Genomic DNA, 144179 nt, shown 5'->3' on the forward strand with positions numbered 1-144179 from the left:
AACCTCTTCAAGCCGGAGCTGCCTCATCAGTAAAACAGGAACATCCTCTGACTCTCAGAGGTGCCGTGAGGAGAAACTGAAACTACCAAAGCTTCATAGCTTCCAGGCGGGGAGTATTTCTGATTCTCCGTTATCAGTTTCCAGAGAGATTTAAGATTTTTGAGATTGAACATCCAGTGTCCAATTCTTTGAGTTATAAGAATCCACATCAGGGTTTCTTGACCTCAAAACTATTGACATTTTAAGCCAGGTAATTCTTGGCTATGGGGGCGTCCTGTGCATTATAGGACTGCCAGCCGCATCCCTGGCCTCCAGCCACGAGATGGCAGTAGCACCCGCGTGGTCATGACAATAGAATGTGTTCAGACATTTCCAGTTGTCCGCTAGCGGGACAAAGTTTTCCCCAGAGGAGAACCACTCATCTATATTATTGTAAAGTGAGATATGTGTCACTTGGTCCTTTTTCTAGCTTTCATTGCAAATGGTAACGGAGGGCATTTGTAATGTCTCAATAAATAGAAGCTTAATGTGCAAACTAATTGAAGGGATGGATGGATCACTTAGGAACCCGAGAAACTTTCATATCCAAACCACCTGGAAGTAAAGTGAGGCCATCCTTCCACACTTCATGCTAGATGATAAGAAAAATAAATCCCATCACTATCCTCAAAGAAAGAACTACAAGGTAGTGGGAGGTGGAGCACGTCCAGGACAGCCACAGCCAAGCCTGGCTGCCATGATGAGGGGTAATAACCAGATGAATTAGATTGTGTGTCCTCAGAGGAGACAACATACAGCATTTGTCTTTGTCACATAAATAACAACTGGCACCCAATCAATGTCTTATTTCTGATAAAGAAACATCAACGACGTTGTCCAGGAGGTCCATTTAGAGAGTGGGACCAAAAGAAATGTCTCAGACAAAGAGAAGAACGCTCACAAAGGTGTGGAGGAGGGAACATGCAGACCTTGGTTGCAGAATCCTATGCAGTCTGTAGCCCAGACAGCTACAAAATCATAAAGGTGGTAGATGCCATTACGAAAGGGTGCACTCTATCTTCAGATTTAGGTAATGATCCTTAATATTTAACTCAGCACTTGGAAGATAATCGATACAGTTTTTTTGAACAACAACAACAAATGGATACACTGAAACCACAGGGCTCTAGAATATGGGCTTCTGCTCAAAGCACAGAGGAGGTAGTTAGCACAGGAGGTAGTAGACTGGAAGTGTTCCCTATCATAAAAGGTGATAAAGGCTAAAACTGTAAATCTTATTCGTCAGTTCAAGAAGCATACAGCCATTGGACAGTGTGGTGTGGAGCTCACTCTGAGCAAGACTTGAACCTCACTCTGCTACTTCGTAAGTATGTGACTACCTGCGGGCAAGTCATTTACCCCCTCCTGGATGCCTTCTCCTGGGGTGTCAATGGGAGTAATTCTGTTACCGATTCCAAACTCGTTCTGCTCGCCACACGACAGGCCGATAAATCGGGAGACAAGGTGTTGGGGCAAGGAATTACGACTTTATTCAGAAAGCCAGCAGACTGAGAGATGGCAGACTAATGTCTTGGAGAACCATCCATCCTACTCCAGTCAGAATACAGACTCCTTTTATATAAAAAACAAAACAAAACAAAACACAGGGGAGAGGGTGTGGTTGGTTGTTGCCAACTTCTTGGTGTAGGAATTCTTTGTTCCTGCAGCGGTCCACGTGGGCCAGGTCATGGTGTTCCTGCAAAACAAAACAAAACAAAACAAAACAAAACAAATGTTATTCTCTATTCTGCAACTTGTTATCTTTACGTATGTGCAGAGCTAGCAAAACTAAGCCTAGAAAACAGGGCACAGGGGTTAAAGCTAAAGGAAGAGATCTAATAGAGGGTCAGATTTGTTCTTTTCTATTACAATTATATCTTCCTTAAAGATTTCTTTGAGAGCTGTGGTAGCTGTTTATTATATTATGTCCTCAGTTCCTTCTTTGGGAGAACAGATCCCCCTTTCCACCCCGAATGAGAGGTCTCATTCTCTTCTCTCCAGAGTTTCATTGGCCGTCATCTTTAGTCTAGGGATGTGGACGTAGCCCAAACCAGGCTGCAGGAACTTTGAAACAATAAGTGAGTGCACATTTTGTAACTATGAGGATGTGTCCAACGCTATTAACACGGGCTCCGAAAAATGGACATTGTTGTGGGGAGGGTATAGCTCAATGGTAGAGGGTTCGAAGCCTAGCTTGCACAAAGTTCTGGGTTCAATCCCCTGTGCCTCCTTTAAATAAATAAATAAATAAACCCAATTATCTCCCCAACACAAAAAAGGGATAATGTTATATAATTATGCATAGAATATTAGACTATAGCATCCATACATTTATGCAATTGATAAATATTTATCAAACTCTAATTTAGTGTCTGGCACTATGTCATGTATTTTATACACATTTTCATTAACTCCCAAGATAACCACAAAAATAAGGAGTTATTAACAGTTCTATCATCCAAATAAAGAAACCGAGAACAGAAAAATCGATTAATTTTCCCAGCTTCACTCACATTTTTATCTATCTATATCATTATTGCCCATGAACCCTTCAGAATAAAGTGCATATATCATCCCCGTTGACTCTTATATACTTTGGAGTGCAATTCCTAGGAACAGGGACCTTTTCTTACAGACCCACAGAGCAATTCACAAGTTTTGACATTGATGCAATGCTATTATATAGTAATGGTTCATATTCAAATTTCACCAACTATCCCAAGAATATCCTTTATAGAATTTTTTTTGGCCCAGAATCCAATGCAAGCTCAAACATTCCATGGAAGCACTGTATCTTTTTTGTTCTCCTTTAGACAAAGAATGTTTTTAAAGGGGTATATTTTTTAGGCCCAGGGCTAACTAACATGATGCATCTGGTCTCTGGTTGTGGTCATGGTCCCCAGACTCTCAGCATGGTCCTAGTCTCCCTTTTCTATATGGAAGGGAAATCTACAATCTCTCTTAAAAGCAGGACCTCACTGATTCTTTTTTTCTTGACATATAGTTGATATACAACATTGTGTTAGTTTCAGGTGTACAGCAAAATGATTGTTTCATATATACACACACACACACATACATGTACATATATACATATATATATACCTACCTATATATTCTTTTTCAGATTCTTTTCCATTATAGGCTATTACAAGATACTGAATATAATTCCTGTGCCATACAGTAAGGACCTCACTGCTTCTTAAAAGTTTCTGCACTGAGGAAGGAGGTGCCCAAGTGAGGAAGCAGCCTACTAAGGCAGCCACTGGAATGGTTGGGAGTTTGGGTGCATACAGGGCAGTTGAGCAAATAAATAAATACACTAAGAATGATGGGAAGCATCATTCAGAGAAAGGAGTTACAAATTAGGAAAGGAAACAAAAACCAAAACAGATCTTTGGGGAATCTTTGCAATCAGATACAAATTGAAGGCATTGGTGGGAACTATTCATGGTGAAGATAGATAGATAGACAGACAGACAGGCAGGCAGGCAGGTAGACAGGTATGCCTCACCGTGTCTCCTGCTAGGGCTTAGAGGCAATGGTGCCCTGGGGGCAATAAGCACACCGTGTACCCAAATCATGGTTTCTAAAGACTGTTCTCCACTCCGAGAAACCGTGCATCCTTGGACAGATGGCTGATTCCAGATTTAGGTCTGGGAAAATACAAGATGAGCCTGGAACATCTAGTTGCCCAGAAAGTAAGGAAGTGCTCAAAATATGGTGTCAAAGGAACCCAGGGGTCAGCTTGAAAAGGCTCCCATAGCCAATCTGAGATAATTTGAGATTAAAGATAGGAAATTAAAGTAACTGCCTCTCATCACGTTAAATAAAATAGGACTCCGTGAGTCCCTACTGATACAAAAAAACGAGTAAATAAATGAAGAGAGAAAACTCTTTCTTTCTTACAGGCAACTAACCACTGTAAATAACTTAGACAAAGCACCTTTTGGAATCCATTGTAACGATAGTTGATTCAGGCAGAAATCATTCAATGGATGTTAAAACTGGCAAATAAAACTTTAACACAGAAAGGGACATCTACAAAGTCTTAAAGTCTTATCCCCCCAAATACTTACTAAACATAAAAAGAAAAACAGTAACTTACAGTGGCAAGACCTAGCCAAAGCTGTCTTCACCAAGTAATCAAGGTTAACCTCACCAGGACGGAACAAAACAGTCTGAATAGTTTATAGATAAGATGGTTGTAATGTATCAACATTAATTTGCAGAATCTATTGTCTATACTTTGGTTATGAAGTGATGTCTTCCTTGTTAGAAAATATACACAAATGTATTTCGAATTAATGGGGCACCACATCTGTAACTTACTCTCCAATGATTCAGAAAAGTAAAAATAAAAAATTGTGTATGGTGTGAGTATAGACAGAATTGGGGAAAGAGAGAGAGAGAGAGACTGACAAAGCAAATGTCATAAAGTGTTAAAAAAAATAATAGGGGAATCTGAATACAGGATATGTGAAGCAATCTTGCAAAGTTTTATAAAGTTTAAATTCTTTCAATTTTTAAAAAATTGAAGTTACTATTAAATCTAAATGGTGGCATATTTTCTGAAATAAGATGACTCAGTAAAGGATTTCATGGTTCTTACTAGAGGCATCATGTTTCTATCTGAATTATATAAAAGGTTTAGAATCTTTCAGCAAATGCATTACAATAATAACAAAAAATAAAAAGATAGAGAGGCATATTTACTTTCAAGGCTTCCTATTTAAAGACATCTAATCTATGAAAAAAATTTCTAAAGACACTGCAAAAGACGTAGGTGTATTAAAGTGGTCTTTCTTTCTAGCTATCCATAATATTTTTAAGCATAATAGTTGAGAGAAAACTGCATGTAAATTATATCACTTGATCAAGGATATCATTCAAAAGACCGAGTATTTTCAAGCAGAGATGGTGGGAAGCTGGGAAATGCACTAGAGACATGGCTCTCCTTTCCAGAATCTTGCCGACTGACAAAACCCACCTGGGAACCCTAGGAAGGGAGTTGTCTCCTCCAAATAAAGTAGGATTTCTCAAGCTTGGCACTATGGACATTTTGAACCAGATAATTCTTTGTTATGGGCAGTGTCCTGTGTATTATGGAGCTTTTAACAGCATCCCTGGTCTCCACCCAGTAAACACCAGTAGCACCCCTGAAGCTATAGCAATCAAAAATGTCTCCAGATATCACCAAAGGGGCCCTGGATAAGTGGGGGGAGGGGGAGTCAAATTCATCCCTGGTTAAGACCATTGGAATAAACCAACAATTTTTTTGTCCAGTGTGTGAAAAGTAACATTCTCCTTCCCCAGGGAGTTATCCATTCTCGCATTCTGGAATGCTCTCCCATATGCTTCTAGAACATTGTAGGTGTACTATACAAAAAAAAAAGATATTTAACCCAGAGAAAGAAAAGGTAAGAGGTTCTGGCAAAGTTTCAGCTGAAGTTGCTGCTAATAGTGTCTCCTTATCAGAGTTGAGCCTGTGAGATAAATAATAATCATAACCACCTGCCTTTGGAAAGCATTAGACATTTCCTGCACAATGTGATTTCCTGTACAATGTGATTTCCTGCGCACTGCTGCCTTGAATTTTAGCAATTTTATGCAACAGGCTATTATTCCCTCCATTTTACAGATGAGACCAGTAAGGCTCCCCCATTTTTAAATCACATTGCAAATGAGAAAAAAAAAAAACCAGGACTTGGTCCAGATTTGTGACTCCAGATTCAGTGTCCTTCTCACAATACTGAGCTGCCATGTGAGGCAAAACAAGTTATTATTTTTTTGCAGTCAGCGAGGAAAATCCTAAACCAGCTCACAGACTCGGTCTCGACAGAGAGCCCGGAAGCTCACACTCAGGACAGCAGCCCTGCCGCCCGACTGCTTCCCTCATTAGAAAGTGAAGGCCTTGCAGAAATCAGCAGTGCTGCTTCAGAACGCAACAAGATCATCACCATAGACTTAAATCCACGTCTCCAGCCCACGCCCCAACACACACACACACACACACAGAGAATTGCAGTAGGCCCTTCAGTCCTCATATCCAACGCAGTTTTTACCTCTTAATTTATCAGAAAAGCTTACAGTTGAAAATGAGGTGGGAGGAAGTGAGTTATACGAGCCAGTGAGTGCCAATAGACAGGATTAAATTATGTGCCTTCACCTCCTTTATGATTTTTCCTCCTCTTTTGGTTTACCTCTGTTGGATTTCTCAAGGCCGCCCTGTAAAAAGAAGTTGTCAGCACTTGAGTCTGTGTGATGCTAAACTTACACCCTTAGCTCTCTGGTTACCAATAATAACAGGAAAGGATATATATATATGTATGTATGTACATGCTGTGTTGTGAGTTTGCAGGAGTGTGACCGAGGTTCTGTAATACTTGGACAGGAGCCTTATTCTTGTCTGCATGGTTTACTCCTGCCTCTCAGTGGTATTTAGAAGGTCTGTTTGGCTGAGGGCTTTATCCTCATGCAGTGGTATTTGAGTCTGACTGGCTGAGCTATCACTGCCTGCCAAACCTTCTACCTCACTCCCTCTCCCCTGAGATAAATCAAGTGATGTGATAAGCAAAGGGAGTGTTAACTGAGTCCCCCGCCCACAGACATCCTTGTGAAAAATGGCAGGCAGTTCTCTCCAATAGGGTGATCTTAGACAGCAGGAGGCCTGCAGGAAGAACGGATTGAGTGTGAACACATAGAATTTGGGAATGTTATATGACCTGTTGTAGGGGGTTCTTTCTTCCTTTCCTTTTTTTTTTTTTTTTGGAAGAGTATTTGATGAGCTAAAAGAAACCCACTTCACAAAACAGAATGCAATTCAACAGTGATTAAAGGTAAGCTTGGCCCACATAACATATGGAATAATTGGCTAGCCAAATTATAACTTTGAAGGAGATAATATTTATTGTGAAACACAGGTCACTAAGTTAGCAATATAGCACTGTGAAAAAAAATCAACTATGGACCTTGTTCTAAATAAGTAGGAATATAACATCCACTGTGTGTCAAAATTATAATATCAAGTTTTCCTTATTATCCATCACATTGCCCTCGCTCTGAAAACGAGCACTGTCCAATCAGAGCGCTCCATCTCCTTAGTTAGAATGATTGGTTCAAGAGTGAGCACATGACTCAAGCTCAGCCAATCAGAGTTCTTCCTCCAAATTATTTGAATCAAATCTAGTGGGAAAGACCTCTTAAACTCTTAAAAGCTAGAAACAAGGAGATCTGGAGCCACTAACAAAAATATTTTTCACCTGGGAAGAGCTTATCAGCAATTCTCCACAGTCCTTCGATTCTGAGTTTCCCTAATGTCCTTCTAATAAATCCAGTAATCTATTTTGCCTGCACTAAAGCTGGTTTCTTTCTCCCAGCATGCTTGTCATTTTTTGACCCTTAAAATACTGCTCTTGTGACATTCAACTACAGTCAGCCCTTCATTGAAGTGTCTCTGTGTCAGTTTTGCATCTGTTGTGAAAAAGGAGATGCTGAAGAGGCTTAGAAAGGGACGGTGAACAGGATCACACAGCTGAACACCAGACTGGGAAGGAGTGACATCCACTAGTTCGTAAAAGAGAAAACTGCGAGATGCAAGATTATTTTCATACATCTTGGACAATATCTTGGACAATAGTACACAATTGCTTTCTTCATTATAAATGTTCACAGGGAGTGAGAATTTAGGGGCTAAACACTGTTCTGCTGTCATAGACACACCTCCAGGGAGGAGTGTGGTCTAAAGCGTGATGACCTGGGTTCGGTGACTGTCTGGCTCTGTGCCAGACCCTGCTCTAGGTGCTGGTGCACACGGGGAGAGAGAGAGAGAGTGCGCGACATCGTGTCTGCCCTTGGGCTTCAAACTCTAGGACTGCGAATCTTGAAGCCACAAAATAAATCACCGTATTCTTTCCGTGACCAAGAAAGACAAGAAAAATCATTTGAAAGAAAGATTGAAGGGGTTATATGTAAACAAAAACCATGATCGCCCAGGCATACCCCCTTCTGCTGCATCTCACTACATTCCGCTTCATAATTTGCTTTATGAATTGAAGGTTTATGACAACCTTGTGTTATCAGGAGATGGTTAGCATTTTTGAACAAAGAAGTATTTTCAATTAAGGTACGCATATTTTTTTTTTGGACATAATGCTATTTCACACTTAGTAGACTACATATAGAGGAAACATAACTTTTACATGAACTGGAAAACCAAAAAAAGAAATTGTGTGACTTGCTTTATTGCAGTATTTACTTTACCTGATGGCCTGGAGCCAAATCCTCCATATCTCCAAGGTAGGCTTGTACACGTAACAACTAAATATTTTGGATTAAATGCTTAGATTACAAAACCTACAGGGAGACCTATGCACCGTGTGGAGCTGGAACTAAGTACCTTCATTTATCGTGGGGCCCCAAGACCACTAGAAGGATTCACAGAACTCAGAAAAGCCGTTACACTCACAGTTGTGGTTTGTTACAGCAGAAGGATAAAGATAAGAATCAGCAAAGAGAAAAGGTATAGAAGGTGGATGGAATTCGTAAGAGACCAAGGAAATGGCCCACAACAAGGGACAGCTACCAGACGCATGAGAGGAGAGAGCCAGTCCTCCAGAACTTGAACAAACAGAGCAATCTGAAGGAGAAAGCAAAAAACAAAAACAAACCCCCCCTCCAAAAAAAAAGACACCAAAACTAATTAAACAGATAAAGATGGAAGCGGAAGCCAGCGAGAAAGAATTGATGCAAATGAAAATTGCATGAATTTTGAATAAAACCAAAGAACCAAAATAATTACTTCGTAATTAAAAAGTCAGGGGCAAGTTAACCAGCACATTATACAGCTGAACTGGACTGTGTAGGTTTTACCGCTAAAGACTTTTTAAAATCCCCCTGCTTTATAAACAGAGCCAGACTTAGATGCCTACGATTACTTTCACCTATATTGACCGCTGGCTTCTCAGTTATTCAACTCATCTGCCTCATCTGCAGTTTCTACCCTTCGCTCTCTTTCCCTGTTCACCTCTTGTGCAGACAAGCTCTTCAGTGGCCCCTAGTCCCCTTCTTGGGGAGGTCTGAGAGGCGGCTGCACCATGTGCCAGTCCTAAAAGGTCCTTTCCCCGCAGGACACAAGAAGAGAGGCAGGAACCACTGCAGAAGAAGCCAGCCAGGGAAATGATACAGGCTCCAAACCATCCCAGAGGCCGGTCTGCCCCTTGGGAGGCTCTGCTTGGAAATGCATTCCCAGAATGTGACTCTGTGCTATTCTCACAGAAGTGCAAAAACACCTTCCCCAAGCGGTGCTGATGGTTTCCAGCTCAGCCTCACCTGTGCAAACTACCATGGGACAACTATTGCTGAAAACGGCCGTACAGCACCGCCCTTTTCAAAGGGTGGATGCTAACATGTTTACATCCTAGTTGATGTATTTCCAGAGCACTAACTTCACACGTGTGTAACAAAAGGGTCCTGAAAATTGCCCAAATTTTCAGATTTCACAGAACCAACCCATCCAGGCAAGTATTTCCCCTCCAGCCTCAAAAAAAAAAAAAAAAAAAAAAAGGGAAAAAAAAGCTGTGTCCAAGAAACTCACTGCATACAAATTCCTCTTTCTCTACCCACTCCATCTACCCTGCCCACCATTCATTGCCCTCCCTCCTCTCCATCACTCCCTCTGAAATCATTTCCATTTATATTAGCCTCTCCTAAGCCTTTTTTTTTCCAGGAGTACATAAATTTGAGAGCTTAACTAAATTGAATATGTCCCTTTAAATAAAGTCATCTCACCCTGTAAAAGTCAGCGCAAAGTGACTCTCTAAGTCGGCTCTCACCCCCAGGGTTAAAGTGCCTGCTATTCAGCGGGGCTTCATGGAGGCTCCCCCGGAAGGGGGTTCTGGAAGGTATTTTGGCTTGCTACATGCAAACGCAGCAGCCAACGGATCTCATCATTTCTAAATGTCAGCCTTAGTATAATCCCTCTGACCCATTCCAAAGCTTATAGGTCACAGAACACTTTATCTGGCAGTGCCTTTTATATATTTTTTTTTCAAGTTTAAAGTGTTATCCATTTTCCCTTCCATCCCCCTCTGAAGGAGACCTGGCCCCTCTATGCATATGGTGAGTAAGGCATCAAGGAATCCAAGCAAATGATAAAAATATGTCTGCAGGGAAATAAATTTCTTTTTCCGAAATCAATCATGTGCTATTCACACAAGTAAAAGAAATAGCCTGAAACTCCCCTTATCTCGTCGCCTCACTCCACTCAGGCATCCATGCAAACACTTCAAGGCCAGAGGCTTTCTCTCCCGGTCTTCTTTCTCCCACTGGGGAAGGGAAGGGAGGCTGAGATACGTGGACCGACGGGCCGAGGGGGCATGATGAGCATGAAATGACTGGCTGGCTGTCATCGCGAGAGGGAGCCGGATGGTCCATTATCCTGTGCAGACAGTGTGCGTAGCGCTCAGCGCCGGGGAGAGGACAGGCGTCCTCCTCCGCTCAGCTCAGAATAGAAATGGGACTTGGTATTAGTCCCAGCTGCCCGTTCTGCACCATTTTGATGTTGGTGTCCATGGCTCCTGGCTTTGTGGGGAACAGGGGTATAGCTGTAAATGGCACCTACAAACCCTGTTTTATAATGGAGAGCAGTGATGTGGCCGAGCCATGGTTCTTAGCCACGTCACGGAAAGGGGAGCCTTCCCTGAAATTCCCCAACGCCTTGGAGAAGGCTCTGGGCCAGGCTGCCTAGGGGCCGTCCTGCTCTGCTGTTCACTGAGTGAGTGACCATTCCCCAGCCTCCCAGCCTCTCCAGCCTGGAGATTACGTGGGGTTGTTGTTCGGATTAGATAAAATGTGCATTTAAGCGCTTAACCCATCATGCAGCCTGCGGTAGGAAGTACTTCAGTGTTTAGGTGGGGAAGGGGCTGTATCCAACCATGATTAGTGCTGTTTACAGAAACCTGTCTCCAGCCACTAAAACTGTGTATTTTATGTTGAGGGGTCCTGACTTGGTGCCAAGGGGTGCCTACCTCTGAAGACCTCATAATATGTTAGAGGCTGAAAACGTCTTCCCTGGTATCTTTGGGTGACAGAGTAAGAGACAAATGGGGAAACCAGGGCAGACTAGAGTAAATTGCCATTGACTCCAGTGGGTGTACCATGATTGACCAAAACTTCAGGGTTGCCCACATCTTAAGATAACTTTCTATCTGAGTTGACTTGGAAAAAATATTTTTAAGCCTAATTCTACCTTTTGCTTTATGCTGATAATTCCTGTGGATTTCCGGGAAAACAATATTTGCTTAAAAACAAAAAGAAGTGTGGTGGGGCGGGGGGGAAGCAATAAATTTTGCTCTTGGCTGGACTCAGTGACTTCTGATAGTCTCGTTTTTAAGGTATTAAATGAGAGGTATTTAAAGCTAAAAAGAATAAAATAGAGAGGGCCTAAAAAGTGCTACTCATTCTGCCTTGTATCATATAATCAATTAAAATTAAAAATCTTTACTTGCTTAGGAATCAAGTGGCTAACATAAGCTGGGGACAGTACCAGGCTCTGATCTATTTATCTGTTATCTCAAATCCACACATTATGTTGTCCATGTTAGAGAAAGAGAAACTCAGAGGGTGGCATGACTTTCCCAAAGACACACAGCTGGTCAGTGTCAAGGTCAACCCTCGAGTCCAGGTCTATCAGACCCCGAGTCCATTCTCTCTGTATTTTACCTTTCCATCCCCAAAGGAACAATCATCTAAGACAATTAGGGAGCTAAGGTAGAATTTTAATAGTTCGCAGTCTTGTCCTAATGGAGAGCAGAATTCGGATATGTAAGATAAAACGGGACCCTTCATGCAAAAGGGGGACCACATGGAGTTGAACGTGAATGTCTGAACCGAGAATGAAGCTCTGGGCCTGAACTTCCTACTCGCCAATTTGCATGAGACCCTGAAGGCCTGACTTGAAGGTGCTGGTTAATCATCGGTGCCCCTCCCAGCCCTGCTCATCCAGGGGTGGCACTGACAGCCGGTGGGGACTCGGAATCCAACATCACCTGCATTCGGTTTCCCTTCCCAAACTCTCCCCACTCAGACACCACAGCCTATTCTAATGATCTCCCTCCCTGTCTGCATGATCTTCTATTTATTTCCAAAGAGTACTTTTTATTAACCCTCCATCCATTTCATAGCTTTCAAATCCCCAGCACCTTTCAGAATCTCTTTACTTGGAAGCTACCCCGCTTCCCTCTGCTTCTTTCAGTTCCCAAAGGCCTGGGGAACACTTCACAAGTAGGACTTCACCAGCCAAACGCCTCTACTTGGAATCACATCCTCCCCCACTTTTTTTTTAATTTTCTAATCTATTCTATTGGCCATAAGATCACATTCCAATTAGTTTATGGGTACACATTCATAGATACCCAGCAATTATTTCATTTGGCACTTCGGTTCACAGGGGTTTTATATTCAAAACATGTAACATTAAACATTCATACCTAAGAATTATAATTTTTAACAGATTTTTTTCTAATTGTGAAAGCCTTATGTGCATCTTCCATGTGAAATGCCCATTCTGGAAAACATCAAGACATTCTGGAAAGGGATTTAATGAAATAAATCCTTGGGCTCTTGAGATAATGGAAGGATTTTATCTTTCCATGCCCATTTTCAACCTTCTTTAAAATGTAGTCAAGGGTCTCCAATTCCCATTCACCAGCCTGGTTTCTCACAGCACAGCCTCTGGGCAGCTCAGTGTTTCTGAGATGCTCCCCTACTTTTTAAAGTGCATTCAGGCTGCCGTTTACTGGGGAGGTTTAGGGAGCCAGTAAAACAACGCCTTCAGCACCATCCAAACTTGGTACCAGTATCCCCCACTGTGCACCAGTGAGGAACCTGACCTTGGAAGGTGGCATAGCTCGTCCAAGGTCAAGTAGCTGGTAGAAGGCTGAGCTGGGGATTAAACCATGATCTAAACCGTGACCTTTAATTATGCGGTGCTCCTGCGAGTAGAGAAAGAATGTGTCAGGTACTTAGAACCAAGGAGAGATTCAGTGTGTGTTAGCGGCCGAAATGAGTTCTAACAGGGGGTTCCTGTAAGCATCTTTCAAACATATTTCCTAGGAACAGAAGTACAAGGTCGGAGTGAAACAAAAAATCTTCAAGGATCAGGCTTCTGGAGAAAACAGTCCAGACTCTGCACCACCTCACTGGTGAGCTGTATGAGTTTGGGAAAGTTGGTTGGGAAAGTCAGTGTTTACTTGTTTATTGACTGGCTCTGTGCCCCCGGAATAGAAATCCCCATCAAGCAGGCAGTCTGTGTTTTCTTTTCTTTTCTTTTCTTTTCTTTCCAGGAATAGAAATCCCCATCAAGCAGGCAGTCTGTGTTTTCTTTTCTTTTCTTTTCTTTTCTTTCCACCCAGAACAAAGCCTAGCTCAGACCCGGTCTTTAATAAATATTCGTCACCTGAGTACAGACTTCTTTTCTGCCACTTGTCTCCCAAGGTCGTTAGTCAAGTGTGTTTGTTTACTGTCCTTTTCTTGCCTTGCACCCCACTTCATCATCAATCAGTCATCACCATCATCATCCCCACCCAGGGTTTCTGGGTCTCTCAGAATTTTAGCAACAGAAGGATTTTTTTGTGATTAGCTAGCCACATATCTGATGAGGTGCATGGTTGTAACAGTGAACGTCTCCATAACATCCAACACTTACAGGCACCGTGGAAGAGCGAAGCAGGTAATTCTCACTACAAAAATCCCCACTTCCGAGGTGATACAATTAAGGCTTAGAAAGCATAAGAACTAACTACCCTGGGTTTGCACAGTGCAGAGCCAGGAATTGTACCTGAAACCGTTTGATTCTAGAACCCTGGCTCAAACAGTACATGAAGAGCTTGACAGACTTGGGGTGAAAACGTAACTCTTTTATGCAGAATACAATGCTCTTTCCAAGACTTTGCCTTGAATCCTATGCCATGCTTAACCCACGAGACGAGAATGCAGAATTTAATACAATCCCCCCGGCTCTGAGATCAAAGGCAATTTTCCTCTTCACAATGTGTGTGGACAGAGAGGTTGCCTAGAGAGTAGCTGATGGCGCGTCTTCAAGCTGAGCTGGAAACCTGGGACTCGGACAGTCTGCAGGCAGAGCACGTGCGCAAGGGTGGGCCTCTGCAGCTGGCAGGTGCACAGTGGCAAGTGCGGGGATTCCTGAGGGGAAGTCGGAGGTCATAGCCCTCTTTTCAGTTAGACTGTTCCAGGCCTGCCACCTCTGGGTACCACTGCGGTTCAGACAGACGGTGCCTGCTTGTGGGCAGGGCGCTGGAGCATTCGCACCAGGTGCTCCTATCAGCTGCTCCACATGAGGCGAGAGAATCACCACCCCCAGGCATCCTGTCACCACAGCAGGGCTTCTGGATGGGCAACTGGACAGCTGGTGCAGGTCTTGCTGTGTAGAATTGGGGGCCTGGCAAGAGAATCTCTGAACCCACTATTAATGTCCCTACAGTTCCCATCTAAGAAAACAATGTCAACTTCCCGGATCTCCATTTCAGGAAAAAAGAAAAAAAAAAAAAAGAAGGTTACATTGCACTGCTTACGATACCACTTCAGCTGTTGAAACAGAGCCCAAAATAAGAATGACTATAGCAGGGTAGCTTGTTATTCTGTCATCTGAGAGTCTACACAGAGCAGCCCAGGGCTGTACAGGGCTCCACAGTGTCAGACAACCAGATACTTTGGCATCTTCAACATGCAGATCCTTTTCACTCATGGTCCAAGATGGCTGCACCAGCTCCTTCCATCATGTTCATATTCCATCCAGCAGAAATGGAGAGCAGGGAAAGTTGAAGGGGAGAATATGTCTGTTTCTTTTAAAGCTCCAGCAGAGAAACAGCACTCAGACCTCCCGCTCACATGCCATTGGTCAGAACGTAGTCAAGCCGCCAAACTAGCCACAGGAGACTAGGAAATGGAGTCTTTTAGCTAGAAGCCATGCAATGAGGTAAATCTTAGGAATTCTATTGCTGAAGAAAAGGGAAAACAGATTTCAGAGGGAGCAAGCATTCCCTGATACGAACTTCCCTTTTTACCAACCAAATATTTATGCAAAGTCTTCCTTCTAGGCATGGAACTCCCTTTCATTATTCCCAAGAGAAGCAAACTGAAATTGCCCCCAGTCCCTGCACGCAGCTGAAATCTAGTAACTCTGGGTTCTGTACAGCCCTCTCCATTAGATCTGTTAGAGATACCCACAGTCTGAGCTACCAAAACGTCACTGTCCCCATAGCAACATGGTTGAGTGGAGTCAGGACAACAGCAATGAAAATTCCCACTCAGAAAAGGAATGAATGAAAAAACACAGCAATTCTTGTCTATAGCAATTTTCACGTCCTGTTGGGCAGTGAAACAAGTTCCTTGGACGGGCTGTCTGGCAGCTCCTGGTTTTCTCAGAGAAACACCTTTGTCCATTATCCTCCATGGTCTTGTGTGAAATGGTTACTGGAGAGCATTTGTCTCTTGAGAGCTGCTGTTTCCTGATGGGATGTATAAGAAAGTCTGAGGTCAGTTGGGGGAGTTTTGCAGACCAGGCTTGCAATTTCTTTGGAAATACTATTTCCTCAAAAACCTAAAGCTATATTTGCTTCCCGACACTTGTAAGTTTAAGGAACTACACTCAGACTTGTCATCAGGATCAAGGACTTACTGTGTATAAAAACTCGTGTTTATTTGTTGGCCTCTGTGCTCTGCCCCAGTATCCTCTTCCCTTCTCTTTATGGTGACTTTCTCCAGAAGAAGCTTCCATCTGAAACAAAAACTTTGGATGGGAAGACAGTGCCTATCATCTGACTTTGCCGCTTAGATGGTTCGCATTGTCTGGCTAACAGCACAGACGCCAGAGAAAGGCTTGGGACCGCTGTGCCGTCTTCTGCTATGGCTATTTCTTCATCCGTTTGAGCTCATCTTATTGGTGGCCCTTCAAACAGCAGAAGGAGCACTCAACACACACCAGCATCCTGAGTTTTTCCCACTGCTTCCCCTGGAGTCACGTTTTCTGTTGGCATGAGGCTTGCTCTCTGAGCTGTGGCAGATTTTACCCAGTGTTTCCCCATGTCGCACCAAGCAGCACCAGTTTGTCAGCTGCAATGTCCTATGTCTCTGCTACCCACTGCTGGCCCCAAAGTAAATGCCTCACATTGTCTGTCTTATTGTGGTAGCACTCCACGTCCAAACCCCACATTCTAGATTAGTGGAGTTACTAGTTAAGTTGCTCAAACAAGAGCTAAAATAACAGTGAATTAAACAAAGGCGTGAATGTCTCTTTCTGGGACAGTCTGAGGTGACACAGCCCTGGGCTGCACCAGTGGCTCTGCTTTGCATTTTCTAGGGCTTGTTTCAGCTGCTGCCGCGTTCCAACCATCAGAATGGGAGAAGGCCGTGGGGGGACCATGACCCTTATTATGGGGATAACATGAAACTCACATGACTCCCTTTTACAGAAACCTGTCTCCAGCCACTAAAACTGTACATTTTATGTTGAGGGGTCCTGAATTGGTGCCAAGGGGTGCCTACCTCTGAGGACCTCATAATGTGTTAGTGGCCACCCCTAGTTTTGAATGAGACTAAGAAATGAGTCTTGAGTTAGACAAGCATGTATTCTAGGCATCTGTTACCAGAAGAGCAGGAGAAAGGACAGCAGGGACAAGCTGTGGTTTCTGCCACCAGCCTGGACAGGCTCTTTTCAGGACTGATTTCCCCTAAAATTGGATAAAATTTGAGACAGCTTTTGACTCAACTATCCAGTTGTGAGCCTAGAAGCAGAGAAGGTGGGGGCAGAGCAGGACGGAGCTGGTGAATTCAGCATTCACTGTTCCCTGTCTTGTTCTCGCCATGAAGGTAGTTTGAAAGTGAATTGAACTCCCCTCAGAGAAATCTCAACCTCCTCAGCCAAAATAAGACAAAATTTCTTTGACTGTAACAAATCTTGAAAGTAGAGATGTCAATTCTGGGATGGTGACAGGCTGAAGGTAGACCCAGTGTGTTTTAAAAAAAAAAATACATAACAGAGGATGGGTAAATTCTGCTTTAGTAAAAGTGAGCATATCTTTATTAGAGTTGACAGAGATCATTAAGAAGTGAAAGCAGGACCCGATGTATTGATGACATCTCTAGAACTTGGCCTCACCACCACAGGCTGTATTCGGTGGAGTATGTGTTTTCCTGTCTCGTGCAGTAAAATCTAATCTCACATAAGTTTTTATATGTTCAAAGTGATAGATAAGCCTTCTAAAGTATAGTTTAAATCAATATTCTATTCCCCAAGTTAACTGAAACTGTGGGTTCATTTAATGAATAGATATTCATGCAACTTTAAAAACACATAGCTATCACAGAAAAAAAATGAGAGGAGGGTACCCAGAAAAGACTGTACTTCACAGAATGTACTTGAAATAAATAGTGTATAAACATATTCCACATTGCTGAATAAAATATTGTATGTTGTCTTTTGCAGGCTGGCTTTATCAGCCAGCACAGAAACAAGACACCTGAGATTAACAGGAAAATGATTCAAACAATAACAATAATACTGAACATGTATAATATATACATGTATGCTTTGTAACCCAGTTGACTCTTTTAATTATCCTAATAGGCACTATTATTTTTTCATGTTTACAAATTTTTAAAAAGAATAAGGCACAGAGATAGTAAGTAACTTGCCCAAAGTCACACAGCTGTTAAGTAGTAGAACCAAGCTTCAGAGCTGATCAGTTAATCAGGAGATCTTGAATACTTTATCACCCAACAGATAGGAACTGGGTTCTAACAGATCTTAGCGCTTAGTTATTTGGATTGGTGGAAAATTAGAACAAATCAGGATACTTCAGTATTTATGGCTTCCGTGTGCTAGATCCACAAAGAATCTTTGACCCCTGGTGAGTCCACTGTGCCCATCTTCCTCTACCTTTCCAAGTTCCTCTGTCCTAAAACTGTACCTTGGTAGAAAACAATAACCCTCAAGTAAATTGCCTCAAGGCAGCACCAAACCCTAATGTCCAAATAATTCATTTCTCAAAAGCCTTCAAATACAGTTAGGAGTGGTGATCAGTTATGGCTTCCACAATTCCCTAAGACATTGCTGGCACTGTAACCGACTTCAGGTGTCCTGATACACCCCTGGGGGTAGGAGGTGAGAGGAAACAGTTACAAATAACTTCCAGTACCAGCCATCGGTTTTCTATAATTTAAACTACAGAGTCACGTCCAAATCTCAAGGTCTGAGACAAAAAATGTGGTCATAACAGACAAGAGCAGAGGTCAGCAAACTGTTTCAGTAAAGGGCCAGACAGCAATGCTGCCCATGACAGCTCAGAAGTTGTCACAGACAGACATAAAATGATTGGGTATAGCTGTGTTCTAATAAAACTTTATTTACAAAAAAAAAAATGCACCAAGTGAATTTGGCCCACAGACCAAGCATTTGCAGATGAGTTATCCCAGAATTCTTCAGAAGCACAAAATGTCACACAATCTCCAAGTTGAGGAATTCTCTTATGAATGGCCAAAGGATGTCCCTTTATTGTTTCTGGTGTAGTCCTAATTTCCAAAGTTATATCCTACTTTTCCTCTAAACATGCTCATGCTTGTGAGAGGAATGCCAATTTTTAGCTCAGAAAATGTATTTGTCATACCATCAATAAGTGATGTGATGCAGAGGAAGTTACTGCTAGAACATGCAATCTGTCCAAAACAAACAATGTGCAAGGTAGTCAAAGACATGTGGTTACTCTGCCGCCAAGTCCCATGCCCTGCTAGGAGGTTATAAGAGTATCTGACTCATCTAAACGTGGTGTCTCCACTAGAACTTGGCTTTGGCTGATGGGAACAGAAAATCAATCGAGAGAATTGAGCTCCACCATCCTTCAGGCATGGAATCCATCACCAAGTTCACAAGATGGACACAAGCCATGATTCCAGGCAGGAGGAGGAGGAAGAGCGAGGAATGAAAAGAGATCCCTTCCTAGCTGAGTGAGCCCTTTAAAGGGTTCACAATATGACTTCCACTCATGGCTCATACTTCCCCGTCAGCAAGGGAGACTGGGAACTGCAGTCCTCTACTGGGGCTCACTGTCTCACCAAATAAATTAGTATATTTCAGGAAGAATGGAGAATAGTCATACGGTAGGCCACCAGCCATCTCTGCCACATAAGTCTGACACAAAGATGAGTTCTCTTCTCTCTCTTTTTTGGTGTTCTAGTTATTCTCAGAAGCTAAGGTCAATTGAGTAAGGTGAAACTCCTCTTTCTGCCTGGCATGATTACACACAGTTCTATTTCCATCAATCCTTTTTTGCTAATTTTTTTACACTTACACATTACAAATGGGAATTCCCTCCCAGGAGATGATGGCCAAGCCTGTTGGAGGTGGGACTTACTTACTTTGATAAAAAATCTTTTGTTTGTTTGTTTTTGTTTTTTTAACAATTTTATTGAACTATAGTCATTTTACAATGTTGTTTCAAATTCTACTGTAGAGCACAAATCTTCAGTTATACATGAACATACATATATTCATTGTCACATTTTTTTCCCATGAGCTACCGCAAGATCTTGTATATATTTCCCTGTGCTATACAGTCTAATCTTGTTTATCTGTTCTACATTTTGAAATCCCAGTCTGTCCCTTCCCACCCCCCGCCCCCTTGGTAAGTCTTTTTTGAATGTTGATAAGTCTTCACTCCTCTTCCTCTCCACCTCCTACCATAAGACTCATTCTCTGCTTTATCTGCCTGCTCTGAGCCCTCGAAAGCTGCCTTCTGTGCATGACATGACCCAGCCTCTTTTCTCACTGGCTTCCGGTTGAGTTGGCCAATGGGATGCCCAAGCAGGAGATTGGAGGGCAGGAGACGAGAATGGTCAGACATAGACACTCCCCGTTTCAGTCTTTCTTGCTTGGGTGGGGTTCTGGTGGGAGCTACCTCTGTGACAACAGCTCCTGGGAGTAGCTGACTATCTTACACTACATTTCCTCTGATTGTGCTCCAAGACCTGGGGTGATAAGAGCTTCCACTGAGTGCTTCAGTGTCCCCTGATGGTTCCTCAACCTTGCCATGACCCTGTAAATATTCTCTTCACTGGAAGTCTGTTTGGAGTTGTCCTTTTTTCAACCAGAACCCTGGCTGATACGTCTTGTAAATGACTTGTGAAGCCATCCTCCCAAAGATGGAAGAAACTTGAACTGAAGATGGGAAAACCTGGGATTACTCCCCCTATTTTCAGAATGCTCAGAGAGCAAATTATAGAGACAGTTGAAAATGAGAAGGCACCCCCATATTCACAATGCAAAACACATAAAACAAACTGTAAAGACAACGAGTAATTCACTTGTGACATCCTGTGTTCTCAACATTTACACCTGGTACCTTTCACTTCATTCTTCCAGGCCAAGGTCAAGGTCATCCCATCTTTGAAGCCTCTGCTCATCACCCACTCCCACCCTCGGGTGGCCTTTTCTGTGCCTTATAAACCATTCACGCATAGGAGATTGCAATTGTCTGTTGACATATTAAACTCCTGCCTGGACTCTGTGATTCTGAGTGGTAGGAACCCTGCCTTGTACCTCTGTGTTCACAGCACCCAACCTAGAGTCTGACACCCTCTTCACTGAGACCATTTAGAGAGTAGCACTTGGTGGATCACAAGAGTGAGCTAAAAGGAAGCCAGCGTGGAAGGAGTCGTTTGACTAAGTGTATGTTGTAAGATCTTGAATCTGATCCATGAAGAGGATGGCGGGACAAGGGACAGACTGGAGAATCTGGAAGGGAATGGATAAAGGCGGGGAGGAGTCCGATTTGTTGACTGTGGGCCACGTGGATCAGTCCGGTACAACTGTGGGCGAGATATTCAGAGCCCAAAGACTGACGTTCAGAGAGACGAGACTGGAGATGATGTGTGGGGTGTCGTCTACAGGGAGGTAATTAGAGAAACATGAGCAAGGGACACGTTTCCAAGGGCAACAGCGAAGAGCAGGTCTAGGCTCTTCAGTCTCCCACCTTCTTCCCCAGGTCAGCGTTCTCTTGGATGCACAGGGTTAAACCCGCCATCTTCATCACCATCAGCGCCAGCAGATCAAACACCGAGCTAATTTGCTAACACTATTAAATACATAAAGCCATCAGAAGTAATTTAATGCTTATCAGATGTGCTTACTCTCTAATAAACCCTCACCTACCTCTTATTTCAGCCTAATGATCAAAATGGATTCAGAAAATGAATATATAATGAAGGCTCCTTCCATTTATTTCCATGAAAGAATTAGAAGGGGGTTTAGATGGAAAGGGGGGATTGGCATTTAAGGGGGCCTTTAACTGCTTCATTGATTTCTATTTCATTTTGGAGCGTGTGACGCACGGCTGAGATTTGTCAACCTTTCATTAGCCTGGGTAATTCATCATAGTTAAATATCAGATATTCAGGATACAGATGCATTCCCACCGTTTAGCATGCATTGAATATCCTTCAATTTACAAAGGGAATCGCTGAGTGTCGGCCAAATAGAGAAGCCAGTTTATTCATCAGAGGAAGCCCTGTGGAGGGAAAGATCAGCACGAGGCTAACCATCCGGCCAGGGGACACTCGCAGTCCTGTGCCCTAATATCACCGGTCATCACCTTCACCTTCTTTCTGTAAATCCATACAAATCTGTCTCTCATTTATAATCACCTCTGTCTTCCCCCACCCTGCTGAGGTGGCGGTAGAGAGTCTCGTAGTTGGAAGAGATGCTGTTCATCACCTGGTTTAAGCCCACAGGCCTGCACTTTTCAAAAGCAGACCTTGATGAAATCCAGTGTGTGCCACTCGGATACCCCCAGTTCTTTCAGCCTCTTGGAGTAACTCGTTCACTAACATCGAGATAAATATAATAAATTCCTGTGTCAGTGGGCACCCTGTCCAGTGCCCTCCTATGGAGTCTGCTGGCTCCCTTGAAACATTCACTCACAGTTTCTGTCCTCAGAGAAATGGGTCTTATTTGAGCTTCTCCACCTATAGATGTTCTGTCTCTTCCTTACACCAAGCCCGCTGTGGACCATGGCTTCTTTCTTGTGATTGTCAGACCATGACCATAAAACCACTCACATATTCGTTCACTCATTGAAAACAAATCAGGTCACCTATTGGGTGTCAGACACCGAGTTACCCAGTCCATGGGCATGAGAGACACAGCTGTTAGAGCAGGCAGGTAGCTAGATATGAGCAGAGAAAGGGGGATGCAGACCAAATAGCAGAAACTGGGCAGAAAGGAGGGGCATGGGCCCAGTGCAGGAAATCCTATATCCTGTAAGCACCAGGACAGACAAAGAAAAGCAGGAACCTCTGGGCTGATAAGCAGCCACACCTTTTAGGGCGACAAGTGGCTTGGAGGCTGACCAAGAAAGGTGGGAAAAGGCAGGACTCTCCAGTGTCCAAATGTAACCTTTTGCTCATTAAGCCCTCATTTCAGTAAAATTAGCCTTGCAATTAGAAGTACCCATCATGCACCAACGCCATGACACTTCCGATTCAGAATAAATAAGGACAAAATTCTCTCCTCCCTTTGGGAAGGTGGAGTTGGGATGAAAACCAGAGAACACAACCCCGAACCCTTCCCTCCCCAGTGAATATTATGCCCATTTATTTTTACACCGCGTAGGCTCGCATTTCCTTGTGCCCCCAGGAGGGCTGGCATGAAATACCGAGCCGCGGGAGCACACGGCAGACTTAGGAACAGGGACATGCACCTCTAACTTGAAGTCTGCACTATCGCCTGGGCAGGGTACTTTACATAGCCCAGTAATTATAAATTGACATTGTTCACCTAATTTTACTTCTCTGGGAGATCGTGATGCAGGCTTGAAAAAGCTGAAGTTCTTGCACAGACTCCCCAGAAGGGTAACACCTCTGCCGTTTCACCAAGTGCACTGATACGTCTTCCCTATTTATGCCCAACAAATCAACGTAAGTCTATTTTTTTGCATTTCATGCTAAAAATACTCCCCTACTCCCCAGTCTGTTTAGACGTATGCATTGGATACTAGGAACCTGATGGCAATTCTTTACAGACTTTATTTTTTTTTTCTTTCTCTCCTGACTTAACTCTACTTTAAATTAGTGGGTTTCAAATGAGATGAATATCTAGAGACATGTTTGATTGTCTCTTCTTGGAGGATCCTACTGTCATATAGTGGGCTGAGGTCAAGGATGGCGCAGGACAGCCCCCCTGCAGCAACGGATTATTCAGGCTGGAATGTCAGTGGTGCTGATTTGAGAAATCCTGCTTTAAATAAGTAAGAAGTCAGGGCATGGACTGCTGACACCAACAAACTGATAACAGAACATCTTTTTTTTTTTTAATTAAGATAATTACTCTGAGAATAGTGCTTTACTTAAACAGTAGAAATGGTAACAAACCATAAAGTTAGCCCTAAATTTCATCATTCCTATGTCTAGTTTATCTCTTCTCCTTAAGTCACACAGTTGTCCTGAGGCTGGTGACCACGTTCTTGTCTTGCCACAGAAAGAATTCAGAGAAGAGACAGGGAAGTTAAGAGAGTAAAGTGAGGATTTATTAAGGGATGGATAGTCCACTCTCAAGGGGAGAGCAGGCAGGCTCAGGTGAGCAGCTGCCCTGAGTTTCTTTGGCAAGCTGGTTACATAGGGTGTGAAAATGAGTGGGCAGAATATTTATTGTGAAGGGAAGGGCTTGGGGTCATATTCCCTTATTTTCAACCCAACTCCACCTTCCCAAAGGAAGGAGGGAATTTTGTCCTTATTTAGTCTGGATAGGAAGTGTCATGGCCTTGATGCATGATGGGTACTTCTGATCTGAAGGCTAATTTTATTGAAATGAGTGCATAATGAGCAAAAGGTTACATTCAGACACTGGAGATTCCTGCCTTTTCCCACCTTTCTTTGTCAGACTCCAAGCCCCTTGTCACCCTAAAAGATGTGGCCGCTTACCAGCCCACAGGTTCCTGCTTTTCTTTGTCTGGCGAGGGGTCCCTGTTGTTTATACAATGTAGGGTTCCCTGCATTGGGCCTGTGCCCCTCCTTCTTGCCTAATTCCTGACATCTGGCCTGTGTCCCCCTTTCTCTGCTCATATCTAGCCGCCTGCCTGCTCTGACAGTCCCAGGAGGGCAGGAGGATGCAGGGAGACTCTGGGAGGCTACACAGACCTGACATTGAATCCTGGCTGTGCCAAAGACTAACTAGAGGGCTTTGGTCAAATTTACATATGCACTCCCTGTTCCCCACCCCAATTTCCCCTTTGGAAAAATGGGAATATGGCCATCTACCCCACAGGGTTGTTGTGGAGATTCATTTGGAGGATCTACGTAAACTATCTGGCCCAGAGTAAGGGCTCAGTAATTGCGAGTTCCCACTCATTCCTACGAAAACCCCTCAGTTTCAAATCACCCTGGTTCCTTGGCATTGCCAGACTCTACTAAGAGCCAGCAAGTACCTAAGGAGAAAAAATGTCTACTAGTGAGATTCCTGGCTCATATATTCCATTACCAAGGGATGGGGCTAGTTCGGATGGGGTTTAAAGGGACATCTGAACTGAACTCTGCCCACTTGTCACTAGTAAGTTTTGGTGCTCATAGATTCCTATCACTTGCACATTAACCAGCTGAATGGTCCAACAGCCCTCTGAGGAGCAGCAGTCTCAAGAACGGTTAAATGCAAGTCTGAAAGCAAGAAGCTGAAGCAAATATATCCTAACACAGCCAGTCTGTGATGCGTTCTGGGAAATGACTGAGAATGTGGTCCTAGGGCAGAAGCCACTGGGTCAACACTGGTGACTGTAGGTCAGAGCCAAGGTCACGCTTATTACTCCTGGGGCCTCTTCAGCTTTCAGTGAAAATGTAAGTGCCCTTTAAATGTAGCCCCCCCAAAATTAGTCTCCTTCCAAAGAGACTCGCAGTTGAAGAGACGAGGTGATACTGGTGAGTAGGGTGCGAGGTGTCAAATTCAAAAGCCTTTTCCTTGGTTTTAGTAGGAATGTGCCCTAATGTATGATTTCAGAGCTATTCATGAGATTCCAGTTGTCTTTGCAAACCAAACTGAGGCAAAATGCATCACACAGTGATGTATGCAAGCCTTTTGACCCGGCAAGTCTGCTTCTAAGTATCTCTCTTGTCAAAATACGCATGCAGGTATGCAAGGACATGTGCCCAAGAATATTCACTAGTAACATTACTTGTGATAAGGGAAAACTGGAGGCAACTTGAATACCCATCAGTGGTAAATATGTTACATAAATGATGTCTCATCCATTCAATGGAATACTACATTTAAAAAAAATTGAGTTGGCTCTATTTGTATACACATAGTCAAGAGTGCTATAAAATATTATTGCATCCAGAAAACAAACTTTAGAACAATATATAAAGTATAATCACATTATTTTAAAGACAGGTGGAGAGAATTTCATCTACAGAAAAATTCTCGGAGGCCACAAACAAGCACTGTAAAATGGTAACAGTGTCCACAACTGAGAAGTGATTGCAGAGAAAAACAAAAGCCTAGAGACAGAGACTTGCTTTTCTCTACTTCTGTGTTGTTCATTTTCACAGTCATGATATATTATGATACAATTTAAAATAACTGCTTTATTTTCATTTTGCACACATGTGTACACACAATTCACACACAGAAAATAGATGTAGTAGTTGATAGATATACTAGATAAACCTTTCATTGATCTTTAAATCAGCCAAAATTACATCAGGAAAACAAAAATCATTTTAAGTAATGGTTTTAATATGGGAAATTCAGGCAGTCTTGAGGAGCCACACAGGCACTTTCAGCCTGAAGCACCAAGTTCCCAGGAATCCACTGAGAAGCCTCCAGAATTGTCAGTATCTTCTGGAAATCTCCCACGAAATGTTTCAGTCTATAGCAGCAAAAAGAGTTGCTCTCAAGGGCTTACTGCCAAGTTCCTACATATCCCCGCATATCTGGACAGCAGCTGCCACTGAATCATAGTGGCCTGTCGTGGGTTCTGACTAACATGCTTGCACGAGTTACTTTCATTGGCAAACTCAAACCCAGAACCATACAATGAGGGGGAAATGCAGTTCTCAGCTTCTCTTCTCTGATACAGAAGAGGCTTTAGAAGGAGATGGTGGTGATGCTGAGTTGACAACAGGTAATCCAAAGGCATTTTTCACAGAAATATGACAAACAATCCTAAAATACGTATGGAACCACAAAAGACCCCAAATAGCCAAAACAATGCTGAGAAAGAACAAAGGTGAGGCAGCACACATCTTAGTTTCAAACTGTATTTCAAAGCTACAGTTATCAAGACAGTATGGTATTGGCATAAAAACAAACACATAAACCAATGGAACAGAATCAAGAGCCTAGAGATAAACCCACAAATATACAGTTAACTAATATTTGACAAGGAAGCCAAGAACCCACAATGGGAAAAGGATAGTCTCTTCAATAAATGATGCTGGAAAAACCGAATAATCACATGCAAAAAGATGAAGTTGGACCTCTATCTAACACCACTCACAAGAAATTAACTCGAAATGGAGTAAAAACTCAAATTTAAAACCTGAAGCTGTAAAACTCCTAGAAAAAAACATAAGAGAAAAGCTCCTTGTAATTCAGCAATGATTTTGGGGGATATGACACCAAATGCACAAGCAACAAAAGCAACAAACAAGTAAGACAACATCAAACTAAAAGGCTTCTGCACAGCAAAAGAAATGATCAACAGAATGAAAAGGCAACCTACAGAACAGGAAAAAATATATCTGGTAAGGAGTTAATATCCCAAGTTTATAAGTAAATAATCAATAGCAAAACAAATGATCTAATTAAAAATGGGCAAAGGATCTGAACAGACATTTTTCCAAAGAAGATGTGCAAATGGCCAACAAGTATGTAAAAATGTATTCAGCAACATTAATCTTCAGGGAAATGCAAAATCATGACGAGATATCACCTCACACCTGTCAGAATAGCTGTCATCAAAACGGCAACAAATAACAAGCGCTGGTGAGGATGTGGAGAAAATGGAACCCTTGGGCACTGTTGCAGCCATTATGGAAAACAACATGGAGTTGCTCTAAAAACTGAAAATAGAACTACACTGTGATCCAGCAATTCTACTTCTCAGCATATTTCTGAAAGAAATGAAATCACTATCTCAACAAAAGCAGATAACCACACACAGTCGACCCCTTTGTTCTTTCAGCAACCCATACACAGCACTGTTATCCATATTTAACTTCTGAATAAAGGCATGCTTCCGCCTTGCAACTATTCCTTGTAAAATTGAAGATGTGCTCATTTTTTCTCCTAAAGTGCAGACACACATCTTATATGTTAATTTATCCATCTCTAGGTAATATCCGTCCCTTTTCTAGTTCAGTCACAATCCCTTCTTGATGTCTTATAAGTTAAATAACCAAATTTGAGTGAATTACAATTAAACCACTTTATACCTCTTCTTAGGGCAATGGGAAAATGTAAAAATAAATAATTATAACACATAATAATAATAAATGCAAATACATCAAAGCAAGTAAGCACCAAGCAACTAAGAAAATATGTAAGCAACCACAATCCTTATTCCTGCCACTGGTCACATGGTCGTAGTTGGTGTTGTAACTTACTTCTTTCGCTGTCCATTCCATTTCTCTTTGCCCTCCCTCAGTACCTCACCTAGTCTTGGTGCTTTACCTGTCAAGGTGACTGAAGCCTCTATTAATAAAGGATCTATACTTGTATTAGGTTACTATAGTTTTCCATTAATTTTTTTAAACTCAATTTTTAAAGCAGTTTTAGGTTCACAGCAAAATTGAGAGGAAGATGCAAAGATTTCCCGTATACCTCCTACCCACTCATATGCACAGCTTCCCCCATTATCAACATCCCTCATCAGAGCAGTACATTTTTTTACAATTGACGAACCTACGTTGGCATGTTACAGTCATCCAAAATCCGTAAGTTACATCACAGTTCACTCTTGATGTTCCATTTGCATGGTGGTGAACCTAACCTTACTTGGTAATCAGAATCACCATCTCAGCAAGTTCAGAGCAGTATTCCTTTCTTTGCCTGTTGATTCCATAGCATAAGGATCCCAAAGGGCCGGGGGCCAGTCTCAGTTTCCAGTTCAGCAGAACTTATGTCATGTATCTGGAAAAAGAGGTCCTTTTTTGGGAACCAAAACCATCAAAGCAGCAGAGGCCAGGTTGTAAGAATAGAAGCAAAATGTCATTACTGGATCATTAGGGAGAACAGTTGTAGAAGTCACTACGAAATCTTCCTTTTGGCTCCCAGAGTCATGTATTCTGCCTATGGAAGAAAGGATATTGTGTATTACATGCAGTTGACCTTTGAACAATGTGGGGGGTTAGGGTCACTGATCCCTGACACAGTCAAAAATTCAAGTATAACCTCATGGCCAGCCTTTCATATCTATGGTTCCACATCTCACATTGGGTTTTCACCCACCAGTGTTATAACTAAGTGTTCCACTGGCCATAGCATCGCCAGATTAGGCCAACTTCTTTGTGTAAGGCCAGTGAATTCCATGGGTATGAACTCATTGCTATACTTCTCTCATTCTAAACTGAGTTCTTGGTCAGAAAAGATGCTGTGTGAAATATCATCGTGATAAATGAGGCATTTCAAAAATGCCACATGGTAGTGCTGGCAGAAGCATTCTAGGGAGGACAAATTGTTGCTCCTTCCAAGAACTGGAGCCATATCAGGAGTTCAGGCTTAGTCCCTGTTGTTGGCAGGTTGGGCACTCACGTTGTGTTGCCACCTGACTGTTGAAAGCTTCTTCTTCAGTAGTTGTCCTTTGATTAGCACTCACATAGGCACAAATATATTCACACTTGGTGCCCATTCTGAGAGCTCCATCTCCATATCTCATCCCCCAGACCTCCTGTCACCAGTGTTCTAACCTCGTTTTGTTCCAAGTCCTTGACCACCAGCCAAACCATCACCCACCGCCCAGGAATCACTATAGGTGCATATCACTGGTCACCCATCCAGGCAAAGTGAACAGCCAGGTGCATGGTTCAGAGTCCTGCCCACTGGAAGGAGTTCCCTTTTATCCTATTCTTTAGGGACACTCCGGACTAAGACTCTAAAGCTGCAACCATGCAATTTTGAAGGATGCTAGCTTACCATGCTGTTTGCCTATCCAGTAGTCATTCCGTATTTCTCTTTTGCAGAAATAAACTCGATTTTGTTCAAATATTCACAACAGTATGTTACAGGAAGGTAGATTCAATCCAGGATAAGAATCGTAGCTGCTGTAAATCTATCCAGGTAGCCCATTCCTATACACTAGTGATTAATTTAGGGTTGCTCACATGACTTAGTTCCAGGCAACGGGACCTGGCAGAGATTCTTTTCTTCCAATAAATAGAAATACATGAGAGAAAGCATCTCTCTTATGTGTCTCTTTGCATATCAAGGTGTAAAGTAGTGATTTGAGAACTATGGCTTAGAGCCATGAGAAGAGAGACAAGACGGTAGGAAAAAGTTGGCCAGAACCCAATTGCCATTGAGCTGCTGAATTAGCCATGCCAACAACTGCCCTCCTGCTAGAGAAGTGGTATTTTAAGTCAATTTAGTCAGGTAGTCTGCTGCAATTGAACTGATTTCAGTTTAAAAATAATGTTTCACATGTTCTGTTTACAAGTCCTGTTACCTGGTCATGAGGGCTTTATATAAACATATGGTTAGCAGCTTTGCACAATTTGAACATCTTTTTGGACAATAGGTATGAGAATGGAAGAACAGAGGAGAAAAGATACAAACAAACAAAAATTCGGATGAATTTTTCCCCCCAAGGATTAGAAAGAACAGAAGGTCACCCAGTCCATATCCTCAAATACACACATACACACACACATACACAAACACACACACACACACCCCTTTATATCTCTAGATAGAACCTGGCAAGAATGGGTTTCTGTAGCCTCAGGACCAGGTCTGGGGCAAAGCTGGGGCCAGGATGAAAAGCATGAACTGAGTAATATGGGCAGAACCCACGCAGGCAGGCGTTTCAGGCCAGTCAGAGATTTGGACGGTCTGATTTACATGAAAAAATAAAGCCTCAGTAAGAGCCCTGGACCGGCTCCACACAGTGGTTCTGGGTTAAACAAGGATACTTGGAAAGACAGCTGTCACATTCAGTAGCAATCCACCCTCTCTGAGCTTTACAGTCTGCGCATATGGAAGAGAGAACAGATGATGCCTGCTGCTGGGAGTTTTATTTTTGCACAACTCCTATATCACATTCCCCCGAAATGAACTGATGAATACAGTTGTACAGTTTGTGAATTTATCTTCCGCGAATGAAATCAATATGCTTTTGCAAAGGACTTTGCCCCGCGTTCGCCGGTGAACGTCCGCGTCCCGCTGGGCGGGCGGGACGGAAGGAGCCTCCGCGGCGGGCCGTGCGCGATCTCTGCTGCCACCTTCCGACGCAAACGCGAGGGACAGGCGCACGCCCCTTTTCTCTAGTAAATTGAGATGCCCTGGGGAAAGGCTTGAACCCCAGGCACGGTCCCCTTGGAAGTAATAGAAACAATTTTTCACTGGGCCCCGACAGCGCCTACCCCACCCAACCCATCCTGTGCGCGTGGCCGGCGCAGAAGCATCCCAGGCTCCTCTGTTGTGAGTGCCTCCACAGAACCCAGATTTAGACTCTGTGCCCCCGGGAAGTATTGATCTCTCGGGGTGGTTTGTAACTCAACTCAATAGGAATGGAAGCTTCACTTTCTCAGTGTTCATAGGGGAAAAAAGGGCATTTTGGCTCAGCTGCTCCGGGCCGGTGCAAGGAATGAGAGGCGTGGCAATCAGGACGTGATTAGTCATGTGGCCCCAAGTGCCCCTTCAGGCTGTGAAATCTGGGGACGTGTAACTCATACCCTGTTAAGAAGTTTTCCTAAATCTTTTGTATGACTGACCTCCCTTTCCTCTGAAAGGGAAACATTCCAAAGGCTAAAAGTTTGCACTTATGAGAATGGGTCCTAGCAATTTTCCCATAGAAACTTCCTCTTTGCTTCTTTCCTTTCACCCCCTTTACTCTGAGTTGCTGGCATTTCTCTTCTTCCCCACTTAACAACGGCTTGGAAAAACTATGCACATTTTATTATTTCAATTTCAAACCATCAGGCAGGGCTTCCATCCTGTTCATCACTTTGAATTCTTTCTCTAATGCTAACATTTTTTTAGTCTTCACTTAGAGAAGTGAGCTTGGAATTTTGAGGGCTTTCTCGTCAAACATACGCAGAGAAGACCAGTGGCTTTCCAGAGTTGATTTTCAGATTTCTCTACAGTCATAGCCCTAATCATAGGCAGATAGGCTGATCTCATGCTGGTCAGTTTCCACAGGGCATTGGCCTGACCTGCTCTGTCTCTGGTTCGCCATTGGACCACTTTGCTGTAGCATCCATGACTACTCCCTTCATCAGTCTTTCTCTTCCTCCTATTCAGAAATGTGTTTGGCTCTGTGTTCTTGGCGTTGCAGAAGAATGAGGTAGGCATACCGTGGACATCTTGGCTTTTGTGTCCAACTCCTCAAAACTAAGAAAAGGGAATAAGTGGAAACAGAAAAAAAGACCTGTTGAAAAGTTATGAAGGGGCAAGACTTTCCCTGAGAACAGGATGTTAAGAGGAGCACTGGGGAAGGAGGGGGAAGAAGATGGAGAGACTTACACATTGCTTGCAGACACCAAAAAAGGAAGGCTGGAGGTCCCAGCAAACACTGCCTCCTAGACGCCTTGTCTGCTGGAAGCTGACAAGCATATTCGCGGTGTGACCACACGCAAACTCTGTGGAAAGATGACAAATGAACACAATATGAACTGGGGATGGGGGAGTGGACAATGAGTCTTCTGTTAAGGTTGTCATGAGCCCACTGAGATAGAAGCTTGATATCGAAGCTGAGTGGTAGAAAATAAAGGCTGCACAGGCTGACATATTGATGACCTCACAGACATTTGTTAAATAAGTCTTGCAGAATGAATCCATGCATGCCTGTCCTGGTCAATTTATGTGGCTGTGAAAATTCAATGAACTAATGCATCTAAAATCACTTCGCACATGATAAAGCATTTCACAAATGTAAGAAAGCAGCATTAGCATTCCCTCCTTGAGTTCTACCTCCACTGTTAGGAGTGAAAATTGATTACCTATTAAGTGCTGAGTGAGAAGGTTAAGCTTAATAATTTCATCTGTCCTGCATACAGAAAGCTCTGTTTCTGACGTACCTTAAATGATCACAGACAGATATTTCTGCGATTGGCTCTCTTCTTTGGTCCATTCTAGCCTAGGGGGCAAATCCTTCCTTCAGTATATTGGATCTGAGATCCTGCAATGTCAAGTCTGATCAAGAAAATGTCAAGTTGAAGGAGAGGAAAGTGGCTGCGTCTTTCTTCACAGCTCCTGGTGATGACTGTGCTGTCCCCCATCAGCAAATCATTCTTATAAACTCCAGTACATCATAGCACCATGTTATGGCATATCTTTTTAGTGGTTTCCTCGATAACAGTCATTTGTTTCCAAACACAAAGAGCAGAAATGGAATAAAAATGGGTGGCAAGGAGTATTAGGGCTGTGCCACTTGCCTGCGTTGGATGGCTCCTGCAAAGAGACGTCAAGTGAAAAACTCAGTGAAAACAGAATATTCTCTGACTATATAGTAAAAATTTTAGAAGCAGAATAAACAAGTTGGAGGAGACTCCTGTTCATATTTGATGTAATCCTTTTTTTTTCCTATCAGGTGAGAATGATATGGAATAGATCTGTTTGCTTGTTTGTTTAAAGACATTCAGGAGTTGAAATGCTAACCCATCAATGTCTGGTCCACTCGACGTTTAAAGCTGGACAAACATCATTTCAGCACATACTTCATGTAAGAGATTGGTTTGTTTGCTAAATCATTTAGGGCAATGCTAAAATAAATAAAGCATAGTCTCTGAAGTTTGGTTGAGAAGAGGAGGTATGTAAGCACAGACACACCTGTGTAATCCACAGCAAGGAATATACCACAGTTCTGCGTATAACAGTCTAATGGCTATGAAACACATAAGGGCTAGAAAAAAACATGAAAGGGAATTTTATTCGAACCTTGGGGGTTAGAAGAGTGGGGAAAAATAAAGACAAGACCAGGGTAATTGAAAAGGAGCGCCCTTATCTCACTAAGATGGAAGAAGACTGTATTTATTTGGCATCAGTTTGCTGCAACACCCTGCGATGGAAAGTACATACACGTCATCTGACCAAGACCTTCGTACTAAGACACCTACCCTTGAGGCTGATGTTAGATAAGGACACTGAGGCTCAGCAAATTTAAGTGGTTTACTCAAATGACACACCTGTAAGAATCAGAGCCTGGGGGAGGGTATAGCTCAGTGGTAGAGTGCATGCTTAGCATGCACAAGGTCCTGGGTTCAATCCCCAGTACCTCCACTAAAAAATAATAATAATAATAATAATAATAATAATAATAATAATAATAATAATAATAATAATAATAAATAGTTTTAAAATGTATAAATAAACTTAATCACATTCCCCCCCAAAATGAATCAGAGCCCAAAGTCAAACCATAGGTGTGTAATCCCAAAGTTCAAGTTCAAGTCCATGAGTCTGTTACAAGACCCAAAGGAGTTTGAGTTACAAAAGTGGTCAAATTCTTGTACTAAAGGAAATTTTTATATGACAGAAAGAATGTAAGTGTGTGTGAGTGTGTAAGTATATGTGTGCGTGTGAATGTACATGTAAAAGCAACTGTAGAAAAATCCCAGTTGTAACAATCCTGGCTGTGCAGTCCTTCATTTGTGCCAGTTTTCTAACCCACTTTTACTGGACTTTCCGTCTCCCTCACAGCACTATTTCAGCATGCTGGAAGGTATCCTCAGGATAAGTCGTGGAAATACGTGATCTGAATTCTGTCCTTACATGCTGTTCTCACTCAGGCTCATGGAAGTCCACTCCTGACAGCTGAGGTCACGGAAAGCCTCAGTGTGTTCAACTTTGACCCTGTAAGGTTTAGCCCCATCTGCCCTAATTCAGGAAACTAAACCTTAATCACTCTGTTAGTAACCTCTGGTTGGAAAGGGGCTCATCTGAGTGGAAGAGGGTCCAAGGGCACCTGGACTGGGTGGATGCAGGAAAGCAACAGGCAGGGCAGGCAAGAAGCCAGGCCTGTGGAGCAGAGGCGACCACCCCACACTGTCCCACACAGCACGAGCAGAGCCACGAGGTGTTAGAGCAGCACGTAGCCCTGAAACATGAGGTCTACGGTGTAGGAAGGTCCACAAAGTGGATTTTAAAGTCACCGAAATTGATGGCATATGCAGGGACACATAAATAAACAGAGATGATGTCACTTTGGAAGGTACCTTCCGACACTGAAAGCTATGTTACTGACTTTCCCAAAAGTTGGCTCATTCATTATGCAATCAAACACATTTATTGAGCATCTATTCATGCCAGGAGCTATATTGGACTCTGAGACAAAAATAAATAAAAGAAAATCTGTGTCCTTAAAGAGCTTAGAACGTTGGGCTGGAGACAATCTTGGTAAGGATGAGGTGTTCAAAACGGGAGGCAGAGACCGATTAGGAGATGAATCTAGCTGAGCATAGGGAGGGAGGGAGGGGCAGATTTTTAAAAAATATTTAAGAGATTGAAAATCACTGGTAATTGGTAATTTATTGGATTTGGAGAATGATTTCTTTTAAAAAATAGTGGAAGTTGTCTCCCACAGATCTCTAGCTTGGAGAAAAACCAAGAGATAATGTGAATTTCAGGTAACTAACCATTCACTTAAAAATATTTATTAATTATTTCCTTAATGCCTGGGACGTTAGCACTTTCTATCTAATTGACTCTATATACTAGAACATTTTTTTCTGAGACTTGGACATTAAAAAGGAACTTATGGTATAATGTAACCCAACCATTTCAGATAAAGAAGAGAAAAATAGGTTCATGTAATAAGAGTGAACACCTATCATCTGCCAAGCACCTTGTTAGAAGTTTTGGCTTTACAGCCAATCCTCAGGGTAACCATCAGGGTGACGGGTAGCATCCTCGCCGACAAACGAAGAAACAGAGGCTGAGAGGGATTCGGTGCCCCATCCACAGACTCACAGCTATGAATGGCAGAGGCCAGATCCCATGTCACTCCCACAAAGCCTTGCTGCCTCCAAAGGGGTCAGGCCAGCTTCCAAAAGTGACATCAGGAGCAATGCTGAGCTCGGGCTGCTTTTCCACGCTCTCCTTTAGCGCGTTGGCCCTCAATACAGTAGCGTAGCGACAGGCGTTTCGTTGTATTTCCGACTTGGCGATTTCAGACTCACGCAACCCACTGAGAGCACTTCTCGCCACAATTCTGTATTTCACCGCAGGTAGCGTTCTGACTCCTAGGGGCCAATCGTGTGGGCGGTGATGTCACTCCGGTAGCTTGAAATTGGCCATGGTAAGTACCGATACCACAAAAATGGAGATAAGTAATAAATCAGGACTTTTTCCTCTTTGTTTCAGGAAAGCCAGTTATGAAACATTTAAAGCAGATCCCTGTGCATAAACGTTTATAGATAGTGTGTGGATACGTGTTGGATACACAAAATCCTATTTGAGGCCGTCAGAATCACTTCCTTCCTCTGAACGAACACAGACTTGGCCTTTGTGTTCTTATCCCCTTTGATGTAATCTGTCGAATCTGTTGAATAAACAGAAAACAGTATTATCATCTGATGCTTTGTACACAGTGAAATTAAGTTCATTGACATTCAATATTAAAATATATTAACCTATCCCTGGATTAGTTTTTTGGTCCAGATTTCCCTTTTACAATCACCTTGCAAATTTTGTATTTCTTAATCATGGTATGTTCAGGAGCTTCTTTCTTTAGGCAGATTTATGAGGTTTAGGGGGAAGAATCTGCAGTTATTTTTTGACTGAGATTCTAAGGTCTTCCCTTAACAGTGACTAAACTGTCCACTTTTAGAATTACAGACACAATGATCATTACATATGACAATTATATATAACCATGTACGACTTCTCAGCTGCCAGGATTACATGACTGGAGCACTTTGGGGACAAGATAGCTCTAAGGCAGTGCAAAGGCTTCACCTAAAAGCACATAGTTTATTGCCGCTGGCTGCATCAGTAACAGAAATAGTCTTTCAAAGCAACTAACGCTACAGTCAAAAGAATCGTCCCATTCCTAAAGACGAAGAACTGAACTATAATTTTTCCTTTCACCAGAAAAAAAATGTACATTTTGATGAACTATGCTGACACTCATTAGCTCAGAATGGTGGATTCGAGGAAAGCATGAATATTAATTTGCAATATTTTGAGAGGGACATGTTTATGGCAATTGGATGATTACTTACTGGTAATTGTGTCATAATAATGTTAGTGGCTTATATACAATCTCAAAAACAAATAACCCAGGGAGCTGAGCACTGCAATATCATCAGCAGCCTTTCAGAAGCAAATCTTCCTTTGAAGACAAACACCTTTAAGAAAATCAAATGAGAACTTCCAAAGAGTTCCGAATCTCAGAGGCACCAGCTCTCCTGGAATCAGCAGGGGTCCAGAGAAGGCAAGTCCTCACCGAGCATTGCCATAAACACCCACAAGGTTGACCACAACCCAGGTCAAGCTCGGGATGCTGAAAAGGGCTGCTTACTTCCCCAGTCATTCCTGGGAGAAGGAGGAAGTCAGAACAGAAAAAAATGCTGTGGTTTGCGGGCAGTTCTGTAAAACCTGTAGAATATTTTAAATTGAGAATTTCAGAGCTGCACTTTTCAATCTCTGTAAGTCATCCATGGGTACAAGGAAAATTTTTTTTAAATCCAAGAAAGCAGGAGTTCAGTTGTTAAAACAATAAATAGTCTTTTCCGGAAAATGACACATTGACTGTGTCAGGATGCCCTGGAAAGGAGCCCACAAGCTGCCACCTTGCGTTTGAAAGGACGGGCCTCGTGAATCACAGGCACAGGACACGAGGCTTGTGGGGAAGAGGCTGGGTTAACATGACGCTTTTCCAATTCCCCAAACCATACTTTAAAGAAGACATACGTGACACCCTGAGAGTTTCCCCTCCCAGGTTACCCTCCAGCCCTCTCCATTCCCCTTGTACGTGGATTCCGCAAACAAGCACACGAAGGCTATTGGCCCAAGATACCGGCATTTGGTTCTCTTTGATAATGGAACGCAATCTGTTTTTTCTCTGCTCTGTTTTCTCCTCCTTTTCTTCTGAGCCCATAGTAGGCACCCAGGCTTACTTCCTGCCTGTACTAGTCAGCTCGGGCTGCCGTGGCAAAGCACCATAGACCGGCGGGCTTAGACAACAGAAATTTATTTCCTCCCAGTTCTGGAGAGGCTGGAAGTCCAAGGTGAAGGGGCCAGCAGAGTTGCTTTTCCTGAAAGTCCCCTCCTTGGCTGGCAGGTGGCTGCCTCCTCTGTGTGTCCGCATGAGCCCTTACCTCTGTCCACACACACCGCTGGGGAGTCCTCTTCTTTTAAGGACACTGGTCATATCGGATTAGGGCCCAACCCTTCTGACCTCGTTTCACTTTACCTCTTTAAAGGCCCCTGAAGGGGAGCAGAATATGCAAAATACACAGCTTTAGCGTAAGGAATCTATTGCGCTGAAGACAATTGAGGGGTAGATATGGGAAAAGCTCCCTGCCCTCCTCCTATTTGCCTAAAAGCAGGGCATACATTTGCAAAGATGCGCCTTCTCCCCTCTCTACCAGGAAGGATAGAGGTTAATCCCCAGAGAAAACTTTACACTTTATCAATGGAGCAGGCACTGGCTTAAATCTGCAAAATAAACTTTACTCTTGCTTGCATGGTTTCCCAGTTCCCTCTCCATCACTGGCCTCCCCACACCTTTCTTCTGTCCTTACCCGCAGGTGGTAGTGGGGCCTGAAGTCAAAGCCACCTCCAAGAGTTATTCATTTTCCCCTGGGAATCTCGTGTATACATGAGTTACACATGTTAACAAACTTCCGGTTTTCTCTGGCTCATCTGTCTTTTATTACAGGTGTCTCAGCCAAGAACTCAGAAAAGTAAAGAGAAAATTATATTTCCTCCTCTACTGCCCTATCTTCAAACATAGTCCCACTGCGGGGGTTAGGTGCTGGGGTTAGAGCTTCAACATATGAATTTTGGGAGACACAATCCCGTCTGTAACACTTACTTCTTTTCTTCACTATAAAAGCTGTGAAAAAAATAAGAACATTGAGATCTGTATAAAGACATATAAATAAATATCTATACATACACGTGTATATATGATGTAGTATAAATGATGCAATGTCAGATGTCCTCATTTAGAGTTAAACAGAGGACATTTCAAACTCACCATCCACATACCTAGCAAGGTCTTCTAATGCCTATCGATCCTCTGTGATGTCCAGTGATGCCTAGTGACATAAATTGCATTAGCTCTCTGAGACCCAGTTTTCTCAGTAAACATTGATTGAGTGCTTACTGTTTGCCAGACACTATTCCAGGTACTGGGGATATGGCGGTGGACATAACAGATGGAAATGCATCTCCTCCCACAAACACACCATCCTTGAGCTCACAATCTAGTGGCAGCGACAGAAGATAAACAGGTAAAGTGTGCGGCACGGCGGTGCGTGCTTGGTGGAGAAGTAAAGCAGAGGAGGAAGATGAAGAGTGGGGAGGGGCATGGTTACTAGCAGGGTTGCCAAATGGGGTCTCACAAGGAAGGAGACATTTGAGCAAAAGCCTCTTAGAGGTGAGGGGGTAACCCATGGCAGGATGTGGGGGACAGCCTGCCAGGCAAGGGGAGGGTGGGTGCTGAGTCTCTGGTGTGTTCGAGAAGAGGCTAGAAGTTCAGTGTGGCAGCTGGATAGGAGCAGGTAGGGGCCAGAGTAATAGAGCATGATGATAAAGGGGGAAAATGATGTGGGTTCTTTTAGTGGGGAGTGGTTCAGGAGGGGAGCACATGTACAAATCCTTAGTCCATGACAGGGACCAGGTTTCACTCTGAGATGTGATGCCGTGAGAGGGTATGAGCCCACTCTGCTTTGTGGGGAATGGACTTGGGGGAAGGGCAACCAGGGAGAAGTGACAAGAAGAGGCAGGAAGCCAGTCCAACAGTGAGGTTCCAAGGGGAGGAGGTGGAGGTGATGAGAGGTGGGTGGGCCCTGGATATATTTTGTAAGTAAAGCCAATGGGATTTTGCTAATGGATTGGGTGTGGGGGGATGAGAGGAGGAGGAAAGAATTGGATACAAGGGGAAAGTGGGGGGGGAAATGAAGTTATCATTTTCTAAGATGGGAAATCATAGAATGAGGGTCTGGAAGTGGCTTTCTGACAGTTGGGGTTTGAGATGCCAATTACACATTTGGGTAGAGAGACAGAGGAGACCCAACATCTACTTCATGGAGTTGTTTTAAGAATTAACTGAAGACAGTAGATGACAAACAGAAATCAAAAGAAAGACTAATAATAGCTACCAGGTAACGAGAGACGCTATGTCAAGTACTGTTCTAAGTACTTTGTATGTGCTGTCTCGTTCAGTCCTCACAACGACCCAGCTGGGTTTATTATTGATTTTATTGCTAAGGAAACTGAGGTTAAATACTTGCTCAAAGCTGGGAGGGTCCACATTCTTGATGCTAGACTCCCCTGCCCTGCCTGGGGAATGTGGACTATGCCAGGCTCATGGTGAAGATGTCTGCACAGTGAACCTGTGCTCTTGAGGTGGGAAGCCCCATAAAAAAGACCAGCAGGACCCCCAGGCAGAGCCACTAGTCTCCTGCCAGCACCATCTGGTTCATTGCCCAGTGGCTTTATCTCACTTTTTGCCTCTGAAAAGGCTAACTTCTAGGAAAGTGGGCTCACTCCTGATTGGTCCATTTCCCTCACTCCTGATTGGTTATTTCTCTCCCTCCTGATTGGTTCATTTCCCTCACTCTTGATTGGTTACTTCTCTCCCCCCGATTGGTCCATTTCTACAAAGCCTGTTCCTAATTAGTCAACTTTTGTTACACTTCATTTGTATATGATGTTGCAAAGTGTAAACTGGCAGCCTATAAAAGCCTGTGTAAACCTACAGATGGGGTCCAGAGCTTGAAATATTAACTCTGGCCCCACTGGCGTAATAAACCTGAGTTCTCCAACTCTCTGAGTGCTACTTGGTCTCTCGCCCGGATCCAGGTTGCTGTCACAACTGAGCTGTAACGTCAAGCTGTAGCACATTTTTTCTGCAACACTCTCTACAGACTGATTCTCCACACGTAGCCTTCTGACTTTGGTTTATTTTGTCCCTCAGGGGCATCCATATTTTCATGGACCTGGAAGCTCAGTGTGGGTTCCACCCATCTGCAGATGCTAAGCTGGAGCTAACCCAGCTTCTGCTAGTTGGTTGTTGCAGCAAAACTAACATAATAAAGACGTCAAATAGCAAGAAAGAGAGAAGTACAGAGAGCTAAAAACACAAAAGTGTGAGAGCGCAGGCCACTGTGAAGGCACAAAGCTGCAAGTCCTTGAAAGTCACCCAGGGGTCCCCCTGGGAACATGTTTTTTACCTACTACTGGAATCAAATTAACAAGTGAGCCCAGGGCCCCTGGGGTGGAACAGTGTGCTCGCCTTCCCATGCCGGTGCCAAAGCACCAGAGAGGGCCCAGGGGAAAACACGGCGGCAGAGGTGATGTCTTCTGGTCAGAGCAAGAGTCCCGCCCATCCTTCATTTTTTCACCCAAGATTCATTCATACTCTCACACACACAGGAGTCACAGTGCAAGGAGGAGAGAAGGCATCCTGATCTGAGATCTGCAAGGGGTAAAGCAGACTTCTCTCTCAGAAGTCACTGCATCTTCACTCTCCCCGCCCCGAGAAGCAGCACCACCGCATTCACAGGCATTTGAGCTACTGCAACGCAGCAAGACCTCCTGGCCCAGCTCATTCTCAGCCAAAAAGGGCCCTCGGGGCAAAGCCTGTACCATCTGAAGACAGAGATGGGAAAGAATGAGCGTTCCCTCCCCCACGGGTACCCACAACGTCAGCAGGCTTCCGAGCCACATGGGTCAATTTCCTGCAAAAGGGCCACCCACCCCCTGACTCCAGGTGTTTCACGTTCCCAGCTTTCCCATCCATGAGTCCTCTCTGGGTGAAGCTCTCTGGGGAAATGCGCCTCTGAAAACCTGACAAAGCGCTCGGCAGACCAAAGTGCGGCCACTCTTGGGAGTGGCTTGAGTGGAGGTTTGAAAAACGTGGGGGAGCCCTCCGCTGCCTTCTCACAGCTAGCACTCGGGCGGCCGGGGCGTTCTCACGCTCACCTGGGCAACACCCCGTGGGACCCCAGTTGCCGTCCGTCGCACCCCTGGGAAGTGTCCTTTGTCAGCCTAACCCCAGATTCCATGGCTTGCTCTCTGCCCCGAATCCCAGCCTCTGCACCATATCCCAGCACAGAGCACCGCGTGCGGGAGAGACTGAACCTGGCGTAAGACCCAGACCCACCGGGTAACCCTGGGGCTCAGTCGTTTGCCCTCCTGGTCCTTCAGCTCAAAGAGAGACCACAATGAGAAGCAGAAATGACATTTGAGCTTAAGCCTTTCCCAGGGAAATAAATCGCTATGGAAAAATTCACTTGGAAAAGCGATTTGGCTTTTTTCTTTTTTTCACCTGAATATCCCTTCAGAGGAAGGGAAGTTCACATCACAAAAGCTGCATTTAGACAGCATTAACTTGGAGGCCAGACTGAAAAAGCAGAACTTTACAGTTAAGGATTAAGCCACCACAAGCTGAAATAAGAACCCAGCTTTGGGGAGGATCTTGCCCGCCAAGGTCCGGGCCAGTTCTTAATACAACAGGTCCTGACACCACGCCAACTGGGACTTCTAGGAAGTGGCTCTGAGTCTTTGGGGTTGGCGGCGGGGGACTATGACCCTCTCATGGTATTAATGTTTTTACTATGAGAAATACCTCGACTGTGGTTTCTAACATGAACCTCTTGAGAACACTTCCTTAAGGATGCTTCTTCCTGGATATGACATCTTTTTTCTAGTTTATTTGGAGAGGGTTCCAGGAAACTGTTTAGGAAGAGAAGGAAGAAAGGAGGGAAGGGAGGGAGGAAGGCAGGAAGGCAGGCAATAATGAGGAAGTCATCAAGCTGGGTAACCACAGTGGGCAGCTGGAGCTCAGTCCCACCAGTGAATTCTGGGAGCTGGTAATACAGCATGCGCCCCAGACTCACTCCAGCTGAAGAGCTGCGAAGTGGAGTATGAAGACTCCCTGACCATCAGTGGTCCAGAGCTGCTTCTGAGATAGTAACGCATCACCCTTGCAGCCTGCCCTGCCCACTGGCTGAGCAGTGCCCAGGGGCCAGATGGAAACCCTCAGCCAGAGGGTAGAGCCAGCTGCCCCCAACACCCTTCGCCCAAGGCAAGGAGGTCTAAGGGAACTAGAGGGGCCCCAAGTGTGATGGATGATTAGAGGATATGTGTTTCTTTCTTCCTTTCTTCCTTTCTTTCTTTCTTCCTTTCTTTCTTCCTTCCTTCCTTTCTTTCTTTCTTTCTTTCTTTCCTTCTTTCTTTCTTTTCTTTCTTTCTTTCTTTCTTTCTTTCTTTCTTTCTTTCTTTCTTTCTTTCTTTCTTCCTTTCTTTCTTTCTTTCTTTCTTTCTTTCTTTCTTTCTTTCTTTCTTTCTTTCTTTCTTTCTTTTTCTTTCTCTCTTTCTCTCTTCCTCTCTTCCTCTCTTCCTCTCTTTCCACAAAAGTCAACCAGCAATATACATTGTTCTACAACTTGCACAAATTTTTACTGTACAATATGTCTTTGAAATTGTTGCAAATTCAGCACATACAGTCTTTCATTCTTCTCAACTGCTGTATAGTAGTCCACTATATAAATAAACAGTTTCCTTAGCCAGTTACATGGGGTTAGTCATTCCATTTCTTTTTAGTCTTTAACTGTTACAAACAATATAATACGCTTCATTTTTTTTTTGTCCAGATGTATGAGTACACCTGGAGACAATTGCTCTGTAAACAGCTACTTCTATGAGTATAAAGAAGACAGAGGCATTCAGTCCAACCAGCAATGCAGGGGCAAATCCTCTTCCTGCTTTTTTTATCACCCCTGTGCGCTGTCAAACTTGGGGCTTGTGCCTTCTGTCCTTGTGACCTTCCTACAAGCCCACAGGACTGTATGCGTCCGCCACTAGGCAGGTGTGATTTTGAGCCAAATGCCAAGCCAGGATGAAGAAGAAACCACTCATAGGAAGAGTCTGTGAAGGGTGGGCAAGAGAACGGAGGGAGACTCACACACACACACACACACACACACACACACGCACGCACAGAACCTTTCCTGGATAGGTAGCGACCTGGCCAAAAGCCTCCTCTCAGACATTTAAAAAACTGTAATTTGAATTGGCCCTGCACTGATTGCTGCAAATGGAGTGATCCTTTTCCTTCCTTGGAGACTCACTGCAAGCAGCCTCACAGAAAAAGGCACCCTAGCCGTGGCCGGTTACCAAGTTGTGTTGATTCCCCAGGGCAGACTGTGTCTTGTGGCCTTTTACAGAACATCCCCTTTCCTGGGTGGTTTATAAACTGACCAAAAGGGATATGGTTTGTGAAAAAAAAAAAGAACTTTTCTATCTTGAACACGAGTAAACTATCTCATCTATTTCCCATGACTTATTAGAAATAAAAGCCAGCTGTGGTTTGGGAAGCCCTGAGAACAGGTGTAAGCAGGTGCCCACTGGCTATCTGTCCTGCTCAACCCTGGCTGACAAGGATGAATTTTCTGTCCTTATGACTCACTTTAATGTACTCGCGGAGGAGATTTGCCACAGTGCTAGCACATTGGTAAGGCTGCAATGCTGTAAACGTTGCATTCCGACTTTGAAATATTTATCATCTCTTCCTGTTTGCTCTGAAAACCTTAGGTGGCAAACTTGGGAGTGGAGTCAGTGTTCTTCTCTCTCCTCCTTGCAGAAAATTCTACCCACGCACCACTGATAACACCGACAGATGTGTAACAAAATGGAGAAACACGATGCTCTCTGCTGCTGCCACGGAATTCCTCCGAAGAAGGAAGAAGTCTGTGTGCAGAAATACACTGCGCTTGGTAAGACGGCCAAGTACGGGGTCCGGGCAGAACTTCTCTGCTGAGAAAAGGGAGGAGGGATTCAGCTGTGGCTTTAGAGGTGACAATGTGATGATCTCTCCAGAGACTGGGCGGAGGCTGGGACCCCCTCCCATGCCTGCTCCCTCAAACCTTCAGTGGGAGTCTGAAGTCACAGAAGGCTTGTTTGATTCATCCATGTCACAAGTCTCTTCTGAGCGCCTACAATATGTTTCAGGCCCCCACAGAATAGTGGGAGATGGGGTCAAGGTCAAGTTTGAGACCTTCTCTGACACAGATATTCAAATCTCAGACCCAGCACTTACTGGCTTCCTGGCTGTGGGAGGTGACATCACATCTGTAAGCTTCCATTTCTTTTATTATTTACTTACTTATTTATTTATTTGACACACAGTCAGTTTACAATGTTACGTCAGTTTCTGGTGTGCAGCCTAATGCTTCAGTCATACATATACATACGTATATTTGTCTTCATATTCTTTTTCATTATAGGTTACTACAAGATATTGAGTATAGTTCCCTGAGGTATAAGAAGAAACTTGTTTATCTATTTTACATATTAAGCTTCTATTTCTTTTTTCTTTTTTTAGTATTTTATTCATTTACTATTGTATTATTTAATTATTTTATTTTGGTCGGGGGAGGGAGGTAATTAGGTTTTTTATTTTTAGAGGGGATACTGGGGATTAAACCCAGGACCTCGTGTGTGCTAAGCATGCACTCTAACACCTGAGCTATACCGGCCTCCCTAAGCTTCTATTTCTTGGTCGCTGTGAAGACGTTAATAAAATCTCCTCTCCCCAGGCTGTTAAGAGGTCAGTGGTGCTGATATAGGCCGTGCACCTGACATTCAGGAGGACTAATGCTTCTCCAGGCCTCATCACATGAGCCAAGAGAAGCTGCTTGAGGGTTTCTGAGCAGGGCAGCAATCATGGGAGTCAGATAACCAGGTAGAGTTGTCACGAATGGGTCAGTCCCAGAGAGCTAGCCACCTCCAGCAAAGAATAATTTCTTCTCAACCCTCGAGAAAGGCCTGTGTATTGATAAGTACAATGTAGCAAGCAGGCAAACCTGCAGTCAAATGTTGTCTCTAGTGCTGAGTGCCCTTGGGCAGTTACTTAACCTCTCTGAGTCATGGTGTCATCAGATCCTCAGCTGTAAAATGAGGATAATGACAGTACACATTGCATAGGTTGGTGGTGAAGATTACATTAATGAGGAATTACACACACACACACACACACACACACACAGCGGTGCCTGCTAGATAATAACCCAATAAAGATGAGGCATCATTATGATTGTGTCACCCAGAAAACCCCTTTCCAGTCACACATTTGACTTGAAGATATGCAATCAATGCAAAAGCACAGATACAGGTGTTTCGTTGAAGGGAAAGAACACAGGGCTTAGTCATAAAAAGTGAGTTGAAGTCCTCACTCTGCTGCCGCCCAGCTCTGTCACGTTGGCCATCAAAGTCTCCTCTTCTGAATTAGCTTCCTCACTGACCGCTGGATGTGGCATCCTGTGAGATGGAGGTGTTGGTGAAGGACATGGTGGGACTGAGATGTTCGGTGGTGTTACTGACTGCACGGGGCAGACAGGCAGCGGACTTGAAGTCAGATAGACCCAGGTTAGCTCTTCTGATTTGCCAGTCACTGGCTGTGTGGCTTTGGGCTGGTCACATAAGCTCTCAGGTGAATCTTTGTATCCATGAAAAGCACATAATAACAGCTATCCCGCTGATCTAAGAGACTTCTAAGTCCTCCAACCTGAAAAATGACTATCAGAGAGTTTTGTCATTTAAAAGGCTACATGGCTGTAATTTAGGATTGTGATTTGTCACGAGGAGGGCACTTCTCTGGGCAGTTACCTAGCCCACATCCCAACAAGGAAGAGCAGAAGAGCAAAGCCAGGGCAGCTAGAGAAAGCAGGGGAAATACCAAGACAGCAGAAGTGATCGTCCAACCTGAGGTCTGATGGGAACCCCGGACCCACAGATTCGGGCCAGGGCGGCTAGGGAGGGTATTCGCCTGTCTGTGGAGGAAAAAGACCCCCAGCTGCCACTGCTGTCAGGGATCCTGGGAGAGCCTCCAAGCAGTGATTCCTAGGTCCTGTGCCCCTGTGACCTCCTTCAAAAGATGTTAGTGGTTCGACCTGCTTGGCATGGAAGGGAGTCAGGCTTTGCAGCCCGAGGGCAGCTGACACGTGTAGATCCGTGCTCATGCCCAAATAAACGTCCACGACTATTTCCCCAAACCCCATGCACCTTGCTGTCCTAAGTGGGCTCATTATCTGCTGTGAATAATGCTGCCCTTGAGTTACGCCTCCCATGCTGAGCCTAGTCTAATGTGCGAACATTAATTCTGCTGTGTTCCCTGAGGTTTCTGTAAAGGTAATCAGCAGCATTCCTACTGAGAACACAAAGGAGGACGAAGGGGAAATCTCTAAAATCGTTTGCCTTGGCTCTGAAATAAATACTGAATCCATGCTAATTGTTGTGCTGTCTTCATGCTTCTGATGCAATCCGGGCTCAACATGACCCCATTGGGAAAAAAGCCTCTGCAAAATAAAGGAATGTCAGAAAGGGGAGTTATTCCCTCTTCAAGTGCTTTTCACCCTTTTTCTCTCTTGCTATGCTTACAAAACAAAGAAGGTGATGGGCAGGCCAAAGGTCCATCCCATTGGGCGGACCGCTGCGCTATTTGTAGCTGCGGGATGTTCAGAACCATCCAAGAAGTCCCACTTTCAGGACTATTTTCAGTGCCAACGAGAAAGCCAAGGGCGTGAAGGCCAAATCTTGTTATCTTAAAATGATGGTTATTATTCGCCACTGTTTGCTATAGCCATTATTTTTTATCCTGGAAAGAGTCTGCTATGGGGGTATTTGATGTCTTCCCACTGCGGTTCTCCTTCGTAATGTCCATTCTCCCTGCCTGCTCGGGGAGGGGTGCCTGCCCCTTCTCTGAATGTCACAAATCAATCAGCTGTTAGAAGAGGAAATAAAATATTACATTGCCTGCAACCTCAAATCCCAGAGACGCTGGTGCTTCAGCTAATATCAAGCAAAGGTGACTGATCCTGCAGGGACCTCGGCTCTGGAATAATCCTATCCACACGTGTCCCAGTTGTTCTTGGACTCCCCACTCGCTCCCCCAGTGCTACTCCACAGCATCCTTTGGAGAGTGGGCAAACCCTCCATCAAAATAAACCAGGTCCTGCAGACTCTGCCCTGATGCAGAATTTGTAATGCAGCTTGTCAGGAAAAGGATTTTAGCTCTAGGACTTGGACAGCTCTTGTTAGATTAATAAACCCCTTCAAATCTGGTACTCATTGTGGGAAAAGGGTGAGCACCGTGGAGACTCAATTGCCACCTCCTCTTTTCTTACAAATCCCATGGAGATTTGGTCAGAGATGCTCTTCCCTCTCCCAAAACCTGTTGGCCAGGAAGCAAAGGTGGATGGCTGCCCCTCACGTTGGATGGGGTCAACAAATGAACACGAGCCATTCTGTCTAGACCACCACTACCCTGTGTGCCTCGCAATTGAGAAAATGAGTGTTATCTCAGACTTGCTCCTAGAAGTCCATCATCCTGCGCACCTAGAGAGACAGCTTAAATAAGCAAGGAGACATTTCCTGTCATCCTGGGTCCTGCCATCCCCATGCAAGATCAGGTGAAGAGAGGAGCTGCTTAAAACACACCTGCACTGGTTGTTGGGGCCCAGAATATTTACCAACTGTAACTTTTTCTGAGAAAACCAAAAGCACGTTTGTCATATAAATACCTGAGCATTTAAACAGAATCTCAGTGGCAGTTTACAATTTTAATTAAGTTATACTTCTTTGCAACATTGAAATTCTTTTTGTGTGTATTTTCTAATTATAACAAATGATACATGCTTGTACAAACCAGTTTAAACAGTGAGACAATAAATAAAGTAGAAAGAGCATTCTCCAAAATCCTTAACCTCTGAAGACAACCAGAGTAAATATTTTGGTGTATATCCTTCCAGAATTTTCTCTGTGTGCATACAGTGTTTTTCAATAGAATAACAAGAATGCCTCTCAGGGCCTTTTTTATTATAGTGACAATTTTATAACAACCTGAAAATCTATCAATAAGAAAATAGTAAATTATATTACAGGATCTCTGTACAATGGAATCCCTTGCAGCTACTAAGAAGAAGAGATAGATCTATCTCCACAGACAATGAAAGATGTCCACAGTATATTGTGAAATTAGAAAAGCAAGTTGTAGAAAAATAAATGTTGTTTTGAATATTAAGCATTTGCCTGTGCCTTTAGCCCAATACGCATTCTTCATACCTCCACTGATTGCTTTACCTTGGTTTTCATTATTTATATTTGGGTGAATGTACAGCTGCCAGAGGATCAGTATAGAGGAGAATCATGGTACTCATGTTACTGAGTCCAAGCTCATGCTGCTCGCCACAAGACAAGCCAATAAATCGAGAGATAAGTTGTTGCAGCAAGGAAGAAAGACTTTATTTGGTAAACCAATGGACCAAGAAGATGGGGGACTAGCGTCCCAAAGAATCATCTTCCCCAAGTTAGAATTTGGGCTTCCTTGATACTAAAAAGGGTGGGGGTAAAGTCCTGGTTCTGGCCAGACTCCAGAGGAGATGTGCTAATTTCTTCCTTTCTGCAGCCAGTCACAGGTGGGTCTGGCCAGGATGTTTCCTGTGAGCTAAACAAAGGTACTTTAGTTAAATGTCCCTTACCTGGGAGGAAGGGTCCCCAGAGATGGGCCATTATGTGTAACTTAAGCTTTTAGGCAACATCCTTTTAACAACGGACTAGTAATAGAATACAAATACAAAGGTTCTTCCCTACTGCACTCATTTTCTGGAGAATTTCTCCATCACTCAGTGGGCCACTGCCTGCAGACCAGCTCTGGACAACCAGCAGCCCCCAGTGAAGTTCTCAGCTCCTGACAAACTGGCCCTCTCCACTAGTTCCTGCCAGCCCACTTCCTCTAGTGAGCTGTTCCTACAAACCAGATCTGGCCTGAGCCCTCTGGCAGATTGTCACCACCACCAGGCTGCACACGCGAATTCTGCCCGATGTGGTGGAGCTGCGGTTGACCTCCCTCACTCCATGGAAGAAAAAAAAAGTTTTGCCTCCATTTGCACATCATTTCAACATTCCTTACTCTGTGTACACTTAAAATACTTGACTTCTTTTTTGAACCAATTATACCTGCTTGGTTTCCTTGGGAGTTAAATGAAATCTCTAGTACAAGTCCATTTTTATATCTGTATGACAGTCAATAATTTTTTCCTAAAAATATCTTTTAACAATGGCAAGAAGGTATGGCCAGTGGTTTAAAGAATGCAGCTAGGGGAGCCACCTATGTCCATCTCCTTTTGCTGCTGTAACAAATTACCGCAAACTCGGTGGCTTACAAAAGCAGAAGCCCAGGCTGAGTCTCACTGGCTCCACTCAAGGGGTCTGCAGTGCTGGTTCCTTCTGGAAGCTCCAGGAGGGAATCTGGTCCTTGTGTCTCCCAGCTCCCAAGGGCGGCTGGCATCCTGGGCTTGGGGCCCCATCACTGCATTCTCTGCTTCTGTCATCTCAGGGCCCTCACCTCTCACTGAGTCCTTCCTCATCCTTCTTAGAATGACCAGTGTGATGGCATCAAGCTCACCCAATAACTCAGCATAATCTCCCCATCCCAAATCCTTAATCTCAAAGGCCCTTCTGCCATATAAGGTGCCATTCATAGGTTCCAGAGATTTGGAGATACAATTGTACGGCCTCTCCCATCAAGGAAAGGTCGGAAAAGCAGAAACTCAGTTGGGGGGTGGGGGGTGGGAAGGAAGATACAAAGGGCTGAAATCCTGCTAAGACTTCCTCAAAAGTCTAAAAAAATGTAGTAAATAAGAGAATTGTCAAATAAATTATAATACATCCATAACTGAAATAGTATGCAGCAGTTACACCCAATAAGTTAGGTCATCATAGTAACATTATATTCCATGACATGGAAAGATTGTCAAGGTACTGTAACTGAAAAAAGCAATAGGAACAGTGTGATTCCACTTGCATACATGAAAACAAGAACTATATATGAATAGATGGGTTATAGGTGCAGAACAGAAAAGAAATTGATATGTATGGTTGTCTCTTTAGGGGAAAGTGGGATCCAGTAGGACCATGAAGGGAAATTTCCCCTTTTTTGTGAGCTTGGTAATTATTTGAATATTTGCAATATTATACTTTGCACTGCATACATATAATTTCTTTTTAATCACAGTAATGAAAATATTAAAGACAAATCAGAGCAGGCAAATATTCCTTCCCTTCCCCTTCTGAAAACTCCTTTTCTGGCCCCTCAGAGAAGCTAAGTCAGGTGCACCTTCACGGCTCCATCAGTGAGCAAAGGAATGGCCCCATCATGCCCAGAGGAGATGGACGGGGAGGGGCAAACAGCCACAGGTGGTCTCTCCCCAGAGGTGAGCACGTGTTTGCTTGGTTCTCAGGCTACAAGAAACCCACAGGGAGGAAGCTGCTCATCGCATTCCACACGCCCGCTCTTTCTCCTTAGGCAGGGACGCTCTGAACTGAGCCTGCACCCTCACCGCTGTCACAACGCTCTCCCGTGTTTATGGGGATCATTTCCTCCTTTCATATCCTGCCACCGTTAGCCAGGTTCTAATTAGCAGCCGGCACAGAACACCAAGCAAGTTCTAGAAATATGCACACAGTTTCCCGCAAGCAGCCCACTCCCCTCTTATTACGTTAACAGTGAAGATATTCCCTGTGGTACCTGTGGATGACGTATCTGATTCAAAGCCGGCATAACATCTCCATGTTCCAGATATCCATGCTGAATAAACAGGACAAGCAGAGATGGAAACAGCTCTGACACAACCCTTCACGTGAATACAAATTGGTAAAAACTGCCATTTCAAAGCCCCTTGTGTTTGCTCTGTTAGCTGAGCACACTTCGCTCCCCCAAAGGTCCAAGGCTATAATGGAGTCGGAATGGGGCCCAGATTAGGTTATCCCCCTGCACCAGAGGACAGCAGGCGCCAAGTAGTTGCTTCTACAGCCCTTGACCTACTCCAGGGGTCACAGGACTGTTTACTTCGCTGGCCCCTCCTCAAACCCACAAACCAGCCACTGGTCTGGACTGGCAGGTGCCAGTCAAATCATCAGGGTCTCCTACCTCGCACTGGCGGTGGTGCTCTGAGACTGAAGACCCATTTACAGGTGAAAAAGCCACCATGGACTCCATGAAATACAAGATCTATTTTTTTGTGATACAAATGAACTTCTTTACAAAACAGAAACAGGCTCACAGACATAGAAAACAAACTTATGGTTTCCAAATGGAAAAGGGGTAGGGAGGGAGAAATTAGGAATTTGGATTAGCAGATACAAACTCCTATATACAAAATAGGTAAACAACAAGGTCCTACTGTATAGCGCGGGAACTTTATTCAATATTTTGTAATGGCCTATAATGAAAAAAATATGAAAAATAATATATATGTATAACTGAATCACTATGCTGTACACCAGAAGGTCATACAACATTGTAAACCAACATTGCTTCAATAACAAACCCTTAGATACCAGGGAGACAAATAAAAGCTAATTAAATTTTAAAAGTCTGTTTTTGCATTTATTTATTTTAAAAACATACAATGAAAAAAATCAATTATGAATTAAGCAACTCTGTAAATAAATTTGCACCTTATATCCAAAACAGTATTTATATATATTCAGAAATATTTATATTCCTAATTTTTGATACACTGTTATGGACCAAATGTTTGTGTCCCCCCCGCCAAAATTCGTATGTTGAAAACTCATACTCCAATATGATGGTGAGGAAGTAGGGCTTTGGGGAGGTGACTGGGTCATGAGGGTGGAGCCCTCATGAATGGGATTAATTCTTTTATAAAAGAGACAGAGATTCCAAGCCCCTTCTGCCATCTGCAACACTTTGAAAGGTCCTCACCAGACCCTAGCCGTGCTGGCACTCTGACCTTGGCTTCCAGGCTCCTGAATGGTTAGAAATGAATTTCTATTGTTTATAAGCCACCCAGTCTATGGCACTTTGTTACAGCAACCCATGGCCTAAGATATTTACTCTTTATACAATGGACCACAGACCCAAGGATCTCTTAAGCATCGCTCCAAGGAGCCCTCAGTCCATAACATGGGACTTACTAGTGCAGGGTGTGCAAAAGAAAAAGGGACCTGGGTTTTGCCCTTGGAGAGCCTGACATTTTTTAAACTGCTAGACTCAAGAGTTTCAAGTAAAAACAGAAGTAGAGCAAAGGGAGGGAGCCAACGGGGCCTGGAGGGGATGATGGAAGAGAAAGGGGCAAGACCCGCAGGAGGAGGTGGCCCCTGAAGGCGGGGTGCGGGGTGGAGGGAGGGCCTCGCGGAGCCGCTCCACTGTGGGCTGAGCGCTGGAGCCCTTGGCCTTCACCAGGACAGGCTGGAGGGGCAAGACTGGGCCCAAGGACTCCCTGGGGAGCTCGGCTTCTGGGCCCTCCTCACAGGATGTGGGGTGATACCCCGAGTGCTTTCGTGGCCACAAAGGAGGTCCCATTTCCCTATCACCCAGACACGAGTCGATTTCAACTCCCATCTCTTTACACCCAGGGGATCACAGCAGATCCCAGAATCCTGGAAGGAAACATCTTCATAGTGAAGCCTCCTGTGGAGGATAATTTGAGCGTTCACCTTCAATCCAGGGACTGACCCCTTCTCTGATTTCCAGCAAGGCCAGTGTCTCATTTGTGCTTGAAGAGTGACAAAGTCGATTTCACTAAGCACGTCACTTAACTGTTATTTCACTGCTTGGAAGCTGCAGAAAAGAAGACAAAGGAGGTGATTACCACAACTTTCAGGTTGCAAACCCCATGGAATGTAGCAGAAATAAATGATTATACATTCATCTCTTAGTGTAACAGCATGAGTGGGGTTCTTAACTACTGCAAGGCACCAGGCTGCACAATTCACTTCCATTCAGTTCCTCCCTGGAGAAGGGAGGACCCACCCAGGGTAGAGTCTCCCCCTCCTCCCCTTGTCATTACTCTCCATCTGTCTGTGAGTTTTGTTTTCTCGATGGTACTTCTCACACTCTGTTAAGCATCTTATTTCCTGATTGCTTTACGTTATCACATGCATCCATCCATTGGTCGGTCACCTCCTTAATTATAGCCAGAACTTGTTTGCTTATTAACCTTCTATTCCCAGTGCGTAGGAAAGTGCCTGGCTTCCAATGGACACCTTTTTTTCATTTAATTCATAAATGATTCAAGTTAAACTTTGTCACAACTTAGGGAGTAAGTACCAGTGCTAACTTGACTTTCCTGAATGTGGACATTGAAGCTCAGAAAGATTAAGAAACTTGACCTAAATCACGCAACCACTAAAGGGTGACTAGGATGCAGACCCAACTCAGGCTGACGTTTGGCTGGAGCTCCTGAGACAGGGCTGCCTCTACGCCTGCCCTTGAGCACAGTTCACAGCAGGGGCAGAGCAGAGAGGGGCTCGCTCAGCACACCCCAGCGGGACTCCTGAATGAGAACCTTAGATCTTGTTCCATGAAAGGCTGTGTATTCAAGGCAGGGCCCACAGAGCTGTCTCTAAGAGTTGCACAGAAAAGGCCCTGGAACAGGGACAAAACCTCACACTGCACGTCTCTCTGTCCAAGTCAAACATCGATATCCCAGTGAAGCTGGATAAGGCTTGCAAACCCAGAGGTCCAAAATGTCAGCTGGAGGGACGTGTGTGAAGCAAATGAGAGTGTTACTGGGAAGAGAGGGAGAGAAAGGAGAGCTATTGATTACCCTGGATATTTAAGACTTTTTGGTGTAGCTGGTGACTCACACAGGCTGACTATTCGATTCTCCACCCACCCATCTTACAAGGCTAATAGGAGGAGGAAGTCAGCTGACAAATGAAAGCCACTGTGAGCCTGGCACACAGTCGGAACTCCCTAAATGGTAGTTGTTGTTATTATTATTATAACTCTTGTGGAGGTAAGAGCAATGGACCTCAGAGCAACCCAGCTGACTCAAGGTGCATGTCTCCTTGGGTTTCCACAAACATAGCAAGGACAAGTGTCTTCATCTCAAACAAGATGTATGTTAAGGCTCATCTCCTCTGACAGTGAATAGAAGGTGCAGGTAAGATGAGATCGAGAGATCAGAAAATATATACATGTATCCATTTATCTGTATACATTAGTGTATACGTGTGTTCATATATTCCCTCCATAATGGCTTTAAGTGAAGTTGATACAGATACTCAAGCTGAGCTTGGGAATAAATTGCATCTGAATTGCTCACTGCCATATATGTCACGCTGCTTTGAGATTGCTACTTTGGGCATCAGATGAGAGCAAGAAATAAGGTTCCTGTTCTTAAAAAAACCAAAAAGCAGTTGCCCTTTAATGGCAATGAATGGGATGTCTTGTACACGATTTCCTTTCTGTAATCTGTTTGCCAAGACTAGGACAGTGTCTTAACAAGGCTTTTCTCTTTGTCCTTTACCCACCCCACCCCCAATCAAAGAAAAAGCCTTTTCAATCAGACCTGCCACCAGATTACTTAATTTTGAGAATGACAGCCAAGACCACAGGGGCACTACTCCCTCCTTTCAGCAGAAGGACCTCTGATCAGACAATCCCAGCTCCCAGTTAATCACCCAAGTGTGTCTGCCTGGCTGAGAATGTTATTACGAATGCACATCCCTAGCTTTGAAAAGGGGGAAAATGGGGATATTTACCCAGCCTCTGAATGTTTCTAGCATAGAATTAAACCAATAAGGACTTGTTCTCTGTCTTCTGAAATTTGCACACCACACAATCCAACAACCCTTAAAAAAAATAATTCAGATGGAAGGAAGGAATGAAGAAAGGAGGAAGGCAGGAGGGAGGGATGGAGGGAGGGAGGGAGAAAGAAATCCTGAATCCAACCAAATAAGAATTGAGTCAGGAGCCTCAATTTCAAACCCGCAAGCACGTGCACAGAAAGGGGAAGAGAAGGAGCGGCAGATCAGAAGGAGGACGACGAAATCCAAATTAGAAGGCAATATGTAAGTGATAATGACAGCTTTGGGCAGTGAGGTGGATTATCCAGGGGAACGTGAGTAAAGTCAACTGGACAATTTGCCATTACTCTGCCAAAGTCTCTGATATTTACCAACAGAATGCAGTCGGAATTGGAATCTCAGAATAAATCGACAGATTTGAAATGTGGCTCTGACAACCTTCACTTCTGATGTTATGGCAGCTGCAGGGCTGTCCTAGAAATGCACCACAGCCCCACTCCCCCTGCAACTAGCATGACTTTCCTGCTGTTGTCAACCCCGCATGGCTGTTCTCCTGCAGCTGCATTTGTACACCAGGCAGGCAGGACCTGGCATGTAGGAGGGGCAAACAATTGGCAGTTAATCATAATCAATTGACCAATAAACCCCAGGTATTGAGACTTAACACCCAGCCTAAAAGATACTCTAGCTCCAGGAAGCCAGATACACATGGATGACCTACAGCTCTGCTGGCAACCCTTTAGGTTGCCCAGGGGCTGATGGGATTGTGACAGAGAGAAGACTCTGAAAGTTTTGTGACAGGCTGCGGTGGAGTTCGTGATCTAGGAAGAAGGTGCTGGTCCCTGTAAATCTAAGCCAGGTGTCCGAAAACTTCAGTAAGTGTTTATGGAAATCAGGAAAAAGGCTGGGGGTCCATTGTCGGAGAACTCAGGCAGTAGCCAGGCAGACCGCACCTTAAACTGGGAAATCAGTTTTATTCCCCCAAGTTAAATTGAACTTGAAATTGGGAAGGCATGCTCCTTTCCAAAGGCTGGCTTTCCCTGTGAAACAAACACAGAGTATCATTAAGGAGGAGAGAGAAGCACTCTGGGAACCCTCAGTCCTCTATAATCTGGATCCCAGTGGGTCACTCCAGCCTTCCAGAGCTGGGAGGGGGACCATAATGGTGAGAGAGCAGGAGAGGAGAATATGGTTTTTTAGTCTAATTCTGACTTTCTATATGGTCAGCTAAGAAAACGCCTGTGTAGTGGAATGTGAAATTCATGAGCATAATTATCTGCTGTACTCATAAGAGTGGCTAAAAAGCTATTAAGTCTGCAACCATATTTAACTAGGATGCCTTAAACGGGGGAAGCACTTAAATGATTTAGTGGATATTTTCATTTACAGGGTTTCAGAATCTCAGGGTTTGCAGTAATCACCTGAGCCATCAGGTTTCAAAAAGATATACGAGAATACATACCTAGTCCTAAAGTCTGTCTTATTTACATGTTGCAGTAGCAGCTTAAACTAACAATAAACGTTTATTATCTCACACAGTTTCTAATGGTCAGGGATTCAGGAGCAGCTAAGCTGGCGTGGGGCCTCTTACAAGCTGCCAACCAGGGTCTCAGTCATCTCAGCTTGACTAGGCTGCTAGGATCCACTTTGCAGATGGCCACTCACACAGCTGACAAGTCAATGCTGTCTGAGGACCTCCACATAGGACCACCTGAGTGTCCTCGCAACTTAGCGACTGGTTTCCCCAGATGCTTATATTAAGACATGACCATACCCGCTTAAATAAAGTAGAAATGTGTTCCCTCATTTATAAAAAGTCCTAAGATAGTTGATGCATGATTGGCATAGTGGGACCACTAAGTCATTAGACACCCAGGATTCTTCTTTTATTCTGTCCACCATCCTTATTATGAGAACTGAAGTTTGCCTCCTTCTTCAGCATAGCTGCCAGAGATCCAGCCGTCTGTTCAGAATCCAACAGAAAGCAGAGTTAGAGGGGAAAGGAAAAAATGGGTCTATACCAACCGTCTGTCTCACAGTTGTAGTTTTCAGAGAATCTACCCAATAATTTTTGTTACCATGTCATTAGCCCAAATGGCCACATTGAGTGATAATGGAGGCTGGGAAATTTATATCTCAGGCTAGCTTATTGCCACTCTAAATAAAATCAACTTCTATAACTAAGGAAGAAAAGGAAAATGGACACTGGATCAGTAACAAATAGTTTCTGTCAAAGCTGTTTTGTGGAGAACCCCAGAAAGTTGTACTATGCCGTAGTTTCCACGTGATACTTCCACAGAATGGCATATACTTCCTAAAACTGGTGATGAAAGGTCAAAGGAGAGAAGAATGAAGAAAATGGGTGGGTAGGAAGTAGCAGCAGAGATGTCTCGTCTTTGGTAAAAGCATAAATTATCCCGGGAATTTTCTCATTGTAAGGATGAAAGGTTGACATGCTCCCCAATGAGTTCTATAATGCTTCCAAGAAATGAACTAGAAAGGAAGGGCTTGTAAACCTAGCCCACCGTATCAGGAGTCTCTCTCTCCAGTGTGATTGGGTGGGGACCTGTTTTAACATTAGGCTGAAATCCAAATCGATTCTCTCTCCCTGACATTTACAGCAACAGGCTGAATTTTCTGCCTAGTAAACTGTAAGGCGCTGCCGATGGTGGGTGTTGGAAAATGATGCAGAAACAAATAGAACATTATTTATGCCAACGGAAACAGTAAATCGCCCTTCCTTTGCACCCAAATGACACAGCTGGTGCAAATCAAAAGTTCTCACACCTCAGAAGGAAAATAATCCACGAGCCTCTCAGAGGAAGAAATTACCTGCCTGCCTATACAGCACAATAAATGTCCCTTTTAAAGTGAAATCATTTCTGAGCTCCTCAGCCCAAGACTGATGGTGAAAAAGACAGCAACAATATTAAAATGGAATATTTAATATTGTCATGTCCCAATAAATCAGCCGGTAAAAGGCAGCAGGTGTTTTTTTTTTTTTCCTACTCTTAAAAAGAGTTACAGGGCTTTAATTTGAATGGATGTTGGGTTATGATTATGGGTTATGATTGTGAAAAGCATGAATTTGTGTCTCTATGGCAATCGGATGGCTTTGCACAGAGCAGTTTATATAAAATGCGGCGTACTTCTCTGTCAGTGTCAACGAGTATTCACTTCTCCTACTAATTCAATAGACTAGAATGGTGACAAGTTTAGAAGCTGAAATAATGATCAAGCGAAAGCTTTGAATAGTTCGATCTTTCCGGCTCCATGGTGCTTTGCAAAGATTGCCTAGTTTTACTCTTAGACAAGTGTGTTTGCGTGGAGATCGATTTGCCTTTGTATTAGTCACAGAAGAAAACTCTAAAGTTCAAAGGATCAACTCTTCCATTTGGCAGACTTCTCATCCTACTGTCTACATACAAGACTAACCCTTTTCAGACCACCTCTAGCCATAAGCAGCGTCTGGAGTCAGATGAACTTGACTTAAATTCCGGCTCTGCCACTTAGCAACCATATGTAATCTTGGACCTGCCACTAAATCTTGAATCTCAGTTTTCACCTGTAAAAAGGTAGGCAAGAGGTGATGGAATACCTTACAGGGAAGAGAAATGCCCCTCCCCACCCCTCTGGAATTTTAAAATCGGGATTCTGTCTCTACAGTCTGCATGCATTCCCACCAAATAGGTCTTTGACCTACTTTCTTAGGAATACTTCGTTATTCCTGGAAGAATAAATACATCCATATGTGAAGTGATTAGTGGTGCAGGGCACCTGGTGAGGCTTCATAAAGCTGAGTGCACATCAGCGCCGTCATGACTGTGAGAAGTTGCTGGGCTCCCTCTGTGGCACTCCCAGAGACCCACAGATATCCCAGACCCAGTAGATTTCTCATCACGGTATGAAGGACGGAGCGGAGAGGGGGGAGTTCCTAACCAAGTGTGACTATTTTAACTGCTACAACATATTCAAGGAACTTTTTTCAATCCTTTTGTTATTATAACTAGTCACAAAAAGGCCAAACCGAGACCGCAGGAAGCGTTGGCTTCCTGACCTCTGTGCTGTGCTGGGTTCTGATTTATGACAGTTCAAGGTTGCCAAGGAACCAGCCAGGAAAGCACAAACCCACTCTGACCCTAATTCCAAGGCAGACCAAAATGCCGCCACCTCTCCCGGAGAGGGGAGCCGTGGCAGGCGCCCGCAGTCTCTTCAATAGAGCACAGCTTCGTGCAGAGCGCACCCTCCTGAAGTCCCAGAGCTGTGCACGAGACGCCTCCCCGCAGTGGTTTACAAAGCTGCCACACCTCCCATCAGAGGACGAACGGACAGCAGCTGTGCTGTCATCCAAGCCGATTTGTTAGCTAAAGATCAAATATGATGGCAGACAGAAATACAGTGGAGATCATCACACACATGGTAAATGGGAGCACCTTCCCAGGGAGGGAGGTGCGAGGCAGGGTGGGAGAGAAAAATGATGGACGGGGCCAAACAGATAAGGTTTCTTCTGTGGCGACGAGGCATCACCCTTAGACAGAAAACGTGATTTATTTTCCCCAAGGCAGAGGACAGGCAACGCAATGCTTTGGGGACCACTTTGCTGCTAAGATTGTATTCAGCGAAACGTTTTTTTTTTTTTTCAAGCCCTTGGGTCATGAAAAGAAGAGCAGCCAGTGAGCACCAGAACACTTGCTGTTTGTTGAGCACAAGCCCTGAACTAAATGCTCATATTCCCTCAATTCCTAAGAAGAGGCTGAAAGTTACTAATATCATCCCAATGACCAGGATAAATTCAGGGCCAGCAAGTCGGGAAGTTCATGGATGATTTTTGAGGACCCATAATGGACCAGGCGCTGACTGGGCTACATGCTAAAGATCCAGTGGTGGACATGAAAGACTTAGTCCCTCCCTGCGAGGAACTGACATTCTAGTAGGAATATAAATATATATATACACATATATGTACACACTTAAACAAATAGTTATTTCAAGGACAGACAGCACTATGAAAGGAATGAAGTCATTGGGTATGTTTCAGAGTGATTTGTTAGGAGAGGGGCTGCCGCTTCAGCTGGAGCGCTCTGGGGAAAAAGTGGTGACATCCAGCAGGTGCTCAGTAATGACAGATCAGCCACGTGAACACAGTGGAGAGGGCGTTGCAAGCAGAATGAATAGAAAGTGGAAAGCACTTGAGGTGAAAGCAGAAAGAAGATGCAGAAAGAAAGCTAGCGTGGCCAGGGGGCAGTGGGCACTGGGAAGGGGACGGATGAGGCTACACCATGTATCCGAAGTCATGCCATTAGGAAGGGTCGAAGCTAGAACTGTCATCTAAAACTGTCTCAAAAAGTCATGGGCAGTCACTTTTGCACACTGAGATAAACTACAACAATGTGGGGAGGAAGGCAGCTCATGGGTCTGGGGTCAGCCTGCGCAGGTATAAATCCTCACCTTCCCAGGTATGACTGGGAGGGTCTGGTTTGGGAAAGTCACCTGACTTCCCTAAGGCCTTGGTTTCCTTATATGAAAAAGAAAATGATCACAATGTTAACTCCTTCCCCAGTAAGTTATTGTGAGAATTAAGGCTAGACCATGTGAATGACTGCGTAAGCCTTGAGTAAGTGATATTTTTCCTACTCAGATGGAGTTTTCTAAAAGGAATGAAAGACATTATTTCCCATTTTTGCCCCCAGAGTTAAACAGGTCTTGGTTAAGGTGATTTTCCTGGGGTGAAAGGGCTGGGAGATGCTATGGCAATAGCCCAACTCCCATGAATTTTGGTTCAGTAAGATTGGAATAAAACACTGTTTTGGTGTTTTTCTCAAAAGGAGGAGACTCAAACCATGAGGACACAGTGCCCAGAGGTGACAGGACCTCAGATGGGGATGGTCATGGGAATACAGTCTTAATCCTAAGTTACATGGGCACAGAGCAGCAAGGAGGGTCCCCATAGGCAGCCAGGTAAGGGGCCACCCTGGCCACCTCTCACTTGAATTTCAGTCTGTTCTAAGTAGTTAGAAGGAGGAGAGTTTAACAAAAAGGATGCTGTGCTTCTCTGTGTTTTCTGTATCTGCATTGTGACCAGTGACAGGACGGACCTTGGGTTGGTAAGTGTCCAAGACAAATAACACTTCTCATACTTTCTGTTAAATTGCTTTGCAAGTATGATATTTTATCTTAGGGAAATCTTGATAAACTTGGTCTATCGTGATCTAGAAGGAAAACTGAAACAGCTCAAGGACATGCAAACTGTAGCATATGCCCTGGTTGGTACTGCCGATGAGTGGCGAGGCCTAGTCCTGGGGGCACAGGAACAAGAGATGCGTGGTCATCGCAAAGAGTCAGCTTTGGACACCAGCTGTCATTTCTCAGTGTCTGCAGACTCCCTGAGCGATTCCAGGGTCCAGCTCTCCTCCAGCGCAGACCCATGCAGAAAGTGGGCATGATTGTGTCGCTGGTCACAGAATAGAGGTGGAAGGGTTTGTGGGCTCACGGTGCAAATGTACGTGGCCAGACCACCACGCAGGGGCACTGGGGGCAGGTCTACCTCTGGCAAAGCAGTTCAGACAGCTCCTTGCTCTATGAAATTCTGGGTGTGTTTGTCCCATGTTACATCTTTAGTATGTGCATATATAGGCAGGCAAAAAGTAATGCTTATTCCCATAGACCCCTAGATTCTGCTGATAACCTTCACAAGTCTATAAACTGGACCTTGTGTCCTCTTAGGCTGTAACTTCCAGGTTTTTTCCCCCATGTTGTGGGACTGTCCAAAAGCAAGCCAGTATCCTTGGGCTCCTCTCCCTGTGCCTTCTCCGTATCTCAAGTTTCAGGTAAGCACGTTAGTTATTGCATTCTACTCCAGATAAGATGAGCGTGGGAGGGTCCAATGGAGATGAGAAAGAATAGACATGAGTGCCTTTGTAAGGACATTTCCATTCGGATCTTTATTTTATATTCTAACTATCTTTTATTTGGGCACTACAGTCACATGGAAAATATCCCAAAACAACAAGATGGCTGTACAGTGAAATGTGGCTTACTTCCCGTCTCTACCAACCATTTCCCAGTTTAATTTCCCAACAGGAATTACTGTTACCAATTTCTCAAGTATCCTTCCAGAGATATTCTATCTACGTGAACATAAATCAGTAATCAAAGCCTTTCTATACATCAATCCATAACTCATGACTCATGTTGATGTTGAAAAGCAGAACTTGAGATGTCAAAGGAAACCACACCAATTTGCCACATTCAGATGATGGTGCTACTGGTACCCCTTGCCAAAAAGCACTTCCCCCCATACGTCAAAATGAACACAGAGAGATTGCTTCTCCAGGCAAGGATGAAAAGTTTCAGTGTCTGTTTATTGAATACTTAACTGTGTGGCAGGTCCTGAGCTGGGCGCTTGTGAGCACATCTGGCGAGAAGAAGGGGTCGTTCCAGGCCAGCCTCTGGACACAGCAGACAGGGAAGTGGCTCATGCTAACGTGTGAGACAAAAGATGAAAACGACAACATCAAAAATCTGTCTATACCAATCAGAGCGTCATCCTTGGTTTGAAATACGAAATCTGAATAAAATGCCTGTTTCCCTCCGTTACGTGAAATAGATTTTGTCCTGCAATCCAACTTTTTCTCCTTTACAAATAAAGCATCAAGAGGAGTCCTGAAGGGGACAAGTGGCCCTCAGAGGCAGGCAGGGTCTCTGGGTAGCAGGTAGAGTCTGGGCACAGGGCAGAGAAGATGGACCATTCTTGTATTGTCCCTGGCTCTTTTTCAGAGTCTCAGTTCTCCACAGGTAACCAGATCTTGTCATTAATTATCGAAGAAATGCTTTAGAATGGATGCAACACATTTACGAGAAGAAGAGCCCTTCTCAACACTCTGACAAGTGTGCAGTCGGATGTGTAGTTAGAAGGGGATAAAAACCTTTCCCAAGAAGAGCCGATCAGAAGCAGGCATCATTAGGCAAAACATAAAAATTTCATAGGAGCAGCGTCAAGCCCAGGGCAGCACGATTGTATCTTGGCTGGCTTTCAAAGGGGCCGATTCAAGCGTGCATCATCATTCTTCGCCCCTGCAAAAAAAAAAAATTAATTCTCACAGATGTACTACGGTAGGACAGCTATGTTCTAAGACTCCCCTTTGCCTAGAGTTTTCCGATACTTTTAAGTTTCCTTTACTTGCAGACTCTATTTCAAAGCAACTTCCAAAAGAAATCAACTTTGGACAATAAATAAAGGTTTATTGAGTGAATATGTTGTAAGTCTTTGAAGAAAGCATTTTCCTGGGGTTTTTTTTTTTTTTGTTTTTGCTGTTGTTGTTGTTCATTTCTAATCAAAACCCACCCCCTCATCCTCCTTTCATGCCCACCAGTAATGTCTTCTCAGGCACAGCGGCTGGTCCAATCCTGGGGTGAATTGGAAGCAGGGAAAACTCCCAATGCTACTTAGGCCCTTGACTACCCAGTAAAGAGAGAGAAACAAAGCCCTTGAGGCACTTTGAAACTAGAAGCATGACAGTAAAACACAGCATCCCCTCGTCTTTATCCACCATTCCTGAAAGCAGCCGCAACATCCTGGTTGGTTTTAGGGAGACGGAGAAGAGGCTGTTTGCTTGAATGTTTTACTTAGATCCAGTGAAGGGCAGAGGATGGGTTTGAAGTCACTATCATCACAACAGCCACTCAAACCACCATCCCATAAACGATGACTGCCCACTCTGTGCCAGGCATGTACACATGACAGAGGGTAAAAAGGTAATGAATATCAAGTTCTTGCTTTGAAAAAGCTCTCAGTCTAATGTCAGAACCAGCTTAGAAACAGACATGCTGCCACATGTGGTGCCTAAAACAGTCACAAGGGATGGAGAGAATTCTGGGGACGCAGAGATTTTCATGGATACCTCTAGGCTCTTGGAACCTGGAGGGTAGAGGCCCAAGTCCCAAAGGATCACAGTAGCTTGTAACAAATGAAGATGGGCAAAGCAAAATGTGTCAAAAGAAAGAGAGTTTGGAAGAGGAGAAAGAAATAGGGTGGTGAAGAGAGAACATAGAATAAGACCTGTGAATTGTATCAAAGTGGCTGCTGATTGACTAAGCATCCAGGAGACACGCTGTAAGGACAGGAAAGAATCCACCTGCTGTAGAAGGAACCTCGTATGACCAAGTCTGGAGGCCCAGGATTTGTAATCCCACAGTTTGAAGACGAGCCTGATCCTTCCAGTCAAGGAAAGAGGTGGGGCCTCCCGAGTAAATGGATCCAGAGAGACCCCTCAAGCCCTGTTGAAGACATGAAGGACCATCAGTGTCCTCAAGGAGGTCCCAGTGCTAATAAAGACAATGCACACTGCCACCTTGACCTAACTGGAGGTCAGGTTTACTTCTCCTTCCTTGCGTGGTACCCAAGCTGAGTGAGATGATTCTTCCATTCTCGTCAACACCCTGTGCATATCCCTTTGGTCATTCTTTCCAGGCCGTACAATCCTCACCGACCTTCTTAGCTCTCTGTGGGCATCTCTCATAGGGTCTGTCTGTTTCACCTCTTCATCCCCAATAGCTGGCATAATTCCTGGCATGTGATTGGCTTCCAGCTCCCCCTGCTATTGGGTCAAAGAGACAATCTGAACTAATTGAAATATCCCCGGGGACACTTTTGAGCCAGTCAACAACAGGTCTGCGGTCTTCAGGGCTGCTCAGAAAAATCAAAACAAAATCTGAAAGTAAGCTGCTGCCACAGATCTGAGCAAGGAGGGAAAAAAGTTACCCATGGCTGTAGCTACCTTCTGACAGATGTCATAAGCGATTAACTTGTAACTGTGTGTTTTACAGGGTATCTATGGCAGAGCCCAGAATGCTGACTCAGAGAGACCGTGGTGAATAATGAGATTTTTATGGGACACTGTGTACAGGTTTGTTTGGCATTTGTAATACTGGTTTCTCGGAAATCACTAATGACTTGCCTGTCCACACCCAACTCCTTGAGCTGAAAACTATGGATTCAGACGGGATCCCAACAATACACATTTAAACAATGATTTCACAGCTGACAAAGCCTACTCTTTGAACATGATCCCATGGTCTCTTCCTCCCCCAGGCTCCCCCCCCCCGCAGACCCATATGGGCAAACAACCCCTTAAGGAGCTGTGATGTGTAGAAAAATCTATTCAGCTTCCACAGCTTGATCCTTCATCCATTTCCACCTCCCATGATTTATTTATGGGATCACATTTGCATGAAAACAAGAGCTTCGTTTCATCCAAAAGGCATTCTTAGGCTTAGGTTTTCTGAAGACTCAAAGAGACAATCTTCACACTGATGAGACACTCAGAATAGAATACAGCTCATCAAACACATAAGTAAGCCAAAACGCCCAGGTTGAAGGGCCAGCTCCACCACTAACTCACAGTGGAAATTGTGTTTCTAAATAACATTTTTTCACGTATAACAAAAGGGTTGACCGAGAGTAGCAGTTTCCAGCATAGAGTTCCAGGATGGTCAAACTCCTCAAAATACACTTTCTGGTTTTTAAAACTTTATAGAGCACCAACATACCCTGAAAAGACTAAATGTCTAAAACTTAACACTGCCAAGTGACACCTAATTGTCTAAACATATTCCAAGTAAAATTCCTAATTGTTTCCCTCCAAAAAAACTACTTATCTTAGTCCACCCGCCCTCATACAATGAAACCATCCTTCACATTCAAGCCCAAATTCCAGCAATCGTTTTTGGCTTCTCTCTGGCCCTTACTCCCCATATCCAATTCACCAGGCAGGCCTCTCAGCTTTACTTCCAAAGTACATCCCAAATCCGGCCATGACTCTCCATCCCCACTGTCTCTGCACCAGCCTGCATCACTCCCGCCTCCCACCTGGCCCTGGCCATTCACCTCTAGACAGTCTCCCTGCTCCCTCTGCCTTTGATTACCCCATGACAGCCCATCCTCCACACCACAGCCTGTGACTGCACTGCCTCAGACCCCACGATGGTTCCTTTCGCCTTTGGCATGAAATCCCACTCTGTCCAGGGGCTTTCCAGCCCTCCCTCCCACCTTCTCCTAGCTCCCCCCACCCCATTATTGTTTCACACGCTCACTGTCTTCTTTCCATTTCTAGCAAATGCCAAGCTCTCTCCCACCTCTAGGCTGTATTTGCTGTGCCGTCTTCCCAAATCCTTCCTCCAGATCTTAAAGGCTGACCTCTTATTGTTTGGGTCTCAGCTCAGATGTCAACTCCTCAAAGAGCCTTTCACTCTTTATCTTTATCTGACATTCTTTCTATCGAAAATTGATAGAGCCACTCTGTTTAACATTGCCCACCATAGCCTTCTCACAGTCTTTATCTTCATCTCTTTTATTCCTGAAATTAAATTAGATACTTTTAATTAAATGAAAAAAAATTTTTTAACTTTTTGTTTACTTTGACTTTATATGAGAACAATACTTGGTCAAAAGTACTTTCCACTCAGTTATTAACACTGATTCTCTTGGGCTGATCTAAACTCTGATTGACAATAATATGACTTTGAACTTTAAAAAGGAGAAAAATAATTGATACTTAATAAGCATTATGATGACAGCTAAAAGTTATTGACCACTTACCAAGTGCCAGGCATTGCGGTAAGCGTTTTACGGGCAAATCTCATATAATTTTCATAAAAACCCTATTACATAAATACTTTTATTATGCTCACTTTATAAATGCAACAACTTGAACAAAGAGAAACCCAGCCAAGTCCTGTGGACAACATGAAGGGATGTAAGAGGACAGGGCTTGAACTCATGTTGTCCGAATCGCAAGTTCATGCTCTTAATCATTATAGCATCCTGACTCTCTTAATAGTCGCAATTTAATCTTTTCCCCCTAAAGTTTCCAGGCAATAAAAATAATGAATACATGTCATTATCTGAAAAAAGTTCAGAAAAGTTTAGGATTACTTTAAAGTGCCACAGGAGCCCAGCTGGTATCACACTGGGGCCCCTTCGTCTAATGAGGCAGACAACTGATTTGTTGGCACCTCAAGTTTCAGATACCAGTCAACCGAGTTCACAGCCACCAGGTTGCTAATTTGTTCATTTCCAGTGAGAAAATAGCTGTCAGGCAGATATGACACAGATGTCTGAGGATCAAGCCATCCTCTCACTGTAGACAAATCTACATGGGGAGCAAGATTAGGAACAGAACTTACTTGCTAAGGATTGAACAAAGGCAAGAAGTTGAGTGGAAAGATGCCAATGGTCGACGCTCCTGATTCTCTGGGACACGGGGGTTGTAGGTGGAGCCTGTCCTGCAGAACAGACCTGGGCCGGCACTGCCCCTCTTCAGGATCGTTCTCATCAGTCTTTCTTTGCCTGTATCGGTGCCTACAGTACATTCACCATTATGTCTTAGCCTAGAAAATATGGTATTTCTAAGACGACTTTGCACTTTCTCACACTGATCTAAGTCAGTTTTATAGCTTCACTCTCAGAAAACAATCTCACCTATTTCGAATTCTTCCAAGGCATCTTGTGGTCCCTTATAGTGTGTCTACAAGAGAGTATCGGTTGGGCCAAAATGGGAAGGAAGAGCAGTAGGAACCTGTCAAATGGTGAACTAGGTCCCTTCCAACACTCAATTCCCAGCCTTCAATGAGCAAGGGGGAAAAAATGTTTCTTCTTCCCCCTTCCCCCTCTTACTTTCAGGGGTTTAAATCTGACACCAGCATTAAGGCATCCTCTGCTTGTAATTCTGTCTTAATTCATCATTTACGACAGTTGATTGTACAATCTTCCCTGCTTGTATCATAAAGAAGGGAGAAATTGATGAGCAGTTAGGGTAAGGGTTTTGCCAACTGCTGTTGCTTTTACATCAGGATTCCCATGAGCATGTTTTGTTTTGTTCTTTTTCTTTCACTCCTCTCCTTAACCCATCATATGAATTAAAAGCCACGGGGAACCTGGAAGAAACATCTCAAGCAAGGTTATGATTTTCAGGAAGTCCCTAGCCATGTTTTTGGGGTACCCTTGGGCTAAGTGTCCCCTGTCCTGTTTTGATCAGAGAACATTTTCTGGTTATTGGCAACACATGGAGAAAGAGGATCCTGGAAAAGAGGTTACCCTCTGAGAATTGCACTAGTAAAATACGCGTTCTGATTGTGATTAGCCATCTGTGAGCATAAAGCGAAAGACAGCCCGTAAATGTGTCACTGAAGAATTTGCAGACACCCAAACCTCCAATAAAGATGATGGCACTAATCTCAGAGAGATGAATCTGGAACTTGACAGCAATTTAGGAAGCAGAAAGATAATCAATTGCAATGCACTCTGCACAAGGAAAGCTTGGGGAGGGGGTGAGACCACCACTCCAGAGAACATTCAACACACGCTCCCCTGGAGCACTTCCAGCCTGAGCCAAGGGCAGGGGGAGCCCCAGGAAAAACACCCTGCGTCTTCCTAGAGCATCAATGTTTCCTGAGATCTTGGGAAAACTATAGAAAAATAAACATGAATGTTTTACAGAGCAAACAACTACAGGGGATGTTTTGTGCACCTTGAATACAATTGACAAGGGAAGAATATCTTTCTACTGCTTTCCCCAAGTCCCTTCTGTACACAGATAGGAAAGCCTTGCCCAAAAATATTTGCTTGCTCGTTAGATTCATTGTTTCGGGCTGCCACAAACGTGCCCGTTCTCCCATCTCTCTCTCTCTGTCTCTGTCTCTTTCTCTGTCTCTCTCTCTCTGTCTCCCAGAAACACTGACCAAAATTGTCAGATTTAGAGCAAGAACTCTCAGCTGACCCGAGCCACCCAAGCCAAGTCCTTGCCTAAAATTTCAGCGTGGCACGTCTATCAGCATCCAACAAGAGGAGAACCCCAAACACGATAAAGCTTTCAACATTTGGGGAAAACCTGAAATGCAACAACTGAAAGACAGATAAGGAGGTAGAGAAGGAGGAGGAGGTGGGAGAAGAGGGAGAGGGAGGCAGGAGAAAGGAAAACTATCAGCTATAGTGAAAAAGCCAGAAGGAATAAAATTGGAGAGACACCAAAAGCCATAGACATAAGGGAAAGATGGGATGCTGTATGGGCAAGGGTAGGGGAGTGACAATTAGAAAAAAATGGAAACTTGTTAGTCCAAACAAAAAATGTAACACAAAGATGGGTAGGTGAAAATTAAGACACATTTCAGAAAGTAGGGCAAAGAAAACATAAAGCTGAAACTAAGAGGAAAAAAATAAGAGATCTGGTGTCTTGACCCAGGAAGCCCAAGAACAGATTAATAAAATAGGGAAACAATGGCAAGGAAGTTATTTTCAACTTCATACCCAAGAACATTTCCCAGAACCAAAGGATATGAGAATTTCCAGATTGAAAGAACAGCCCACTCTGTCCAATACAATGAATGATAAAAGGCAATCACAGGGGCTCTTCACTATGAAATTTCAGAACACCAGAGAGTAAAGGAAAAAATCCTATAAACTTCCTTGGGGTGGGAGGAAAGGTCATTGCCAAAGGTATGGAATGGACTGATATCAGACTCTTTGACAAAAAATCTGGAGGTGAGAAAGCAATACAAAATGATTCCTCAATTGTGAGGCACAATGATTTGCAGCCTAGCATTATGTACCCAGCCAAACTATCAACCAAGTATGAAGCCAGATTAAAAACATTTTCAGAAAAGCAAGATTTCAAACATACAATCATCACTATGAACAACTTCCTAGGAATCTAGGAGCATGTGCTCCAAGAAAGCGAGGGAACAAACCAAGAAAGAGTTTCCAAGGAAAGAGTGGATCCAACACAAGAAACAAAAAAAGAAAGTCCATGATGAGAGCCCTGTGGCAGGTCTGGGAGGTGACTCTCCAGATGGAAACATAAGAGGGGAAGCATTTAGAGAGACAAACTCTGCAAAAAAAAAAAAAAAATCATTACTTTATAGATTATTTTATTTATTTGACCACTTGGCAAATAAGATGGATAGATGTACAGGAAATATGAAGGAGCATAAAAAGTAAAATGTAAGCACAAAAAAACTTAGCAAAATGTGAAGAAAATAGAGGGAAAAAAACAATATGTGCAAGAAAGAAGACATACTTATGACATAGCTCTTGGTTATTAACATTTTTTCATAGTAATCATAATGTCAATCTTGACCATTGATTTGGCCAAAATTTTTATATCATTTTAATGAGAGTATAGGAAGAGAGAAGGTAGGCAGAGTAGGGATGGGAGGAAAGTGAGAGAACTAAATCCTCATGTATCACAAGAGAATGTCGGTACATAATGTCTAAAATCAGTACATGACAAGGTATGCATTTTATTTAGAAAGATGGAGGTAACTACAAGAAAGCAAGAGCTAAAGGAGTTGAAAGCAATTGTCTACAGGGAGTTCAACTGTCGAGTTGGGAATGCTTGGTTGGAGACTTCTGGTTTTCATTATACACCATTTAATACCTGAACTTCAAACTAGTGCATGCATTACTTTATTAAAAATTGAATTTAAAAAGCAAAGAGGTGGGCTAGGAAATTGGAGTGAGAGGTGACAGGCAGCTACCTGGGAACCGAAGCACCTCTGGAACCTTATAAACATTGGAGTGAGTCGTGGACATCCTGCAGGGCTGCGGAAAGGGGCTCCTGTTATTTTCATTGTATGTTAAAGGAAATAATGCGACCAGCAGACTGAAGGACTCAAGAATATTTCGGTTAAAAGCAGAACCCAAAATTCATGAACTTTAATAAATCCTACGGCCTTTCATGGCTTAATCTTTGCAGACAAGTAATCAAAAGTCATTCCAAAGCAACTCCATTCAAGAAAGCATGAAAGGAAATTCGATTCATAATCCAGCAGAACCATTTTTAAAACCCTTCCTCCTGTCTTCACTTCTCTTGCTCTTCACAGTGGCTTTGGTCATTTGGCAAAGTCAAACCCTCCTCTCTCTGCGCCACGCACCCGCCCAGGCTTTCTTTGCTCACACGGATTGAATTGGCTTCACTCCCTTTTCTCCACATCTGTGGCTTGTCCCTCTCCACATTTTCTTGCAATTTTATATTCACTAAGTAAGCTGGCAAGACCTTTTCTTTAGTTAGCAGAATTGGAGAAGAGAGGAAGTTGTAACAAGGTAATAAATACTGTCCTTATTCCCACTCCTAGAATTTTCTGGGTTAAAATAGAAGACATAAAAAAAAAAAAAACTTCACACCACATTGTTCCCTTTTTTAAGGTATTCCTCCAAGGGACTGCAGCACTGTGCCTTCACTCCTGGGGTGAGTTTGCAGAGCTCTGAGCAGAGAAAAAGGAACACTGTGCTCGGGGGTAAGAGGCCCAGACAGTCACTAGAACCCACACACCTTGAGAGCAAGGATTCTTATCTGCTTTGTTCACACTGCTATACCTCCAGTGCCTAGACCAGAGCCCACCCTCAACTAGGTACTCAGTAAGTTGTTGGAAACTTGAACCTCCGGAGGCTAACATCCTAGCGAGGGCATGTGGACACACCAGGCAAGTCCCTTCTCCCTGCAGTGATCTGGCCACAATGCCGAGCGGTGTTTCTCTTGCAAGTACTGGAACACCAGGATCTTCCTCACCCTCGTAAGCTGGTTGGCATGAAGCCATTCCCCAGCACATTCTTAATACACTAAGAGAATGTGGCTTCTGAGCATCCTTCGCTGGGTACCAGATCTCAGATGAGGGCGACTTCACCTAGAAATGCCACCCAAGAGGACACCGCGCAGCCTGCCAGCCTCCCCTGGTGATACGTCCAGCTTACTGTATTTACTAGTGCTTGAGAGCCCTGGGCTAGGAGCCATGAGACCCAGGCCCGAAAACCAATCACAGAATCCCTCACTCTATAGAGTGTGGGGCTTCAGACCCAGGACCTGGTGGAGTTGCAGGGGAAATACCCCGAGAATGCTCACAATAGAAGAGCAGTTGTGCAGAGCTATGGGGCGATCGGCACGTGGGAGAAACCAGGGCTCCCAGGTCACTGGAAGGAAGTTCACGGTGGGGATGAGTCAGCCAGCATGGGTGACTCTAGTAAGATATGGTGTCTCAGCTAGATTCTGTTCTTTAAGGATATATCAGAATGAAAGAGGGTATTTTAAAGTGCATTTCTGTACAGATGCAGATGACACACAGATGTATTTTGAAACCAGCTGTTTGACGTGGAGTTCCCTTGACCATGCCCTGGGATGACCCTACTTTGTTCCCAAGAATATGGAGCCATGCACCATCTCCTGGGGAGGAAAAGCAGAGGGAAATGGAATTTGCGGTATAACTTGGTCTCCTTTGTTATTTTAGTGCCTACTGACATCTAAGTCGTTTCGAAAATCTGAAAAGAAATCTTATTTTCAAATCCATAATGTTGACCAAAGAGACTTGCCTTTATTATGCTCATAAATCATGCATACCTCCTTCATAACAAAGAAATTATTTTTAATTTTTATAATGCTTTTTTTCCTCTTTCTTCCCAACAAGAGAGGAAATGAGAATAATATTTTATGTTAATAGGAACAAAATGTTCAAAATGTATGAACTGTATAGAAGTTTTATAAAATGTTTCAGTGAAAACATTTTTTTTTAACCAACAAAGGAAATGAAACACAAAAAGCCACATTAAAAGAATGTTGGTGATTCTCACTTTAACGAGGAATCTGAGAGGAGTGGATTACGGGTGGGTGGAGCAGAGCCCTGTGAGAAAACGAAGGTCCGCAGGGCTCCTGTGGTTAGGCGCTGTCTCAGTTCCTCCCCAGGAAGACCAGCCGGGCTCCCAGGTGCACTCCCTGCTGGTCAGCCGCTTCCAGAGGCCAGGAAAGCCCCCGGAGCGGGGTCAGAATCCCTGAGCTCAATCTCCAGGTCCTGAGGCGGATGCCGCAAAGTGGGAAACCCTTTCCCTCTGCCAGAAAGACGCCATGACTCCTTGGACTGGCAATTGCTCCAGTGAAAACGTGGGGACTCACTCACTTTTGTGCACTGAAGGGTTAACAGTAAAGGGAAAGGAGGAGTAAATGGTTACTAGCAAAAAGAAGAGAGCCCTGGCAACCCATCAAAACCCACAGCATCAGGGGCAGTACTGGTAGGAAACAAGGTTTGGAGGGGAGAGAGTCATTTCTTTGACACTGATTGAGTGGCACATGGTTGCTGCAAATGGGCCAGTGAATGCAAAGCGGCACCTCGCAGCGGGACTGTTAGCATGTGGTGGGACAGAAGTCTGGGGCAACCAGGCTTCCCGGTATCCAGAGAGATTCATGACCCGCGTTTTCAGATTTCAGCACCTTGCTGTGGGAACAGCCACCCTGAGTGACTGGGACAACTGCCGGGGCCCTTGAGCAGGGCGGGGAGGCCTGTAACCCCGGAGACAGGACGAGCTGAACAATCGCATTCCCTGCCGCGAACCCTGGGGAGGGAGACAAACCTCTGGCCCAGCTACCTCCCCAAAACGCCACTCACTGAGTTACTAACATCTGGAATATCCAAAATGCCTTGAACTAGTCTCATCCTCGTTATTACACATTTTAAAACAGTGACAGCTTGTACAAGAGAATAATCACAATTTTTGGAGAGCAGATTTTGAAGGATGAGAAAGGGGAAAGAGATGAGAGAGAAAAAATATATTTTGAGGGCCCATTGTATGCTAATGACTTTGCCTGGGTGCTTTTTGTATTTATCTCATTTAAGTCTCAAAGTAGCCCCTGTAAATAGCACGAGCGCCAGAACCAGGCTTTTGTTGCTGTGGTGGTGGTGGTGGTGGTGGTTGCTGGTTTCCTTTACTCTCAATGCGTCTGTTTTCTGCCCTATGGAATGCATCACCCAGGCTCCCATTTCTGGGAGGGATCAGCCAATGGGAGATGCTGATTTAAGATCACAGGGTTGGTGGAGAAAGACAGAAAGAGAGAGATCAAGGTGTTTCTTCCCCATTCGCTCCATTTCTTCAAGCTGCACTTCTGTCTGCTGTTGTTTTTCAACATAAGCCCCTTAAAACTATTGCTTGCATTATGTCGATAAACATTAATTTTAAGAAGTGAAGAATGGGTGAGGGGAAAATCATTGGACAGAGAGATGACAGCTGCTTGGGAACAGAAACACTGTCCTTGGAACCTTGAAACTCTCAGAGCCTAATGAGGATGCACGTGGGGGCCCGTGCTACGTGACACACAAGCTCGTCCACCCAGAACCACAGGTCACCCGGTTGGGGGCGCGTGTCTTCCAGCTCTCTTCTGTTGAGGGAGGTTTCCCTGTCTTCTTGCTTGAGGCAGTTTGCATCTCTCCTCTTGTTTCGGAACTGACGAACCTGGTGGGACCTATAGACCAAAAAGCCTCCTCCGCCATCTGCTTCCAGGAGAAGCAGCCAGCTTTCTCACACGTGGGGATTCTGTGTCCAGCTCTGACAGCTGGCCTTCCTTCGGATCCTACCCCCACCATGACTCACGCTAGATCACAGGTGATCTAACTGAAATATGTGCCAACCAGTGCTTACTTGTCTCTTTATTCTTATTGCAATATTAATTGGGAAAAAAACCCACCAAGCTATTCCTTGGTTCACTAAAAAATTAAATAAAATTTGAAAGAACGCTAAACTCTGGAGTTTTACTTCCCAAGTAGAAATGGTTCAAAATAAAAAATGCCACCTAAGTAAGGAAAACATCAACTCTTTCCATATTCCTGGGGTTTTATTACCTGATGTGTGTTATATTGAAAGAGGGTAGTTAGTATAAATCAGGACTTTTTGTTTATCACACTCCTTTTGTTTTGAATTTCAGAGACCTATGGTTTGAGACATGCTTTTTGATATCTCAGAATAAAGACTTTTTTCAGCCACACACCTCTTCTGATGTTAACAGAGCAGCTGTTCATCTGAAAAAAAAAATTGGTCCCTTTGAAGAAGCCATCAGAATTTTACTGTGAAAACATCAATACCTGTGAACGGGCGCTCTGGCATGCCGTGAACCACTGCGGGGACAGTTCATGGTCCCTCACCAGCTGGGACTACCCCCTGGCCTGACCTACTGGCGATGGAAAGTAAAATTTTATTAACAAGAAAAGAAACAGTAACAAATTCTCAACTTTGCTTGAAGAACGGGACTTAAGTCAAGAAGGATTACAAATCTCATCACTCTATCAGTAGGAAGCTTAAGAATAAAGCCTACATACGTTGTACGTTGTAAATAAAAGAAATCTGATATATATTTTTCTTAAAGAGCAGCCTTATTAAAGATGCAGAATAACATGCTGGCAAATGAGCTAGAATAGGCGTGATTCCACTGAGCCAGAAATTTTTAAGAAAGCACTTTCCTAAAACTCAGAAATAATTAATGTTCCTAATGATGACCTGATGCCCTGGAGACAGCCACATGATCTGAAGAAGCTCTCTGACTTCACTTGTGTCCTGTCGAGTTTTACTGATCTCTGTTACAGCCTCCCAGTCCTTGACGAAGCCGTAATTGTTACACAGCACAATCCTACTTCCGTACCAAACAGATAATTTTAATAATCTTTGCAATTCATTCCTGAGCAAGGTTTGTGAAACTTGACTTCCAAAATTTTTCAAGTGAAGAAGCTGTAGATTAACATAGCCAAGTTCAAATCGCTTTCTGGTCCTCTAGCACCTCCTTCAGAAGTAAAGAAATAAGTAAACCTAATGACTTCCCCCCCATCAAAAAATAAATAAATAAAAAATCACTTTCTGGACAATGAAGTCTCCTTTGTGTCAATTAAATCTTCTCTGTGGCAGTATATCATAATTGTGCTGGGTCAACCAGATACCTTGGTTGCATATTACTTTTTATTATGTCTGTGAGAGAGTTTTCAATGAGATTAGTATTCTATTTTATTTTATTTTATTTTATTTTTTTAAAGTTTATTGAGTTACAGTCAGTTTACACCATTGCATCAATTTCTGGTGTACAGCACAATTTTTCAGTCATACATGAATATGCATATATTCATTTTCATATTCTTTTTCACCATGAGCTATTACAAGATCCTGAATATACTTTCCCCTGATATACAGTATAAATTTGCTTATCTATTCTATATATATACCTGTCAGTATCTTATTCTATTAGTAATCAATACTTTTTTGGATTTTAAATGAAAATGTTATAAATCATAAAAACAATGCATATGCATGTATTTTAATCAGTAGGCTGAAAGTAGGTCTCTCTCCCTAGGGTCAGGCATCATCCAGTCCACTGAAGGCCGAATAGAACAAAAAGGTGGAGGAAAGGAAAATTTCCTCTCTCTCTCTCCTTGCCCATACCTCCACCCCAACCCCAAACAGAGTGGGACATCGTCTGCTCGTGCCCTTGGGACGGGACTTACATCACTGGCACTCCTGATGGTCAGGACTTCAGCTCAAGCTGAAACTTACACTGTGATCTTTCCTGGTTCTCCAGCTTGCAGATGGTAGATTGTGGGACTTCTCAGTCCCAACATAATCATATATATTTTTATATATATAATATGTATTTTTCTCTGGAGAACTCTGACTAACGCATCATTGATATTGTTATAAGTAATGTAAATAATAAAAAATAATGCTAACAATTCCTGATGACTTGACCTTGTACTTGGCACTAGCATGTCAAGTCTACAAGGATCATCTCAGTGGAGCGTTACAGAATCCCTTAAAGGTGAGTGGGATTATTATTATTCTTGCTTTTCAGATTCATCATTCAGCATCTATTTACCGAGCACTTACTGTGTCCCGGGCACTGATCTGAGTTTACAGCTGTAGAGACAAGCCTGATGTGGAGCCTTGTAACACGTGAGTAAAGCAAAAGATAAACGAGATGATTCGCACAGTAAAAATTTTCATAAAGACGGTAAATGAGATAACAGAATGAGAGTGGCCATGGGGGCCAGGAAGTAACTGGAGAAAGGTACTTTGAAACACATTATTTGCACAGAAGCTGCAGGATGAAAAGTGCTTACACGTGTGAAGGTTCTGGGACGATGACCGATCAGCTTTGTCCAGTGTTACGGGTGTTTCACTGGATGTGAAATCTCCCATTCCAACCAAAACTTCAGCATTCCATCATGCTTTCCACTCCGCACATTGCTGGGTTTTATATCCCCAAAGGGTTATGCTGCTCTGAGATTTGTATCCACTGGACTGGGCACACACATACCATTCTCAAGCCCCCCTCGCTGGTGATGCCTGAGCACTTACATCTCTGATCTCCAATTGCTCTTTTTATTATAATTACATTTTCTTTCCAGTATCTATGCATTTTAGTTCTAACCCACGCAGGTTACAGCTACTGTGTATTATCAGAACCAGCTGTTTGGCTCTTTTCAACTATTTTGAACAGACTGAGAATGAACAGAAGCATAAAGTTACTTCTGATGAATAAAGAACACACACACACACACACACGATCAGGTTAGCTCTAAAACTAAACAAATCTGGCATAGCATTCATCAGTTTCATAAATAGCAGAAAAACCCACATGCTTTTTGTTGAATATGATGTATTTTTTTCAAGACAGACGCTTTATATTTTCCAGTTTGTGCCAAGGTAAGTTTTATGCCTCTGTAATGCACAACATGTGGATCTTATGACATTATGCATTATTTGCATCCCAATAAAACAGCTCATTAATCAAATAGCCTATTATAACCTCCAGCTGCAGAAACCACAAAACACACCCAAGGAGGAGGGTCATTTTTAACTTAGAATGTGTCCTTATAAAATAACATTTGTCTGATCATATTAAACAGTGGTCAAATGTACAAGAGGTGTATTAGGAAAGAGATGGTAATAAGGATATAGCCAGCCCTGAAACACACACATAGTGAATTTCTTCTCTGACTTTGGGCCACGTGTTTTGCTTTCCTCCAGTTGATCTTGAACGGTGTTTTCTTATGAGGTCAAAACAAGGGCTTTCTGTAGTAACCAGCATTTAACTATAATAATGTACAGCTAAATTACGAGCAGGTCAATCATTGAAGAGCTCATTAGAGAAGTAAATTGGAATTTTACACCCACACCAATGATTGCAGCCCACCAAGCCTAATGAAATATGCAGACTGGACTACAAGCCCTTGCCTACTGGTTCTTTCATATCAGCTCTTGACATGTGTGTCAGCCAGAGTCCTAATGGCAAACAACAGAAGCCAGCTCCAGCTAACTTAAGCAAAGGAGGATTTCTTTGGAAGCATATTGATGGAGACAGAGTGCTGCTGCCAACACGATCAGTGAGCATCTGGGGGACCAGACTTGGGAATGACCTCCAAAGGGACATGAGGCTGGAAGCAAAGACAGCAATGGCACCATAACCGAAACAGCTTGGTCAGGAAGCCTCAGCTGCCACTGCCCCTCACTTGAGTGATCTCTGTTTCTTCTGACTTTGCATCGCTCACTCAAGATGCAAAGTCCCAGAAGAGCGTGGCTCACCAGGCTGAGTTTGGGTATGGGCTTACTTGCAGTGGGAAGAGGATCATCTTCTTGGTTTTTTGGGTAGGAGAAGGGTACCCGGAATCATGCTCCCACTAAGACCTCTGAGAAAATCACCATGATCTAAGAAGGGCAGTGATAATTAAGCTGTGGAGAACACTGAGCACTGTGCTAGGCAATTTTCATCAGATGAGGTCGCCTCCAATTATATTTATATTATATATCTCACTTAATTAAAACCCTACAGCCACCAGGTGGGATTTTCTACTTGCTCCATAGATGAGGACAAGGAAGATTAGGAATATTAAGTGACCTGGACAACTAGACAGCGCTCAGTAAGGCACAAGTCTTGGCCCCGTGACTCCTGGCTCAGTGGTCTCTTTGGTGTTCCAGAGCTGCCAGATTAACTGAATTCAACTTGACCTCTACATGTCAACTTTCTCAGACTTGATTATCGATCTGTAAGTATCCTAAAGATTCAAAATTTCGGATTGATTGAAATATTCTAGCCAAGAGCCTTAGGTTTAGAAAACCAGAGTTTTTGCTGAAGGTATTCTTTTGCCTGTCTTCGTGGCATATGGTTGTCCTTGGGTCATCTTTGAAGTTCAACCATGATCCTGAATGTGAAAAAGTAAGTCACCTAGGCTCATCTCAAGTGTGGACACTCATCCTCATTAGTACTGTCATTCTTCCACTGTCCCCATAGTGGAGTTGAATGGTTATTACACTAAAGGTATTGTAGTAGCTGTCCAGAGGCTGACAAACCACTTGTTTGGGTTTCCAAAACATGGAAAACATATAAGGACAAGATACTGACAGTCATTTATGTCACTTGTATCCATGAAGGCTACCACCCAACCCCACATACATGAGGCTGCCTTATAAGAATTCTAGGCTGAAGAACTGGGCTCTGTTTTATGAAGAGCACAAACCTTGGAGTCAAGCCGATCTGAGTTCGAGTCCCTGCACTGCCTTTCACAAACATCTTCTTGGGTAAATTTTTCGCCTTCTCTGAGACCCAGTTTCATGCTCTATAAATTTAGAGATCATGATATTTACTTGGAAACACTTTAAAAGTTATAAATAAATGCAAAGACCTCAGCTTCATGGCTGGCTTATATAAAAAGATGTTCAATAAATGATTGCTCCTATAATGAATATTGCTTTGACTAATACATGACCAGAAAATCTTTTCATCCCATTTCTCCCAGATGACTGAAGTGTAAGTTTATGAGTTTTCAGCATTATGCTTCTGCAACATAGCATTTTGCCTAATGTAAGAATTTAGCATTTGGTAACATATATACAGTTGTGCATCCACTTTGCTGTTTATATTAGAGTTCTATCAGAAAAATAGAATGAGTAAGATATATAAATATATATTTAAAATAAAGATATATAAAGATATATTTATATATTATATTTAATTATGTATTTTGTATAATAGATATAAATTCAAAGAATTGGTTTCCACAGTGTGGCGACTGGCAAGTTTTAAATTTCTAGAGCAGGCAGCAGGCTGGAAACTCTCAGGAGAATTTGAAGCTGCCATCCAGAGACAGAGTTTCTTCTTCCTCAGCTTTGCTCTTGAAGGCCTTTCAACGGATCGATGAGGCTCCCCCCGATTATTGAAAGTCCACCGACTGTAGACGTTAACCACGTAAAAATGCATCTTTTCACCAACACCTAAATTAATGCTTGATTGAATAACTGGATATCACAGCCTAGCCAGGAGATACATAAAAACGTCACAGTCCACCCATTATCAACATAGGACCTATCCACACCTCCCTAAACCATACTTAACCTCCAAATAAAGACCAAAAAGTAACACTTCTGACTAACAGGATACAACTGTCTTGTATGCAACCAAAAATGCACTAACCTTTTCCCTGGAAGAGGATGCAGAGTGGGTGTTACTTACACCTCTCCTTCATATTCTATGACTTAAATGTCATTACGTAAACATAACCATTATTAATGTGTATTATGTTAGAGGGCAAGGGAATGAGAGGGACAACAAAAATGTTACATATGTGAATATACACACACTTACATACATGGACACAAATGAAAATATTCATAAAAACTTAGGAAGAAATATTAATAAAAATCAGTCCTTGTTTCTACAACTGGCCTCATGGTCACAGCTGCTACTTATAACTACTTTCTTCCACAACCCATTCCATGTTCTCTTTGCCTTCTGCAAAATTTCAGCTGGTTATGGTTTTTGGTTGGTGAGGTAAGCCAAAACTTCATTCCTGGAAGATCTGAGCCATTAGCAGTCTGGCCTGAATTTGTCATTGCAGTTCCCCATTAACTGTAATTGTGGGTCATGGTAGTGCTCAGAGACACCCAGGGGACCTCCTGTATTCCAGACATACTCTTCCTTACCGCCACTGCGTAGTAGCAGCCCAATTTCCCCTTGGTACTCAGGATCCATGAACCCAGCCAGCACAGGACTCCTTTCTTTGCCTGGTGATTCAAGAGCCAAAAGTGGCTTGGTAGCCGTCTTAACTTCCAGTTCAACGACATCACCATTGTGTCTCCTAGTTGGAAACATTCCTCCCTTTGGAACTAAAACCTCTAAAACAGTAGAGAATAAGATCACAGGGACCGAAAGCAAACGTTTTGCTAACAGATCACTGGAGGTAATAGTAAATAGTGTCATTTCCAGTTCTACCCTCTGTTTCCTGGACGTGTGAATACGGGCTGTTGGAAAAACTGCCCCACACATCAGACGCTGATTTGGAGCATGCACAGCCTGCTGGATGGCAGGGTTCCAGCCCTGCAAGGTATGACCGCCTCTCAGACATTGTGACTGAGTCTTCAAAAGGCCATTCTACAGTTTAATGAAGCCACCTGCTTCAGGAAGATGGGGGACGTGGTAAAGCTCACGAATTCCATGGGTCTGGGCCCACTGCCGCCCTTCATTTACTGTGGCATGGTTTTCTTGATCAGAAGCAATGCTGTGTGGAATACTGTTATGGGAGGTAAGGAATTCTCTAAGTCCACAGAAGGAAGTTTGGCAGAAGAGTTGTATGCAAGGAAGATAATCTCTGCCCAGAGTAAATATCTATTCCAATAAGAACAAAGCACTGCCCCTTCCATGATGGAAGTGGTCCAGTGTAATCAACCTGCCACCAAGTGCTGAGCTGATTGCCCTGGGGAATGATGCCATATTGTGGACTCGGTGTAAGTCCTGCTGCTGGCTGACTGGGGACTCAGTAGTGGCCGCAGTCAGTTTGGCCTTGATGAATGGAAGTCCATGTTGTTGTGTGCATCCCTCCATACCCTCTTTGTTTGTGAGCCCACTGGGCAATGATAGAGATGGCTGAGGAAAGAGGATGTCCAGTATCCATAGGACAGGTCACGCTATTTAATCAATTATTAATATCCTTCTCTGCAGAGGTCACTTTTCGATAAACACTCACATAGGACACAAATATCTTCATGTTTTTCACCCATTCAGAGAAACTCATCAACATGTCTCTTCCCCAGATCTCTTTTTCACCAATTTTCCAAAGATTTTCCTTACAAGTCCCTGGCCATCAAACCAAATCATTGGCAGCAACCCATGAATCAGCATGGACTCACACCTCTGGACATTTGTCTTCCTAAGCAAAATGAATAACCACGGAGAGGATTTCCCATCACCACTCTTCTTCAGGGATGTCCCAAAAAGGTCGGTAGTGCTGCAGCTGCCCACGTGTGGGTGGTGCAGAATCATCTGTAACCAGAGCTGCTTTCTCTTCTTCAGTCAGGTGGTTCTAGGGAGCTCCCTGTTAGGCCACAGGTACAGGTTTGGAGAAAGAAGGTACTGTGGCAGGAACGGGGCCATGGGCATTTGTGTCACTTCCTCAGGCAACATCTTATGCCCTCAGGGTCTGATTTTGTAGAGACTACTCCTATTTGATAATGGAACACAGTCCATTTTGACTTGTGTAGGTCAGAAGACAGTTCATATTTTCAGGTCATGTATACAGAGCTTAGGTTAGGAATTCAAAGCTCTGAGTTCATCCTTTTGTTTCCCCAGTTTCTCCAAGGCAGTTGGGAGCAAACTGCCAATCTCATTATACATCTTAGTTTGACTAAAATATCCTAAGGTATCGCATGCATGGTCACCCATAATCTTGCCTTTTACACATGCTTGATTCGGAGTATCCAGTGACGGTATTTTGTGTATCTCTATTGCCACATCATGCCACGAACTCCCAAGTGCCCTCTTTACCACTGGAAGTAGAGTTATTAGTGCCTTAATATCTAACCCACTGAATCAGTTTAGAGAACCAATTCCAGAAAACCTAGGGTCAATTCAGAAACTCATCCTCAAGATTTTGTGCTTCTAGAACCACTCCTGCTACCAAAATCTGTATCAGTCAGGTTTCTAACAGAGAAAGAGAGTCAGTTTAAAGATGATAGATTAGAGAAAGAAGGGAAGGGAGGAAGGGAGGGGGCAGGAAGGAAGGGAGGAAGGAAGGAAGGAAGGAAAGAAAAAGAATAAAGACTGCCAAATCTGAAATCCATATGATAGATCAGCAACTAGAAACTTGGACAAGAGCTAACGCTGCCATCCAGAGGCATAATTTCTTCCTCCTCGGAGAACCCTCAGTTCTACTCTTAATCTTTCAACTGACGGGATGAAGCTCACCCAGGTTATAGAGGATATTCTCCTTTACTTAAAGTCCACTGATTGACTAGCCACATCTACAAAATACATTTAGAGTAACACCTAGATTAGTGTTTAATTGAATAACTACGTGCTGTTGCTTAACCAAGTAGACATACAAAACTAACCACCACACCATCGTCTGCTCAGAAAAACTGGGACATTAGAACTGTGACATTTATAGAAAATGAAGTCCATATGATTGTTCATCATTCCAAGTATTTTCTCTGGCATTGAACTCAGTCCAGGTAATTCTGGAAATAAATCAAAATCCAATAACTGAGATGAAGCCAATGTTGGTATGTCAAACACAATACCAGAGCAGTAAGACCTGCCTCTCAGGATAGCTACACCTTTGGGTATGAGCACTGGTCACTCCGTGGGTGAGAATTAAGGGGCCCTCCTGCCCCGAAGTAGTTCTGTGACATCAAAGCACACCGTTTCCAGGAGTCTCTTTTCAAAACTATTCCTGAGAGTCTTCATATTATGTCATTAGTAAGAATTATGTTAAATAGTAAACAAGACTTTTGGCAAGTGCCCAAGGAAATTAAACGCAAGAAAATGTGGAGTCTTTTTTTTTTTCATCCAAACAGAAAGAGGAGGGAGGTGGCCCTTGGTTGAAGAGTTATTGTAAAGGACCAGAGCAGGACCCTCTAACCATGAGGACAGGTGCAGCGACGCCTTTCCCTTGAGTAAAGCATGGTATAAAGACTCGAGATGGCCTCCCCGACAAACTGACTACTGCTCCTGGTCCCTCAGCTGCTGCAGTACCTGGCCCCTCGCTTAGCCCGCCTCTCTTCCTCACTGCCAGTCCCAGACCCATGAAGACAATGTATTGTCACAACGTTCATTTACAATAGCACACACAAGGCATGACTTCACAGTCAGCAAGTCTTCGCACACGCTCAAACAGCTAACGCTAAAAGAAATGGTGTAGTGGGGTTTTGCACTGAATATTTATTGTGGTAATAACAGAGTCTCCCACCAAAACACACACACACACACACACACACACCACACACACACACACGCTGCACCAGCTTGTTTCAGAATCCAATAAAAGGGAGCAACAAAGAAAAAGAATATGTTTGATTAAAGGCGCTAAGTACAGGCTTTTCCTTAAAAACAAAAGAGGAGAATTAATAAAACAGCCTTATTTGACTAGGCTTTTATTTCTCTGGATCACAAGGCATAATTCTTCAAAATAGGATTTTGGAAGGTGTAGAAAAAAACTTGCAACTTTCCTAAATACTTCTGGGCTCCTAGACTCTCAGGGGTTTATTCGTGACTCCTAACTTTGCAGCTAGGCATCCTGGCCTTGACTATTGTAATGGCAGAATCTGCGTACCGGGAGGGCCGGTGCCCGGAGATGTGCTATGGGAAGTCGCCGGCCAGGGCCTGGCAGACATTCACAATACGCACCCACGGAGGTTCTGGGGCCCCCGATCCCCATGTGTGTGTCCTAGTCCTGTCAGTCCCAGCAGGGCATTTGCAGCACTTTTCATCTTTCTCATTGCCGTGCCTGAATCATCTTTCATTTTCAACCATGTTTTATTTTTATCACATAGGATAGTCTCTTATTTTCCATTTCTTGCTAAGTTACAATGATGTTCCTGTTGTAAAGTCATTTCCACTATCTATTTAGTCACATGATAAGTCCACACATAGTATTTTCATGGGCACTAGGATGTGTCTCATACTCAGGAAACAGCCTTTCCCCAGGCCTGATGCCATAAAAATCACTTCCTTATTTTAAGTAAACTCAACAAGAATTAGAAGCTTAGAAACACCACACAAAGTACCAATCATTCATTGAGTTAAGTGAATTGACTCCTACCACTAGTCATAAGTGCATTTTCTTTGCTAGTCTTCCAGGAATTAAAACTCATTCATACACAAAGTGATATTTTATACATGAATTTTTATTTCTTTGGGAAGTAAAATTATATTACAAAAAAATAGACCAGTTAAAATATCAAATTCACACTTAACCTGCTCTAATGACAGTGGGCAAAATATCTACCTTCCCAAAGAGCCTGCTCTACCCATAAGTACAGATAATTTTTACCTAATAAAGCTATTTTAGAAAAAAAAGTAATATGTGCCCTGGTATGAATGAGGCATTCAATAAATAATGAGTTTCTTCAATTCCACTTGAGTATAATTAAATATAAACCAGTAGATATGTCATAGGAGCTACTGAAATCAGAAAGACCGAGGTCCAAATTCTACTACTTACTGTCCCGCTTTGGGGGAGCTACTCTCCCTGAGCCTCAGTTTCTCCATCTGTAAAATGGTACCCACTTCAAAGTGTTGCATGTGAGGACTAAAGAAGTCATGGGTATTGGATCCTTCGGGAAGTGTCAGACACAGAGTAAGGACTCAATAAACTTCAGTATAACTGAACACATGGAGTAAAGCAGACCAAGTTTCAAATCCTGACCCTATCACTTTCCAGCTATGTTCCCTCAGGCAAATTAACTTCTCTGAGCATCATTTACCTGAAATATTAATTCCTACCTCACCAGTTTTTTTTACAACATTTATATTAAATACTACAAGCAAAGTGCACATTCAGAATATGCATGTATTAAGTGTTAATAAATGAGAGCAATTATTGAAACATTTTAAAGGAGAGATTAGAAGCTACCAGGGGAGGAAAATTGTTTGATCCCTGTATTGCAGACCCACATGGTTAAACTGGAGGGAAATAGGCACAACTGAGAATCCAAAAACAGAGATGATTTGGACAGCTGTCTCAAGAAGCTTTCTCTGATGGATTCCATAGATAAATAAATAGAAAGATAGATAAATAAGTAGATAGATAGATAGATAGATAGATATTCCATTATCTATGTGTGTATATTTCTATGTGTATACACACAGAACATCAGTGCCCTGAACTCTGCAAATTCCCCTATCTAACCCCCCGCCCCCACACCCTGTATGAAACAGTGAGCACTTCAGAAAACCCAACACTGTATGCTTTCTCCCTGGGTGTTTACCTTAGAGCCCGGCACACAATAACTAATCAGTAGTTTTTAAATAAATGTTTCCGCTTCTGTAGGTCTGTATTCCTATCAGAACACAATTCTGTGAACCCTTGCATCTGATACAGAACCCGACACACAGCGGGTCCTCCCCAAGCCTTGAACCATTCCTCCGTTTATTCACATCAATTAATTTAACTGAACTGGTGAAACTGACAGCACAGCATTCTGCGTACCGTTGGACTCCTCGGAAGCATGGGAACCCGGCCACGGTATTGTCTTGTTTGCACACCTATCAGTCAAATGCTAAACTGCTCAGCTGTACAGACAGTAGTAAAGCCGTCGTGTTATCGCTCTCTCCTCCTACTGTTAGAACAAGCATCTCCTAATAGATGGACCTTCTGGCGAGCTGAGGCGTGCTGTGAGCACACCGGATAAGCCAGAGTGATAATAACAGAGCTAGTCTTGCAGAGATTAAGTCCTAGCCACCCGCGAACGGAGGATGCTGGGATGTCACAGGCAGCGATCTCCCACGGAAGCACTCAAAAGGGAAGCGGGAGGAAAGGAAGGGGCTGGGTGAGAATACAGAAGGACCTGTCTCTGTTTTCCTGGTACAGGAAATCGGGGCAGAGTTTGAGGGTTAAGACCTGGGGTGGATGGCGGGCGGGTTAGCTCAAGTGGTAGAGTGCACGGTTGGAACGCATGCAGTCTTGGGTTCAATTCTAAATTTTTTTTTAATTTTTTAATTAAATCTTTAATTTTAATTCTAAAATTAAATTAAACCTAATTACTTCTCCCACCCCCACCCAAAATTAAATAATAATAATAATAATAATAATAATAATAATAATAAAATAATAAACAAAGACCTGGGGTGGACAAAGGTCAGGAACTGTGAAAAGTGCAAGGCTTTTCCGTTCAGAATCATGTGTTTGCAAAAAACAAAACTTGAAATATAAAACTGTACTTTTTGAATCATCTTTGTTTCTTTGACAAGAAATCTCATTTGTGTCATGGTCCAGCCTTCCCTTCCCCTTTTCCCCACTAACAGTTGTATGTAAGTTCTAGGGGGATTTATGCAGGATGGGAGTGTTTGCAAGTTCTAGACATGCTGCCTGGACCTCATTTGTGACCTGCCCATCCTGATGTCAGGACACGTCTCCTGTTCTGAGTCCACAATCTGTCCTCAGTCTACACCTGTCCTCAGTCTACACTGCTCAATGCAACATCAGCCCTTGTTCCTGATTTCAAGACCTCTTTGTGTCCTGCGCTCTCTCTCTCTCTTTCCTTTCCTCTGATCCTCTCGGAGGTGGGAGATCTTGCTGCTCCTACATCACTTGGGGTCAGAAGCCTCTGCGAGGCTGGTACCCTCTGCCTCCGACATCCTACTCTCCAGGGCAGGGGGATGACTGTTGCTGTGTCGTGCTGGGGCTAGAGGGCTGGGTGAGTGAGGCTGTCACAGGACCACCTGCTGGACATCCAGTGCAGCCATCTCTGTTCTGGGACCCAAGGCCCCCCAGATCTCCACCTGAGATTCGGACTCTGGAATACAGGTTTTCCCTCCACTCCCAGATCCTCCAGACCCAACGGAGAGTTGTATAAACCTCTCCCTTCCTGAGCTGTAGAGCTCAGTCCCCAGAGTCCCCCTTTCTCTTCCTTTCCCACTATTATCCCCCTCTACCCAAAACAACTGAACAGAGAAGCTGGTCATCTCTCTTCTGCTGCTGAGTTTCCTCAAGCCTGAGGTCTCTGAGACTCAGAGGCAAAGATCTGGCTACTTTGTCACGTGATGTGTCTTGCCCTCCCTTCCAGAGGCTGCAAGGCTGCTCTGTAGGACAACTGCCTGAGCCTTTGATCATATAGGGAAAGCCAGGGGAGGTCTGCACTCCTGAGGTCAGAACAGAAACCCTCCGCAGCAGCCCTGACTCACCCCCACGAGGGCACACGGCCATCCCAAGCAACCTCCCCCCACCACCGAATCTCCACTCAGCTCAAGCTTCATTTTCTTAGTCCCACAAAACACAGAGCATTCCAGAAAGGATCTAGCTGAAGACTGACTCAAAATCAGAGGCTAATAGAGGATGCAAGGGACTAGGTGTCACTCAGGAGTCCTGACGAGGAGGCTGCGGCCAGACTGAAAGCTACAGATAAGGCACCACGTCCCCACTTGCAGGCTGGGGTGGGGGCCAGAACCCACACTAAGCTGAGGATGGGGCGTGGGGAGGGTGGTCCAGTGGAGGTAGACTCCGAAAGCAAAGAGACTTAGGCAAGAATTTAAGCCAGAGAAATAGAAACAGGATCTGGAGCTCTGAGCCCAAGGTTGGCAAAGATGACCTTCTGACTAGCACGTGGGTGCTGCCTCACTGCATGGGGTCCTTCTATGTTCTGCCCTGGCTTGACATGACCCTCCCGGGATGGGCTGGAAGAGCTGCACGTCTGGGCTCAGCTTGGCGGTCAGACAGCTGTGGTGCAAATCTCAGCTCTGTCCGTGACATAAACAGGTTGTTTAACCCCTTGCTGTATTTCTGTTTCCTCATTTCTAAAATGAGGTGAACTCTTCTCCGAGCTTTATGCTTTTTGAAGTTGTCGCACGCACACACACACGCACGCACACGCACGCACGCACGCACGCACACACCCTATACAAATAAACTCAGTCACGTCTTCAACCAGTGCTTTTCCTTCAGGGACTCAAGAGCTTGACAGATGCCGGGTAAAATCAAAACAACCTCCCCTGGACGTCCCCCATCGGGAGACGAGCAGATGCACTGGCTTCCTGGCTGAAGGGCGTCTTTAACTCTCTTCTCCTTCCTGACATCATCCCCAACCCTTAAGGAAAAGTCAACTCCTTATTTTACTACAAGTGATCCACCTAGAAATTAAGCTCTAAAGCTCTAGTTTTTATTTAGGGAGATTTCCTAATGATCCGGGTGGCTGCAGACTCATGATCAGGTTCGGGTCTGCCCTAATCCTAAATGGTTGATTTCACACGATTCCTAAATAGTCACCATAAATTGTAAACCATAAGGGCCTGTGACCTAAATGCACAGCAGATGCCCAGAAGAGGCTCATGATGGGGCGTGGGGGTGAGGGGATGGCACATGGCGAAGGACTGATCTCAGAATTCAGGATGTCTTTTATTTACTTTCTCTTCATTTTCTCCCTTGTGAAGACCCAACACTAAGAAGCCAGCATCGAACAACAGACAGAGCCTCGGGGAGGGAAAGGAAGCAGCCGCAGAGCTGGGTGTTAAGCTTGGCTCTGCAACCTTGAGCATTTACACCCTTCGTTTGTAAATGGATAGGTTGGGCCGGGTCAACGGTTCCAGCGTCCAAACATCAGAACCACTTGTAGAATAACAACAACGAAAAGCTCCCTAGCCTCTCCACCCACTGCACACTTCACGTGTCGGAATCTCTAGGGCTGGTGCCCAGGGGTCTGTATTTTTCAAAGTTTTGCAGGAGATTCTTAAGATCTGTGTTGTTTGTGAACCACTGGAGTCTATGGATAAAACCTAGCCACTTCAGCTTCAATGATCACCTCCACTGCATTCATGCAGGCAACATCATTATGAGATCTTGTTACAAGTGAGTCATGTCCTTCAGTATTTAAAGCAGCTAACTCGAGCTGGGAGAGTCCGAATGGTCCACCGTATAGGTAACAGCTTCATGTCACATCGAAGGTGTGCTTGGGTGCTTCTCAGAAACTTGGGGGTTTATTTAGGGCCAAAATGTTCTCAAGAGGGATTCTACTGGCATTTTGAGCTGGCTGACTTCACCTTTCAGGAAACTGGGTTGTAAGACATACAGAATACCTGGCTTCAATTCTCTGAGTACTTATAATACCCTCAGATTCACCCTGACTGTCAAACACATTTCTCAAATAAGGAAATTGATGGCCAGCTTGGAGGGGGAGGGGTGTTGAGTAATAATAACTCCTACTTCAAAGGAATATTTGGAAAATTAAGTGATCATATGCGGGTAAGGCACTTATAAGCACAATGCCTGGCACTAAGAAGTGTTCAATAAATGTTTAATATTATTATCATACCAGAAACAATAAATCTTTAATAGAGGAAAAGGGGTCTATGACTGTAAAATAGAAACTACAAACCAATCGCACATCGATCCTTACTCTGTCTTCCAGGCTTGGTACAAAACAAGACATAATTGTCCATTAATACAGGAGTCCTCTTCCCCTCCTCCCAGCCCCCCATCATTACGCTCTGCCACCATTAATCTAATATAAAAATGTGAATATACGGGATGAATGTGTTGCCCAGGTAACCACCTTAGTGATAATGGAAAGAAATGGAATTTTCAGTAAGCTACCTCAGTAGGTATTAATATCATATTTTAAACTAAATTCCCCTGACTGTAACTTAGCCCTCTTCTTATTTCCTTTGCCCTCCTTTACAGTGAGGAAAATTGCCTTCCACCTTGTCCACCACATCAGCACGCATATTTATAGAATTATTTCTCCCCAGAGTCATCTTGACACAAGGCTGAACATGTTCAGTTCTCTTACCTCCTCCTCCTCAAGGGTCTTATTTTTAAAACATTTCATGATTTTTGTTGCTGTCCACTGAGCTTCCCAGGGTATCGCACTGCGAGGGAACTTGCTTCAGATTGCATCACTCATGGAAGAGAATTCCAGGGGGAAGAAATGCCAGGTCAACACTGAATGCTCACGTGGGTTTTCGCACTCTCTGGGGCTTGGCGCTCACTGTCGGATCGCTGGGGATGCTCTTTTACAAGTTGGCCCCAAAGGACCAAGAAGAGAAAATTCAATAAGCAGTAAAACAGTGTAAGAGAGAATCACTGCACATGTGAGCATTAGTCCAGATATTTAATAGATCAATGTAGGATGAAGAAAAATTCAAGAACATCATAGGAGGATTCCATTGTAATGGTGGTAATCTTTTTACCGAGTTGAAAGTGAAACCACCAGTGAAAGATTGGCTCTGAAGTATAAAATCAAAATGAAAACAGCAAGAATCACTTGCTCAGAGCAAAAAGCACTTTTAATAATCAAAATTAAGGGGGTAACACGATGAAGTTAATGGAACTATCTCAGGACCGAGGGCAGAGAGACTATAACCCTGTGTTCAATATCCTAGAATGCATTCACCTTCGCTGTGTGGCCTTGGGTCAAGTATTTAAACTTCCTGAATGTCAGTCATCTTACCTGTAAAAGAAGGCGTAACAGGATTGGCCTGAACCCTACAGGGTTGTTTTAAGGACAAAATGATACAATGGACACATGGCAACACTGGCACATAGTAGGTATCAATGAATGGTTATTGTCATTAATTGTTGTCATAAACATTTTTTAACAATGGGAAAATTTATAGCACAGTAGGAGGTATACAGTAGGTGCGAAGCTAAGGAATCTTCATCTCTTTTGCCTGCACAGGCTTCATTCAACCTCTTTACCTACAAGTGGAAAAACTAATGAGAAACAGTAAATAAAAAGCAAAGTGTTTGAGAGGAGGCAGTCAAGATGCCCCCTCTTACTGCGTTTTGAGTATGTGAGAATGTATATGACTCTCTCCTGTGTCTTCATTTTGTCCCCTTAAAGTTCAATGACCAGGTGCTATCAAAACACATTCAACAGGAGAAGCAGGTCATCTCTTGCTTCCAGTAGAATTCATTTTGAGTTGGGATTTTATAGAGCGAGGTCCAGGGTGAGGTCCCTGCAGGATCTTATTAAAAGATGACCTCATCTTTATCTTGCTTCCACAGACAACTCCTCCAATGCTGTTTTCTGAGGCTCTAGAGTATAATCTATATATTTCCTGACTGCCAAGAAATTTGGCTCTTTTCTTCCCTCAGGTTGCTCACTAACTAAATCGGTTACTCTACAAAGGCAGGCAACACGTCATTTCTTTATTAGGACCTGCTCTCTGATCACTTACCTTAAAAAAAAAAAAAACTGAAAAACGCGTTAGGCATTTACATTGGAAACCACACCGTCTCGTTCCACATCCCATGCTAAACACCGCTGGCGAGGTTACCCAGAAAGTCATGAGAAATGTTAAGACTCGGGGGACACTTTGTAAAGCAGCTGTACTTCAGTTTTTAAAAAAAAAAAATCATAATGAAGAGACTATTGGCTTTTTAAAACTTAAAAAAATTTAAAAAAAGACTCAGGGGAAAAATAGAAATAAAAGTACATGTTTTTATTGAAGTAAGTCAGTTTATAATACTATGTCAATACCTTTTTGTTCAATATCTTTCCTAACCTATAATGAAAAAGAATATGAAAATGAATATATGTGTCTATGTGTAAGACTAAACATTATGCTGTACACCAGAAATTGATACAACATTGTAAACTGACTTACTACAATTTTTAAAAATTAAAATAAAATAAAAAGAAGGTAAGAAAAAATTACCTTTTTAAAGTAAAATTCAACGACTTTCTGTGAAGTGGCCGATGGTTTCCAGAGACGGCCACGCCAGTGCCTTGGATGTACACACGGCTCCACCCATCAGGAGGGGACATCTGTTCCCCGCTCCTCCCACTCCTTGAATTTGGGTGGCCTTGTGATTTGCCTTGACCAACAGAATGCAGTGGAAAGGACACTGTGCCAGATGGGGGTGCTGATGACCCCTAAACAAAGACTACCAGGAATGCACCTGTGGTCAAACAAAAGTGGATGTACTGGCCAGCTGCAGTGAGGGAGAATGCCCACCGTGGGGTGGGGGGCGTGGAATGTCCCGGTAACAGTGTCGGAAAGGACTAGGCTAGCAGTAGGTGATGCTGGAGAGCTCAGGAAGCAGGGCTTTTCTCTGGAGTGGGTGCTGGGGTAATTTATGATTGGGTACCTTAATAATTTTTATCTGGGAACCAGAAAGAATGGAATGAGGCTTATAGTATAATTAGAAAAGCAGCAGCAGCCATTGATACCAGCCACAATGTTCTCGTCTTTGTCTGCACTTGGACATGATTAAGGTCTTTTTTTTTTTGGCTCCGTCTTGGTCACAGAATGACCTTGTCTAATGTCAATCTTCAGTGAAAATGTTTATGCTTAGGAGGAAAGATCCCAGTCTAACAGGGAGCACAGGACAGCCCTTAGCAACACCACAGTTTAGCTAAGGGGGCCCGGCCAGCTCCCAAAGGCCAACATGGTTTCTCTCTTTCAAAGGGACATAAACTCTAAGAAGCCCAACCATGTCCACTTTTTATTTTCACTTTTTTTTTATTGAAGTCTAGTCAATTTACAGCGTGGCAGTTTCCGGTGCACAGCATGATGTTGCAGTCATACATACACATACAGATATTCATTGTCATATTCTTTTTCATTGTAGGTTACTACCAACTACTGAAGGTAGTAGGCTAGATGTGCGGGCAGGAATTCATCCCAAAGGTGAGAAGGTGACCTGGGCAGCCAGTCCCCTGATTATGCCCACATCCCACAGACCGCTCCCGGAGCTCAGGGACGGGTGGGTTGCTGCTGCAGAGCCCAAGCACCCCCTCCCCCATCCCACTGCCTGGGTTACCGAACGGTGCTTCAAGTATCTGTTGAATAAATGATCATATAGCTAAGGTAGTCCAAAACTCAAGCGTGGTCTCCTGCAGCTGTTGTTCTAAACCTTGGCTGCACCTTTGAATCACTGGGGGGCTTTACAAAAAAATGCTGCCCCAGAGATGAATGAGGCTTTGAGATATTTTAGAAATTCTCCCCAGATGGTGATGACGCAGACCCAGTGCTAAGAGCCACTGTGCTAGTTCAGTTGTTCTTACCCTTGGCTGCACCTCAGCACCATCTGGAGGGCTTTCAAGATCTCACTGCTCAGGCCACACCCCCAGGCCAATTAAATCACGTTCGCGGGCCCCCCAGATGCTTCTGACATGGCGTCGCAGTCGAGAAGTCAGGTCCAGAGCAGCACTTCTCGGGTTTCAATTTGCACCGAGTCCCCTGGGTCAAGGAGTCTCGGACAAGCCCGAGATTCTGCATTTCTAAAAAGTTCCCAGGTGACGCTAATGCTACTGGTCTGAGGACCACACAGCAATTTGCAGCACGGGGACCACAGTTTACAATACTATATAACATACGTGAAAGTTGCTGAGAGAGTAGATCTTCAAAGTTCCCACCACACGCACGCACACACACAAACGGTAACTATGCGAAGTGGTATGTGTTAACTAATCTCGTTGTGGTAATCATTTTGCAATATATATGTATATAAAATCATCACCTTGTACATCTTTTTTTTAGTCTTATTTTATTGAGTTATAGTCAGTCTACGATACTGTCATTTTCCAGTGTAGAGCACAATTTTTCAGTCACACGTGAACATACATATACTCATTGTCACATTCTTTTTCACTGTGAGCTACAACAAGATCTTGTATATATTTCCCTCTGCTTACAGTATAATCTTGTTTATCTATTCTATATATATACCTGTCAGTATCTACAAATTTCAAACTCCCAGTCTGTCCTTTCCCACCCTCCCCCCGGCAACCACAAGTTTGTATTCTATGTCTATGAGCCTGTTTCTGTTTTATATTTAAGTTCATTTGTCTTCTTTTTTTTTTTTAGATTCCACATATAAGCGATATCATATGGTATTTTTCTTTCTCTTACTGGCTTACGTCACTTAGAATGATATTCTCCAGGAACATCCATGTTGCTGCAGATGGCGTTATGTTGTCATTTTTATGGCTGAATAGTATTCCATTGTATAAATATACCACAGCTTCTTTATCCAGTCATCTGTTGATGGACATTTAGGCTGTTTCTATGTCTTGGCTATTGTAAATAGTGCTGCTATGAACATTGCGGTGCAGGTGTCTTTCTGAAGTAGGGTTCCTTCTGGATATATGCCCAGGAGCAGGATTCCTGTCTATTCCTAGTCTTTTGAGGAATCTCCATACTATTTTCCACAGTTGCTGCACCAAACTGCATTCCCACTAGCAGTGTAGGAAGGTTCCCTTTTCTCAATGTTATATGGCAATTATATGGCAATAAAGCTGGAAAAAATATCCTTGAATAAGTACTTATAAATAGTAAATGAGTTAACACATGCAAAAGACTTAGAACACTGCCACATTGTAAGCACTAAGCAGGACTGAGTTTTTCACTGAGCATTTGCTGATCTTTCTGGAGCTTCAAAGGGCGACAGCTCTGTAACACGACCGCCTGAATTCAAATGCGGCCTCCACTTCCATGCACTGCGAGGCTTGGACTATGTCCTCTTTCTCTCTGCACCCCAATTTCCTCAAATGCAAATGGAAATAATACTAACACCTGCCTCTCAAGGTTGTTGCAAAGGTAGATTATATTCAAGGCACTGAGAAGAAGGCCAGGTAACAGGTAAACCCGCAACAAAGGCTTGTGCTCACGTTGCTCTCATTGGTGACTTCAGGGGCCCGGCACGGGGGAGACAAAGGTAAACAAGGAACTTCAAGCACAGCCCCTGTCAGAGCTCAGAGAAACTGCGAATGTAAAACCTTTGATTTAATGAGGTTTTACAGTATCCAGTCATCCTTGAAACCAAAGTAGGAAAAAAGGAAACGCTGTCAGTTAACATCTCCTGTTCCTAGAGTCATTCTCTCGGTTTACAGCAGTTATTTCTACTCTTTGCTTTAGGCCTCTCATTTGCTTAAAACTGATGACTTGAAAAGGGAAATTCGTCTGGGCTCCTTCACTGAGCTGACAGTCCACGGACACTGTCATTACAGTGATTTATCTGTATTCTTCCTCTGCTGCTTTTGACAGGCAAAGAAAGGGGTCTGCTTTCTTATGCCTTGACTTTGATAGACACATTCTCCAAAAAAGCAGCTTATGTTTTCTGATCTCATATCCTAAGAGCTGCATTCTCTGGTCCAGCTAAGCCAAAAGCTCCCCAACATGCCCTAGATACAGCATAGACGCCTCCTTATGTAAGTACTTACCAAACGAGTTACCCAGAAAAAGGTGCAGTCTATCACACAGTTCCCCGATAGTCATGATTAACATGCATCGGGCTGTCTCCTAGGTACCAGCACATTTATGATAGAGATTTGGGGGACACAGCCTCCAGTTCTTGGGAACACCTGCTTTTCACAGAGCACATTGTGTAATGACTCTGCCTTGGGTTCAGCAGGGCTGAGAAAATAACCCTCATGAATAGAGACTGATGCCAATAAAAATTATGAGATAGACTTTTTTGTATTATTTGCATTTGTTAGTTCACACACATGCCTTCACCCGTGTCAGGCGGCAGAAAGAATGACTGAAGAAGGGACCGGAAAGAGTAAGCTGGAGTTTGAGATTTATCTGTGTTAGTTCCTTAGGGATGCCCTAATGCATTACCACAAAGTTGGTAGCTTAAAGCAACTGAAATGTATTGTCTCAGACTTCTGGAAGCCGGAAGTCAGAACCTGAAGTGTGGGCGGGGCTGCGCGCCCTCTGACGGCTTCAGGGAAGGATTTGCTCTTTGCCTCGTTCAGCTTCCGGTGAGTCCATGCGTCCCTTGGCTTGTGACTGTATCAGCAATCTCCACCTCCCCCTTGGCATCCTCTCTGCGTGTCTCTTTTGTGTGTCTCTTGTAAAGATACTGTGATAGTCCAGGATGATCCCACTTTGAGATCCTTAATTTACTTACAGCAGCAAAGACCCCTTTTCCAAATAAGGTCACATTCACAGGTTAAAGGAATTCAAAGGTAGATATTTAGGGGCCACCATTCAACCCACTACAATATCCAAAGAACAGAATTATCTGGAATCATAACTAATTAAAAAGTAATTAATTAAAAAGTAATTAAAATATTGGTCATGTCAGGGACCCTAAATGTTACAAAACAGTGGATAGAAAAGAGCCAATGACCACTGGAGAGCAAAAGGCCCATCACCTGGACAAAGGTGTAACTTCAGCCCTAGACTCCTGGATCATTTTCAGATTACAACCAAATCGGACGATTCTGAAAACTGACCCCGCCACTGCGGATCAGAGCAGCTCGGGGGTTACTTCCACCTTGGATTTCACGAGGAGCACATCCACTTACTTACCTGTGCCTTGGGGAGAGAGACCAGGAGAGCTGCTCAGGCACGTCTCAGCATCCCTGGGGTCTCCAGTTCTTCCATTACGATGTACGAACTAGGTTTTTTAAAGCATGCGTGGGCTTCTCCCTTTCCTTCTGTGCCCTGTGTCTTCTTTCTGTTGGTTTTCCACATAAATCGAGAGAGGGAAAAAAATTAGCAATCTTCTAAGAAAGCCATACAACTTTTATTCATCTGGGGCTCCGGAGAAGCCATAGAAGAAAATATATTAGTCTGTTCCAGCAGGAAAAAAATGTGTACGAATTTAAATGATGGGGTTTGAAAAATCAAAAATAAACCTGTCAATAATAAATAGTCCTTTCTTTTCCCGTCTTAGAGATGAAGCAAGAACCTGGGACTTAGAAGGTTAAGTAACGTCCCCAGGGCACAGGGAAGCTGGGAGCCGGGAAACAAACACAGCCCATTCGGTCCTCAAACTTTTCTTTCAGGAACCCATTTGATAACTCTTTTTGAGCTCTTCTTTCAGGCATGTGAAGGTTTTAAGGCTGACTCTGGGGTGTTCAGGAGAAAAGAGAGGAAGTGGAGTGAAGAGACATCCTCTGAGGCATCTGAAACAGAGGGAGGGACCCCCTGGTACCTTTGTACCATGGGGAAGGGGCTGGGCTGAAGAACGCTGAGCAGTTTACAAAAATGGTGTCTTTCCTCGAACGGGAATTATCCCCAGGCTTGTTAGGAAGACGCGTATCAGGCAGCCCAGAGCAATCACGTGGCTCCCGGGACTCTGGGGCCACGCGCTCCCATCCCCTGGACCCAGCCAACAAGCTTGCCGCTCTTAAAGCAGGGCGGCTTTGGCACTTCCCTTCATGCTGCCCATTCACCCGGGGGCAGGCTGCGTGCCCGGGGGCCAGGTCAAGACCCTGCTGGGCAGGGCGCAGATGGTGTTGACCCGTGATCCACGGCCAGCTCGCGTCCGGGGGCAGAACCGCTCTGCTGTCTGCCGATGTCCATCTCCCACGTCCTCCTCTCTCAGCAGCCTGTCAACCAGCCAAGGGTCACTTTGGTCCAACAGAGTACTCTGTGCAGAAGAGCACCCGTCATCAACCTGATGACGCTCACGCTGCAGGGACCCCGAGTGGCAGGGGGTTTCAGGCATTTCATATCCCTGATTTGTTGTTTTTTCCTTTAAGAGAGCCCCCTCAAATTGTAGGCGCATCAGGCCACAGAAACCCGTGGCTGCCACATCTTTTATGCTACAGGCAGACCTGGTCTTATCAGGCTTCGTTTTTTTGCACTTTGTGGGTAGTATGATTTTTACAGATTGAAGGTCTGCATCCAGCAGGTCTGTCGGCACCATTTTTTCCAATAGCATTTGCTCACTTAGTGTCTCTGTGTCACATCTGGTAACTCTTGCAACATTTCAAACTTTGTCATTATTATTGTATTCCTTGTGGTGATCCACGATCAGTAATCCTTGTTGCTACTATCACAAAAAGATCACAATTTGAAGGCTCAGAGGATGGTTAGCAATTTTTAGCAATGAGGTATTTTTTAATGAAGGCATGTGTGTTGTTTTTAGATACAGTGCGATTGCACATGTTAATAGACTACAGTATAGTGTAAACATAACTTTTATATGCACTGCGAAATGAAAAAACCCATGTGACTCACTTCATTGCGACCTTCACTTTGTAGTGGTGGTCGGGAACCAAACCCGCGATACCTCCAAGGTCTGCCTGTCTATCCAATGACAGTTAGAATTTATAGTAGGGGCTTAGTAAATATTAGTCAAAATAAGATAGCATCTATTATACACCACCAGTCACACGCACAATCTTTGCCTTAGAGAAGCCCATAGTGGAGAGGAGAGATCTGAACAGAATACTCACCAAATAAAGGTCAATCACGGCTCAGATAAGTGCCACGCAGCTCCACGCCGCATTTCCACGGTTTTAGGAAGGGACCATCGGAGGACCTGACCCTAAGCAGAGAGGTTTCTGAAGGAGCGACAGTGGGATAAGATATAAAAGAAGTGAGAATTAACTAGGCAGGCAAGAGAGGAGTGCAAAGAGGATTTTCCAGGCTGAGAGGGCTAAAGTGCTATAGAGAGGAAGAACCTGGTGTATGCAAGGCACTGAGAGAGGGCTGAGTTAGCTGCAGCCCAGACAGCGAGGGGGATCTAGGTGGTAAGTGATTCTGGGAGGCAAAGTAATGATGCAGGACCTCGTAGACCATATGAAGATCTTCACCTTTACTCTGAGAACAGAAAGTGATGGAGGGCCTTATTTTGAGTGCTGGGTGCAGATGGGGAGCATGGATAAGAAGAATGACATGATCAGGGTACGTCAGGACACAGAAAAGGCAGGAAGTGAGAGAATCTAGCTGGCAGCGGTAGGGATCGCCTGAAGGCAGGCGATGGGACATTACTCTGTTGGGAGAGGAGTGGAACCAGAAGGGATGGAGGCAGTGACTTAGATGGAAAGGAGGTGCCTCTGATGCCTTCAGAAGAAGGAGCAGAGATTTATAAAGAATCCAAAATGATCAGCTCATAAAGCTTAATATCAAAAAACAAACAACCCAATCCAAAAATGGGCAGAAGACCTAAGTAGGCATCTCTCCAAAGAAGACATCCAGAGGCCAACAGGCACATGAAAAGATGCTCAACATCACTAATTATTAGAGAAACGCAAATCAAAACTACAGTGAGATATCACCTCACACCAGTCAGAATGGCCATCATCACAATGTCCATAAATAATAAGTGCTGGAGAGGATGTGGAGAGAAAAGAACCTTCCTACACTGCTGGTGGGAATGTAAATTGGTGCAGCCATTATGGAGGAGGTTCCTTAAAAAACTAAAAGTAGACTCACCATATGACCCAGCAATCCCACTCCTGGGCATATATCTGAAGAAAACTATAATTTGAAAAGACACCTGCACCCCAATGTTCACAGCAGCATTACTTACAACAGCCAAGACATGGAGACAGCCTAAATGTCCATCGACAGCTGAATGGATAAAGAAGATGTAATTTTATACACACACAGAAACACACACACAATGGAATACTACTCAGCCATTAAAAAGAATGAAATAAAGCCATTTGCAGCAACATGGATGGACCTAGACATTATCATATTAAATGAAGTAAGACAGACAGAGAAAGATAAATATCATAGGCTATCACTTATATGTGGAATGTACAAAAAAAAAGATACAAATTCTATTTACAAACCAAAAACACACTCATAGGCATAGGAAAAAAAAACTATGATTACCAAAGAGGAAAGGATTGGGGAAGGCTAAATTAGGAGTTTGGGATTAACAAGTGCACATTTCTATATATAAAATGGATAAACAATAAGGACCTACTGTGTAGCACAGGGAACTATATTCAATTTCTGTAATAACATGTAATGAAAAGAACTCTGAAAAGAAAATATATATGTATGTCTATGTATAACTGAATTACTTTGCTCTACACCTGAAACTAACATTGTAAATCAACTGCACTTCAATAAAAATAAAATTAAAAAAAAATATTTTAAACACACAAAAAAGTTTGAAAAGAACGCAAGATGATCTCAGAGAGATCCCCCTGCGGACATCAGGCCTCATTGCCAGGAAGAGCCCCAGGCCGGGCCAAGGGCTTTTATTTCCCAGACCCCCGGGAGGCCCTGGGAGGCTCACGTGCCCTCTCCCACGGCGCTCCTGGCTTGTAGAAACGGATTCACACTCGCGTCACTGGAGGCCTTTGGCAGGAGGACTTGATTTCACATCTCCAGGCAGCTTTTTTTTTTTTTTCTCAGCAGATTTGATGACGTGAAAGCCTCTCTGAGGCTAATGGTTTCTCTCTTCCAAGAAAACTACCGGTTTTTCTTGAGAAAAACTGCACTTAAACACAGGCATTTTAGAGGCCCAGTGGGGTGCTCTCGGTGGTGCTGTGAAGTGGTGTGTGCGGTTGAGTCAGAAGAAAGCCTCACGGGTCCGTGGCTTCAGGAAGAAGTGTCTCTTTGGTCTGTTTGGCTTCAGACAGCACTGAGGCTGTGACCTGCCTCCTGTGCTTCAGGGACGTGGGCCTTCTAATGGGCATTTTTATTCTGATTCAGGAGACCAGACTCATACATGAGGAAGCACTTGGCAAACTGTCCAGGGCGTGCAGTGTTGGAGATACAGAGGAGGGAACATCGCAGAGGGTGCCCCTGGCAGGGAAGTTTCTAAGATGAAGAAGGTACGTGGATGAAGCCTGGAAGGATGGAGAGGGTTGAGGACAGGTGGGGAGGGGCAGAGCGTTTCCCACCAAGGGAGAAGCTGGCCTGTGGTTTCTCTGCACTCCGGTCTGGCTCCATCACTCACGGGCTGCGTGACCTTGAAAAAACTGACCTCACCTCTCTGTGCTTGCTTGTCCTTGACTGTGACCAGATCATATTAGAACCTACCTGTAAGGCTGCACCGAGGATTAAAGGAGGTAATTTTTACAGTGTTCTTACAGCAGTTCTCACCACAGATATGAAGTAAGCCATAAGCATTACCACTGTTTTTCTTGTTTTTATTATTATTATGTGTTAGAACATTAAAATGCCAACTACTCTCACGTTCCAAAGTGAACTTTGAGAGCACCAGGCAGGACTTGCCAAGAAGGGGTGATTGGATATGTTCAACTCCTAGCCCCTCACCCACACCGAGGACATCGTGTGCAGGCAGTTCCGGGGGAAGAGGGGCTCTTCAGAGAGCCGTGGGTGTGCCCTGAGTCTACTCTCCCAAGGGTAAGGATGTCCCTCACCTCCAGCTGGACAAAGGGACGTCACCACGATCACTTGGAGAGCTTGCTCTGAGTTCCCTGCAGATGGGGGACACAGGAGTCTGGTGTCTGGCTCTCAGCTGAGAAACACGAAGAACACAGGCTGCTCTTCACTGGCGGCAGAGAGGAGGGGCAGCACTGAACTGGCCTGAACCCTGAGACTTAGTTGGGTCAAAAAGCATCAGTGTTTCCTGTCGTCCATACACAAGTGCTGGACGGAGCTAGCGAGAGTGTCAGGAGGGTCACTGGTAATGAAGACTTCAGCAAAATAAGCTGGGCATATCTATGTCTGAGGAAGGGGCCATTAGTGATCACCTGGAACGGAGATGCATTCACCCCCGTAAGGGAAACGTCGGTAAAGAATTGCTAATCAAGGTGAGGGCTGAGAGGCTGGGAGGGAAGGGTGTGGGAGGCAAGAGGAGTTCTCGGGGGGAAGAAATAGGAAAGCAACCCCATGAGGGGAAGAATCCGTGCTTAGCTGCCAAGCCCAAGAACGGCAGAGTCCAACTCAAGACAGGATTAGTTTAGCATATTAATGTATTAGTTTCCTATTGCTATTAAAACAAATCATCACAAATTTAGCAGCTTAAAACAACACAAACTTATTATTTCACAATTCCAGAAGTCAGAAGTCTTAAATGATCTCTGTGAGCTAAAAGCAAGGTGTCAGCAGGGCTGCATTCCTTTCTAGAAGCTTTAAGGAAGAGTCTAGAGCTTCTGGTTTTTTCCAGCACCTAGAGACCACCTGCATTCCTTGGCCCCTGGCTCCTTCCCAGCTTCAAAGCCAGCCGTGGCCAGATGAGTTTTCTCCAAGTCACCTCACTTTGACGCTCTCTCCTGCCTCCCTCGTCCACTTACAAGGACCCTTGTGATTACACTGAGTCCAACCGAAGAATCCAGGACAGTCTCCCATCTCAAGGTCGGCTGATTAGCAGCCTTAATTCCATCTACCACTTTAATTCTCTTTTTTATTTATTTTATTTTAAAGTACTTTTAATGAAATATGCTTGTATACAATATTACATCAGTTTCAGATGTACAACACAGTGATTCAATATTTTTATAGGTTATACTCTACACAAAGTTTATTAAAATGATGGCTATATTTGAACACACCTGACCTCATCTAATTTTTTTAAATTGAATTATAGTTGATTTACAATGTATTAGTTTCAGGTGTGCAGCATAGTGACTCGGTATTTTTGCAGATTATGTTCCATTACAGGTTATCACAAGACAATGGGTGTAATTCCCAGTGCTATACCGTATATTCCAGTTGCTTACCTAGTTTATATATAGTAGTTTGTATCTGTCAGTCCCATGCCCCTAGTTTGCCCCACCCCCTTCCCCCCTCCCCTTTGGTAACTACAAGTTTGTTGGTTCTCCTTCACTATGTCACCTAATGCATTCACGGGCTCCGGGGACCAGGATGTGGGCTTCTTCGGGGAGCCACCATTGTGCCCAGCGGTCAGGAATCTTCCTGCCCTTTAACTTCTCTCTCTGCCTTAAATTCAACCCTGGAGGAGCCAGAGGCAGCCTGGCAAGTGTTGGAGAAGGAGGCTGGGAAGCATAAAAGGAGCATCTGTATATCCGTAGCACCAGCCCAGTGCCCGAAACATCATGAGTTGTGAGTTTAATTAATATTCAGTGCACATACGCATCAACATCCCACACTCGGGGGGGTGGGGGAGGCCAAGTATGATTCCTAATGGAAGCGACTCTCATTAGACGCTCCCAGTCAGACCTTCCATCTCCCGATCAGGAAGGCCCTTTTGCCAAAACTCCAGCTCTCTCTTATTCCCTTTAAAATTACAGTCATTTTTTTTTCACCTGGAATTCCAGAATTGTATAATTATAATTCATAACATATGGCGTGCACAGCTCCCTGAGAAGAGGGCCCCATCAAGATCTACCAGGCAAAGAGTTTGCCTCTCTGATTTTCCATGGGCTGAACCACTCAAATCAGAGTAGTTTTCCATTCCAGAGAGAGAAGAGTGTTCAGGAATTCCAAGAAAAATCAGGGCAGCGATACCCTCCAGCCAACGTCAGATTCAATTTCTGCTCCGCTGGAACCGAAGCTGGGACAGAGGCACGTGGGGCCTTCCAAAAGAGCAGAGTGAATATGCCAGCTGATCAGAGCTGACTTTTGCCTTTTCAGAGAAAAGGGAGAACAGGGCAACATGAGCGATGGAGAGCCAGATGCAGAGAAAGAGTAAGGTGCCTCCTGATTGAAGAGGTGAAGCCACCTTCCCGAGTGAACCCGGGGCAAGTCTGCACGTGTTGACATCAGCAGGGCCACCCAAACCCACCATCCAGCTGCAGGGGCTCAGAAACACTCAAAAGTAAACCAGGAGACTCAGGAGTTTTCTCAGACCTGATTGTAACTAAAGGAAGCTTTAATCGAAGGCAATTTCAGCAAGAAGAATTATGCTAACTAGATGGTCTCCGCGTACCTAGAAAGAAGAGCCAAGGGCCATAGTCTGTCAGGGACGAGCCAGGACAGAGAGACAGTGCCCCGCAGATGAGAGGGGTGGACTCTCTTGTTGTTCAGGGATGTTCATGAGATCTTCCAAAGGCTTGGATGGATGCTTCATCAGAAGCATCAATCCCGTGCTCACCAAATAGTCTTCTGATTGCCAATTTAGTTTCATGGATTTGAGGAAGGAGTTTGGAATAATCCAGGAATTAATGATGAATAGTCTCCTCTGCGATTTAATGAACTTGTGTTTTGGTTTATACATCGGATCTTAGGGCAGCCTGAGCCATTCTGTAAGAGAGACTCTGGGCCTTCACAAATCCGCCGTACCGTGGCCAGCCAGTGAGGTCTATCCTGGGCAGCCAGTCACAGCGCTCGCTCTGGATTCTAGTCTTGGTTTCTTGAACATTGATCTATAGATCATCTAGAAACACTAAATTGGGAATTCGAAATTTGCACCTCTTGGGGAGTAATAGAAATGTAGGCTACCTTGATTGGGGTGGTGGTTCCATTAGTGCATATGTCTATCAAAGTTCATCAAATTGTACATCTGGAATACATGTAGTTTACTGTACAGGAACCATACCACAATAAAGGTGTTAAAAAATAAATTAAAAAAATTTAAAAACACTAATATCCTGGAATAATCATGCACACACCCACCTCGTGGAGAACTTCTATTCATTCTTCAAGGCCCGACGTAAATACTGCATCTCTGAGAAGTTTTTTTCCGGCTTACTCAGTACTGTTGGGATTCAGGAATGGAGAAAAGAAAGCATAATCCAATTGACAGAATCTTAGAGACCCTCTGGTTTTCAAGCCTTTTCAGCTGAAGAACACCTGATCAACCAAAAGAGGATATGGAAGCCAAGGTGTAAAGCATAAAAAATGTATCTGCTCTGGGCTTCCTCAATCCACCCTCATCATAGGGAAACCTCTCACACTACAGTTTGAAAACCACTTTTCTAGTCTCTCCTTTTACAGATGAGGAAATTGATATAGAACCTGATGTCAAAAAGCAGTTTATACAATTGTGTCGTGTGGTTCTCCCAAACCATAGATAATAAATAACATGACATTAATATTGTCCCCCTCCAGCCTTGGCAGGCAGAGCTAACCAATCCCAGATGTGGCCCCAGAGCCCTCCTCAATGCAGTGCCCCAGCAAGCTGCCAGCAGTTGATTCGAGTTGACATGTAAAATTAACTTATTTACCATGCCTATTCTAAACATTAAACTTTGCTGTCCTCAGTGTTAGCATACATTATTTTTTATCTGTTATATCATCGACCAAAGTCACTAACATTTACAAGCATGTACAAGGCTTTAGTGTGACACGTAGGCGGGCTAGAAATCCCATTTTCACATCACCTCTCCATTTAAGTAATGGCCTTCAATTGTACATTGCGGGAGCTGACCCTCCAAATCTAGCGATAGTAAATAAACAATTACTATCTTATTTCACCGCCTTTACTAGATTAAAACATAAAAACAAAGGCACTAGATCTATTCCTTGTTGGTGTAGGGAAATGCTAGCTCAAAAATTAAAATGCTGGGAAGACAACATTCTTTTGAACTGTCTTGAGTTTGGTGGATTCAAGCTGGAAGTGAAAAAGCAGGGCAAAACATTCCGAGTTCTGATTCCAGCTTAGCCATTTTCATTTTCTACATATTCAGCTCTTCCTCATTACGATTTGTCTTTGTGAGGAGAGAAATGAAGTCCCTGACCAGTCAACAGAGCGGATTTACACTATCAGCTACGTACAAGGCGTATGCGGGCTTGAAGTCACAGCAGACGCCCCGTCAGCTGGGCCTGAGAACCAGTCTCTCTCCTTAGACTCCTCAGCACAGGCCACCCCAAAGTATGGCACCTTGTTATTAAATATCTTAAGCGGAAGAAATTGCTTTTAAATGGCAGGAGCAGGAAAGCCCGTTTGACTTCCCCCCATCGCCACCCTTCTTCCCCAATACAGGTCCTACAGCTCCGCTGTGAAAGGCACCCTCCCTGCACCAAGAGGAGGAAGGATGTTATTATTACCAGAAACAGGGAACTGGGGGGCTCAGGAATCTGCACAAACACACGCTGTTTAACCCTCATCTCCCTAATTACTGCTTCACCATTCACCACCCCTGGCCTAGTCCCCTTTGTCTTCTCAAGTCTTCACTGATTTATTGTTTCTTTGTCTAAATGATGTAAAAGCTTCCTGCTCTGGTCATGTCTTCAGGTCTTCATTCTCTCGTGAAGGTTCCCAAGTGTATGTAAAAATTCAATAAAATTGTACGCTTTTCTCCTGTTAACCTATCTTTGTCAGTGTAATTTTGAGACCCAGCCAGGAAACCTAAGAGGGTCGAGGAAAGCTTTTCCTCCCCGGTCCCTGCCTCGGTGCTTAGCGGAGGGAAGTGTTCCCCCCTTGGAAGAACTGGGGAGAAGTCATGGCCCTCCCCACCGCCTCCTCTCTCCAGCTCCGCCTGAGAGGAGGTGCCGTCACCTGCTTGGGCAGGTGAGGACAGAGCACCTTTGCCCACCTGGGCAAGTCTGCGCTTGTTTCTCTGCCTCTCTTGCCGCCTGGGCTTGCCTGCACCTTAACCAAATGCTGGCTTCTCTCCTCCATGCAGTGGGCCAGCCAGAGAGGCTCCTCCTGTGCCTGGGTTGGTGAGTTCAACAGAAATTAGAGGACAGAGCGAAGAGAGAATGAGAGGGAGCCCATCTGGGTCTCAGGTTCAATTCCCAGTGGTGTCTAATCCAGCCTGTCAGCAATACAGATGCCAGACTTTGACCTCTGGGGGACTCTCAGTTGCAGAATTTGGAGCAGAGAGGAGAGTTATCACCGTGTCTCCCGGAATCCCGACACTGCCCGAGACGGGGCTCTGTGTGTGTGCGTGTGTGCGTGCGTGTGTGCGTGCTCAGCCATGGTTCCAGACACACCGGAAGACTTCCAAAAACTTTAGGTGGTCATTATTATCATCTAGGCTCAACAAATTGGGGAAACTTCCATTCTCCCCAAGGAAGAGGTTTCTCAGTGTGGCCCTCCATCACCTCCACCTCCACCACCCGCACCCTCCCCCAGCATGCAGGCTCAGGGCACTTTACTAGCATCATTTTATTCCAGGGCACAGCAGGACCAGGCAGGATAATCCACCCTCCTGTCACCTGCCCTCACCGCGCGTCAGCTGCCCTCTCCCGATAGAAGCTTAGACTTTGCTTCCTGCGTCTCTCCAAAGGCTAGACTGTGAAGCTAAGGCTTCCGTTCTCCCATCCACACCACCCCCATGCTCCCTTCACCACTGCTCTGTGTCTAATTGTCACTAGAAGCGATCAGGCAATAACTCAGCCCCCTGCAGCTGACCACAGTCAGAGAAGACGGACCTTTCCCTTCTCCAGAATTAGGACTAAGCAAACCTCCCTGCCCCACCCGTCTCCATTTCTAGCAGCAAAGTGGTTTTTCAACTTTAAAACATGAGCTTTCAAAAGGCTGATTTCTTGGGAGGCTGACATGATGCTCTGATTAGCTACTACATACGCATATAGTACATATATACGTATACACATCATGGTGAGGAGTGGAAGGAATTCCAAATCCTTGGGTTATCTCTGAAATCAGAATAGGGCAGGGCCTGGGAAGGGACAGACTGGGATTTCAAAATGCAGAATAGATAAACAAGATTATACTGTATAGCACAGGGAAATATATACAGGGTCTTAATATTAGCTCACAGTGAAAAAAAATATGACAATGAATATATATGTGTTCATGTATAACTGAAAAATTGTGCTCTACACTGGAATTTGACACAGCATTGTAAAATGACTATTACGCAATAAAAAAAAAAAAAGAACAGCAAGAAGGAAAAAAAAGAATATACATCCTACTGCCGCTGTTTCAGGGCTAAAGTACCTGTGAGCTTATAATAAACTTTCTTCCAAAACCCTGCTTGTCAAGTGCTTTGACTTTGAGCCCGAATTCATAAATTTTTTTTCTGGGATCTTGGAAACCTTCAGGGAAAAGTTTTCATTTCTGTTTTTAATAACTTAATAATAAAGGTAAATATAAAAAGAAATTTACCCATAAAACAATACAAATTCAAATAATACTAGATGGCTCAAAATACAAAATAAGTCTTTCTTCCTTCTCTGCAACCAAGAGTCTTGCTCCTTAGAGGTAACCACTCATAAATGCTGCTTCTGTGTAATTCTTACAGGCTTACTATCGCGATACTAAATCGTACGCTTTATTTTTTAATCTGCTTTCATATACTTTATACTTTACTTTTAAGTTGCTAACTGTAAGCATTATATATGGATTCCCTGAAATTAAAACTGAAGAATTTATTTCATTATACTGCCTCTCATATTCTGTCTTCACAATTTCTGCCAGTCACTGTTTTTTTTTTTTAATTAATTTTGCAGGTTATATTCACAAGTCTAAATTACGCATTTTTAGTCTTTGAACCATTGACTTTACACAGTATCTTGACCCATTAACTTCAGACAATATGTTAGGATGAGGAAATTAGTGCCCCTACATTTGCCTTAATATCTCCACATAGCCTTCTGATTCCTGCCTCCCCATCTGCCCCTTGGTCCAACGTGTCATTAACTTTACATGGTCAATGTCAAGGTTTATAACATTTACATCAATGTCAAAATATAGCTAAGGCTTTCATGCTTTATTTATAAGTGGATTCTACATTGAAAATCAATAACTAGTATTGACAACACATGATTATGTATATATTATTCACTGCAGACCATAAGGTACGTAATTGGACCAGCAGAGAAAGCACTGTAATTCTATACCACTGAATTATCAAAACCTGAGAGCCAGTAGAGAAAGAGGACCAGCATATTTCAATTACATATATTAAATAATTTAACAAGATACTTTCACTGTATTACAAAGATCACCCAGGATCCCCCATCCCACTGTTGGTTGAAAAGATATCATTTTCTTCTTAGAGATAATCTCCAGGAATTTTACTATTCCCTGTTTTTTGTTTATTTACTTTGCTTATTCTTTGAAACATCTATTATAAAAAAACTATTGATTCAATCACGACATCTGTTCATATTCTTATATGCTCCTTTCTCTTACTTTGAATACTCATGGGCTTTGATAAAGTTGTGTTCAATTATTTCTTATTTTATCTCTAAAAATAATTAGTATTAACTTATTTTGTCATCCTTCTGAATCCTTCTGTGGTTTTTGTTTTGTTTTGTTTTGATTTGGTTTTTCATTGGATTATAACATGCTGTATTTCATGGGGACAATATTATATTTTGGCTTCTGTGTACGCCACAGCATGCTCACCACCAAAAGTTTAGTTTCCATCTGTCACCACAGAGTTGCCCCCTGTTACCCGTTTTGTCTCATTCCCACCCCTACCCTCATCCCACCTTCCCCTCTGGGAACCACTACTATGTTCTCCATATCTATGTGTTTGGTTTGGTTTGTTCATTTATTTTGTTTTATTTTGTTTATTCCACACATGACTGAAATCCTGTAGTATCTTTCTCTGTCTGACTTATTTCACTTAGCATAGTACCTTCAAGGTGCATCCCTGTTGTGGCAAATAGCAAGATTTCATCCTTTCCTCTGGCTGAGTAGTATTCCATTGTATATCTATACCATATATTGTGCTGTAGCACCACCTAGTGGAAGACAAAAGGTCTCTATACCCTTTTTTAAAGTGGACTGATTTCTGGTTTAATGCATATCTATCATCCCAGCATTCCTTTTTATTGTATTCCTCGCTCTTATCCACTTTTTCTTGCATCCGTATCTTCCATTTCCATGAATTTGTTTTCTTTTCTTTTTTTAATTTTATTTTTATTGAAGTACAGTTTACAACGCTGTGTCAGTTTCTAGTGTACAGCATAATATTTCAGTCATACACATACATATGTATATTATTTTTCCTATTTTCATTATCATTAAACTTTTAAAGATAATTGTAGATTCATATGCAGTTATAACAAATAATACAAAGAGATCCCATGTACCTTTTACCCCAATGGTAATATCTTGCAAAATTATAGTGCAATATCACAAACAGCATATTGACATTGAAACAGTTAAGACACAAAAGATTTCCATCTTCACAAGGAAACTGTATGCTGTTCCTTTAAAGCCACACTGACTTCTCTCCCACATTAACCCCTAACAACCAGTAATCTGTTCTCCATTTCCACAATTTTGTCATTTCAAGCATGTTATACAAATGGAATCATACAGTATATAAACTTTGGGGGCTGGCTTTTTTCCACTCACCATATTTCTCTGAAGATTCAGTCAAGTCTGTCTGTAGATAGATAGATAGATAGATAGGACATATAAATATAAATTTTATATATATTTTTATACTTGTGTAATTTGTTCCTTTTTGATGCTTTCTTAGAATAAACCCTATGCGGCCACTCGTCTTATTGACTGCTGAATTTATATGGCAATATTTTGTTAAGGAGTTTTGCACATATATTCATGAAAGATATTGGTCTCTAGCTTTCTTTTTTTTTTACTGTCTTTGATTTTTGTGTCCGTGTAATACTAGCTTCTTAAAGTGAATTGAGGAGTATTACATCCTCTTCTATTTCTTGGAAAGGATTTGCAAAATTGATGATAATTCCCCTTTAAACATCTGGTAGAGTTCTCCAGTGACGTCATCTGTGCCTGGAGACTTCTTTTTGGGGAGTTCTTAAATTTTACATTTAATTTCCTTAATAGTTATAAATCTATCCAAATTACCTGTTTAATATTAATTGAATTCTGGTAGTTTCTGCTTTTAGAGACATTGGTCCATTTCACTCCAGTTGTCAAATTTATGTGTGTAGAGTTCTTATTGCTCATAATACTTCCTTATTATCCTTTTGATATCTGCAGGAGCTGAAATGATATTCCCTTTTTCATTCCAAATATTGGTAATTTGTGCCTCCTCTCTTTTTTGTCAGTTCTGCTAGATGTTTGTAAATTTTATGGATGTTTTCAAAGGACCAGCTTTTTGCTTACTCATTTTCTTCTGCTGTTTATCTGTTTTCAATATTATTGATTTCTGCTCCTTCTCTTTATTGTTTCCTTCCTTCTGCTTCCTTTGGATGTATTTTGTTCTTCTATTTCCAGTTTCCTAAGGTAGCAGCTTAGATTATTGATCTGATACTTTTCATCTTTCCTAATGTAGGAATTTATCTTACAAATTGTCTTCTGAGCACTGCTATAACTATGTTCCAAAATGTTTGTATGTTGCAGTTTCATATTAATTCATTACCATATGTGTTTATTTCTTTTGAGACTTCCTTTTTGGCCCATAGATTATTTATAGGTATGTTATTTAGTTTCCAAATTTTTGGAGCATTTCCTGTTATCATTCAGTTATTAAATTCTTGTTTGATTACCTTATGGTCAGAGAACACACTCTGAATAATTTTAATTCTGCTACATTTGTTGAGGGTTTAAGGCTTAGAATATGGTCTCTCTTAGAATATGGATCATGGGTACTTGAATATTAATGTGTATTCTGTTGTAGGGTGAAGCATTCTATTAATTTCATTCAGATTCTGTTGGTTGATGGTGTCAAGTTCTCTTATCTTTTTTTTAACTTTTTTTTATTGAGTTATAGTCATTTTACAATGTTGTGTCAAATTCCAGTGTAGAGCACAAAGTTTTTCTCTATCTTTATTGAATTTCTGTCTGGTTATTTTATTAAGTTTTTGAGAGAGGAGTGTTGATGTTCCCAACAAAACTTGTGAATTTACCTATTTCTCATTTTAGTCCTCTCAGTTTTTACTTCACGTATTTTGCAGTTCAGTTGTTTGGGGCAAATACATTTCAGATTTTTAGACCTTCATGGGTTGACCCTTTTACCTGCTTCTGGGATTTTTTGTTGCTCCAAGGTCTATTTCATCTGATATTAATATTTATCTGATTTCTTTTGATTAATTTTTGCATGATATATCTTTTTCCATCTTTTACATTCAATTTTCCTATGTCATTATTTTGAAGTGAGTTTCTTATAGACACCATATAGTTGGGTCGTGTTTTTTAATTTACTCTGCTAACCTCTCTGATTAAATGTAATTAGACCATTTACATTTAATGTAATTATGCATATATTAAGGCTTAAGTCGGCCCTTTTATTTTTCATTTTCTTTTTTTTTCTCAGTTTTTCACATCTCTGCTTTCTTTTTCCTGTTCCCCTGATATTTGCTTGAACATTCTTTTAGAATTCCATTTTGATTTTTCATGGTGTTTTTGAGCAAAATTACATCCATAACTTTTTTAATGGTTGTTCTAGATATTATATTATGTATACATAACTGAATTATCAAAGTTTACTGGCATCATGATTTTACCAGTTTGAGTGAAATGTAGGAACTTTACCACCCTTACATCCCTTTACACTCCCCATTTATGATTGTCTTACACATTTCCTCTATGTACATTTAGAACCACATCAGACAGTGTAATAATATTTAAACATCAAACATAATTTAGACAACTTAAAAAAAGAAGGAAAATCCATTATGTTTGCCCATATTTTTGCTTAATGTGTTCTTTCTTCCTTCTTAATATTCCTTTTATCGTTTCCCTTTTTTAAAGAGACCTTAAATTCTTAGAAGCATTATTTTAGAGTAGGTTTCCTGGTGAAAACAGTTCTCATAGTTTTCCTTTACCTGAGACTGTCTTGATTTTCCCTTCATTTCCGAAGGATATTTTTACTAGAATAAGAAGCTGGTTTGACAGTTCTTTTCTTTCAGTATTTAAAAAATATCGTATTGCTTCCTTCTGGCCTCTGTGGCTTCTGATGAGAAATCTCTCACTCAAGTCCCTGTATCTCCTTAGACTAATTAACATATCTCTCTAGCTGCTTCCAAGATTTTTTCTTTGCCTTTAGTTTTCAAAAGTCTGGTTATGATGTATCTAGGTGTGGATTTCTCTGCTGTTTATCCTATTTCAGTTTTTTTTTTTTTCATCTTCTTGAATCCTGTAGACTTAGGTCTTTTGCCAGATTTGGAGAGGTGCCAGTCACTATTACTTCGAATGCTTTTTCAGTCCTGCCTTCTTTCTACTTTCCCTGCAGGTCTCCAGTAACACAAATGTCTAATCTTTTGTTTCTCAGGTCCTTAAATTTCCATTTATTTTTTATTTTCAGTCTGTTTTTCAGATTAGGTAATTTCTGTGTGTTCTGTCATAATATTAAAGTGTTCTTTCACTATTCATCCCACTCACTTTTATTTTGCTTATTGTATTTTTCAGTCCTAACATACTTTTGGTTTCTTCTTTACATATTCTTTTTTTTTTTTTTTTTGCTTAGACTTTTAGTTTTTCATTTGTTTCCAGCATGTTTGTTAATGCTCATTGAAGGATTTTCATAATGGCCTCTTCAAAATTTTTTGTCAGATAATTCTAACATCAATGTCATCTTGCTCTTAACACCTACTGGCAATCTTTTCTAATTTAGCTTGAGATTTTCCCGGTTCTCGGCATAAGTGTTTTCATTTGAAATGAGACATTCTGGTTATCACGTTATGAGCTCTGGGTCTTGTTTAAATGCTCCATGTTAGCTGGCTTCTTCTGACATCACTGCGGCAGGGCAAAGGGGAAGCATCATCTTGTTATTGCTAAATTGTGATGAAGGTCCTGATTTTCTACGTAGCCTCCAGTGACACTTGAGAAGGGTGTTCGTTGTCACTGCTGGGCAGAGTGGAAGTTCTGCTCCCCAGTAGACCCCCACTGACCTCATCCTGGTCAGGAGGGGTTGGAGTATCTTGCCACTGCTCCCCACACAGCTTTCTTAACACAGAGAATAGGGGGTGGCCTCATTACCATATGATGATGATAAAAGTCCTGGCTCCCTAGTTGGCCTCCTCCGACACCACACTGGGGGCTACTGGATTACATCATTACAGCATGACAAAGGAGGACGTCTAGACACACCCTGCCAGTCTCTGCTGGCATGGCTGGTGGTGGGACCTCGGGTTATGCCTGCGTTATTTCGCTTGGGTAGAGCAGTAACTTTCTAAAATCTTCTGTCTTGCGAGGCTGTGCCTTTTTTTGGTCCTTTGGCTAAAGGGAGCAGGCTTCGGTTAGGGCTCGCTTTTTGTCTCTCTTGATTATGTTAACTGGGTTGTCAGCTTCTTCAATTTCTGGGATATACGAGGCCAAAAAAAGAAAAAAAAAAGATCTCAAGGTTTTTTTTGCTGGTCCACTTGCTTCTCTCTAGCTTTCGGAGTTTTCTTGTGTTTGTTTTATATATAGTGCTCAAGGTATTTAATTGTACTTAGTAGGGGAAATAAAGAAAAGTGTGCCGATTCTGTTTTCTGAGAAACAAACCTGAATTTCTTTTTAGTTTTTTAATTTTTATTAATTTTATTTTATCTATATGGTGGGTTTTTTTCAGATAATACCTCTAGGTGGTAAAATATATGAATCTTTGCTTGTCAAAAAAATTCCTTTATTTTACCCTTACTAGGTGCATAGTTTATCATGAAAACAAAAGGACTTCTAGGTTCAGAGACTTTTTGTTTTAGCTGCAAAATATAAAGAGCTTAGAAGTTGTCACTCACCTTTATAATAAGAAAAAGCCAGGAAAGGAAAGCTGAAAATCAATGACTTGTTTTGGACCCTTCAGAGAACAGAGATCTCAGCACAAACCACGCCCCTAAAATCTGGAGAGATGGGTGAATCCAGAGAGTCATAGCAGAGATCTGTTTACACTGAGCAGAAGCCACTAAAGCCACAAGCTGACAGAAGCACTCACATGGTGATGTTGATGAATTGCTGGGGGCTGGATGTACCAGCCTGAGAGTGAGAAACCCTAAGGGCCACGGTCTTGGGGGTGCCCCCATACTTTCTTGGATTTTACCTCTTAGAGCTCCAGCACGTTCTCATGGTGAAGAGTCAGGAAAGATCCCCCAGTGGCTCTTACAGGAAGGGGAGAAAAGTTACCATTGTCAATGTTCTCCATAACAAAGGCCGGGAGAAAAGACCACCAGAGTCTTGCCCGCTTGGGGGAAGGGCATTCCCCCAACTCCAGCCATCTTGTCTCACCTAAGCGGGGCGGTGGGGAGGTTTCAGGAGCTAAGAAACACTTGTGAAGGTCACAGCCCTGAGACACAAACCCCCTGTAACCTACTGAGATTTGCTCATACGATTTCAGAATGCTTCCCCTCCCACACACCTAACCACCAGGCCGAAAGAGCTCCAGCGCAGAGAGCAGACAACAGCTGAAATCACAGCAAGGCACAGATTCTCCCTGCGGAGCAGTGCCTTCGGATGCCCAAAACCAACAGCAGAGACAAAACCAAGGATGCTAAAGGAATTTGAAGTCTCAGGCGCCTGCAGCTACAGCAAACAAACACAACTCACTCCTCACCAAATCGGCATAAAAATATCACACCAAAGGCCTGTGTACCTCAGTTTCTATCACCCAGCATCTTGGGCTTTCAACCACAAAGAATTATACACAGCATGCTAAGAGGGAAGGTAAAAAGCCTGAAGAGACAAAGCGAGCATCAGAACCAGACTGAGATACGGCAGAGACGTTGGAATTATCACATGGCGAATTTCGAATAACTATGATTAATAAATTAAGGGCTCTCATGGAAGAAGTAGGCAACTGTCAAGAAGAGATGGGTGATGTAAGTAATGATCTCACACCCCCCCACCTAATTATTAATAGTGCCTCCTCAATAGTGCTAATTATCAAAGAAATGCAAATCAAAACTACAATGAGGTATCACCTCATACCAGTCAGAATGGCCATCATTCAAAAGTCTACAAAATGACAAATGCTGGAGAGGATGTGGAGAAAAGGGAACGCTCCTACACTGTTGGTGGGAATGTAGTTTGGTGCAGCCACTATGGAAAACATTATGGAGATTCCTGCAAAAACTAAAAATAGACTTACCATATGATCCAGCAATCCCATTCCTGGGCATATATCCAGAGGGAACTTTAATTCAAAAAGATACATGCACCTCAATGTTCGTAGCAGCACTATTTACAATAGCCAAGACATGGAAACAACCTAAATGTCCACTGACAGATGACTGGATAAAGAAGCTGTGGTATATTTATACAATGGAATACTATTCAGCCATAAAAAATAAAATAATGCTATTTGCAGCAACATGGATGGAACTGGAGATTTTCATTCTAAGTGACATAAGCCAGAAAGAGAAAAAAAAATACCATATGATATCACTTATATGTGGAATCTGAAAAAAAAATGAACTTATTTACAAAACAGAAACAGACTCACAGACATAGAAAACAAACTTAGAGTTACCAGAGGTGGAAGGGGATGGGAAGGGAAAAATTGGGAGTTTGAGATTTGCAGATACTAACTACTATATATAAATTAGATGAACAACAAGTTTATACTGTATAGCACAGGGAACTATAGTCAATATCTTGTAGTAACCATAATGAAAAAGAATATGAAAATAAATATATGTATCTATATGTATGACTGAAGCATTATGCTGTACACCAGAAATTGACACAACATTGGAAACTGACTATACTTCAATTTAAAAAAAATTCAAAAAAAATATATACAGTGCCTCCTTTTCACTTTCAAACGTGTCCTAGATTAGGTAACAAAACACATGGTCATCCTGCTGATATGTCAACCTAACAAACCTCAGATGTTTATCGCTGAAAACATTTAATTCAGTTTTGCTTTTTGAAAGTTCATTGAAAATTGGATATTGCACTGCTGCTAATTTGGGTTGTTTTATTTTGTTTTTAGCAAAACTTGAAAATTTCCAGGTGTCTTGATTATTCATCATAACTGTGCCAGGATGTTCCCTAATCTGTAGAAGTCAAATTGTTTATTGTTTAAATTCTTCACGCAAGAAGTCTAACAGCCCCTAAATGAAGGCATAGATAATCGAAGGTCATTTTTCTAAAGGTATAAAATCTGCCAACACAAGGTATAGAGGATCGCAATAGGACTATTTGCTTATCCACCTTTACCTGGCAACTTCCTCTCTGCCACTCCAGCTGTGAAAGTAGCCGTTTTGTACAACAAAGCCCTGCCTACTGGCTACAGTTGATTGGTCCAGAGGAAGATCCTTCACCCAGGCTGAGCCAATCAGAGTCAACCAGAGTCCTTCCCAGGAATGTACTCATTGGATCTCAAAGAGAGTCCATGATTCTCTGCAGCTAAAGCTCTATGATATACAGCTTTGTTCCCTGACCTAGGGAGCGAATGAAGGGAGAGAAAAAGAGAGAAAAGTATGAAGCCAATGGCAGCAAGAAGCAAAAACTGGAGACAAAGAGAAAGTCCTGATGCCACCTGAATACCTGCTTCTAGTCCTTTTTGAGCCTACCTGCCTCCTTACCTTTCCTGTCCCTTGTTTGTTTTGGTGTTCCACAAAATACCCCAATTCCTGCCAATAAATTCACCTTTTTCCTTAAGTAGAATGAGTTTGCTTTCCATCACCTTTGATCAAGGAGTCCTAACTGATACAAGAGGTTAATGTACGTGTCCTGTTTAAGAAGACTCTTATGGCTGGAAGTTCACAGAGAAACTACACAGTTAAAAGCCTTCACTGTTCAGCTGAGATGCCCTCGGGCCAACTGCTGCAATTTCTCTCCTTACCATTTAGGAATCTAAACGCAGTTTTTTATATCCTCTCCTCACTTTCTGTGTATCTCTAGAGTCACTCAACCAGCCTTACCCTTTCAACCATTTCCATTAAGAGAAATAGCAGATACTTACAGAAAAGGGTGTTTGGCCTCATAATCTCACTGATTAAAAATCTCTCTCTGCCTTTTTTTTCCTATGTAGGCTATTTCCAGCATCAGTTTACTTTTAAAGCATCAAGGCCTGACTTTGAAGCTTCTGACTCCATACAGAGGGTCTTTGCTATGAGTTGAATTGTGTCCCCCTTCCTCAAATTCATGTTTAAGACTTACCCCTACCGCCTTCGAATGTGACCATCCTTGGAGACAGGGTCTTTAAAGAGGTGATCAAGTTAAAATGAGGTCACTGATGTGGGCCCTCATGCAGTATGACTGGTGTCTTTACAAGAATGGGAAGTCAGGACGGAAGTACATGGTGGGGAGTTGGGGGGTGGTGATGGATGTGAAGGCACAGGGAGAAGACAGCCATTTACCAGCCAAGGAGAGGGGCCTCTGACGAAACCAACTTGTCAATATTGTGATATCATTCTTTTAGCCTCCAGAATTGTGAGAAAGTAAATTTCTGTCATTTAAGCCAGCTAGCTTGTAGTACTTTGTTATGGCAGCCCTGGAAAAATACTACCATCTGAATTAGTCAGTGTTCTCCAGAGAAACCAATCCAGTAGGAAAGATGGAAGTATGGATGGATGGATAGGTAGGTAGATAGATAGATATACAGATAGGTGATAGATAGATAGATAGATAGATAGATAGATAGATAGATAGATAGATAAAAACGAAACTGATAGGAAAGATGGAAGGATAGATGGATGCATAGATAAGTAGATGGATGGATAGATAGATCAGGAATTGGTTCATGTGATTATAGAGGCTGACAAGTATCTTACGATCCACAGTCAGAAGCTGGAGACCCAGGAGAGCTAATGTAGTTCCAGGCTGAATGCGCACAGGCTCAAGGCCCAGGAGGAGCTGATGTTTCAGTTCAAGTGAAAAGGCAAGGGAAAGCCAGTGTCCCAGCTCAAAGGCAGTTAGGAAGGGAGATTTCTCTCTTCTTTGGATGGGGTCACCCTTTTTGGTCTATTCAGACCTTGAACTGATCAGATGAAGCCCACCCACATTAGAGATGACAATCTGCTTTACCCAATCTGCCCATTTAAATGTGACTCTCATTCAGAAGCACCCTCACAGACACACCTAGAATAACGTTTGGCCAAGTATCTGGGCACCCCATGGCCCAGTTAAGTTGACATAAAATTAACCATCACATCATCTTACAAAATGAAACCTATCACTTAACTTAGCCACCTAAAGTCCCAAATTATTGGAACCATGTCCCACCCAAGTTCCTGACAAGTGGGGTTGGGACACCTACACTCCAAGCAGTGGAAAATCCACATACAGTTGCAGTCAGCCCTCCATATCCGCGGTTCCACGTCCACAGATTCAACCAACCACGGATTGTCTGGCCCTGTAGTATTTATTGAAAAATAATCCACATACAAGTGGATTCGTGCAGTTCAAACTCATGTTGCCCAACAGTCAGCTGTACATCAGATAGTCATTTAGATAGTACAGGGACCTGATACCACAATGCTTCATAGATTAAGCCACCAAATTACGTAAAGTTCCTGGTGAAACTGCCCTGCCTGCTGGTAACCAGTGTCTGATTCCGACCCACCGGGATGCATTAAAGGTACCACACCTGTGAGGAGAGAGCAGCACTTGGAGGAACTTCGCTTTTTAAGACTCTTCCACGTTCACTCTTTTCCCTTTAATTTCATGTATCTTATGAGGGAAAAAAATGGAGTTTTGTATTAAAGTTCTCATCAGCAGCTGGGTATAAGCCTCGCTGCCTAGAAGGAAAATTGGCAAAGCTGTTCTCTGTTCCACTCACCCCGTGGCTTGTCAGCACTCCTGTCCACTTATTTTTGGCAGTCAGCTCCCTTCAGCACTGGCATGCGTTAGGGTAATGGCTAATTACCGATTGCAGCCTGTGAAACGTGGCTAACTGGGTGCAATATGTGGGCTTGGATAAAGAAATCCTTGGCTAGGAATTTTGCAAATTATCAGAAAATTATTAGACCAGTGCTTTACAAGCTGAAAGTGCCAGAACGTTTAGCAATGTGGGCAAAGGAAGAACCAGCACCCTCCCCTGGACTCACTCCCTCCTGCCCACTAGGCAGCCTGGCGTCTTGCATCCCTATGCATCAAACTACTTGCTATTTCATCCTCAACGTGTTCACTCTTTGAAATCTCTTTAGGAAATAGGAAAGTGATCGATTGTCAGAGATGTCTATCTTGTTCTCATATTCAACACCGCAAGTATTTTCAACATTGAAATACCTGGGGAAATGTGAGATCATTTAAAATAATTGTCAGCCAAGCATAGGCAGGGATCAATATACACAGAACACTGAGAAAAAGAGAAAGGATAGCTGAAGAGCCCATAAGTCCATCCAAAGGATCTTGAAAGAAATGGGGTGGTGTGAGCAAAACTTTCTCCCGGCTCCGTGAACTGTGCATCAGGTTTGCCTGGGACCGGTCTGGCTTACTCACGATCTTTCTCTATAACTATTGATAGCATTTCATTTCACTCTCAAAAGTGTCTTGATTTGGATGATAAAATGGATGATGGTCCTGTTGATTTGACCCTGGAATGGAACCCTCAGGGAAATCGGCTCTCAAGTGAAAGAGTATCCTCCCTGGTGGGAGCTGGAGGCTCACCTCAGATCAGACCCACCGGATGTCCACCATCTCCGGCTCTCCACGGGCCAGATTCAGCCAGTGTCATCAGGACAGCACCAAGGGAGATCTGCGATCCAGCTCCTCTCTGCCTGACACGGGGGGAGCTCTGGAGCCCTGGGACAGCGTTTCATGAAGCTCCCCCTTCCTCTGTCTTCCCAACATGAGTATTCTGCTTTGCCATTTGCTTCCCTCTCTCCTCCACAGAGGGCTCCCTGTTCCTACTACCTGAGACACTGCCTCTCTGCGTCCCTCTGAATGAGCCCCGCAACCCACATTTCCAGTGTGGCTCCCGAGCTCCAGCCCCAGCTCTGTCCGCCAGCAGCCCTTCCCCACCTGCAGAGCCAACAGCCCCTCTCCTTTCAGCACGCCTGTGACTGAGCTTCTCTCCTGCAATACACATTCCCCGGTGGATTGCTCCTTCTTCTAAATGGTACTCATTTTTCTTAAATGTATCCTCCTTAATGTTATCTACGACTCACCCTCTTCTTTTACCTGTCACCCCCAGATAATCCTGCACAGTTTCTCTTTGGCGAGGGTTCTCACACATGCATCCTTCCTTCCCCCACCCCCATCACGGCTCACACACTAGCCCGCAGCTCCACTTCCTCAGTCCTTGAAGGGACTCTTGTTACCCTGCCGTGGTCCTCTTCTCACCCCCAAGCCAGCTCGTAGCACCGGAGCATTGCTTGATGATGACACCCGCCTGCTCTAAAAGCTGACCCATGAATCCCATTTGTCCACAAGATGAAGTCCAGGGGATTTACTCAGGGAGCCAAAAGCCATCACAATCTCACCCCTGCTCCCCTGTAGTTGGAATTCCTAAAACTCACATCCTGAATAGAGAAGGTGATGACTTAAGAGTGTTGCAGTTTGCAAAGCACTTTCACAGCTGTGATCTTATTAGCTCAGAGAACAACCCTGTGAGGATGGGAGATGCAAGCAGGACCCACAAGGTCCCTGTCCTCCTCAGCCTGGCCCCCATCAACAACGTGGGAGAAAGAATTGGCTTTTCTTTTACATGTTACTTGGCATTAAATGTCTGTGATACTCTGTTTAGAAACCTAACCTAAAAAGAAGAGAAATTGCTAGCTGCTTTCTTGCCCCCATATTTCTATAGCTTCTCCACTCTCAAAGTGTATTTCAAAAAACCCATGATGTCTTCTGGGTGTCTAATATATGACACACAGGGACACTTGAATTGCAGCAAGTTTATGTAGAACTAATTAATATCTTTGGAACAGTTTTAGAGGTACAGAAAAATTACTAAGATGATACAGAGGGTTCCTTATACCCCACCCCCAATTTCCCCTATTACTGACATCTTATACTTTGTTACAATTAACAAAACAATGTTCAAAAAGTATTATTAACTAAGGCTCATCCTTTGTTCAGATTTCCTTAGTGTTTACCTGCTGTACTTTTTCTGCGCCAGGACACCATCCAGGATACCACGTTATGTTCAATCACACATCCACAGGCTCCTCCTGGCTGTGGCAGTTTCTCAAAGTTTCCTTGTTTCTGATGACCTTGGCAGTTTTGAGGAGTGCTAATCAGAGCTTTGTAGAATGTCCTTCAGTTGGAGTTTGTCTGATGTTTTTCTCACGATTACACTGGGGTTGTGGGTTTTTAGGAGGAAGACCACAGAGGTAAAGGAACAGTTTTCTTTGCATCCTTGCTAATACTGTTGGAGTTGACACTGATTTCTTGGCTGAAGTAGTGTTTGTCAAATTTCTTCACTGTAAAAGGACTCTTTTTTCCCCCATTTCCATACTATGCTCCCTGGAAGTCACTATGCACAGCCAACCCTTAGGGTGAGGAGCTGTGCTCTACCTTCTGGAGGACAGAGAATCCACATAAATTATTTTTAATTTATTTGTAGGTTTGTTATCTCTTCCTCCCATTTATTTAATTATTCAATCATTTCTTTATGTCACTAAGGACTCATGGATATTCGTTGCCAATGATGGGTTACGATCCAATACCGTTTGATTGTCTTATTCATAGTGTCCAAGTTTTGGCCACTGGGAGCCCTTTCAGTTGGCTATTATGTCCCACTGATATACACCCATTATTATGGTGCTGTTTGCTTGTTTGTTTTCGAGAACTTCCTTACTCTCTGGCACTACAAGATGATCCAGGCTCACCCTGACCATTTCCTCCCCAGCCCTGGGATCAGCCATTCCTCCAAAGAGCCCTGGATCTTTTTATTAGAGAATAATATCAGAAACCAGGATTTGGGCACTAGATACGTGCCAACGAAATTCGGATTAATGCAGATCCAAATGAATTTTTAAGGAGCCTTTGAAAATAAGCTTATTTCTCACACATAAGTGATATTAAAGAGGTCAACGAACTTCCCTGTTTTATTTACAGATATGAATCATTTTTGGCTTTTTTACGAGTGCTTTCATCCTAGCTCCTACTGATTGGATAATACCGGCGAGATAAATAAAATTAAAATGACGATAGTAATGATACTGATTATAGCTGTGAGGAAGACAGTAAGCTAAATACTACACACACATTATCTTATTATATCCTAATGGTATCTTTGAGACTTAGGCGTTATTATTATGCCACTTTGTCGATGATGGAACTGATACCTGCCTTGACTGTCTTTCTGAGAACTAAGTGAGAAATCACCGTAACTCCCCCAGCACAGAGCTTGTAACAGTTGTTCAATACATTATTTTCTCACTCCTTTGCCTCTAGGTAGAAAGAAAATAGGCAAACTTCAGTAACACATTAGCTATAAAAGTTCAGCTCTGGTCTGTGAGATGAAAAACATAGGGGTTATATTAACTCATTTGTTTTCTTTGTTGCTGTATGAATGTGATCAGATTCGCAAGAGCTAAGAACCACCCTGCTTCATAAAAGACCTCGAACAAAATGAAGACATATTTATCTGACAGTCAACTCTGCTTACAGAACTGGTCTGTTATATAACCCAACTTCTCAGCCAGCAATGAAACCCATACAACAATTTTGTAGATATTTACATAGTCTAGGCACTTTTCCAAAACTTTAATACTGGAATTAAGATGGAGAAAATATTAAATAAATCCACAACACCTCCTAAGCTTTTAAAGCTCTGAAATAGTACAAAGTTACCATCTACCTAAATAGTATGCAGGAAAGATCTGGAAGCTTTGCCTCTCCAAGGGAGTAATTTCCCTGTTACTATAAATCTTGGGCGAAGAGGTTGAACCACGTGCAAATTTGCAGCCTCTCTTAGAACAGATAGACTATTCTGAAAAGTAAAAGGCATCTTCTCATTCTCCATTGTTTCTTCCAGCCATTCCCTCGCCTTCCTTTTTCAGGAAGACAAAAATTGAGAATTGAAGGGGAAAACCAAGGACATATATCTTGTAAGCATCAAGAGTGGTGTTGGAATTTAGATCTGCTCTGAAAACACTCTTTTTACAGCCTCTGTGCTGCCTCTGCTTCAGCAAGAAGCCTTGTTCACTGCAGATCCAATTCCAAACTTCTGGAAGTGCCATTCTCCACTTGAAGGGCCCTCAACTGCCTCTCTCACACCCCGGATCATCGGTTTACAATGAGGCGTAAGCCCCACCTCCTCCCAAAAGTCGTCCCGATGGGCAGTCCACTCTCAGGCTCGGAACTGCCCAGATTTGACTCCTTGAACCAGTCTGCTGGACTAGCCATTACAGCGGATGTGCGCCCAGTGTCCCCAGCTGAATTACAGGCTCCCTCAGGTGTACTGCTGCCTTCCGTTCTCTCACCTGCTAAGCCAGCCCAGATGGTCTCAGTAAATACTTCTGCGTGCTTTTCATTGATTGATTGCGCCTCAGGTGACAGCCTTGGCCTTTGGAGGAAAACCCAGAACAAAGATGTTTCCTACCCTAACGGCAGGCTGGCAGGGGGCACTCAGAAGCTATCTGCCCTCAGCAAAGGTCTTCTCTAGGCTGGCATTTGGGAAGCTCCGGAGCTCTGAGAATGTTCCTTTTATCAGATTCCTCTGCACGGGAATAATGGAGCTTGAAACTTTTTTTTTTTTTTTAGCAAAAGAGCATAAAAAGTGAATTTCAAAGCAAATGGGCCAAGGGTTTTCCCTGGGAAGTATTTCAATTTCACACATAGCAAATCCCTATGCTGTGGACCTATTAGAAATGCTTTTTTCAGTCTCTTTTTGCATATTTATTATGTTCCTCTATGGCTCTGTTATTGCTTGATTTGACACCGAACCTCCAAAGCCACATCTTCTTTCTTCTTGAACTATTAAAAAGGGGCAAAATATTTTAATCAGGAAGCTCTGTATAATTCAGAGATTATCTTCTGCCTGCGTGAGTTACAGCAATAATCAAAGGGAGGCTGGGGATTCATAAAACTAAGGCACTAATTTTTTGACAGATGTTCTATTTGATATGGAATTAACCTCTCTTCACATCTTATACATACATGAGAGCAAATCATTAAATACATCCTTGGTTCACACAGACAACAAAGAGGCAGAATCCACCAAGTGAGAGCTACCCCACCACCGCCTTAAGCCAGGCTCCATTCTTCACAAATGAGAGGGGAAAAAGATGATGGAGGATTCTGTCCATCAAAAAGAAGACTGCAAAAGGCTCCCAGGAGCTGGATTCCTTTCCAGTGCCCAATCAGTTCAGTGCAGTGCTTAAAAGCATGACATCTGGAGTCAGACAGAACCGGGTTTGAGTCTTGGAGCTACTACGTGCCAGTTCTGTGTCCTCTGAAAAATTACATAACCTCCTGGAATTTGCCCCCTCATGTATATAACATGACATCTACCAACCGGTTATGTAAATGAGACAATGCATGGATAGCACTTAACAGAGTACCAGGCAAATGGCAATTGCTCCATTAGTGACATTTGTCTGGTAGTCTGATGAGTATCTTGTTATCCATTCATTTGTTTGTTGACTCACTGAACAAATAGTTTTTGAGTACCAGGGATTGACTGTGTCTTGGTCAGCACAACTGGTTCCTATTTTCATGGAACTCACCATCAGGAGGGGCTATATGCATTAAATAATAAGCAAACAATAAATTTTTAAATTATATAGAAGTACACGAAGGAAAAAATAACATTAAGTAAAGGAAAATAATGAAGGGAGGGAGACATTTAAATAGAGTACAATTCCAGGCAGGGTCCTGGCAGGAAGCAGATATCAAACTCAAGCCGAGTAATTGAGAAAAGTTTACAAAAAGACTCTATACTGAAAAAGTGTGAAGAGAGTTAAGAGAAGCTAGCAAGGAATTGTGAAGTTCCCTGGTGAGGCGGGGAAGAGAAAAGCTAGCAATTTACTAACCCAGCAGGGCAAGGGGAGCAAGTTCCTTTCTGCAACCGCAAAGCATTCTCTTGGCAGAAGCTTTCAGTAAAGGTACACAGGGCACCCACGGGACTCCTCAGGGAGGGAGCCCAAAGAGTAAACACCCCAACCCCTCTCCACCCTCTGGCCTTCTTTTTTTTTTAATTGAGGTAGAGTCATTTACCATGTGTCCATTTCTGGTGTACAGTAACCTTCCGATCCAAAGAGAAGCCAAAGGGCATGGAAGTCTATCAGTCAGTGCCTCTCAAATACAGAACTGGGTAGAGAAAGGTAGGAAGTGCATCTGAGGGGCAAATCAGAAAATAACCAACACGGGCAATTGAGGGAGGCTTCTCTGAGAAGGGGAGAAAAGATTGGAAAGGAACCAGCCAATCAAGCCAAGTCAGGGGAGGATATTCAAGGAAGATGTAACTGCTGGTGCAAAGGCCTGGAGGAATGAAAGTGTGCTGGGTCAAGGGACAGAAAGAAGATCGGTGGGACAGGGCAATGAAGGGGAGAAAGGGGCATAAGGAGTTTAGAGAGGTCCCCAGGGGCCAATTGACCTCCCTGGACCCTCGATCAAAACAGAGAGGTTTTCCTTCCCACCAGTTGAGGGCCAGCCCCTGGTTTTTGGCCTCCCAAATAATGTAGGCTAAACATTTGGACTTACTAGAAGTTAAAACTTTAGGAAGCCTCCTGAGATTTCTACTTCCAAATACCATGCCATCCATCTGAAATACTGATTCGTCTTCTCCAGTCTATGTCCAGGGCTGACTCCAAGAACAAGCTTGAAAATAGTGGTTCCTTGAAATCACCCTGGATTAACCATACTTGTGAGAAAGAGAGGTATCTTAAGCGACACCAGGTTGTGCTGAAAAATAGTCCAGGGAACACTGATTAAATTATGCCTCTCCTCCTTTGGTGGCAGCTAGGGAAGTGAAGGTTGACCTGAGTTAGTGAGAGATGATATCTGCTTTCTAGCCCTACCATCTGAACCCCAGGATGCCCCAGGATAGAGGTGGTAGGGCCAGTAGCAGAAGGGTCCTCAGATTCCAGGTGCCTTCCATGGTGACACAGACAGGCCAAGAGCATGGACCAATACCACGGTAGCTGAAGTCATTGGAGAAAGTCTCAAAAAAAAGTAGTCATATCTAGAGGTTGGAGTGGAAGTGGTGGGAGTAGTTGGTGAAGGATGAGAATTCAACAGAAAACATTACCAAAACTGACTGGATATGAGTGACAGATGAGAAGTGGAATGGTGGTTGCAGGCACTGCATCATTTCTCCAGTCTTCATTCCCTCCTGTTATAGAATTACACATCAGTGGTCTTCATCATGTAAATTTACAGTGTCCCCCAATAGTGTAAGCTGAGTATACTTTTCTTCCTGTTTGTTGGTAGGCTCAGCCATGTGACTTGCTTTCATCAATGGAATATTAGCAGATAGAATGGGAGCAGAGGCTTCAAATGCACCTGCATGACTTAGTTTGATTTCCTGTAGCCCTGTGATCTCCCATGAGAAGAGCACGCCTCAAGATTCCATGTGAGTAGACCTGAACCTGCCTGGAGTCTAGCTTAGCTCAGCCAATTCAGCCAAGATCACTCAAACTGCAGCTGACCTGCAGACCCATGTTTATCACATAGCAGTAAGATGTTTGTTACTTAGCATACACTGACTAATACTAAATTTCCAGTAAATGTGTGGGAGCAGAGGTTGGAGTTGGTGAACACATATGGGCAGGTCAGGGTGTTTTCTAACATATATATATGTCAGACAATACATACTATTATCTCAGAAACTGGTTGGCTACCCATTTCCTGAGGCTTCATCTATTTTCAGTAAGTTTGTGCATGTAAGAGCAGTGCACCTCCACCAAAATGACTATTCCAGAGTCAGAGGGATCCTACTGGCATCAGTCAGAAGAAATATTGGGATCATGTTTCTCTTTTTCTTTGTTGTCCAAACTTAATTCTAAGCCATATGAGGTGCCAAGATCCTACTTCCTCCCTGGGTTCCCCACATGTCAGGTAATTGCAGATATTTCTTTCCTTCCAATGCCTTTACCCTCCCCCCTCCCCCCCAGAGCCTCTCTTAAATAAATCTGACTGGCTGTCCCTTTGGCCATTCACATAGCTTTGTTCCCCACTTCACCCATCTGACTACATCTGGCCCAGGCTTCACCATGCACCTTCAGACATGATCTCACCAGAAAGACACCAGAAGGTCTCTACTGGCTGTTTGCAAAACGCACAATTGAGAGATAAAAATGTCCCATGCTTTCCTTTGAAACACCTGGAAAAGGAATTGGGAAGGAGCTTAAATTATCTAATTCCTTCATTTCCCTACTGAACCCAAAATACAAATAGCAAAAGGAACGACTCTAATACCTTCCAAAAGAGCTCATACTAAAGTGCTCCTCAGCTGTCCAAAAGCCCTGCTACGCACCAGATACGGTGCGAGGCACTAGGAAGAGAAAAAAAAAAGGATAAATTTCCTATTCTCAAAGAGTTCATGGATTAAAAAAGTAAATAAATAAGAAGGCTTAAGCAAATGCTACTACTAAGAACAATAATAACTGACAATATACTGAGCAAGCCCTTTTTTATAAAGAGTGTGACACTGAATCCTTGCGCAAAGCCTGCTATAGACCAAATGTTCGTGTCCCCCCAGGATTCATATGTTGAAACCCTGCCTCCCAATGTGATGACATTTGAAGATGAATCTTTGGGGAGGGAGTTACGATTAAGGGAGATCATGAAGGTGAGGTCCTCATGATGGGATCAACACCATTATAAAAGAGAAGACGAGATTCATTCTCTCTCCCTCTCTCCCTGTCTCTCTCTCTCTCTCCCCGCCACCTCCCTCCCTCCCTCCCTCTGTCTCTCCCTCTCCCCATGCACTCACTAAGGAAAGCCATGTGAGGAGGCCATAACTAGGAAAACAGCTCGCCAACAACTGAGCCATGCAGCACCCTGATTTCGGACTTCCAGGCTCCAGAGTTGTGAGAAATACGTGTTTGTTATTTAAGCCGCCTGATCTATGGTATTCTGTTATAGCAGCCACACTGACCAGAACAATGCCCATTTTATAGCCAGGACAACTGAGACTTGGAAAGGTCCAAGGAACTCAGCTAAGGTCACAAAGCCCATAAGCGGTTGATGTGGAACTTCAGGCTGGATTCCTGACTCTGACCCTGAAGGCCAGGTGCGTAGCCACTTCCCTTCCTACCTCTGCATGGTCACAACGCAATAAGACAAGGGTCCCAATGAAAGTATTTACCATGGTAGATGGCCACACCAAGGAGAAAGTGGCTCCCTGGAGGAGGAGAGAACCATGTCACAAAAAAGATGAACAATGAGTAAAATATTGAAGACTGCACCAGATTTTACAAACACAAATAAAAGGAAAAGGCGTTTGGTCAAAAAGAACAGTATTTGCAAAAGCTTTGGGTGCAAAAGATCACAGAACATTCAAAGAGATTATAGGGGAAAGGTGCAGAGGGTGGCAACAAATAGGAAAGGATGACTCAGACAGAAGGAGAGACATAAGTTGGTCGCCAACTTAAAAGGACCCTGAAGCATCTTGCAAACTAAGTAAATTCGTAGTGCCCTTATAGGAATCATTTTTTTTCTTTTATTTTTTCCCCTGATCTATCCTCATTTGCATTTTTTGAAAATGAATCTCATTTTGCTGTTTATTACCCATATATTGAACCTGTCTATATCTCTTGGAATAAATTCTATCCATCATTCTTATTGGATTTATTCCAGCACCACCCCAGTTTGTATAATTTGCAAATTTCATTAACATTCTCTTTACTTTCTCTTGGAAACCATTAATAACATTGTTGCATATGATCAGGCTTAACACCAATCTCTTTGGCACCCCTACTAATCAACTACCTCTGGCTGGATGTCACACTATTCATCACCATGCCTTGTTTACAGACCCCCTGAAAATTATCAATCCCTATGACAGTGTTCATATCCAAGCCAGTGTCAATTAATTTCATAAGTAAAATTTTGTGACGTGGTATCAAATACATTACCAAAATCAAGATGAATTGCAGTAACTTTGTTCCCCTGCACTGTGAATTTTAAACAGCTTTCAGATTAGTCCTGGATGATTTATTTGTGGTAACACCAAGATGCTTATTCACTCATGATTCCATTACTTCTTGGATGTTCTGGGCTATTTTTCTCCATACATTTAAACTTCCTAGAGGTAATCTCAGAAATCATTCCTCTTTTGAAAAGATAGGTGAACACATTTGTTGCTGGCCTGAACTCCTGTGATCTCTGCAAATATATCAAGTCATTTAAAAAGCAGTTCTTTTTTTCCCCATCTGGCAGCTTTTATGAAGTAGCTAGGTATCTCCACCAGCGCTGAGCTGTCGCCCCAGTAAGCTGGTGTTAGATGTCACCAGCTGGGGCAGTGAGCATGTGTTACTGCTTAGGGAGAAAAACAGCACTGTTTCAGGGTCTCCTTCAGGTCCACCTGCGCCTCCAATTCTGGAATTCTTTTCATTCACTCAGCCCTGGGTGCAAATAATCTACAGCATGAAATATACCCAGGCAATATACTCCACTGCCAGCCAGTGCTCCCCAGATGCCGTGGGCTTTAGGGAGACAAATAAATTCAGAAGTAAATGATTGGGGGCAGGGTGTATAGCTCAGTGGTAGAGCACATGCTTAGCATGTGCGAGATCCTGGGTTCAATCCCTGGTATCCCCATTTTAAAAATTAAAAATTAAAAAAATTAAAAATAGAATACAAACCTGTGGTTGCCAGTGGGAGGCAGCTGGGAAGGGACAGACTGGGAGTTTGAGATTTGTAGATACTGACCGGTATATACAGAATAGATTAAACAAGTTTATACTGTATAGCACAGGGAAATATGTACCAGATCTTGTAGTAGCAGCTCACACTGAAAAATAATATGAAAACGAATATATGTATATTCACGTATGACTGAAAAATTGTGCTGTACACCAGAAATTGACACAACATTGTAAACTGACTCTAACTTAATTTAAAAAAATTAAAAGTAAATAATTAGGAGTATAAATCTGCTCTTTAAAAATCAAAATGTATCCAAAAGCTGAACCCAAATGATTTTCGGCCCTGAGAGCAGCATCCTTCCTCACACTTCTTTTGAGTTTGTCCCTGCCTCTGACTCCTACCTCCACCGTCACTGACAAAGGTCATTGACAGACAATAATACCTAAGTATGAACATTCACAATTTTCACCCAAACGTCCCTTTTGTCTCAAAATAAGAAAGGAGAAAATATGAGTGGGAAAAGCTTGCAAAAGCAAAGAAAAAAGAGGGGCCATTGGTTAGACACTCTTGTGAAAAGAGGCATCTACAATGAATTACACAAAAACTGAAGTGGGCTTAGGTAAGGCTTCAGCCATTTTAAAACAATCATTTTAAACTATCCAGGCTGCATCTCCCACGTATTGGTACGGCTGCTTCACTCGAATCTGTTCCCTTGATGTCTTCCTGCCTCAGTGAATAGCATCCTCTGCAGTGTTCACACTAAGAACACGAGGGAACCTGTGGGTCCTCTTATCCATTGAGCCCACATACTGCGGCTGCTGTTTTCAAGCATCTGTAGAATCCAAACAAATAGCTCTCTTTTCATCCCAGTCTCCGTGTGTCAACACTTGTGTCCTGGGTTATTCCAAGAGTCCCACAGCTGGTCCCCTACCTACGGTGAACTGGTGCAAGGGTGATCTTTCAAAAATACAAATTTAACAGCAACACTGGGTGAAACCAGACACCAAGGATATTTTTAATCCTTTTGAAGGGGCCACTGGAAAAAAAAACAAAACTGTCATGAATCAACAGTAGGGCAGAGAAAGTAACCAGGCCTGGGGCTGATCATTACACATCTCCCTCTGCTAGTCTGGGGGGAGGTAAGGCGAAGGAGACGGACAGGAAATGTTGGGACCACACTGAGATTAGTACTATGAGAAAAATATGCATAGGATGCTGAGAGAACAGCCAGGCAAGCCTTCCAGTTCACACAGGAGGGTTCAGGGAAGGTTTACAGAAGAAATAATACCCAGTCCGCTCTGAAGATGTAGGCGGCAGCTCCACAAGCTGGGGAGCCAGCATCCCAGAAGGGAAATGGCATTCCAGGCATTAGAAGAAATATAGGGTGACCCAGCGGTGTGTGAAGTGGGATCCTAGGAGTTTGGCATGGCAGCAGGGAACGGCTCGTGCAGAGGAAAAGCAAAGGCTGGAACTACAGGGGAGACGGAAGCCAGATGAAGAAGCATCTTGTTCCTCAAGCCAGGTGGTTTGGATTTTGCCTCCTCATCACCATGACGCTAACTCTGGATGGGGGAAAATTTGAGGACAAGTCATATGGCCCAGACTGGACTATGGCAGATGCAGAATCCAAATTCTCTTTAGGTACATGGTTCAAGCATATCAAGCAGGAAAACAAACAGCAAAACTGGTCATGGAACAGCGAAACTTCTGGCTTCCATGCAAAACCGCCCAGGCACGTTCTATAGAAGCCATTCCCACAATTCAAATACATAACACTCCCCACAGGGGAAAAAAGCCCCACTGAAAATAAACTCACAATCAAAATTTTTTATTTTGATTTTGATTCTCTCCTAGGGAGAACCAGCAGTTGCAACAAATAGTAGAATTAGCATTCCAAGATCTAGAATTGCATACGATATCTAAATGCTACAATTTGATATTCTTTTTAAAATCGCTAAAGGAAACAAAAGAAAGAACAGAAACACTAATAATAGGATAAGATACGAGGTTTTTTTAAAAATGAATTTTTAAAGAGATCTAGTCAGACTGAGAGAAATGAAAAACACAGGGATTGAAATAAAAGATGCAATGGGCAAATTAAGCAACAGATTAATGAACAGAAGGCATTGCTACAGAAACCACCCAGACTGTGCACAGGCAGAGATGAACATTCTCAACAAGAGAGTCAAATAGGTAGTGAAAAAATGAGAGCATCTAACATATATTCAAGAGCGTTTACAGAGGAAGAAAATAAAGACAGGAAAAAGGCAACATTTGAATTTCCTAGCTTTGAGGTCACTGTCTCATGAAGCTTGGCTGCGCAAGGAAGGAGAGAGACCAGGTAATAGTCTGAGTTACCTGGCTCCAATGAACACCAAGCCTTCCAAAGGGAGGGAGGGAGGGACGGAGGGAGTGGCAGGGAGAGGGTTGTTTCACTGAGATTTAGTTCCTGGTGGAATTTTGATTCTACAAATAAATTTTCAGAAATCTTTCAGAAAATTTAAATTACACAGCTCATCTCATCCTCATTCTTATCTTGGTTTAAAAAATATGTAAGGGTCCTCCTGTTCCAACGTAGTCAAATATTTTCAGTGCAGGTGCCTACAAGCATCTACTACCTAAGCTTCATTCAGGTCTTCTAACCCTTGCTGCATCCTTCACTGTGTTTCCAACAGAGCATCTTTGAAGCACTTGCAAAGTGGGCAGCAGAATTCAAGCCAGGGAAAGGACAGCGGTGCTTCACTATCCGTGTCACTCCAACCAAGAACCAGTTCCTCAACAGGTTAAATGGATTTCGCTAACGCCCACCCCTCCTGGGGGTAAATTAATTGTAGGGATACAAATATAAAGTGGCCTGCCTGGCACTTAGTAACGGATTCTTTAATAGGTAAATGTAGGGGCTCCATTTTTTTACTTAGTCTTTTCCATCAAGAGTGATTAAATAAATTCAATAAATGGTCACTCCTAAATGTCCAGGGAATATTTTTTGTTTTGTTTTGTTTTGTTTTGTTTTTGCTTGTTTATGTGTTATAAAAGTGGTATAATTAGGCGTTATGGATTAACAGACACACGTTACTATATATAAAATAGATAAACAACAAGGACCTACTGTATAGCACAGGGAACTATATTCAATTTCTTATAATAATATATAATGGAAAAGAAACCAAAAAGAAAATATGTATGTGTGTGTATGTGTAGAAATGAATCACTTTGCTGTACACCTGAAACTAATATTGTAAATCAATTATACTTCAATAAAGAAAATTTTTTTTAAGTGGCAGGACAAAGCGTTCACCTCATTCAATTATGACGGAGTAATATTTATTCACGAATATAATAAAGGTTTGGGGGAGAGGGGTTTTAATGGGGAAAGCAGAAAAATACAGTATTAACAACCCCATTTAGAGTCATGATTTATTTCACTGATTTGGATTTTCAGCCCTTTTCTGGAAAAAAATAATTATAAATATAGTTGAAAACGTTTATCACCTGAGATGCACCATTTGGAAAAGAAAACAGGAGAACGTATTTTTAAACCATAAATTTCTACCACGTTCACCCCTCACATAAATAAGCAGCCCCAGTCTTTGCAAGAAATATTAAAGTTCATTTAAATTGCAAATCTGACCTTATTAAAATGGCTTTCTCAAAGAGCCATAAACAAATAGCATGCATTGGTAATACTGCCAAACAACAGAATACATTCTCAACCAGTTCTGTAATTAAAGTGGAAAAAAGAATTTTCACCATCCTGAATGGCTCAGAGATGAAGAAGAAAACCCGTTATGACAAAAACTTGAGGCGAGGAGAATGCATCCATCTGGAGGGTCCCTTCAAAAAAACGTCTTGGCACAATTGCTCTTTGAAAGTCAATAGAAGTTCCTCCAAACAGCTTGGAAACGTTATTATATTGCTGCTAATTTAATGTGTTTTGAACACTTTTCTCTTACGGCTACCGCGTTCCCTCTTAATGCTGAGCCAGGAAGATTTACTGTGTTTCGGGTAAGAATAAAAGTGAACAATTAAGAATGAGCTTGTATCTGCAAATGGCTAGGAAGAGCTAATACATTTCAGAATTAGAAGCCACATGGGCTGGGCTGGTTACCAGGTTTATGGAAAATCCATACCTGGAGGGATATTTAAATTAGTGGATTGTCACCAAGCAAATGGGTTCCTTTTACTTAGAAAAATAATCTAAGATACGGTAGCCACACAAATCAGATGGAGCTGAGGTGAGACTTGACTTGGGCCTAGCTGAGTTTCGCAGCTGGGGATTTATGGCGAAGCACGTCCACACAGATCCAGCGCTAAGTGATGAGTTCTTTAGAAAATAAAATAAAATGAAGGTGCAGGATGGAACACAAACACTTGAAGCTCTGCATCGACTTGAAATGAGATCACCACCAAAAACATGCTAACTTCTTTAAAATTTACTATGGCCTGTAACTATAGAATCTCTACTCGGTGCTTGATCCAGAGTTAGGTGCCAAGGATGTGACATGAACGAAATAGACACGATTCCTATCCTCACAAAGTTGAGGACTGATTATGTATAATCTGTTTAAGAAGGCAGGGTAAGTTTCACCTCGCTTTATGAACATTTCTATCAAAAACGTTTAAAATAAGTTTGATGCTTAAATAAGCTGTTTACCTTATGTTGTCTTTAAGAGTTGAAGCAGGTATGTATATGTGTGTGTGCACTTCAAAGGCATTTTTATTTGTGGCTATTCTCTGAGGTTTTAATGATTCCAAGTCCCTTTCTCAGGGAGCAGTTTGTCTCAGACAAGCTGACATCCACCCAAAGACCCACGTGCCAGGATAAGGGAAGCGCCACTGAGACTTTCTGTGGATCTGTCCCAGAAGAAGCTCAGCCACCGTGAACACAATCACATCATATCACGGGCAGACAGAGGCAGAGAAAATAGACACACAGTCACACATACACACTTACGTGGCCATATACAGAATTTTTAAAACACACATTTGACTCATCTCAAAGTCTCCTAGTCATAGGCTGAGGCCCCGCGGCTCCAAATCATATACAAGACAGAAGCCAACCTCATTCAGAAAAGCATTTAGGGCAGCTTTTACCAAATGCCTGCTGCAGCCTGGTCTGTCCAGTACCTAAAGGGTGTGGCTTTCAATTTAAAGCAAATCTTCAAGCATGTCTTTCACCAGGAACAAGCCTCTGGTCTCAGCGTGGCTGTCCTCATGGGATGCGTGTGGGTATTTCATGGAGCCTGAGCTACTGGACACTCTCTAGGACCACCAGCAAACTTCACACATGAACTGCTTTGATCCCAAACCCCATCAAGTGATTCAATCACCTCACCCTCGTAGCCTCCATATATTCACTTGTCAGCTGGGCATCGAACATCTATTATGTCACTAGACACTTTGGTGCCCCAGAGACAAAGAAGGTTTGGCGTCTACCCTCCAGGAAGTAAGAGTGATGGGGGAGGGGTCATAAGACACATACACTCATAAAGAAAGGCACCCAAGACCAGACGTGGTGTAATGAGGATTGCAAACATGAGATGGTGAGAATTCCAGGGAGGAAGAGGTCACAGCTGCCTTTGGGAAACCTAGAAAGGCTTCATGAGAGAGGTGGGATTTAAAGGAATGCTCAACAAGTTGAGATGAGGAGGAAGGCTTTGCAGACGGAGGGACGTTGACTGGTCTTGTATCTGGGGCCACCTGGAGAGCAGGAAGCAGGCAGATATGATGGTCTGAACTGAGCAAGTATAAAACCCGGTCTCTCGTGTCCACCAGGATGAGCCAGCAGCGAAGTGGCCGTACAAATACGTGGGAGATGTAGCCCGGAAAATTTAAGGATGATTATCTGTAAATGGTTGAAGCCCTGCCTAATCTCTTCACTGCATTTGCCCACGAGCCCTTGGTAATTAGACCTGTGCCCTGAAACTTGATATCCATCAGTTTCCTACATTGTCCCAGAAGTGGCACGTGAGGCCAGCATTCCAGGCTCACATTCACCCTTGGCAGCACACTATCCTGAGTGGACAGAGAAGTGGCCCTTAACATTTCTGGGCCTCAGCTTCTTGTCTGAAGTGAGAAAAGATCTCCTATTTCCTGGTCATTGTTCAGAAGACTGCACGCTCTAACGCAGGAGGAGGCTGGTGTGAACGCCGTTCTGTAGGTGCTGTTGCCCATCTACAAGTATCAGTTTCCACACGGCTACTGCTGAGACTCCAACCATGATCCCAGAACCCATAGGAACCTCGATAAAGCAATCTAAATCAGCCCAGAGGACCTCAGCTCGAGCGCATTTGCATGTCAGTGCAATTTCTTCGTGTCGGTGTAACGGACCGCTGTGCCAGTCCCCCGGCGATAACTGGGCGGCTGCAATCCCAGGAACCCTGTCAGGACAGGAGAACGTAGGGGAGGAAACTTGTTCTCTGCCCATCTTAGGGTCTCTGCGTGGGCTCTGTGATAAAAGGGAGATTCACAAGGGAAAAATAAGCGTAGCGTAGCGAGAGGTGAGTAACTCAAAGATGTGGCTTAGAATTCAGGCTTCTATAGGATTTTTCAACCAAAACCAATAAATCGGTAGACATATGACAGGACAAAGGAAAGCTCTTTCAGGCTTCTAAGGCTGGCACACTGTGGGAAGGTAGATATAAGGGAAACTGATAGTAGATGAAGGCTGGTTAGTTAAGTCTGTTATGTAGATTCCTCTGGTGTAATCTCCGGGCTGATAAGCTTCTAAAGTCATCTCCCATGATTAACTTTTGTCCTTCTTGGTAGAGATGAGGAGAAGGGGGCATCCTCGAAAATGTATGTCCTACTTTTAGGCAAATAGGGAGAGGGCTTCTCCTCCATTGCCTTCAGCTCAAAATAATCCTTATGCCAAAGTGGCGTATTGTGGTTGCCTTCGAGGACAATGGCTCTCTGCAGACCACCCAGCTGGGTGTACTCAGCTCACAGTAGGCTGAGGTTGTGCGAGATAGTAGAAAATATGTATTGGTCTCTGACCCCAGGTCCCAGCACAGAACTCCTAAGACCTTTGTGATTTCCCAAGTGATAAGAACACTAGGAGCATCTCTTTTCTAATAGTAGTCTTTGACCTCTATTCCTGACACAGAGTTCCTGAAACCCTCATAATTTTCTGGGTGATAGGAATGTATTTTGTTCTAATGGAGCAACTCTGGGTGGATGATGGGAACATGTCACCAGAGAGAGTGAGCCATGATTAGATAGATGGAATTTTCAGCTCCACCCCCATTCTCTTGAGAAGGGAGAAGGGCTGAAAAGGGAGTTAATGAATGATCATGCTGGTGTGAGGAAGCCTCCATAAAAAGTCCCAGTAGTATGGTGTTCGGAGAGCTTCCAGATTGGTGAACATGGGGAGATGCTGGTAGAGTGGCCCCCGGAGATGGCCCGGAAGCTCCAGGCCCCATCCTATGTACCTGGTCCTATACATCTCTTCCATCTCAATGTTCATCTGTACCCTTTACCATATCTTTTTATAAATAACCCATAGATGTGAGTGAACTGTTTTCCTGAGTTCTGTGAGCCATTCCAACAAGGTAATTGAACCCAAGGAGAGTCATTGGAACATCCTATCTATAGCTGGTGAGTCAGAAGCCCAGGTGATAACCTAGACTTGTGACTAGGGTCTGAAGTGGGGGTGGAGGCAGTCTTGAGGGACTGAGCCCTTAGCCTGTGGGATCTGATGCTTCCTTTGGGTAGATAGTGTCAGAACTGAGTTGAATGGAAGGACACCCAGCTGGTCAGAGCACTGCTTGTCATATGTGCAGGGACTATACACACACCTTCTTTGAAATAGAGCCCAGGAGCTCAAAAAAGGTTGCAGCCAGGCCACCTGGCAGGTGTATCTGACACTGACATAGCTGAAGATACAGCAACACTTTGAAATTCCACATACTTGCTTTCGATCGTGTGGAATTGAGGTTTCACTGTTTGAGTCCACTGAGTTCAATAATCAAATGTGAATTGAACACCTTCCTTGAATCATAGTAGGGAGTTAGATTTTATTACAGGTGCCACAGGGACCCATTGGAGAGTTAATATATATGCATACGTACCCAGCACAGTATGCATTCAGTTACTCATAGTTCCCATGTAATAAAAGATTTGAATACAACAAAGCTATTAAAACTGAAATAGAAACTAGAAAAAAAAGCAGACCACCAGGCTAATAGAGTCACTGAACTTAAGCATTTCATTTTGTTCTACACAAGCGATTCAGGGCAAGGAATGTGTTTTAGTGCTTGTCATTTTTTTTTCCTCTCGGTAACACCAGGAGAGAAAGTTTCAGATGACTAATGACTAAAATGGCCCCAGATTTCTCATTCAGAAAGGACCATTTTCTATGTTTGAAATGTAATGAGAAAAATATCCATCAATGCTGAGTGCTTGAGTGTGGCTATTCCCAGCTAATAAATCACAAGCCTTTGTCAATCTGTTGATCCCAAAGTCTGACCTGGGAGACGGCCATGTTCCTCCCTTTTTCTGCTCTATCCCCACCTTTCCACATGGTCCCAGGCCTCACAGGCAGTTGCCATGGTGACCTCCAGGCCCCAAACTCCCTCCTCCTTATGCATATGGGTAAAAATATGACTCAGGATTCCCAGTGCTATGACTCCATCAAGGCACCACCAAATTATACGTACCATCTTGATTTAACAATGTCCTTTATTATCACTCACGACTCGATCCTCTCAATGCAACCCAGTGACGTCAAGACTCAAAGAAACCAGAAGGTAGTTCGCTGTGAGAAGAGGTTGGGGAGCTGTCTGAACAGAATTCCAAGCCATCTGATTATGAGCATTAGAGGTAAGGGAAACTGCCTCTGCTGCAGTTTGCCAGAAAGCTATGAAAGAGCACGTGAACCCGGGACGGGAAAGAGGGTTTGGGGAAGCAGGCAAATGCTCCTTGGGCATCAGTCACCTCAGTAAAGAGCCTGTTGACTCTACTCAGTCTATGATTGTGCCTTTCTTCTGGCAAATTCCAGCTAGGGAAATAAAATCGAGAGACTGGAACTGAGGGACAACAAGAAGCAAATCTGATTTAAGCTTCAATTTTCCATGTAATACAGCTTGAAAATAGCAAGCTGTATGACTCCTTGAGGGGATAATAAAGGATGTGATGCATTTCTCGGAAGGCTTAGGAAAAGGCTCCCCAGCGCAGTGTATGGCTTTATTTTCTAGAAATTGTGAAGAAAACACTCTTCCCACCCATGCTGTATTTTTCTGCAACTTCTACACCTTCCTAGAAGTGCCTAGTAAGCGGCAGCACAGGGTAAGGCTGCGGTCTCATCTGAAAGTTGGCCGGGTCAGCAGGTGTTTATCACTGTATGCATTGTCAGGCACCAGGCAAGGCTGCACTTATGAAATAAACTCAAGCATTCTTCTCCCTGGAGAAGTTAAGTCAGGCCAGAGAAGCAGCATCTACATATTTGAAAGCAGCAACCAAAAGAGATGAGCCCAGAATCTGGTACTGGGGGGTCACACAAGGTATATGTGTCGTAGAAATAAAGATGGTCGAGACGGACGGAAGGCATCAGGGGTTGGGCAAAGTCTGGGCAGGCTTAGAAGAGTGTATAGTGTTTCGATGATAGGGTTCCAGGCACTATTTAGGGGCTTCCAAACCTTGCATCACAGAGTCGTGATCTACCCACAGTCACAGAAAGCTGCATTCAGACTTCCCGATCCCACACACCTGTTATCTGTCTTTCTAAGAGCCTGTCCAGAACCACAAAACTCCCACCTACTCAGAAATCCCAGGGTGAGCTGAATGGGCACACTGCATCTAATGGGGAACGTGTACAGTGGCAAAAAGATCCTGGGGGGGCGTGGGGCAGAATTTGGCTGGATATTTTCAAAACCTCAAAATATGGCTTCTTTGACTCAATAATTCTACTTGGAAGGATTTACACTAAGGAAAAAATAAGACTGTGCATAAATATTTAGCAATGTCTATATATATATATAGAGAGAGAGAGAGACACTTATATATATTTATATATATGTAATAAATGTATAATGAAATGTTTGAAGCAACCTAAACAACCCAGAAAAACAAATCAGTTAAGAACATTATGCTGCCTTGATCTGATGAGGTACTATTTAGCTATTAAACCTGAAACAGATGAATAGACATTGCCATGAAAAGATGTTCATGACGTATGAAGCGGTCTACTAAATTTTTTGTATGATATGATTCTAATTTTCCTTTTATAAAGTATGTATGACCCACACACTCACCACCATTGTTCGTCCTTATGTGTATATTTATCACTGTGGATGTGATAAAACACCAAAGTGATTATCTCTGGATGGTGGGATGAGGGGTACATTTTGTTTTCTTTTAAAGCATGTTTTTAGCTTATGTATTATTGATTTTATTTTATTTATTTTCTATTTATTTTATTCCTGTTTAATTATCTGCATTTTATAATTTTTATATAACTTACATGCATTGCTGTGAAGGTTAGGGGAAAAGTTTACTTTTTTATTTTTAAAAAATGCTAAAAAGGAAACTCTCAGGAGAAATTAGTAGATGGAACAAAAGTCTGAGAACCACAGCGACAGGCCCACGATGTGGTCTGTGGGGGCCACAGATCGATGTACAGCTGTAATTCAACTCCGGGCAAAAGTACAGCAGTGAAAAAGAAATGCATTTTAATTCTCAATCGGTTGGCCTGGCCGTTTTAGCCAAGGCACCCCAAAGATGGCCTGGAAAATAAAGTTCACAGCACACTCGAGCCCGGCAGACTGGAAAGGCTTCAAGTTACTGCTTGTGCGTCAGATGAAGATGCGAACAGGGCAGGCGCAGCCGGGTCTGGTCCTGCGGGAAGGCGGGAGGTAGGGCTTGAGGTCACTGGACTTGAAGAGGGCTTGCAGCGCACCCCTCACTCTGTGTGAGCGAATCGGGGAGGATGATGGCGAGGCCCTCTGGAAGAAGACATGCCCTGAGGGAAGTGACACTGTTACTACACAGCTTAATAGCAGTTTTAGTCAGATGACAGAAAGCACGTTGAAACCACATTACCCACTGAATGGGGAAAGCAGTAAATAAAGAAGAGTTTATTAACTGCTGGAGAAAATCATTATAGGTTAAATAAAAACGACTTAGGGAAATAGAGATGAGGACCTATTAAGGGAGAAAGAAAGATATTTTCAGCCCAAGAGGACCTGTAAAATGAGGTGGGAACAGGGCAGACTGTGGACGACGAAGCGGCAAGGAGAGGCTGGCTCTAAACACAAAGTGAAGTTCATCTGTGGTTTTCTCAGCACCACGATGGCCCAGATGGGAAATGAAACGGCGCTCAGCCGTGCACACGCTGTCAGCAGTGCAGAGATCAGAGTCCTGGCGTGACCCTGAGGTGGCACACGAAGGGAGGGATGCCTTTAAGAGAAAGACTCTACTTGGGGGCTGGAGAAGGGCAGGACACAGGCTGCACAGAGAAACTAAATGGCTCCTTGAGCAGGTGCTCACACACCCATCTGCTGTGGAGCCGGGGAGTGTAACCCACAACCCAGTGAAGAAATAAACCCCAAGGGCCCAGCTCCCTGTCAGTGCTTCCCCAGAACAGGGGACTTCCTTTCCTTTTATGCAAACTCCCTTGTATCTCCACTCCAATTCGGGGAGAGAGTCTCTGGAGATAAACCATGTCTCTAAAAGTCACATCAGAGACACTGACTTCAGCCTGCCAAGGGCTTACTGCTCTGGACACATGGGTGTGCAAATTTGTACTCCACGTGACACAGCCCCAAGTTAGGCCATTTATCTAGGATTTTGTGGGTGAAAGCAATAATATCTGTGCCCCAGCTACAGCCCTTGCAACATTTACCTCCTTCACTTGGGAGACACCTTGCTGTCTGCACTTTTGCTGATGCATAACTTATGAAAAACACCTGGATCCCCTCGGCAACCAGGCTCTTGCACAACCTTGAGCCTTTGGCGTGATGCTCCCTGTTTAAACTACCAGGTCCCACCTTGCCACCTCACAGACTACACTCCAGTGGCATTTCCTCTTTAAAGACTTCTGGGCCAGCCCTTCCTTACTCTGGGGAGAGTTCCAGAGTGACCTGACATAGCCTCCTCCTATGACTGGACGACTGACAGTGTCTTGAAGACACAGATCAAGTCTTTGTCTACTTCACATCTGTCCACTGAGCCTAGAGGCTGGCACTTAGATGCCCAATAAATGCTTGATAAAGGAGTGAGCCATTGAATATACAAATAGCTTCCCCTCAAAGCCACCATCTCTCTCCTGTTGTGCATGTTTGGGAAGAAGAACACAGACTCGGGGAGAGAATGCCTGACATATTCTTGAGCTGATGGTCTCCTACCCGTCCCAAGTTGCTGGATTAACTGCATCTCAACCTTCTTGCTAGCTACTCATCCATGGGGCATGACTGAATTGCTCACTGGGGCAAGGCCTCTCCTTGGTACAGTGGATCCCTAATGCCCTGCCCTTTAGGAGTACATGAGAGAATTCCAGACTTAGGGCTCATAGTACAAATGCAGGGTTTAAATACTCGCTCCCATTTATTTAACACCTGCTAGTAACTCCCTGCTGGTGGTCCCTTGGCTACCCTTCAGGCCTTGCCAGCCTCTTGACCATTTTGACCTCCTGGTTTCCAATGGTTAAGCCCTGCTCCCTGACGTCTGTTACTCTGGAGCTCTTTCATAAATGGAGCTTCTATATATGTTATTTCCCTCCAAGCCATGTGGCATTATAATTCCCTTTTCCAGATGAGAAAACTAAGGCACATGGACGTTGCAAAACTCACTACAGGGCACATGGTCAGTGAATGTCTGAGCTGGGATCAGAACCTGTGTCTTCCCAAAATACCAAGACGCCACTCTATAGACTCTTTCCCCGCCTCTTTCTCAACCCCTAACTCTCATAACCCTTTTCTTTGTGACTCCTTTAAACATTAAAGAAAACCTCCAAAAACAAAAACCAAAAAAACAAAACAGTACAATAGCTGTTATAAAACAGAATAGTAGGTGGTAAAGGCCAAGCTGGTGACCGGGGTAGTGACCACTCTGTGCTCTCAAGCGGGAGAAATCACTTTGGCTGAGGGAGGGAGCCGCTCTCTTTATAAACTAGTTTATGAACTCTGCACTTGGAGTGACATTGTCAGGACAGGGAAGGATCGCAAATTGCTTCAGAAGGAAACAGATCATTGCTGAGTCCCTGGGAAAGGTGTTCAATTTGTTGCATCTTTACAAAAAGAAATGCCCCAGTGAGGTGTTGATATTTTGAGATATTGAGAAGCTCATTTTGGCAAAACCTACATCGCTGAAAGGCAGGCTGAAATCCTTGAGTAAGCTACCACCGAGCAAATATCTGAGGGGACAGTGGAGTCAAGGTGGC

General features: G+C 43.3%; 1 long non-coding RNA gene across 4 annotated transcripts; it reads right to left on the reverse strand.

Annotated features, from left to right (window-relative positions):
- Window positions 1–51913: 51913 nt before the first annotated feature.
- Window positions 51914–117352, reverse strand: LOC140696988 (uncharacterized). 4 transcript variants are annotated; one of them, XR_012073785.1, is made up of 5 exons: window positions 117314–117352; window positions 105004–105085; window positions 97075–97222; window positions 62419–63115; window positions 51914–53069 (listed from the first exon to the last, which is right to left on the reverse strand). It is a non-coding gene; the product is annotated as an uncharacterized lncRNA (long non-coding RNA). The 4 variants fall into 4 exon arrangements; XR_012073786.1 differs by lacking the exon at window positions 51914–53069 and having other exon boundaries at window positions 61986–62521; window positions 62968–63115; XR_012073783.1 differs by lacking the exon at window positions 51914–53069 and having other exon boundaries at window positions 61986–63115.
- Window positions 117353–144179: the final 26827 nt, after the last annotated feature.

Source organism: Vicugna pacos, chromosome 6 (genome assembly GCF_048564905.1).
Source record: "Vicugna pacos chromosome 6, VicPac4, whole genome shotgun sequence".
NCBI lineage: Eukaryota > Metazoa > Chordata > Mammalia > Artiodactyla > Camelidae > Vicugna > Vicugna pacos.